The sequence below is a fragment of the Nelumbo lutea genome, chromosome 8, assembly GCF_056320005.1.
Source record: "Nelumbo lutea isolate HS-2025 chromosome 8, American lotus-T2T, whole genome shotgun sequence".
In the NCBI taxonomy this organism is placed as follows: domain Eukaryota; kingdom Viridiplantae; phylum Streptophyta; class Magnoliopsida; order Proteales; family Nelumbonaceae; genus Nelumbo; species Nelumbo lutea.
Window position 1 is genome coordinate 9,818,554 of NC_142691.1, and position 119,547 is coordinate 9,938,100.

The 119,547-nt window shown below is 36.8% G+C and overlaps 6 protein-coding genes and 1 pseudogene across 11 annotated transcripts; 2 read left to right on the top strand and 5 right to left on the bottom strand.

Annotated features, from left to right (window-relative positions):
- Nucleotides 1-3,039: 3,039 nt before the first annotated feature.
- LOC148842619 (rac-like GTP-binding protein ARAC7) lies at nucleotides 3,040-6,570 on the top strand. Its single transcript, XM_088959705.1, has 8 exons — nucleotides 3,040-3,695; nucleotides 4,473-4,560; nucleotides 4,694-4,803; nucleotides 4,964-5,027; nucleotides 5,126-5,190; nucleotides 5,283-5,348; nucleotides 5,476-5,582; nucleotides 6,367-6,570. The coding sequence occupies exons 1-8, from the start codon at nucleotides 3,597-3,599 to the stop codon at nucleotides 6,395-6,397; spliced, it is 630 nt and encodes a 209-aa protein (XP_088815831.1). The 5' UTR covers nucleotides 3,040-3,596; the 3' UTR covers nucleotides 6,398-6,570.
- Nucleotides 6,571-9,613: 3,043 nt separating this feature from the next.
- On the bottom strand, nucleotides 9,614-11,207 carry LOC148842620 (cytochrome c-type biogenesis CcmH-like mitochondrial protein). The gene is made up of 4 exons (XM_088959882.1): nucleotides 11,068-11,207; nucleotides 10,514-10,687; nucleotides 10,035-10,166; nucleotides 9,614-9,940 (listed from the first exon to the last, which is right to left on the bottom strand). The coding sequence occupies exons 2-4, from the start codon at nucleotides 10,655-10,657 to the stop codon at nucleotides 9,761-9,763; spliced, it is 456 nt and encodes a 151-aa protein (XP_088816008.1). The 5' UTR covers nucleotides 10,658-10,687; nucleotides 11,068-11,207; the 3' UTR covers nucleotides 9,614-9,760.
- Nucleotides 11,208-11,271: 64 nt separating this feature from the next.
- LOC148842621 (cyclin-dependent kinase F-1-like) lies at nucleotides 11,272-14,341 on the top strand. Its single transcript, XM_088959881.1, has 3 exons — nucleotides 11,272-11,381; nucleotides 11,465-12,020; nucleotides 13,165-14,341. The coding sequence occupies exons 2-3, from the start codon at nucleotides 11,535-11,537 to the stop codon at nucleotides 14,089-14,091; spliced, it is 1,413 nt and encodes a 470-aa protein (XP_088816007.1). The 5' UTR covers nucleotides 11,272-11,381; nucleotides 11,465-11,534; the 3' UTR covers nucleotides 14,092-14,341.
- Nucleotides 14,342-19,202: 4,861 nt separating this feature from the next.
- On the bottom strand, nucleotides 19,203-28,753 carry LOC148842622 (protein EMBRYONIC FLOWER 1-like). Its single transcript, XM_088959145.1, has 5 exons — nucleotides 27,881-28,753; nucleotides 26,827-27,023; nucleotides 23,208-24,837; nucleotides 19,750-21,798; nucleotides 19,203-19,652 (listed from the first exon to the last, which is right to left on the bottom strand). The coding sequence occupies exons 2-4, from the start codon at nucleotides 26,979-26,981 to the stop codon at nucleotides 20,101-20,103; spliced, it is 3,483 nt and encodes a 1,160-aa protein (XP_088815271.1). The 5' UTR covers nucleotides 26,982-27,023; nucleotides 27,881-28,753; the 3' UTR covers nucleotides 19,203-19,652; nucleotides 19,750-20,100.
- Nucleotides 28,754-50,908: 22,155 nt separating this feature from the next.
- LOC148842623 (putative plastidic glucose transporter 2) lies at nucleotides 50,909-62,530 on the bottom strand. 2 transcript variants are annotated; one of them, XM_088957851.1, is made up of 15 exons: nucleotides 62,010-62,530; nucleotides 60,954-61,084; nucleotides 60,296-60,410; nucleotides 60,081-60,148; nucleotides 59,843-59,975; nucleotides 59,060-59,159; nucleotides 58,850-58,962; nucleotides 58,615-58,708; nucleotides 54,405-54,558; nucleotides 54,163-54,306; nucleotides 53,998-54,071; nucleotides 53,462-53,550; nucleotides 52,434-52,548; nucleotides 51,532-51,716; nucleotides 50,909-51,345 (listed from the first exon to the last, which is right to left on the bottom strand). In XM_088957851.1, exons 2-14 carry the CDS (start codon nucleotides 61,051-61,053, stop codon nucleotides 51,534-51,536), a joined length of 1,482 nt encoding a protein of 493 aa, XP_088813977.1. In that variant the 5' UTR covers nucleotides 61,054-61,084; nucleotides 62,010-62,530; the 3' UTR covers nucleotides 50,909-51,345; nucleotides 51,532-51,533. The 2 variants fall into 2 exon arrangements, with proteins under 2 accessions (XP_088813977.1, XP_088813976.1); XM_088957850.1 differs by having other exon boundaries at nucleotides 61,897-62,514.
- Nucleotides 62,531-68,309: 5,779 nt separating this feature from the next.
- LOC148842624 (septum site-determining protein minD homolog, chloroplastic pseudogene) lies at nucleotides 68,310-69,442 on the bottom strand (annotated as a pseudogene).
- A 226-nt stretch (nucleotides 69,443-69,668) lies between these two features.
- Nucleotides 69,669-109,863, bottom strand: LOC148842625 (golgin candidate 5-like). 5 transcript variants are annotated; one of them, XR_016103531.1, is made up of 20 exons: nucleotides 109,572-109,863; nucleotides 108,978-109,185; nucleotides 107,095-108,020; nucleotides 98,421-98,492; nucleotides 94,442-94,516; nucleotides 90,320-90,434; nucleotides 84,962-85,023; nucleotides 84,790-84,837; nucleotides 76,288-76,572; nucleotides 76,141-76,200; nucleotides 75,935-76,018; nucleotides 75,741-75,806; nucleotides 75,541-75,639; nucleotides 75,235-75,453; nucleotides 73,613-73,738; nucleotides 73,316-73,516; nucleotides 72,292-72,351; nucleotides 72,102-72,215; nucleotides 70,720-70,794; nucleotides 69,669-70,070 (listed from the first exon to the last, which is right to left on the bottom strand). XR_016103531.1 is itself a non-coding variant. In XM_088958985.1 (20 exons), the coding sequence occupies exons 2-20, from the start codon at nucleotides 109,117-109,119 to the stop codon at nucleotides 70,041-70,043; spliced, it is 2,859 nt and encodes a 952-aa protein (XP_088815111.1). In that variant the 5' UTR covers nucleotides 109,120-109,185; nucleotides 109,572-109,863; the 3' UTR covers nucleotides 69,669-70,040. The 5 variants fall into 5 exon arrangements, 2 of the variants coding, with proteins under 2 accessions (XP_088815111.1, XP_088815110.1); XM_088958985.1 differs by having other exon boundaries at nucleotides 73,316-73,533; nucleotides 73,613-73,721; XR_016103529.1 differs by lacking the exon at nucleotides 69,669-70,070 and adding an exon at nucleotides 70,120-70,620 and having other exon boundaries at nucleotides 73,613-73,721.
- Nucleotides 109,864-119,547: the final 9,684 nt, after the last annotated feature.

Below are 119,547 nucleotides of genomic sequence, written 5' to 3' on the forward strand. Positions count from 1 at the left end.
TAGATTGGGCTTCACTTTAAATGTTTTTTACTCTCCACCTCATATTAATACCCATTAAAGTGTGCCACATCGGCATTTGGCTTCAAGAAACGTTGGGGCATTGGAGGAAACAATAATTTGATATTTCCCCAAACAATAATTTGATGAGTACTCGGTCTAAGTAAGTTTACTTAGTTACTTGAAATGAAGGTTGTGTTTGGTTCCGTGGGTGTTTATTGAAAAAATGCCGCCACATCAACACCACATAGGTATTGGTGTTTATTGCATATGAAGCAAAATGAAACAACTGTTTGGTGTACCGTTTATCAAATAAATGGTAGAAAACTGAAATGCTTTTGATTTTTGTGCATGAGGGCATTTGGGGAAACGTCAAATTCTTGAAACCAAATGCTAATGTGGCACACTTTAATGGGTATTAATATGAGGTGGAGAGTAAAAAATGTTTAAAGTGAAATCCAACCAAACAACAAAAATAGGAAACGTTTAAAGTAGGGGTATTCACATTAAATGTCAAACCAACCAAACCGGCCCGACCCGACCCGAGTTGGTCGGTTTTTCAAAGTCATTGGTCGATTTCGGTTTGTATGAAAAAATAAATCAACAACCCAGTTCGGTTTCATGAAAACCGAAGCCAAACCAAACCGAACCGATCCTATATTTTAAAATAATTATTAATTAGTCCCTACCCTATATGTTAAATGTATATGGTAAAAACTAAAAACATAAAACCAATACAAATATAATACAATGATACAATATTTAATTCAATTTTGTATAAATTTAAATATATATTGACAAAAAAACAGTTTTACATAAAAAAACTAAAAATAAATAAATTTAAATATAAATAGTTATATATATATAACCGATAAACTGACCCAAACCGACCCTTCATGTTTGAGTTGGTTTTACTTCATAATTAGTCGATTTTGATTTAGTCAATAAATAAACCAACTAGGTTGGATCGATTGAAAAAAAAAAAAGACTCAAACCAACCCAATTCAATTCGTTCCTAATATAAAATGAACAAATATAAATGAACATTTAAAATGAAAATGTACAAATAAATGACTTATCATAAACGCCGAACCAAACACGTACGAAGATTGAACAGATAATCTCGACAACGTTTTCTTTTGAAACTTACGGAGTCTGCAAACAAAGATGTACAGGTATGCTCAAAAAACATATTTACATTGTTCAACGAAAATAGGATTTGATCGAATCACTGTAATTAATTGAAGTTGAGAAATTACTCTGGACCTGAAGGAGAGCGTTTGAGCTCAAAACATACATAACATGAGAAGGACGGACAGTCTGCCGTTGGAAAAGAGATGAGTAGGGCATGGAGAAATTACATGAAGAAGTTTCAGATTCTTTCAAACGTGGCGCTATTTGGCAAGGTTCTCATATGTCCTGTATTTGCTATCCTCTCGAATTTCTTCGCAGATTGCTCCTCATTTATAACAGATGGCGGGTTTTAGGGGCATAAACGGATCAAATTTGAATTGGATTAATTAATATTCGAATTCAAATTGGACTAGAAAATTCAATATTTGAATTTGATTGGATATCTGACGGATATTGGAAATTAATATTTGAATTCGAATTTGATTAGTTAATTATTTTAAATATTTAATATATATAAAATAAATATTTTATTTATATAAAATAAATATTTTATTTATATAAAATATATAAATATATAAATTATTTATATAACTTAATTATTATATATAAGTGATATAAAATATTTTATATAATATATAAGAATTAAATAATTGATTAAATTTGGATATGTTATATCCAAATTCGAATCCAATTAACTATTCAGTAAGAATAAAATATTCGAACTCGACTAATTAGATATTCAAATTATTCAAATTCAATTCAATTATATTAAATATCAAATTCTAAATCAAATTTTCAATTACCATTCACACCCCTAACGGATTCATTTATCGAAAAAGAGCAGGTACGATTCCATTAATTTTAGCCTTTGTATTTCTTAAGCATTTGTCTTTCAAATAATTAAGCTAATTTGTACTTATTAGGAACAGTAATGTATGATTCGTCGTTTCTCTGTCTCATTTTCATTTTTTATTTCTTAATAATAGACTTCGGCAAAACATCTCTACTCATGGAGACAGCAGAAACGACAGAGTAAAAGCTTTAATTCTTGAGCTCTCTGTCCCCAATATTTTTTTTTTCTCCCATTAAAAGTTTTTGCCCTATTATTGGTTTCTTATCTCATGGGCAAGCTAGATGTGAGCGCAAACTGTGGATTTTAGTTTCATGCCAGTAGTAGTAGACTCAAAAGAAACGGGCAATGCATGAAATTTCATGTTTGTAAAGCTAAAAGGAATTTCGTTAAGAAAAAATTGCGTTTCATCCCTCCGCGTGTTCAAAAAAATGCCAAAATCCTGATTGCCAGAGTGTGGCCTGTCAAGATATACGAAATTCAGGAGTTCTGGAATCTCACCCTCGTGCATATACAGGCAGTATCTTAGTCCATAAGTCTCTCTCTCTCTCTTTGGTTACTTCTTTTGTTTTTACTTTGGGGTTTATCTGAAACATATTTATTAAGGAATCCCCTCAAAATCTGCGTAGCAGAAACTCACTGGGTTTAGATTTCAATTTTTTTAAATAGGAAGGATCGAACGTTGCGAGGATCTACAATCAGAATTACTGGCGCCACGCGCCAAGGTTGCAGGCTCTATCCAAATCATGGCTCTTTGCAATATCCCCGTCGAGAAGACAAAATTCCAATCCAGCGATTTTGGAAAGGCATCTACAGTTTTGAACGTGGAAACGACTGTAAAATGTGAATCTCTCTGCCCCATTCCCCAATGCCAGAGGACACAGTCAAGCAGCAGCTGACCAACTACCCATCAACTCAACCCAGAAGGCTAAAGCACCCTTCTCATTTTGGTCACTCTACAACAGTCCAGTGGTCGTTAATATTGGAAGCTCCAAGGCCTTTTCAGTAATTTAACAACCGGAGAAACATTTCAACAAAAAAGCTCATGTCCGTCAGCTGTCTGTGAAAAAAAGGAGGTGTTTTATGGTTGGATCCCAATATCCCACGGAGCAGGGTGGGGGGGGGGCGGGGGTGTGGGGAAAGCCGTTTGAAGGGTGGGACCCGATTCCTCTGCTTTCTGCGTTTCAAAACTTTTCTGTTCTGTTAGATTTTGAAATTTATTGAGAGGGATGACAAGTGCAGAGATGGTAGTGACTAGCGACTACTGAGACCCTTTGACCACCAAACCCCAAAGCATCCCCCGCTCGCTCGCGGCTCGGGTTGTATTATTATTTTTTTTTTAATTTTTCTTGAAACCACAACACATGAACACAAACAGCCTATATATCATCGAGCTCCCTCACTTGGGTATTCTACTATTCTCTCAAACTCAATCTTCCTCTTTCTTCTTCCCCTCCTTCATGGTTTCAACTTTTTGATTGGAATATACAGAGAGAGAAAGAGAGTGTAGAAGCTTCTGAGTTCTGAATTATTGGGGACTGTTTCAGCTGATACTGTTTCATCTAGCGCCGAAGCTGTCATAGTTCTAGTTAAAGTAAGTTGAGAGGATCTGAGGATGAGTGCTTCGAAGTTCATCAAGTGTGTCACAGTTGGAGATGGAGCTGTTGGAAAGACCTGTATGCTCATTTGTTATACCAGTAACAAGTTCCCGACAGTAAGTTTCACTGATACCCAACTCCAAAGTCCAAACTGTTAAACGCGCGCCCTTTCTCGTTCTCGTTCTCGTTCTCGTTCTCTACATACTGTTTTCCTTTTTCTTTTTTCTGTTATGTCCTACTTCATTTTCTTTTCCGAGGTGCGGAGCCTGTTGATGGGTTGTAGATTCCTGTGTGGTGGTTCCAAAATCTGCAATTTATTGAGCTGGGTTTTCTGCTTATATATCCTTCTGTTTATTTTTCTCTTCGTATTGTTCTCTATTTTCTTCTTTTCTTGTTTCTCCGTAATTTCTTTGCCCAGTTGTTATTTCTGCTTATGGGTTATTGATTTCAGTGTGGTGGTTCTCGAGGAAAGGCAATTTCGGAGCTGGGTTTCTTCTTGCTTTCTTTCTGGATTTCTGGTCTTCCTTGTTTACGATGCCTTATTTACTATACTTTCCTCTTCTGAGTTTTCTTAAAAGGTTCATCTGTTTTTGTTTTTTATTTTATACAGGAGTCGATTCTCATTTTCTTTTCCTCACCGTCGTTTCTCTTCTTGTGTTTCAAATGGATAACGTAGACAGTTACAGGTTTTTCACCTTACATAAAAGTATAAAATTCTTCCTTTTTAGTCTTTTTATTATATATATTCAATTCTTCCAAAAGAGGAGCAAAGCTTTTCGTGGTTCTCATATTCTTTCTTTTTTTTCCATTTCATTTATTTTGGGGTTCTTCATTACTGTATTGTCTGACGGCTTCTCTCTCTCTCTCTCTCTCTCTCTCTCTCTGGTGGACAGGATTATATACCCACTGTTTTTGACAACTTTAGTGCTAATGTGGCTGTGGATGGGAGCATTGTCAACTTGGGATTATGGGATACTGCAGGTATTTTTAGCCCATTTACTGATTTCTTCTGCTTGTAGTTTCTTTCTTTGTATTTGAGTTTGTATTCTTGCAAAATTTCTCTGGTATTTGGCTCCTCATTTCATCCATTGTTATTTTTTTGTTTGATTTACAGGTCAGGAAGATTATAGCCGCTTGAGGCCACTGAGCTATAGAGGAGCGGATGTATTCGTTTTGGCCTTCTCCTTACTCAGCAGGGCAAGCTATGAAAATGTTCTCAAGAAGGTAAATATATTATCAGTTCCATTCCCGTCCTTCTCTGTTTTCTCATTTCTTCTTTTATACATCTTTGTGTATGGATTATGTTATAAGCAGTTTATCATCTTCATACAAATTGAAGTCTACAAGCTTAGCAACTGATTTTTGTCTTTGTTTTTTCCCTTAGTGGATGCCTGAACTTCGTAGATTTGCGCCGAATGTTCCAATTGTTCTTGTTGGAACAAAGTTGGGTATGCAAGATTCTGATACGTTGATATTCTGGTTGGACATTTCACAGTAGAATATTACTCTAGTAATTGCCATTTATGCAGCTGCTTTTTCTCTTCAGATCTCCGTGACGACAAAGGTTATCTGGCTGATCATGTCGGCTCTGCTGCAATAACATCTGCTCAAGTGTGTTCTGGATAATTTCATTCATTTTTTAAATCCTGTACTGCTTTATGTGATGGAGCAGGACATAATCTTGTTTTCTGGTTTGTGTTTAGGGAGAGGAGCTGAGGAAACAAATTGGTGCAGCAGCCTATATTGAATGCAGCTCGAAAACTCAGCAAGTAGATGCTTAGATCCATATGAAAATACTTTGGATCCTTTGCTTCTCCCTTGTTTCTATTGTTTTTGCAGTTTTATTAAAATGTTACTGATTGCTTGACTGACGTCTTCTTCACTTTGATTAATCAGAACATTAAAGCTGTTTTTGATACTGCAATCAAGGTTGTTCTTCAACCTCCAAGAAGGAAGGAGATGGCTAGGAAGAAAAGGCAGAGGAAGTCTGGTTGCTCAGTCCTGTAAGTTCTTGTCCGTATCTGTTCAAGGAATTCACATAAATTAGTTCACAAACTGTAACGGGTAGATAATTTGCGCAAATTCAACCCTTACAGTAAACTGGTTTGGTCCTACCTGTTATGGGTTTGAGTAAATTAAAAGTATATTTAAATTTGAATGAGATACAATGATGAAGCAGCCAAGAAAATTGCATCCAGATTTGAGACATCAGACTTTGTTTTTTCTTTTTTTTTTTTCCCTCTCTCACTTTCTTCTGTGTTCCTTTGAAGTCCAAATTTGACCAAATCCACAGTAAACAGTGTTCCCTTGGTAAAAGGATTAACATTTTGCTTCTGGGTATTTCTTAGGTTAAAGTCGTCACTGATCTGTGTAGGGTCATCAGAGGTGCAACTATCAGAATCCACTGTATTTAGATGAAGCCCATGCCCATGGGCACCCACAATTCACGTGTTTTGTCCTGAACTAATCTGCACTGTTAATGTTAGGGATGCTGAGAATTCTATTGATAATATACATACAGCATAAAAGAGTCCATACAGGGGACTATTGTCTCCACGGACATCAGGACATCCATTTGTTATCCCTTCACTGTTGTACACTTCATATTGTTCACAAACAAACAAAGCAAGATCTATTCTCAAATCAATTGTTTCAGTTACGAGTTAAAGAATACTCCACCTTTGCAGAGTTTTATTTTGTGACCTCTTTAGTTAATTTTTGAAGACTGCATTTCTATTCGTACATCTGTCCTGAATGTTTTCTATTTTTTTGTTGAATTATCTGCAGGAGTATCATGTGTGGAGGCTGTGTTGTGTAATTACATGGAGGCTGTTGTATTTGTGCTTGTAATTCAGTGAGTTGGGTAGGGGGAACTTTTGGTTCTCTCATGGCTTTTGGTAATGCTAGGAATGTCTTTTTCTTTTTGGTTTTGTTAAAAGCCAAGACTTATTTGTTATATAGAATATATCAAATACAATCAATTTGACGTCAGCTCCTCTAATGTTTCTAATGTGCCATGATTGCAGCAGAGATTCTCTATGGTACCCATTCTTGCTCTTTTTTTTTTCTTCCTCAAGGGTTCTGATAAGAGCACAACCCATTTTTTGACAAAGGGGCCACATGCTTTAATAAGGGTTACCTTTTGTCTTTTCAAAAGGGGTGTGCCTCGTTTTTAAAACTTGGGATGTGCCCCTAATCAATCTTATAGCTTTGTAATGTGATGGGTGAGGTCATGGGCAGGCAATGTGGATCATAATCTCATGGGGCTATGTGACCCTTAATTAATTAGGGCGCAACTTGGTCTGCATTAGTTCGAACATAACCCAAATCATTCTGATAAAATGTTGATTTCAAAAGGTCGGGTTCGGGTTGAAAAAATTGCTTTACCCAAAGTTGATTGTCAAGTTTGTCAACACATTGGGTTAAATAGTGAACTCACCTCATTGGATTGGTTCCGGATCTCTACAGCCGCACATTGGGCTGAGGCAATATCCCACCAAACTTGACATGTTCAACTTTAATGTTGGAAAACAGTATTTGGTAGAGTAAAAGTGTTTCAACTTCAAAGAGCAACAACACACATTGGGCTTTGGGCACAAAGCATGTTTAAAGAATGGCGTTTCTTGATTAAGGGTATTGTTTATCTGTCAAGCCAGACTCAATTGTGGCCCAATAGGATCGAGCCAGGTGCTGTAATTGAGTCTCGATTAATTGAATTGTATTGGTTTAGTTGGGTCAGGTTCTGTACTCAAGTTTCATTATTAGTTGTGTTGGTCTAAGTGTCTCTGAGTGATTAATCACATATGGGTCAAGCCGAAGTCAGAGTTCAGATTGATGTCCTATTTGCACACCTCTAAGCGTGCCTTGGGAACATCTCCCATACTTGGTCACGGTACGGGAAAATGTTCTCAATACACGGTTGGGGCGTGTGTGGGGTGAATCCAATTTGCTGACATTTTTATATGGGAGCGAGTCTTTTAGTCAGATCATTTAGTGAGCTTACTGAATTAACCAGAATTCTTCATCATGATGACATTTTTTTCCTGGAGGTCTGGCCCAACATCTTCTTGATAGAAAGATATTCACGAGTCAGTTTCAGCCAAAATGCTTGCCAACTGTTCACAATAAGCCCTTCTCTGATATTATCTTTTATATTATAAAATTAAATTTTTTATTGAAATATTTGTCACAGAAACCAATCACCAATACATGGTGGAGTACAAGGCTGAGTGCCTGGCCAATTAATAGGGCCACCACATGGTGGGCTGTTTGGCTCTGCGCCATATCATCATCCTTGTAAGTCACCTAGTAGCTGAAATGGGTCCCTCAGCATCTCTCTGAAAGTGGAGTGAAATCAAACCCATGTTACTGCAGGTTTTCCACGGTTAAGATTAATGGATGTCGTGGTATCTTTGTGAATAATGTGCAAAAAGGTAATACCAAAAAATGGGGTGTATCATGTAGGAGAACAACTTATTTGATATGATTAGTGAATTTTTTCTATGTTTATTCATATTTATATATTATATATGAATAATTATTTTAATTTTAAAGGTTATAAGTTATGACCTTTGGTGGAATTATGTTATGTATCATCAGCTACGTATCTTATGGAGAGTTTCAAAGATTTGATGGAAATGAATGGTATAAACTTCTTTTTCCAAAGAAGGGAGTGTAGGTAAAGAATCTACTTTGATTGGGCTATGGTTGGGTGTTTGGTTTGATACAAAATAAAAGGGAAAGTTCCTAAGGCTTAGTTTGAAAAATTACACATACAAATATATACAGTACAGATGCATATAAAATAATATAAAATACAAAGTTTTGTATTTTATATATTTGTATTTATATTTCTTCCAAATTAAGCCCAAAGGATTCCGTACAATTCCTTTCTCTCACGCATCAGACTTCAGCTTTCTGTTTTATGGTTTTTGGGTGCTGGACACCTCAAGTTCAGCTATGGTTGATGGCATTTATTATTGAGTTTAATGCATTCTGATAGAACTGTTAAGTTCAGAGGGGCTTATTATTGAAGGCTGATATGACAATTCTAGATTGTACAGGAGAAAATATAAAAAAAGTAAAGAATTGTAAAAAAAAAGACACAATAATGCCTGTTTACAACTGATCTAAGCTATGAAGACAGGGTAGTGCCATTATTTCCATGCTTGGTTGCAGCTGTTCTTGGCCGTTCTATACAAGAGGACTTGGGATTAACTAGCAGTCGGTTAATATTGTAGTATGATTTCTTCCGGAGTGATGTTCAATCAATCACCAAAATTCTGTTGGAAGGCATAAAACCTCTTTGTCCCATTCATCATCAGCTAGGGGATTACAGATGTCTTATGGGGCCTTCCCTTCCTCACCTGCTAATACAGTTTTTGTCTCTGTAGGCTTCAAAAAAAAAAAATACATGTTTTGTCTCTGTTCTTGTGGCTTGGTAACACACAAGATTTGTTAGGTTTGCTACTGTTAACAGATAGTATTTTACTTGGTCCGTAATGCCAATTTTCATTGTTGACATTATTTCAGCTAACTTATTCTCTAAATGGAGTTTCTTAATGGGATTAGCCTTAATAGCCTTTTGTGTTTATTATCACTTATAATTAAGTTGGTTTTCATTGACCAAAAAATCCATGATTTTTTTCAGATTTATGTGGGTCCATGAAAATTTTATTTTTCTTAAGTATCACTAATCAGAATAAGTCATACCCATTTCCTAGGTGGGTAAATAACTTTCCCACCAAGAAAAGTTGCCAATACTTGGATGAGACAAAATTGCTCCTTTTAATAATTATTTTTATAGCTAAAACAGTCATAATCTTATTTACCTAGGAAATAAAATAGCATGAATAAATACACTTATTCGGACAAGTGTTTCACAGAAAACACTTAATCTGATAATTACGTTTTCCTAGGTATTAAATTACCAAAAGGGGCCTAAATGGAAATGAATGATTTCTTTGGAAAATGTATTCAATAGCAAAACAATTCATTTAAATGCTTGGAAAGTGATATTTGATTCAGAAGAAGCTGAATGAAAGGAATAAAATTTATAAAAGATTAATAAGAGTAACATAATCAAACTTGTGGATTGTAAAAATCCATTCCACTACCACAAGCTACAGTGTAAATTCATCATCACCAAGTGGAAGCCACTAGATCAGTGGCAAGTGAGATGTCAGTTGCGCCACCACCTATTTCCTCGTGGAGGAGGTATCAGTGTCTCTAGCATCGTTTGTTTCTCTTTTGGGGTCAAGGGAACGCCTCTCACTAGGTTCAGTGCCATGATGTGCACATTTGTCTTCTGTCTGTGCTTCTGATATGCCCATATCACTGCTGCTGCTCCCGCAACTAGAAACTGTAACCAAAACCAATATATGAACAATATTATTAACACAAAGAACCTGTACCATTAGTTTGGATCAAGTTCAATTGTTTGCTTTACAACTCACAGGTGATAGCCACAAAGCTGCTGTCTGCATATCAAAACGTGGGGCATAGAGAACAGTCTCTCCAAATTCTTCCTCGAGCTTTTTATAGATATCTTTATCAGTTTTCCCAGCACGAATTTCATCACGAATCAACTGCAGTGACGACACAAGCAACATGAGCATGGCTATAGGGGGGTAAAAGCTTTATTTTTTTAGGGGGGGATGGTCAAGGCAGTCTAAAAGGAAACAAAAGTAAAGAAGTGTTCCAGCCTTCCAGGTAGGTTGCCTTTATGACATCAAAACTTGAATATGAGTGAAAAAGAGTGGAAGACCAAATCAACTGCAGACGTGGTGTGGTTGAATATCAAGTTTCAAAATTCAATCACCCATATTGAACTTTTTTCTTTTTTTTTTGGGTAAATACTGAACCATCTTTTATGAAAAGAAAAGCAGGTAATTGGGGCGATACATAAGCAAAGAAATGAATCTGAATGAGATACCTTCCTGAGCAGAATGGCGACATCTGCTTGTGAGTCCTCAATGGATTGGCTTCCACACTCGGTGCAACGAACATTGTGGCTAATGTTTCTAGCCCGAGCTTCCTCCATCTGTGCCTTCTTCACGGCATCCTCTTCGCCCTCCATTGTGAACCAAACTTGCCAAGCCTAGGACAACTGCAAATAGAGTATCAAGAATGATAAAATAGAAAGAAAGAAACTAAAAAGAATGCTACTTTATCTTCTTAAGCATTTCTTCAAAAACTTTCTCTGCAAAAACTCATAAACATCCCGACAACCCACAGCTTCTCTGTTTAGCAACAGCCACCCAGAATGAACCTCTATTTCCTAGTGAGATTTTAACAGAAGGAAGAACAGGACGAAAGATCAGATAATGATCAAAGCAAAGACGTGGGCTTCTAGCAATATAACTTATCGCAACAACATAAATTATATCAATTACAAAATATAAGCAAACCAGAATTAAAAAGTTGAGTAGAAAAATCACAACCGAGTATTGCTCCGAAATCGAAATGAAACCCAATAAATAAACTTACTTGAAAGGAAAATTCGAAACCCCAACAGATCTTCGAAGAAAACGGAGAAGAAGAAAAAAAATATATCAGTCCAATTAATGGGCAATGGCTTTACGTTGCAGACTTGAATCAGGGAAAGAAAAAGCGCACGGGTTAACAAGTTGTGGGACCCAAGAAATACACAATGGATTTGGATCTTCATAAATGTGGATCCCACCACTGACGTAGCTCAAATCAAACCGCTCGGTAACGGTGAGCAAATAACGGTATAAGGATAGGTCAAACCGCTCGGTACTCTGTCTCTTCTCTCTCTCTCTCTCATTCAGTCGCTCCTGGTGAGGATTTTTTTTGGCTTTTTTATTATTAAAAAAAATTAATTTTTGAGCTCTGCAGCTAAAAAGCCCTAGACTTTTCACAGTGCCTGCAACGGAGCTCGAAGATTTGAGTATTTGCCTACATTAGCAGAAAACCTAGGTCTTATATTCGCCATGGATCCTCCCTCTAAAAGCTGGAGCATCTTCAGCCGCACAGAAATCACTCAACGATACAAGATCCTCGAACAAGTAGGTTCTGGCACTTACTCTGACGTTTACAAGGCTGTTCGCCTCTCCGACGGTCTCACCGTCGCCCTGAAAGAGGTCCACGACTACCAGAGCGCTTTCAGAGAGATCGAAGCCCTACAGATCCTCCAAAGCTCTCCAAACATCATTGCTCTCCACGAGTACTTTTGGCGGGAAGACGAGGATGCCGTTCTCGTACTCGAATTTCTAACTACCGATCTCGCATCGGTGATTAAGGAAGCTAAGAGGAATTGGGACAACGGTATCTCCGTTGGAGAGATCAAGCGATGGATGATTCAGATATTGCACGGCGTTGATGCTTGTCACAGGAATTCGATCGTTCATCGAGACCTCAAGCCCGCAAATTTGTTGATTTCTAGCGATGGTGTTCTCAAATTAGCGGATTTTGGACAGGTAATGCTCTAAGATATACGGACTTCATGTTCTTTCCCCTCCCGATTATATATGGTTCACAATTAGATTCTAGATTGCAGCAGAAAGTTCTGTTACAAGTATGGAATATATACTTATTGTTTGAATTCATACTTGTAATTTAACTAAGCTCTTAGATGAATATATTCGAGTAGAAGTTTGCCTAACTCGTATGCTTTCAAGATGATAGCCAGTGCCTCCACTTCAGACGCATAAACTTCTATAAACTGTGTATGCATACTGGATTGATTTTAGTTTTCATCAATCCAGAAGGAAGAATGTTCACATGCCCCATTGCATTGCAGCAGAAAGTCGAAGCAATTTCAGAAATAAAGAAACTTATGGAACTTATTCCTTTATCACAGCTATGGTTGCTCATTTTTATGTGAAAGTAGAAAATGGAAAGTGTTAAGAAGGCACCCGAAGATGATGCTGTGACACTTGATCATGGGCATGTCCAACGGCCAAGTGATTGTGCCACAGGCATGAACTATGTTCCCACTACTTGTGCACAAGGCACCTGAAGATGATGCTGTGACACTTGATCATGGGCATGTCCAATGGCCAAGTGATTGTGTCAACTTGCTTGGCATACAAGTCCTGTTTCTGTTAGAATATGGAATGCATCACTATGGCAACAAGAAATCTATATACATTCATTTGGTACTCCTGCATTGTGGTATGTGCAGGCATTTTAACGCTTAAGACAGTTGAAATTTAAGAGATGAAAGACACTGACCTTCATTTTGAGACTTCAGTATGAACTATATAATTGCTTTTAGCCTACATATAATCCTTGTAAAAACATAAAAAATAAAGAAAATTTTGAGCTCAAATAGATTTCAGTACCAACTATATAATTGGTTTTAATCTACATGTAATCTCAGAGCTTCACTTTAGCCAGTCTTGAGACTGCCTAAAGGCTTATCTCTTAAAACTATAATGGGTGTTTATATTTCTCTATTTCTACTTTATCATATTCTTTTCACAGAGATATTGATAAGCTCACTATGTTCAATAACATTTAATGCTGTCGTTTCTTAGGAAGGAAACATAGTGTTGTAACTATCGTAACATTTTCTTCTAGCACCAGAAATTTGTAGATTGATTTGTATTCATTTACCAGGCAAGGATACTTCTTGAACCTGGATTTGTTGCGGAGGACACAAATCTACATGAGCAAAATATTTCAAATCAGACATGGACACCTCAACAACCTGAAACTATTCCACAAACGGACAATTCATGCCTGGAATATTCCCATAACCAAGTGCAAGCAACTGCGAGTAAAGAACATTTGAGAGAACCATATGATTTCACAACTAAAGATTTCATGGATGAAACCGATAAAGAAACTAACTTTCCTGATGGAGACACATCTTGTCTTGCTACGTGCACAACAAGCGATATTGATGATGACCCTTTTAAGAGCTCTTATTCTTACGAGTTAGAGGCTGGAGAAGACACATCAGGTGCCCTAACATCATGTGTTGGAACTCGTTGGTTCAGGGCCCCTGAACTACTCTATGGATCCACAAATTATGGGCAAGAGATTGATCTATGGTCATTGGGATGCATATTTGCAGAGCTTTTCAACTTGGAGCCTCTTTTCCCCGGAACTTCTGATATCGATCAACTTAGCAGGATCGTTTATGTATTGGGAAACTTGACTGAGGAAACCTGGCAGGGTTGTCAAAAACTTCCTGATTATGGTAAAATATCCTTCAGCAATATTAAGAACCCACTTGGTTTGGAAGCTTGCCTCCCAAACCGTTCCTCCGATGAAATCAGTATTGTGAAAAGACTTATTTGCTATGACCCATCAAGCAGAGCTACTGCAATGGAGCTGCTCCATGAAAAGTACTTCAATGAAGATCCTTTACCAGTACCTGTGACTGAGCTGAGAGTTCCTTCTACAAAGAGCGGACCAGATGAAGCATCTCCTGGCGGGTGGTGTGACTATAATGACATAAATTCAGACTCTGACTTTGATGAATTTGGCAATGTGGGCATTTCAAGCACTGGTACTGGTTTCTCTATTCGGTTCTCTTGAATTTCAAGAAGGTACTACCACCAAGCACTAAATTCAATGTTCTCCATCCTTCTAGTCATCATGGAATATTCTTATACATGTACTGAGGCAATCATCTATACTTCCATCAAAACCAATTAATTGTACTATAATGGAAGATAATTTTAAGTTATAAAAGTGTATTTGCTATATGATGCTGAACTATGGACCTGGACCTAGTTCAGGACTGAATTTTCGTATAATGATCTAATTGATCCATAAAGCTTGTGACAAACCTAGGCTAGGTCTGTCCATTTATCCTACTTGATGATCCATCAGATAAGATGTCGGTCGAGTCTTGGACTCGTGTTGGTAGGTGGGGTGGGACCAATATAAGACTAACTGTTCTTGAGTGCAGACTTTGTAAACGAGTATGAAGAGCATGGTACCTTTTTATAGGTGTGAAGTTTCAGTTTAATCCAACAGAGTGCATTCTTTTACCTGGTTCAGGTTTGCGTATGTTTACAACTATTGTATGCACTTTTACCTGATGCGAATTTTGCACTGTTGCTTGGCAATGCAAGTTTTGCATCCCAAAGAATCAAAAACATGCAAAAATTGTGCCACCTTACCTTAAACTTTTCTCATATAAATCACATCATTTTTTTTATGAATATAAATCACATCATTTTACTTCCTAATTTATACCTCCCAAACAAACATCCTTCCCATGCTTTCATTCTCTCATTCTCTCTCATATAAAGTGAGGGCCATATCATTTTACGCCCCATTTTACTCCTTGCAAACAAACAAAAATAACAGAAGGCGAACCTAAAGCAAAAGAAAACCAGAATTTTCACTCAGCCCATTTGTACTCGTACATTTACACCATGTAAATTTCATTTGCACTGGAAACAATTGGATCCTTGTATAGCATAGGCTTTATTGGCTTCAGAAAAGGAGTCCAGCAAAACTACAGATTGACATCTTGAGAAGAAAGTATAGAAAATTTCATTTTTTTTACTTGCAAAACTACATGAAAGTCGAAACTATATTGTTTCTTATTCTATTTAGTAGGCACTATTATAACCAGAGCCAGTGGGTGAGACAAATGGCTGAAATTTTGAGATGTAAAATCCTCTGCGACTCATAGTGAGATAAACAGAGGCTAAAAGATTAAAGATGTAGTTTTCTGTTAGGGTTTAATTTGCTTGCACATATAATGAAGAAAAATAAATGATTAAAGTTGTGGAACAGGAACATTTTTCCAAAGGTGAGTAATAATTATAGGAACATTTTCTCAAATCATTTTCTGAACAGAGGTTGGTCTTCTCGACACATATCTTGAAATGCTCATATAATTTTCAACTATTCATGTGTTTATAAGAAAAAACATTAAAAAAATAGGAATACGATTTAATTTCCTAAAGAATCCTATTTTTTTCAAGAAAATTATTCGTTGTCTTTCCTTTTACAAGCAACCAAACGCAACCTAAGAATGTGTTAGGAAAAAATAAATTAGAAGCGTTAAACTAAGGTCTTATGGTCATTTTATTAAATGGTTGAGAAATGATGCCTTATGACAATGTATAGAGGATCAGAACTGATCAGGCAGAGCATGGACTGGGGTAGATAATCAGTTTTATAAAATGAACCTAAAACTGAATCAATTATTAATCAGGACAATTGGGGCTCCCATTTGGTGTGTCTTTTCGCATGGGCTATCGTCTTTTAGAAGTCTGACAGCCTATGTTTTCATCTTTTTTTTTTGTTTGGTTGAAAAAAAAAAATCTAACTGTGAAAAGGCATCATACTGAAAAGATGCATGAAACCTGTTTTGAGTGATTTTCGAGAATCTTCAAATAGAGATTTTCAATTTTTTTTATTTTTTTTATTTGTCTTCACATGAAAAGACGTATAAAAAAATACGCCTTAACTAAACAATCTTCAGACTGTCAAGATCTTAATGCAAAAGTTCATTATATTTTTTAACTATAAAATCTTTTAAAAAAGATTTGCCAAAGGATTCCTGTGTATGACCCACACCTCGAACTTCTTTTTAAATAATATAACGTTAATAAATTTTATTTTTTTAGACATAAAATATTCAATTCAACCCAATGCAGAAATTTGAATTACAGCCCTCATACTCTATTAATAACCTCTTTATAAATCACATATGAATTTAGCATCAATTTACGTCAGAATTCATCCCTGATCTCACTAAAATATAACAAAAAAGTGGAAGAACATAAGATCTTTAAATATAATTGATTAACAAGAACCTATCTCAACCCAATTATAATCCAACACAAAATCAGTTGGAATATACTACGGTTGTCAGGGCAATAAAACGTTGTACTAAGATGACAGTAATTAATGCATCTTATACAATTTGGAATATAGCCATTACTGCAATAATAAATGAGGCATGTGAAAGCAATGCAGATCTACACAGCATTCGAGATCAGTAATCAATTATAAGATGCATAGGTGGAAGCAACCTGCAGTAGTCACGCATTACCTTGGTATTTTCCCCATGGTAGACTAGTTTTTATTCTGTTTTTGGTGGAGATAGTGAAATCAATATTGTAAAACTTACCCCATGCATCAAATAGGAAAACTGTTTGTTTCTTCTTTTCCTTTTTCTTTTTAAATTTTTTTGGCAAAAAAGATGCTAGGGTTGTGAATTGAATGGTTCATTCGTGTCATTTTTTCAGTGCAATTATGGAATCTTTCAAACACCAATACATTGATTAAAATATAACACTGCAAATTGAAAAGGGAAATCAGATAAAATCCCATCAAAGATTAACAAATTAACTAAAAAGATGAAGTTTTCATAAACGTAGTTATTTTACATTTGAAATACTTGAAAGGTATCTTTTCATTAAGGCCTTATTCTTTTGTAATAGTGGAATTTATTTAGGTAAGTGTATTTATTGAAGTAAATGGTTTTTGGGTAGGTAAATGTATTTATCTAGACAAATGTTTATTGAGTAACATTTACTTGGATAAATGCACTTATATATGTTCTTTTGATTTTTAGATTCTCAATTAAATAATAAAATGGTATTTTTATTCATAAAAAATAATTATTAAAATGGATAAAATAGTTATATCATGTTTTGTAATAATTTTTCTTAGATAAAAAAGTTAAGGTGAAAGATGGAAAGTAAAGATAACTTTACTGTGGGACCCATTGTTTAATACAAAAAGAACATGGAAAATTGATCAATAGGAAAAAGTTACCCATTGACCAACTTTCCCGGGGCCTAAGAATGAATAGAGTGAAGAATGCAATGACGAACAATATATATTAGAATATATTGCAAAAATATGTAGAATAAGTAATGAATCAAAATTTTGTCTATACATCCAAAATTTCAAAAAGAAAAATACTAAAGAAACCTGAGTGGGTTGGTACATATCAAGGGCATTTTCTCAAATATTACATATGCGAAACAGTTCATCATGGAAACAATGCTCTTTAGTGCACATCTGTAGATCTATTTCCTCGTAACATTCAATGAGTGATGCCACATCAGAGTGTGTTTCTTCAACGGGCTTTGTTCTTTTCAAAGCCAAAAGCTAATCAAAACATTGTTTGATGAAAAAAAGCTCAGAATGGCTTTTTACATACAAAAAGAATAAAATTTCCATATAATTTTTCATGTTTACAAGATATTTTGAACAAAAACTCTCGTGACCAACCAAATACTAAAAAGCATTTCTTCAATAAGCTCATTTCAAAAGGTGACTTTTTCAGAAGAAGCCCATCTGGGGCAAAACGAACTCCCAAACACGACCCAAGTCCACTTAAAGTTGGCTTCTTATTTAAGTCTGCCATCTTCTTAACCCTTGATAGGGTGTTTAATTTCCTTCTTAATCTGACATGGATCACCCTTTGATGTGGGATAATCTCATTGGTTGGTACTCATATCAGCCACTTCTAATATTTCTTATACTATTCTTGTCCCAAGGTCATACTGTAAGCTCAAGTGCAACCCTTCAAGTTCCCATGTGCCATGGGATTCTCGTTTACAAATTTTGATTTACAAAATGTTGAGAGTTCAATCATTTCCCTTAAAGACCTGGAAACATCATATATTAAATTTTAAATAATAATAATAATAAAATTCAAAAATTATCCTACTTTTATTGATTAAAGTGAGTAATTTAATTTGTAGACTATCATATAATATATTGGTATATAACTCAAAACTTATCGTTATAATTTAAATTTTGTAAATATTACCTTTTACATATTTATTGTACATATTCAAATATTAAATTATAGAAAAATAATCAAATAACTTATGCAACTCAATGGTCAAGTGAAACCATAGTCTTTGAAACCATGAGTGCTTGGGTCCAAATCTTCACATCCTCAGTACTTTTGGATTAATTTTAAGGCAACCTAATTTCCAAAGCCAGTTCTCTAACAAGTCCAGGTAGGGTAAACCCTAGACCCTAGAAACTAGCTGGGTGGGAATCAATTCCAAGAATTTGGAACCAAACCCTACCCAGTAATAGATTGGGTAGGGTTGGTTCAACGCTAGTTCCATTCGGTTCCAGGTAGAACTTACCCATTTGCTCATCTCCACAAGGCACATCTTCCCCTACTAAAATTAAAGGTATGACACCGAAGAGAGTTTAACCAATCAGAATCCCTAGGTAAGTTTGAGTGAAATACCAGTTAATTGGTTATTAATTTGTTAGGTACAATGCCTTTTTGGTCTGGGGTTCTTTGGATATATATTACCAAATATCAGCTGACTACAAAGTGTAGACTACTTCACTTATCCTGGGCCACTGGGGACTAACAACTAATTATTTTAGGCTTCATGCTTTCTAAAGACCCAAACTTGTCACTCATCTAAATGCATTTACAGGACTACTTTAACAAAATTCAGAACTGGTGGCAATAAATGCAAAAGCTGTGAGCCATTTTTTTTCCTTTACCATGTGTAAAAGCATTCCCGCTGGCCCTAAAGTATCCAAGTTCCTTAAGAAACAGTTTATAAACATTGAGTTGTGATAATGCTTCCTGAAGGTTCATTCTACTTTATAAACGATTGAAAAAGGGGAAAAATCAAACGGTTGTGGCTGATTCCATGAAAACATAAATGAAAAAACAAGGAAAAAGGAAATACCTGACAACCCAAGCAACAGTCTAATATACTATGGATATAAGTATTATTCAATTTACATTTCACTTTAAAACCAATTTTCTAGTTATGCTTACACGGCATTATTTCCAACTCATCCAAAGACTCCATATTTACAATCTAGTTGCAACTTCTGTTCCTCTGTTGAGTTGGCAACTATAATGAAGTTTTGACACTAGAAAAGATACAACTAAAATCACCTTTGCAGAGTTGTACTTGGACGAGGAAAGGGTAGCATAAATATACAAATATAAGTGTTTATTTGGACTAGAGAATATCACACCATGGGTTCTAAAGTAGCTGATCCCTGTGCGATCAGTGGGGCAGGCAACATCAGGAGATCCTACTAACGACAACCAGAATTGATCAGAACACTGAAGAGCCATCCAAGAGCCATTATAACCAATGAGAACTGTTGAGGTTTCATCCTACCTGTCAAAAGCATAATACCATCATAAATCACCCAGATCTAAATTTCAGATGAGATATAATCATACAAAGCTAAAGCATCCAAGTATGCCAGCAATACCTTCTTTGCCACAACTTGCCTTTTGCAGCTAGGGGCCTGCAATATCTCCATGAATCAAGAATTTAAGAATCAGAACGCATGATCCAAGTGTGATACATATGTTGTATGTGTGATAAAAAATTGTATTTTGATACCCATCCTCTTATAGAGTTGGCAATAACATTTAGACGACTCATATTGACAAAGGATCAAAAGAAAGCCCCTGAAGTGGAAAATAAGGGATTTCTATCTACTACAATTCTGATGCCATGTAGTGCTAACCAGAGTTGGTCGATAGATGTAATTCTCAGTTGATAGATGTTCATATGGACACAGCAATACTACTGTGGCATCTCTGCATTTTCATGAACTTCAACGGTGTACATGATCTGGCATAGCCTTGAGCTTCACCATTCTCTGTCTCTTCTGCCCATTCAGAGTAATCAGGTTGGCTCTATCCCCAGATGCTATTTTTCTACAAGGTAGATTTCTGCCTTCAATCATGTAAATATTTCCTGCTTCAGGTACAGTAAAATCAGCTGGGTTTCTATTAATGGTACAAATACCGATTTGGAAAATGGTTTCCACAGGTGAAATAGGTTTATCGTTCTTGTTGACCTCTAGTTCAACATGCCTAGTTGAACCTTCTACAACCTGAGAATGTACATGAAATTGCGTAGAATCTGAAGAAGATAAGAACCCTTTTGGCAGATCACTGGCAGGAACACATCCATGTATTTTTCTAGAAATATCATCTCTGGAGGAGCATCTCTGTGACCTCAGGCTTCTTGTTTCTGCTGGAGAGAAAGGACTTTTTCCCTTCTTATCTTTAACTTTAAAGGAGTGAGATGGAGTTTTAGTCACAATTCCATCTGTTGACTCAGGAGCCCTAGAATCTCTATATTTATCCACCATGTAAGCAGGACAAAAATGTTCACAGAATTTATCTGAAAAGTTACTTTTGTTGAAGTAATCATATGAAGATTCGTGAATTGAAGCCTCATTTCTCTTGGATATCCCAACTTCTACCCTAGACAATTCCTTGTCAAGATGATCATGGGGAATGAATGGCCTTTCAGGGAACTTCTCTAGGTTGCCATCTATATTAACAGCTGTATTTGAACATGCCCCAGAATCCATAAGTCTGAGCAAGTGCATTGCTGATATTGTTTCATTAGTATATAGGTCCAATGGCCCTATCATTTTTGAATGATACTCATTTCCCTTCTCTGTGCAAGCAAGATGTGACCTCTTCCTTGTCCCCGTATCAGAGCCCCCCTTCTGCCTTTGAAGATGGATAGCATTTTGATCTATCAGATTCAGGCCATGATTCCTGTTCAAATTTCCTTTGGATAGTGGCCCCACATACTGAGAAACCATGTTTAAGTTACTTGATTCAGTGAGAAATTCCTGAGGACTATTAATTCCAAAAGAAGTGTTATTTGGTGTTACAGAGGGCCAAGCATTGTGTTGTTCCTTGCATGAATATTGTGGGAAATAGCTTTGAGACATACCATGTGCTTTAATTGGCTGAAAACAAGACCCAAGACACCTCTTCCCCAGTATGTTCTGACTCCAGTTGCAATTTTGAGTATGACAGTTTCTCCCAGAACCAATTAAAGGATATTGGTATCCACTTGATAGCTTCTCTTGACACTCTGCGAATGCAGTAAACCTCATAGAGGCACAAGCATTTTCTGGTTGTCTGATATCTAAATGGATAGTGTTGTATCTATTGACATGAGGAGAGTAGCCATCAGATTTTGTTGGTTCAACACTTCTGGAATATGTGTCACTCCCTGCATTGCTAGATTGGCTTTGCATGAGAAAGCTCTTATTACACAGTAATGTCAATGCCACATGCTCAGGAGTTTCAGCAGCATCCTTGGCATAAAAGAGACGTCTCTCGTACTGATTTCTTGCCATGAGTTCGACAATTTCCATGGGAATGTCATCTAAAGTTGTCTGTTCACTCATTTTGTCAGCCTTTTGATCACACTCACTCATTGGAAGGTTTGGAAGCCCTTGAACCTCAGTGGCATTCTCACAATTGCAAATATTGGATGTTTCCTAAAACAAATGCATTAATATTTCTCTATAAATACATAAATATTCTAAACGAATTTAGCAAATGCACATCAGATAAGAAAAAAAAGGACAGTGACTGAGGTAAGAAATGATTTAAGGACTCATTATTTAATAATAGATATGGCACTTAACAGAATGGAACAGTGAAACAGGATTCATGTTGCCAATCCCATATAGTTGGGACAAGGCTTCGAGGACAATGATGATGATCTTAAAAAAGAAAATTTTAAAGAAAAAAGGACAAATGAACAGAAAAATAAATTTTTTAAATAGTAAGGTATTAAAATACATGCATAATGCATACATGAAGATTCTAAAATAGCTAATAATGGATAAATATGAATCAACCAAATCAAAGGAACTATACATTTTATAATGAAGAAACTAGACATAATTTTACTTCATCAAGTCCATGACCCAACCAACCAAGTAACATAGCCATGCCACAGTTGCAATGGTGAATAAAACGTTAATAAAGAAACAATGTAATAAATAATATAAACAAAGGCATCAGAATAAAGAAGGTAGTTTGGGAATATTATGCATCCTGCTTCATCAAATATATGAAGAAATATTGCTTTTACAAAGGTAAATGTGTACTTTTAACTTTCTTTTGTGAAAGGACAAACTTACAACACTTGTTTTTTATATTGAAAATAAATTAAGTATAGGCATGTTGATCATTTTATCACAAAGAAAAGGAAAAAAGAGAAAGCTTGAAGTGAGTCTAAAATGAAAGTTTCTATTGACCAATCCTTGGGTTAATCGTTAGATGAGAAAACAGTTCAACATTTCTTTGTTATTTGTGACCATATTGTGTAAATGTGCATCTTATGATAGAGAACACCTTCAAAAAGTTATATGAGAGAGAGAGAGAGAGCAAGGATAAACATATGCTTATAGCCATAAAAAGTGTTCCATAACTGCCAAAAAAAAGTCCAAACTAGCATAACAATTGATTATGAATATCCATCAGTGTGTTTAGACATGAAAAAAAAGAAGCCGGTTAATCTGTCGATAGATTTTGTTGCTTTATAAGTTATCAAACATTGCTCTTGCCACATAAATGTTTACTCAATCTCAAAAGCCAATTGTTTATTGTCTGATGATAATGCTGAAAATGGAGATTTGGATGCTTTAATAACATGTAAACTTCAATATATAAGTTCTATGTACAAATGTTACTCAGATGCTTGGATTTTAGAGATTAATCTAGAAAATAGACCTGCATATACCAAGTCCGTTATGAACAATAAAGGAAGATGGACTAAAAAGGAGAAAGCAAAAAATTATAAGAAACAAATGCATTTAACATATTTCTAATACAAGAATTGCAAAGAAAAGGGTATATTTTATAGTTATACTAGTGTTAGCAAAAGAAAAAACCATACCCTTGACTGGCATGTTTTGAAAGGACCCCCATTTTCAAGAAAAGGTGCATTATCATGCTTCTTACTCACAATAGCCTTTTTATGGATTGCTATGTCACTATTGATACTGCAATGTCCACCTCTTGTAGCAAGTACACCTTGGGAAGATTTAAAAGGAACAGTTGCATCATTCCTAGAAATTCCATCAATTGGAGACATCTTATTTTTATTCTTATTTGAAATATGTTTTCCACCATTGTTTTGTGGAGCCACATAATTTTGGAGGCCAGATTCACCAGCCATCACATCTCTCTCAGAAAATGCATCTTCTGCTGATTTAGGGGAAAAAGTTTCAGTCCCACCGCACTTGAAACCTAGATCCCTCATAATCTGAAATTCCCTCTGAACATTCACATCCCAAGGTGCCAAAGAAGGCTGCCTCTGTTTTCCTTTAGGCATCTTATTTTTCTTCTTATCCAACATAATATTTTTGTCATTTCTATATTTGGGCAAATAAACCTTTGAATCAGGATATGAATCCATCCTGATGGATGCATCGGATACCATTTCAGAATTACCAAATGAAGTATCAATATGTTTAATTTCTGCATCTCCTTGAAAGATCCTCACATTTTGAGGAGTAGCCTTGGGCCAGATCATTCTGGAAGGATCCATATCTTCATCTGAAGGCATCTTCCTTTTCTTTTTCTTACCCAGCACATCCTTCATATCATTTCCTTGGAATGCAGCTTGGTTTTTGATTCCAGGAAGTAGAGCTGCCTCAGAAGATGCATCTGTTGTTGCTTTATACTGCAAACCTTCTGCCTTGTTGTCATCAATTCTTGCATTTCTCTTGGAGCTACAAATTTTATTTGATGTAGCCAACACCTCACTTCTTATTATGTCAGTTAACAAGCGCACCTTTCTTGTTTTGCATCTCTGCAAAATTCCACCTCTACCCCCAGTATTTCGAGGTAAGTTCCCATCATTTTCAGAGTACTCATAGTCACTCTCACCCAGTTCCAAAGGATTAAGTTTTTCAGTCTGACCTATGGCAGAATTTGGAGCCTCATTTTTCTTACTGTCCAAATCTACTACTTTGGATGTTCCACAATCTCTTATCATGTCCCCATACTGTTTGTTCATCTTAGTTAAGTTGATGCTGCATAATTCTGGCATTCCTTTGTTACAGATTTCTTTGGAATCCTTGCTCGTGTATTTACAGTTTCTGACATCAAATCCAACATTAATAACTTGATTCCTTTTATAGCCTGGCTCATGAAATTCATCACTCTTTGATTTGAGAGTAACAGCTTCAGAATCATTCTTCTCATGAGCAGTTGCAGTTTCTGTGGAAGATAAATTGTTCTCATGCTTGTCTATCTTGAAAGTAATAGTAAGTTTGCCTTCTCTTGTAATTTTTTCTCCAGTGCAGCATGGACCAACTCCTGTTTCAGTATTGCAAAAACTGGTAAGCATTCCATTTTCTGTTGGAGCATTTTTAGCATCATATTTCTGCAGACACTTTTGGCAACGCCACCATCTGAATTCAGGAACTTGCAAAGGAGGAAGAATTTCTGTTTGGTCACCAACTGTTGGAAATGGCCAACAAATCTTCCTGTCTTTTCTACGAACTTCAGCAACATATCCACTGTATTCACAACAGAAACAACTTAGTAAGAAGTTCTAGAAAGAATCTAAATATTCCTAATCTACCACATGAAATAGAAGATTTATGCCCGTCAAAGTACTCTATGAATATACTTCCTAAGAACATAAACATGGACACTCCCACATGGTTGCACCCCACTAACTTAATACTCAATCTATCCATTTCCTTAGTAGGATCCTAAGGGTTTTGAGCACTTGATCAAAGTCGTAGACTGCAAATAGTTGTACTGCTACTGCTTCCATCTTAAGACAATGCAAATTCACTTGCTAAAAAAGTAGAACTTGACTATCGAAAAACACAAGAGTGGAATAATTCAATTGTCATCTGAAGTAAGAAAAATAGAATAATCCAACACTTCCTTTTAACCCATCAGTTCATCTGTAGGATATTTAAAGTTAAGAAAATGAAGACAAAAAAATAAGAAACAACATGCTTTAAAATATTTTGCACAGAAAGTATACTGTATATCAGGTTCAGAAAGAAAGGTGCTACTACCAAATTAATATGTTATTGACTCAAAGAAATGGAAAAATATATGATCAATGAGCAAAGGTGTGACAGCTGTATTGACCAAAAACAGTCATACTACCTAAACATTAGCAAGCTCTACAAATAATATAAATATTCCTAATCTACCACATGAAATACAAGATTTATACTTGTTAAAGTACTCTATGAATAAACTTCCTAACAACATAAACATGGACACCACAAAATAGTCCCCTCCCCCCCCCCCATCAACTTAATACTCAATATATATGATCTATATGATCAATGAGCAAAGGCATGACCGTTGCATTGACCAAACTGTCAAACTACCTAAGTATTAGCAAATTCTACAAATAATCTAAATATTCCTAATCTAGCACATGAAATAGAAGATTTATGCCTGTCAAAGTACTCTATGAATATACTTCCTAAGAACATAAACATCGATACTCCAAAATAGCGCCCCCCCCCATCAACTTAATACTCATCTATTATCCATTTCTTTAGTAGGACTTTCAAATACCTAATCTCAGTCCTTGACTGCAACTGCCTCCATCTTTAAACAATGAAAATTCACTTGATAAAAGACTAGAATAACTCAATTATCGTCTGAAGTAAGAACGGTATAATGGTCCAACATTTCCTTTCTACCTATCAGTTCATCTGTAGGATGTTTGAGGTTAAGAAAATGAAGACCGGAAAAAAAAAATGTTTGCTTCAGAGGGTATTTTTCATATCAGGTTAAGAAAGAAAGGTGCTACTACCAAATTAGTATGTTATTGACTCAAAGAAATAGAAAAATATATGATCAATGGGCAATGATGTGACAGCTGCATTGACCAAACCATCATAACATAAACATGGACACTCCAAAATAGTCCCCCCAACCCCCATCAACTTAATATTATCCATTGCCTTAGTAGGTTTTTAAGGTTTTGGAATCTTGATCACAGTTCTTGGCTGTGATTAGTTGTACGGCCTCCATTTTTGAACAATGCAATTTCACTTGATAAAAGTGTAGAATAACTCAATTATCATCTGAAGTAAGAATAGTAGAATGGTCCAACAGTTCATTTCTACCTATCAGTTCATCTGTAGGATATTTGAAGTTCTTTTTTTTATGAATACTGTAAGATATTTGAAGTTAAGAAAATGAAGACAAAATATAAGAAGCAAGACAGCACGTCTGCTTCAAAAAGTATTTTGCATATCAGGTTCAGAAAGAAAGGTGCTACTACCAAATTAATATGTCATTGACTAAAAGAAATAGAAAAGTATATGATTAATGAGAAAAGTACGAAAGTTGCATTGTCCAAGCAGTCATACTACCTCATCATGCCTTCAATGAAAAAAAAAAAATCTTAGTATTTAACCTATATGCAATAACTCAAAGTAGGTATTCTGTCTAACCAGATCAGCATTCCTGCAGAAGCAGTAACTAACTGTGACATGCTTATAAGTAACTAACTGTAAGCTTACCGAATTGAGAAGTGAGTACACTTTCCTCCATCTTGTTTATCGTTCTCAGTAACATGCTCACTGGATCTCAAATCAGTGAGTGATATTGTAGAATTGGCAACAAGAGTTGGCTCACTTCTTCCACTGTTACATGCTCCCATGATACTCTCGTCCATCTTACCAAACAAAAATAATACTGCAGCCCGAACAGATGATACCTGCTAGACACAATCATAATAAGGTTGGAAACAAACATAAATTATAGTTTAACAGAAAAAGAAATAACTGCTTGTCTGAAATGAAATGCATATTTGCACGATTTGTCAACATAGTCATTCATATAGTTAAAAGATTCCTCAAAATAGGTAGTTGCATCATAACTAACATGCCCACGTTTAACTATAAGCACATGTTAGATTTTAACAGCGAGAATCAGCATTGCTCATTTCCTCAATGAATTTGAAGAGATTTGATAATTCTTTTTCCTTTTCCATGATCCGCATATGATACAATCTATTATGTAGCTGAAGCTACTTCCAGAAACTGCAAATTACATCATAAAATAATGCCGTTGAAGACAATAAACAAACACATGTTAGGGTTTACTTGCTAATGGTAGAGCTTCCAAAAAGAAAAGAATATGCTTTTAATGTATCGTGGTTTATGATAGAGTCGACAATAATCTCGAAGCGTACTTCTACAAAGTCCTTGTTATAACACAAAATTATGCATCTTAGTCTGGATTCTGGAAACAAATATATATCGGGTTTACTTATGAGCTAATGAATTCACAACTACAAAACGGCAAATCCTACCCAAAATAAAAACAAGGTAAGGCACACTCAGAGAAGAAACATTGCGGATCGTTAAAAGGCTTGAATTTTTGCATAAGATGAAATGGACAACGGTATCCAAGTTCAGAAGATGAACTCGAAATGAGATCACAACCAAGAAAACCTATAAACCCATACAAAACGGAGCTGGAACCCAGTTGCTACTGGAACCAAGCACCGAGGTGCCAATCATAGACGTTAAAAAAATAGTACCGGAGAGTAAGCAGCAAGGTGAAACACACCTTATCTCAGTCGAAAATCAGGAGAAACGACCTTTCATCAGCTCGACTTTGGAACACCGCGGCGTCTCCAGAAAAAACATATGGAAAAGAAGATCATTCGAAGGTAACGCTCAAGAGATCATCCCAGCGACAAAATTCGAAGCTGCTTGAGAAAAATTCGAGTGCGAAAGCTGGGAAAACCTTAGCTTTTAGGGTTACGAATGGATTCTCGGATACGAGAGAGAGAGAGAGAGAGAGAGAGAGAGAGAGAGGAGAGCTTTTCTGTTCTTTTTTATTATATTTCTTTTAATCCGTGAAGGGAAAGGAAGTTATTAAAATCCCGCCATGCCATGTCATAACTCATACCATTTGAAGTTGTTTGTGGTGTAAGAAAAAAAATTAAAAATAAGAAAAATAAGAAATTGGAAGCAAACGAGAGACCTCCAACTCCAACATGGGCATGGCCCCCTTTTTTGGTACTTCTTTCATCACCACCCATTATCCATAAAAACCCTAAATTTGGGGACTACGGAAAACCCTAACCCTAACTACATCCCTTGCCCTCCTTAACTAACCACAACCTAACGCCAAGCTTAGTTCTAACCCAAATAATAGATTTTCATTAATGTGAATGTTCTAAGCTTCATAGCCTCAATTGGTGATTGGTGAACAATAAATTATATATTTTAATGGCTTAGTCCTCCTTTGATCTTCCTTTAATCCTTTTCACTTGCCACCAAAATGTGAATTGAGATGGGCATGTGAAAGTGAAACAGAATGTAAGCTTTTATATATAAATCTAATGAAAACGGGTTGATCAGACAAGAGTTAATTTAAAACATCCTCAGCCCATGCTAGTGCACATAATCCTCCAATTGAAAATCCCCATGCAGCATTGAATAATATCAGACAGTAGAGCTTCCCAACCACCAATGCAATCAATGGCCAGCATTCTGCAATTTCATGTAAGTTTGGTCCATGGAAGGGAATAGTCTCTCTGCAGATTTGGAAAAATCCAACAGGTTGGGGAAAAGCTCCATGGCCTATACTCCAGATCAAGCCTGCCCCACCAGAAGTTGCCATTCATTTGAGCCATTCCGTGGACCTACATACTGACCACATTGTCAATTTATAAAATATAAGGGTTGGGTTTTGTAGTTAAGAGAGAGAGCCCAAGAGAGCACAGTGGCCCATCAAGATCAAGAAATCTGTCAAGTTTGATACTGCACATGACAGATTACAGGTTATGGGGGAACAAGTTACTGTAGTAGATGTAAGCCCCTGACCTAACTACGATCTGATTAACATCAGATGGTTGTTATTCATCACACATTTTGTTGAGGAGGATACATTAATATCATCGCCACTATAAATTATCTCTTGGTCCTCTTGGGTATGAAAGGGTAAGAAGTAATAAATTACATATTCCAAGCTAAGAAAGCGTACATGCATGCATGCCTAACTACATACATAAGGCACATACATACATATATACATCTCTTGGCCCCATTGATGACGGATAGAAACTTTTTTAAATTAGTTTGGGCAATTTAAAATGGGACAAAGCATCAGTTATCAAGCCCACCGTATTGTTGTGGGCCATCTATTAATGCATATTAATAGATTATTCCCCAACTTTAAGGTAAGCTTGACAAGCTTAATCTTACCAAAAGCAACAAAGAATTCAATGTTGCTGATGTCCAGCTACCTACTTTATGAAAACCCTCACTCTCAGAAAACGATTTCCAATGGCTTTGATGCTTTAGCCATATAAAGAGATAGAGATAGAGAGAGTATCCATGGTTAAATACAGTTACACCCATGAAAGAAAGGTGGTATATTTAACTTGAAAAAGGAGATTTTTCTTGAAGAGAGAACACCCATAAATGAATTAATTATCACTTTATTCTGTGTATATACAGATTTGCGTTGCTCGTAATAATGAAAGGAGAGAAGGAAAGACTGTAGAATTAATCCAGAAGGTTTTTCTGTCATAATGAACTTAGATTCTTCTTCCAGCAGGGTCACAGCTGCTTGGTTTAGATTTTAATTAAAGCTTGTTGTTGATCAGATGGAAAAGATGACGACCCAAACCCATGTATTTTTTGAATTAGTGCTTCATCTTATTAATCAAATCTATACATACCTAAGACAACATTATTAAGTGCTTCTGGCGTAAAGCCTCCGCACCTCACAAAGCCTGCAAAAAGATATATAATAAGAGACAAGTCAACTACAGAAAAAGTTTATTCTTAATGCTTTTTGGCAAAGGCTGGAAAGGAGATTTTCGTCAATTCCTACTGGTAATGAGAGGTGACCCAACCGAGTCCACCGCGTATTGGTCACTCTTCCACTCTTCCACTATTTAGTATTCCTTGCGTCAAGGGCTCAGATGATGTGTTTGGATGGGATTTGTGGAAGAAAAAAAACGAGTTGTGGACCCTTCTGATCGAGAGGGTTCTGTTCTGTGGTTTGATCTAGAAACGTAGAAATGGAGATAACAAACAACAGACTATGGACTCTGTATGGATATCCATGCGAGGGTAGGAGACATCCATGATGTTTTGACAGATCAGACCATTCTGTGGGTCTCGCACAGCAGATGCCTCTCCTCATCTGATGATCATTACAGCCATCCCAACGATTTGCAGTGTTCTTTACTTCTTTCGGGAGACTCAGAGAGGAGAAGAAAATCAGTTCATATTGATCAAACATAAGACCATCAAATGGAAGGACTCAGCATTCATGAATATGCCCTACTTTTCCTCATTTGTGCTGTAGGCCGCGCTCAAAGCTCTCAGCGCAGATTACAGGTAAACATCACAACTGTTCTTCAATAACGTCAACTCCATGCGTAGCAGTTCCTGTACAGGGTGCTAGGATCCTACCCAAGTAGCTTTTTTTTTTTTTTTTTTGTAGAAGTTCTTCCCAAGATCAGCACACAAGTTTTATTGGTTAGAACTTATATAGAACGATCTGATTAGACGTACGCCATTGTAAATTCGTAATTCTTATCAACCTGGGGAGCCTCCATTTCTCTCTTTTACTTCATCCTTCTTTACAGTTTTTGAGTACACGCACTTCATTGATGTTGCTGAAACTAGTTTCTCTTTGAAGAATTTGAGTGTTAATTAATTTTAGTCTCACACTCTCTGAAACAAAGGAATCCAATCTCAAATGACGCCAAATCAGTTGCTGAGTATCATTAGGCCACCCGCTCAATGCACGGTATTAAAACTGAACTAGATTTTTGTTAATTGAATCAACAAGAAGTAACCAGTTCGTTCATGCAAGGTCTCAATTAGAATCTAATTAGAACTCAGTACTATTTTCAGCCACTATGAACATGTTTCGGGTGGATGCCCGTGATAAGTCATTTCGAGCTGTACAGGAAAAGTTCAGAAGATGACATAATATGTTTTGTTGCGCTGTCATGAATCATGATAGCCGAATATGACCATCCATTAGCAATCAAGAATAAGGCGGAGAATAAATCGAAGTATATTATGATTATAAACCAACCCATTTGAAAGCTTATTATAACCCTGATGATTAATTAAGCATATCTACTGTTACAGTGCGATGGAGAAGAACTGAGAATGAACAATAATATAACTGAACATTCACGTTACCTCCTAACAAATCTTTTCCAGTTGTTGCAATCGCTTTATATTCTAACCAGACCTCTTCGAGCTGTCCATTAATGGAGAAAACCCAATCAGATCTACGTACGTACGAAAAGCTACAGAGAGTTTTGAATAACATCATAATCGATCTCCAATGGCGAACTCTCGATACTGGTAATGATCTAATTGGTGGGTCTAATTATTAAAGTAAACCAAGCAGCTGCATTATATTGTCGACTTGCCAAGGACATTGATATTCGACCTGACTCTGTAATATTATCAACTGTGAGATCATACTCATGATCAGCTGGGAAATTTTCTGTTTCTCTGGCAGCCCTTCTCACCTTCATCTTTGAATTTGAACTGTGATGAACTGAGAACTTAAAATCTGACTAATGGAGTGTTAGTTAAATGTATTCATATCTCCAGTGGTTCTAAAAGAGTCCACATGCAACAAGATAGAACATCTGGAGGTATATATTCCGCTACCATCCTAGCTAATTAGGTTAATTGATAGCATCCATGGAAAAAGTTAGAGAGAAATGTTGAGCCAAAAAGCCTGTAACCTAGGACCTGTAATGACAGACAGACTACAGGATACATAGAGCAACAACGAGAACAAGCTTCCAAACTTGAAATAGGAAAAGACAGCACCACGCTGGTAATACATTAATACAATGAATTAACCACAACAAAAACACGTTCTTAGCTTTGATGTAAATCTGAAAGCCATTTATTAGTTAGGTTACGTATATATCACGATAGAGAGATCAAAGGACCATCTGGAAATTCGATGAAACTAAATATAATCAAAATAAACCTTTAATTAGTTAGGTTACGTATATATCATGATAGAGAGATCAAAGGACCATCTGGAAATTCGATGAAACTAATTATAACCAAAATAAACCTTTCACACAGAAAATTTTGTAAAGCGATCGATGGAACACGATTCTCTCATCATCTCAGATAAGAGTGGCGTCACCCAAATATGGCATTCTCTAAAACGATGGTTGAGAGTCATCAAGATGAATAAACCAAAGTGATGATTTCTTCTGTTCACCTCTTCATCAATAAGCCATACAGGAAACACACACAACGCACGATCCATTCTGGAACAGCCGAACGGAATGCAAAGTACAGTTCGATTAGTAGAAAAATTAAACGACCTGAATCATTGCTTCTTTGAAATCAAACCCATACTTGATTAGTTCCCTTTTCCACTAATCAATCAACCCTCGTCACGTTTGCTTTGATCATTCCCTAAAGGCTTTCCATTCAGTGCCAAAGTGAACTAACATTCTGGTAGAACTTTTAACCCACCCATGACTCTTATATGCACTTGCTACAAATCTCTCCCACTTTTGGATTTTAATTCGGTGTCTCTGCTAGTTTGATCTAATATGTAGAAATGCAAAGCTCCAAAGCTTCAAATAATATGATTGATTTTGCTGTAGAAACAAGAGTCAATTCCTGAAAGTGCTAGGAGCCATTAGAGTGAGTACAGAGATATATTGCCGTAGTATATGCTTCTATCCATAAGCAGGATTTCAAAAACTCTATGGAGACTCGACAAGTACAGCTGTAAACAAAAACATTAAAAAGTGTCGAGTCCTCTTGTTTGATCTTATTGGTGATTTATATAATTTTTTTATCCGTAGTGGTGCACCAGGGCCGTGCAGCAACAGTGTGCAAACTCATGGGCAACTCCTCAGGGGCCCAATAGCTCCTAAGTATGGTAGACAATCTGCCAGGAGAAACTAATTTTTAATGTCATAAGGCTCAATAATAATATATTAGGAATATTGTGTGAAGAGATTCTCCCCTCTACCACTCTGGGAAAATTTTGTATTTTATCGTAAAGATGTTCAACCATCTATCCAGATTCAAGGAAGCAAACAAACTTCTTTTCTTTTCCTCTGATTGCTAAACACCCAGAAAGCGAAAGCTAAACATAACATTATATTTAAAAGATTCTGTACATATATTAATAGAATACCAGCACAGGGTCATAGTATAAAGAAGAAGAAGAAGAAGAAGAAGAAGAAGTAGAAAAAAAAAAAGGAAGCTTAATTTCTTTCAGAAATTATGGGAAAATGGAGTAAATGAAAATGGGGCCAGGCATTAGAATTCATGGAGTATATTATTGGGATTAAGTGATTGTACTGATTTCTTGTTTTTTTTACTTAAGTAGTGTTTAATGTAGGGCTCATTAATGGTAGGTCCCATTAATTTTCTTTACTATGTGGCAGTTTGTGAGGATACTTGGCTATGTCTCCCTTAGAAGAGAGGCCAGTTAAATAAATTTTAATTTAAAATGAAAATATATTTACAGTAGTTAGTAGGGAGAGAATAATGAGCTCTTCACTTGAACGAAATGAGTTTTTTTTTTTTCATAAAAAAGAATAAATAATGAGGGAGAGAGTTGGGATTTTCCTCTTAAGTTTTTCCCCTTTTTTATTTTTTTTTTGAAAAAAGGTGAAAGGTGAGACGAGAGAAGAGAAGCGGGGCAATCAAATAGAAAATGTCAAAATGTAGCAATTTTTTGGAGAAAAAAAAAATGGAGGGTGAAAGAACGGACGGAAGAGTAGTAAAAACTAAAAAGCATACCCAAGTTTGTCTTGCAGAGTGTCTTTTGTTGGGGTAGGATACTGAAAGAACAGAAGAGTAGCACAAAGAGCCATTCTTTACTAGAATTCCTCATTTACTCTCGATCGACAACTAAGAGATTTTATTGTATGATCATACATGCTTGTGATGCATTAATCAAAATGTAAAAATTGTGTCGTACATTTGTTTTGACGTATAAGTGGGGATCGAGAAAACAAATTTGTTTTGGCCTTGCAATTATTTTCACTCTGAGTGAACGAGAGGTGTAAAATTTTGCTCCTCCGTCTCTTTTTGCACTGAACAGTTATGCAGCCAAGGAATGTATATTTCTGTAGGTGCCAATAACCAAAGTTACCCCAACAACCACCTAATTGTTACAATGAAATTAACAACCACATGTAGTGACGGACAGTTAATTTGCATGGTGTTTCATGTTTGGGACATTTGTAGAAGCTATAAATATTCACTCTCTTCTCTTTAGCGTTTCAAGATGAAACGTTTCTGTTTGAATCAGTGTTTCAAACTAATCAGGATAAGAGAAAAGCGACACTTTGACATGAAAACAGACCGGATCTGTGAAGTCTTCACAGAGCGCTCCTCACGCGGACCTCAGCACCTCCCAGTAGTATGTACATTAAGAATATCTCCCGGTGGGATGTGGTGTGAGGAGCAAAAATTCCCGATTCTGAAAAACGTTCAAAGTACTCTTTCTTGAAGTAGGAAGTATACAATGGTTGTCATTAATGGGTACATCAATTTTATAGGATTTATTAGATTCCAATAGTTTAAAATCTCTTCCATGAGGTTTCTTTCTTTTCTGTTTCTCTTGTAAACTTCATGAGATTCCTAAACAATCAAAGCTGTCTAAAAAAGTTACTTCTTGCAATATATACAATAGAATTACAGTACCCTTTGGGCATGTGTATATCCGTTCCTGGAAACATCCTGCAACAGCTTGGACTTTGGAACCACTAGCTCCGAGCCTGATTGAGACTGGCACATTCAGTCAAAACAGGTACTAACTCAATTATGGTTTGGACTTTGGGGTTTGTTTGGCTGCTAACAATTTTCACCGGTTCTATTCCTTCCATGGTGGCACATGCAGTATTGTAGTACCACCAGGAGCATGAGAGAGAGAGAGAGAAGAGACAGTCTAGACAAATGACACACTTCGCTAGAATATGAACAAAACTTTCACAGATACAAAGGGTAACTAAAAATACTGTTTATAATAATAACTGTGTGACATCTCAAGAAAGAATCAGCTTTTTCAAATTTCAATATACCATGTCACCAAAGTGATTCAGGATCACTTCGGCGATTCAAGAAACAAAAATTTGGTATTGCATTTCATGAAACTCTCCCTTATCAGCAGAAACGGAATGGTATAAGTCATTATATTGTTATAGCAACACTATATGGTATTCAGTCCAGATTGATTCGCAATCAACGAGTATCAATGTGCCTTGCCCTCAGAGGGCTTAATTAGTTTCTTTAGAAAGAGATCTATTCAGGTTGTATTTGGTACTATTGCTGTTTCTAGCTACAATTTTAAGGGAGAAAGATTTCTATCTGAATGACTTTGGATTGATCAATACAATCAATAAAAATCGTTGTTTCTACCAGTATATGTCAGATTTGATTAATTTTTTATTATTCTTACATACTGTTCAACACTTGAGTCCAATTTCAATATCTAACCCTCGGCTAAAACTGTGAATCATGACTCTTGAATCCAATTTCAATTTCTATATACCTTAAATTGGATGAAATAACCTAAAAGTGTGGCCACAAGGCCACTCCAACGCTACTCCAACGGGCGTAGCTGATCTCTCCTCATTCCAATATAAGGAAGCTATGGGCAGCATTTAATGGGGAGTAAAGGTGTAATTGACTTCACATGCCCTACACGCCAAGGAATATAATGTGTATTCACGTGGGTCATTAATTTTTGGACACAGCCCAGAATTCCCTTTGGACCTAGGATGAGTTTGGAACCAGCATTAATTCCCCACCACTTGAGTGACCACACTATAAATGTGTATACGTCCGATACCTTCATTGTTTCGTATCATCTCCAGCACTGAAGTCTTGTTTCACCATGGAAATTAAAGTTAAAGGTAGGTTATGTTTGGTATTATGTTGGGTTTTTACCTGAAACGTTTTGCTTTGCAACCCACACTTGCTACGACAGTGTCCTAACCCTCCGCTGAAACAATTAAACTCAAAGCCTTGATTTATTGTTATGAGCCCATCTTGAGTTAGATGAAGTGTTTTGTAGTGGGGTTATTGCATTAAATCTAAGGCCATGATTCCTGCGGTAATCGCTGATCTTAGTGCCTGTTTGAGAAGGCTTTCAACCAGCGGTTTCTAACATTGCATGAGCCATGAAACCTGGAAAGTCATGAAAGCCCGGTTTGGTAGAAATATTAAAAGCTAAAAATATATAAGCTTATATGAGCCCAAAAATCAACTTTTCAATGAAATTATAATAGGTAATTTCTCAAAAGCAGCTCGGTCCCAAATAGATTCCTATTATTTGACGTTTATTTATTAAGGTAAAATTTTCCATAAGCACCCTATACTTTAATTAGGCCTAGTGATAATCTAGTATTCAATTTTTAAAATGCCACAATCTAATATCCAAACTTTCAATTTACGACGAGCCACATTAACGTGAGTTTAGATGCAGTATAAATAATTTCATAATACCCAAACTAACCTTTATGATAAATAGAAGTTGGGAGCAGGAATAACTCACCTCTTCCTCCTCCTGCGGCGCTAAGCTCTGATTAATTGATAGCAGCAACAAAGAAAGAAAAAGTAGTCTATCTTCGACCGTATTCTACTCACACAATTTACCTTAACTGGGAACCAATTGATACAATGACGAAGAAGGGTACTTCATTGCGTACTTCAACTTGGGTACCCCTTAAACTAGTTTCAAGAGAAAGATACAATGGTACTACATCAGAGAGTGACGAAGAAGGGGACTGCATCTTTCTCTTGAAGCCAGTTCCCACTTGTAGGGTAGACTGACGGTGAGTTAAACTGGTTCCCATTACATCAAAAAGTGGCGAAGAAGGGTATTGCTCGAACCAGTTTCAAGAGAAAGATACAATGACGAAGAAGGTGTATGAATTATCTTTTCATCACGTATTTCAACTTGGGTGATGTCGAAGTTCGCTTGCTCGAATCATATTCGTCAAAACAGAAAAACAGAAATAAAATAATAGAAATATTGAAAAAGATTTGGTTAACTTGTTTTGTACTAGGGTTGAATCAACCCGGTTGTGTTACAATGAGACTATACAAGGATAAGAGATCAAGCTTATCTGGGTTAGTTTAGGGTTATTTAGGATAATTCTTATCTGGAGGTAGGATTAAGATTATCCCAATTTATTATCCTGAGATAGGATTAGGAGAACCTAGATGGTTAGGTTTTCTTGATGGGCTTGAAGATTTACATAGTTGTGCATGGGCCCATGGACGTCTGCATTATTATCCCCCTGCAAGCTGAACAGGGTGACGAGAAGCTTGTCCCGAAGATTAGTGAATCGAGCTGTGGAGAGAGGTTTGGTGAAATGGGGTTGGAGGCTAGGTAGGTAGCACCCATATTATCACACCAGAGAATAGGTGGAGGAGCTAGAAAGCCAATGTCTCGTAGCAGAGACTAAATCCATAACAACTCTGTGACTGTGTTGGCAAGAGATCTGAACTCGGATTCTGTGTTGGAGCGAGCAATGGTATGTTGCTTTTTGGAGCTCCAGAAAATCAAATTGGAACCAAGATAAACTGCATAACCCCCTGTGGAACGTCGATCATTAGGACAGCTAGCCCAATCGGCGTCAGTGTAAGTAGTCAATTGTCAGGAAGAGGATCCCTGAAAATGAAGACTGTGAGTGAGAGTGCCCTTGAGATAGCGAAGTATTCACTTTATCGTTGTCCAATGTTCATCAGTGAGAGAGTGAAGAAACTAGTAGACTTTGTTGACTGCAAAGGAGATATCCGGATGAGTGATGGTGACATACTGTAGAGCTCCAACGATGCTTTAATACTTCGTGGGGTTAGATAAGGGCTCGCTAGTGTCTTTTGAGAGTCAGCCAGAAGTGGACATGGGCGAGCTTGCAGGTTTGGCCCCTTCAAGGTTGGTTCGATGCAATAGATCCAGGATGTAGCGCTACTGGGAGAGGAACAAACTATCAGATTTGCAACTTACCTCAACCCCTAGAAAATAATGGAGTGACCCTAAGTCCTTTAATGAAAAAAATGAGGAGAGTGAACCCACCTGTCTCTTGAGCATCAAGATAGAGGAGAATATCTCTAAGTCTAAGGGAAAGTTTTGCTCGCAAAAAAGGAAAATTGTCCCCACCAGGTTCCGAATAGAGTTCGGATGAAGCTGGCCAATGGTGACACCGAAGTGGTTTATGACTTCGACGAGAAGGGGATGGAAAGGAAGTCGCAACCCTGCAGCGAGCTGCTCTCAAAAAATCACGATCTCGTCGGGACCGTGTTCCCAAGGAAAGCTACCCGAAGGAATAAAATATGTGTACCCCCCAGGAAGATTGTAAGACAGAAGTATGGATTGAAGCCCCTCAGGCGTCATGGTCGAAGGGTCAAACCAGTCTAGCATCCGACCTCGGCGGGAGGTAGACGCCAAACTACCCGAAGCGACTCGACCTACTGGTTCGTAGTCCTCAAACTCCACCTCAAGATCACTGAGGCAGTCTGGGGACACGGCTCGGTTGGTGGAACCTACATCGGCCCTACTCGAAGAATCGTTTGAGCTATCAAAGCTAGACATTGGGGAAAAGACAAATTCAAGAAAGTACTCACCGAAAAGTTTGAAGAAAAACCAAAGAACCGTGAAGACTGTATAACCAGCCTTGACGCGAGCTGGAAAAGACTTGGACGCGAGCTGAAAGGTTGGACGCGAACTCAGTAGACAAACCGCAGAAGTGACAAAACAACCGGGGTCCCCCACTATTTATAGCTACAATAACCAAGAATCGACCGTGCAGACCGAAGATGATCCGACGGCCCACGTTCTTACCGACCGCACAACCCTTAAGGTCGAGACGTGATTGGCGCACGTCTTTCTGAAAAAAGCGAAACGTCAGCGCACGTCTTTTTGAAACCGACGTCGCTTCGACACGCATCTTTTCGAAACTGACGCGCCGCACGTCTCCCTGACAGTCGCCCGCACACGTACAGCAGTGGCGCGACTTTTTGAAATGACCCGCTGTCACGTCCCAGCGGCGCAAATTGGTTTGAAATTTAAAATGCACGGTCACAACCACCAGCGTTCTTGAGTAAGCATGTTTCCAGCCTTCTTGGAAACCGAAAGAACCCTAGCAAAAGCGTCTTGTGCAGTGAAGGTTCGAAGGACGGGACAAATCCACCAGCTACCTCGCGAAAACTCCCTGCACCATGGCAAGACCCCCGGCGCAAGGAGTGGGGGGCAATTGATGAAGGAAGATTTGGCCCGACCTCTCTATTATGTGACACGTGGCAGAAACAACAGCTCGGCAAAAGGGGCCAAGCCTAGGCGGGAACAAGGGGACACACTTCGCCGAACTGACCCACCTTGTAACAGCTCGGGATACACTTCGTCGAACTGACCCACCTTGTAACAGCTCGGGATACACTTCGCCGAACTGACCCACTTTGTAACAGCTCGGGATACACTTCGCCGAACTGACCCACCTTGTAACAGCTCGAGATACACTTCGCCGAACTGACCCACCTTGTAACAGCTCGGGATACACTTCGCCAAACTGACCCACCTTGTAACAGCTCGGGATACACTTCGCCGAACTGACCCACCTTGTAACAGTTCGGGATACACCTCGCCAAACTGACCTGCCCTATAGATACCTCCAAGCTCAAGACCGCCTCGCTTAGCACTTCGCATCACCTTCTGGGCACCAAAACCAAACAAGTCGTACCATGCCTGACACTAGGGAAGTCCGTGCCCGAGGGCGCCACGCCTGACTGACTTGGGATCTGACGTTTGGCAGCAGCACTCTAAACGGCCACCTACCACCGCCACTGACACCGCCATCTCCAGTTAGATGGTTAGGCAGTGACGGTTCTATCTCAGCAGAAAGGACGATGGCCGAATTGACAAGCACAAGGGTAATCATACCCAATCTGACAAGGGCCTCGGGATGAGTACACGAAGTGACTATAAGAGCCCTCTGCCCCCCGACAACGAAGGTATGCAAACTTTGCGCTATCTGGTATTACCTTGCTTTTGAAGGATTCTAACTTGAGCTTCGGAGCCTCTACACCAGGTTCCCCCCGGAGCTTTCCCATCTCCTCCATTTCAGGTTCCCTGCTACCCCGTTCGGAAGCGAGGCAGCGGACAGCTAAGACCAGCCGGATCGCGCTCCATCACTAACCGTGAATACCAGGCTCATGATGCTTGTTTTAGGCCATAGAGAGCCTTCTTCAATTTGTAGACATGTGTAGGGTATCTGGGATCAATGAACCCTTTCGGCTGATTCACATAAATATTTTCATCAAGGATGCCATGAAGGAAGGCATTATCAATATCGAGTTGATGAACTAGCCAGAGGGACCTGGTTAAAGCCTGAGAAACCAATCGGACTTTATAGCGATTAATGGTTCCATCCGCCTTCTTCTTTATTTTGTATATCCACTTAGTTCCGACTATGTTCATGGAGGGATCATAGGGAACCAAGTGCCAAGTGTCATTTTCAATGAGGGCCTGGTATTCTTTTTGCATAGCTAGTTGCCATTTTGGTGATTTGGTGACTTCGTTAAAATTTTTAGGTTCTTGATCCTGTAGGAGAGTGAGAAGAGCATATGGGATTGGATACCTTGTCGCAAGTTGGGACCGAGGAAGGGTCCTATCCATGGACTTCGTACGCATAGAATGAGTGTGTACCGGTTGAGAAACTGGGACTGTTGAGTTCAGTAAATCTTGCATACTTCGATACCTTTGTGGCTTATTAGAAGAGAATTGTTCCAAAGGTCCTGAGTCTGGAGTGGTGGTCGCTAAATTGGAGCTAGATGCTGGTGCAGATGGAGGCTGCGACGAAGGAGGTATCGGTGGTGTTGCAGGTTGTAGAGGTGAAGGACCTGAAATGATAATTCCTATAAAGGCAGGAGTTGTGCTTGGCAGTGCTTCAAGAATTCTCGGAAATAATGTTTCATCAAATACCACATGGCGAGCTATAAAAATACGCCCTAAAGGGACATGGAGACACCTGTACCCTTTGTGAGAGATACTGTAGCCAATAAAAATGCACTGAAGCGACCAAAATTGAAACTTATTCTTGTTGTAGGGTCACAGAAAGGGATAACACGCACACCCAAAACAACACAATAGAAAGTAATTAGGAGTTGTCTGAAAGAGTTTCTCATGAGGGGACATACCATGCAATACCTCTGTTGGCAGTCGATTTATCAGAAAAACTATAGTTTCTATCGCATTAGCCCAGAAGGAAAAGGGGAGCTTGGAGGAGGACAGTAGAGATAAAGCATATTCAACCACATGTTTGTGCTTCCGTTCAATTGATCCATTTTGTTCGTGTCTGTGGGGGGGCACGCCAATCGATGTGTGATGCCTTGCGAATCTAAGTACTGGAAGAGAGATCGATACTCTCCTCCCCAATCTGACTGAAAGATTTTTATTTTAGCATTGAACAGAACCTCTACATGTCTTTTAAATTTAATAAATAAATCACTAACATCTGATTTTCGAGCCATAGGATACACCCAAGAAATTTTTGAAAAATCATCCATAAAAATAACATAATAAGAAAATCCATTATTCGACTTAACAAGAGCAGATCCCCATACATCTAAAAAAATTAAATCTAATGGTCGCTTGGACTGAGAACTAGACGACTTCAAGGGCATTCTATGACTCTTGCCCATTTGACAGGACTCACAAACAGACTCATCAACACTAGATCTAATAAATGGAATACCAAACTTGGAAATAACTTGCCATACATTTCGCATAGCTGCATGACCAAGGCGGTGATGCCAACCACGAAGTGAGGTACATTCTCCAAGAAGCGCTTCAGGTGTGATTGTGGCTGACGCAAGAAAACTGTATAACCCATCTCTACTGGCCCCTCGAAGGAGGATTCTCCCAGTATAATCCTTCACATAGCAACAGTCACGGTGAAACTCAAAAAACAAATCATTATCCTTTGTAAATCAACTGACAGAAAGTAAATTCATGCAGATAGAAGGAACATGATAGATATCTTTCAAAGAAAAAGCATGCTGATTAAAAATCATACAAGAAGATCCTGTATGATGAATATTCAAACCTTGACCATTTTCGACCATCACTTGATCTGTTCCAGTATACTCAGTACGATTCTGTAGATTATCTAGATCTGGGGTCATGTGATGAGTAGCCTTAGAGTCCAAGTACCAATTGGGATCAAAATTATTTTCATAGTGATTCTAGGGTGTATTTACCCCTCCATGAAGTGCAGAAGGATCATTGCAAGAACTATCAGAAAAATCAAAGGCATATTTTGCTTTTCTACACTGCAGGGCATTGTGTCCAAATTTATTACAGATCTGGCAAGTGACATTATTTTTACCTCCATGTCCTCTAGAAAATTGTTGAGATTGATTTTGAAAGGATTGGTGATTATATTGTGGAGCACCATGTCCATGCCCCTTACCTCTGTTGTTGTTGAAGTTTGGAAAGAACTGTTATGGGGGCTTCTGAAAATTATTTTTCTTAGGAGGGACGCCAGCCAGATTTGCACTTCGAGTGTCTGATGCAAGAGCTAGGTCTTCAAGCGAGCTCTCATGGTTTAGAAGTGCTCCCATAATATCAGCAATACTAAGATCTGTTGCATCTAATCGATTGGTAAGTGTTGTAACCACCGACTCATACTCACTCCCTAAGCCAGATAAAATGTAATGTATCAGTTCGGACTTGAGCACTAGTTCTGATACTGTAGAAAGACTGTCAGCAATGGATTTTGCTCGCTGTATATAGGCAGAAATAAAAAGAGACCCTTTTTTAAGATTTTGCAGTTGTCTTCGCAACCACAGTACCCTAGATCGGGAGTGTGTAGAATAATTGTGAGCAAGGGAAGTCCATACCTTAGATGATGTCGACAAACCAACCACTTGCACCATAACACCTTCAGTGAGAGAGGAAATCAGCCAACTCAACACAAGCTGGTCAATGTCTGTGTTCGCAATCATCCATGTATCGTCTGTATTGGGTATAATTTCAGGCAATGGCTTCTTCTTCCTTCTACGAGTTCCAATAGATGGTGGTGTCGAAGGATGGGAAAGAACTGAGCATGCCACAGTAGGTAGTTGTCACTTCTTAATTTGATAGGAAGATAATGAGTTACGTTTTGGATTGAAGGGAGCGCACTACTTGACGTTGAGCCATTGTTGGATGTTGCTGGGCTACTACCATGTGTGCTTGTCTCTGTCAACATGGCTCTGATACCACGTTAAAACAGAAAAACAGAAATAAAATAATAGAAATATTGAAAAAAGATTTGATTAACTCGTTTTGTACTAGGGTTGAATCAACCCTATTTATAGTTACAGTGGTTGAGTTACAGTGAGACTGTACAAGGATAAGAGATAAAGCTTATCTGAGTTATTTTAGGGTTATCTAGGATAATTCTTATCTGAAGGTAGGATTAAGATTATCCCAGTTTGTTATCTTGAGATAGGATTAGAAGAACCTAGATGGTTAGGTTTTCTTGATGGGCCTAAAGATTTACGTATGCGCGCATGGGCCATGCATGGGCCCATGGACGTCTACGTTATTAATAGGAATGTTGCAGATGAGCTTGGTGAGTTTTCTCATGTTCGAGCCCTTGCTTTAAACCGACCAGTGGGAAGCTTCATTTTCTCTTAGAAGGTGAGCCACAGGAAGATGGAGTCATAGTTTTAACACAGGAGCCAGAACCCCAACCTTGTGCATCTTCTCTTCCCCAGCCCAGGTACATAGGGACGAATTCGGTGGAGTGAGTATTGGCTGCTTTTAGGAGGTGGAGAAGGGGGCTGTGGTTTTGCTCTAGAAATGGAATGGTCTCGGTTGTGGAGGCTGATGAGAGAGCTATGAAGGGTAAGGAAAAAAACAAGGAGGGTGGAACCAGCAAGATGCAAATAATAGTTAAAGATTGTGATGTGGCTTCTATTCATGTTGATCTTATTCTGAAAAAATAGAAAAAAATCATATCTTGGTTGTCTCCTCTGGCACCGGCAACAAGAGGTCGTCTTCTCCAACAATGGTTGATTTAAAAACAAAGGGTACCAGCAGCAGATCCGATTTATTCTAGCAATTCTTCCAAAATACACGGAAAAGATATTCATGCGACATTATCTGGTGTGTGACTTATCGATTTCAACTTTTCCGACATTGTATTCCACTTGACATCACCGGTGGGAGGAATTGGTTTCTTCGGAACTTCAGGTCACAGAGTGGGTGAATAGTGGTTCCCACTTGTCGAGAAAGGATGTTATAGTTGGAGTCACTTTCATCATTTCGAAACATAATTCATACATTAGTCAAAATTGCAAGTGGGTAATTATATCTTTTTGCATTCTGGTTGATAGTGATTTCATGCCAGGTATTGGATTGTCGCAAATTGAAAGTTGGAATACTAAATTGTGATATTTTAAAATTTGGATACTAGATTGTCACTAGGCCTAAAGTACAGAATACTTATCAAGAATTTTCCCATTTATTAATCTAAAACTGGCTGTCCATCGTCTCCTTGAATTGGCCGGGGAGGGGGCTTGGGGGCCGGCCGAAAATTTTCCGAGTACCTCGTGTTTGAATGTCGATGGGAGAGAACAGCGATTCATACATGGTTATGTGTTTGATGAGCTTTGGCATGTCGTAGTTTCGTAAGTAAGCTTCTTTTACCTAGCTAGGTAGCTTAATTAATTAATATAGGGTTATGATCAATTCAGTTACGTTTAAGATGGACTCCACATAGAAAGCCTAGAAGTTGTGTTTGGCGAAAAACCCAAAACTCAATAAATCATCAATATATTTTAATTTAATCATAAAATCATTTTTTCTGTTCTTCAAAATGATTCAATAAAAGCAGTTCAATCAAAGCTAAAGCCGTTAGGCCATGTTTGGTTTGAAGGAAAAAGTTGGAAAATGAAGAAAAAGATAGGAAAATTTTTATAAATCTTGTATAAATTTTTCTGCCTTTTCCTTTCTTTCCCTACCTTTTCCTTCCAACCAAACATAACCTTAAGGTTTTCAGAGAGAGAGAGAGAGGGCCCTCATCTGATTATTAGAATGGTTAGAATCATAACACCTTTTGCTTATACGATATTAATAATTTGAATAAGTAATAATAACTAACCTATTATTCCATGATTTTAGCATCTAAATTATTTCCTACAAAATAAGAAAGATAAAATGATTTAGAGTTTTAGACCTTGAATAAAATTGAAAAGCCCTCCCCCAAACCCTAAACCCCCTTCCTTAATGAAGGCAACATTTGAAACTAAACCTCCACCACAACCACAAGCAGTCAAAGATTTTACCAGCAATTTGGCAGCAGATTACTTACGTACGTTCATGAGAAAAGTGATCTGTTAACTCTTTATAATAGAATAATTTTCTTTTATTAGAATGAATTCAGCTGATAAAATAAATATTCAGAGTGGGTTCTAATTTTGATATAGAGAAAATGATGAGAAACAAACTTATAATATTGGAACCCATCCAACCTTGGCCATCTGTCTAAGGTGATTATTAATAAAAAATAAACAAGATTTTTATAGGAAAGTTATTGTTCTCAATGGAATATTGAAATATAACAAAAATTGATATAACGTGATGATTTCTGGAAAATAATAAAACCTGCTCCCTTCATCATAATAAATTATGAGTGGACCTTTGCTAATTGTATGGATTGGATCCAACGGTTGCGTACAAATTAATGGATGGTATGGATTGGACAACGACTCCTCTCCATTTGGCAGAAATTGATGAGTTGCCAAGGAAGTCATCCCAATTGATGCATTATGATGATATACCGTGCATGTTATTAGGTGATAATATGATACTGAAAGGTACCTTTCTTATATTTTTCTTTTTATTTTATTAAGTAGTACGTACAAGACCTTAGTTTCTCCCAAAAAAAAACAATAACAATTAATATTAATTGATTATTTGGTGCATTAAAGGGTGTTATATGATTTATGAAACACGATAATGAAATTAACCAGAGATTCAACATGTTTTTGGTTTTGGTTTTGAAAAATAAAAACACGTACAATCAAGAGAATGTTTTCTCTGCTTAATTTTGTTTTCAAACTGCATCATATAGATATAAATATAAATATATACGTTCTACGTTCTACATATATATTTCTATTTACACTCCTTTCAAACTGAGCCTAAAGACCAGAAACAAGATGTGTACGGAAGGAATTAATTGCTCAAGAAATGTGAAGCCTACATGCAAAGACCAGAAATGTGAAGCCTAAAGACCAGAAAAAAGCCTGTAACATCAGAGGGCTTCCTGAACTGTGGGTCTCTGAAGGAGAGGCTACGCTTTCCTTTGTACAAATTAGAAAATCCAAAACTCGTTTTCAGATAGGGCTGTTCACGGGTCGGATTGGGTTAGTGTATTAGTGTTTTTTTCAACCGACCCGATCTGGTCGGGTTACCTATAGATCAAATCGAAATTGACCCTCTATTAAGTAAAATCGACTTGATCAGTTTGAGTCGGTTTTGGTCGGTTTAGGTTTCAACCAACTCCAATTTTGCACAATTCACATGATGTCAAACTGCTAATATTATATCTAATATTTTAGAATATATTTTTTGGAAATATATATTTAAAACCAAAACATATATACAAATATATCAAAATATATATTTTCTAATTTCTGGAAATATATATCTGATATATTTCAGAATATATATTTTTTAGATATATATTTATTATTTAAAACTAAAATATCTATATTTAACATATATTTTTTTAGAATATATATTTTTTCACATAACTCGGTTCAGTTCTGTTCGGTTTCGGTTTTCACATATGTTACTTACATAGACCCCACCTTGGCTGCCACTTTTAAGAAAACTGTGATTACAGCCAAGGTTCAACGTATCGTTACATTTCGGCCCGTATCAGTCGATACATATCGTTCCGGGACCCTTCCGATATGCCCCTACAGTGGGTGTATCGGGGTTCTGACCGGTTCAAGGGATGGAGGGGTCTTAGACAGGCTCCCCTGAACCAGTTTTGAAAAAAAAAAAGTAAAAAAATAAGTATTGAAACACCCGATATGCCCCTATCGGCATATTGAACATATCGATATTTTGAATCTTGAGCATCTTTATGCTTTTATGCTACTTACATGGTCCCACTTGTGAATTCCAATGCTTCTTTTAAGTATCAGACTCTTGTAAAGCAATTAAAGCTTAATTTTGACTTTATTCTACTCCTAGAAGAAAACCTAGCAAGGTGGTGAACACAAAACACTAAAATGATTTGCTAGACGAACAAAGTGGAATGAATATGATACCATTCAGCTTTCATTCAGAGATGTTTTTCTTTAGATCCTTGAACTTCTAAAAATGAAATTAATGTATAGGATACCATTTAGATTTCATTCAGAGATCATAGTTGAAAACCCAAGATAGAAATGCACCCAGCCAAAGAATAATGGCTGCATTTTCTCTTTCAACAAGCATGGGACGGGAGTTAAAGGGGTTTGACCTCTAGCATCCAGTGACCCAAAGATAAGTACCTCATAATCTTATTTTGACTCATGAAGTTAATTCGTCTAGCATTCAATAACAGCATGAGCTCACCGTGTTACAACTCCATATACATTATAGGTCGAAATAAAAGGGTTTTTTCTTTCAGTTTTTTGGATAAATTGATTCAATTATTCTCTACTTTTTTTATAAACTATGCGAACATGCGACAACGAGTATGGTTCCTGATGGTGCGCAATCCGGCCGGTCTTAGCTGTCAACGACCTTGCATCTGACTGGAGCAACAAGGAGTCTGAAATGGAGAGGATGAGGAATCTCCGGGGAGGAACCCGGTGAGATTGCTTCAAAGCTCAAGTTAGTATTCTCTCGAAGACAAGATAAAACCAGATGGTGCAAAATTCACATACCTTGTTCTTGGGGGGTAGGGAGCCTTTTATAATCACCTCGCGCACTCACTCCTAAGCTTCTATCAGGTCGGGCATGATTATCTTTGCGCTCTTGCCAGTTCAGGTGTCATCACCTCTGCTGGAACAGAACCGCCACTGCTCTCTTTGTCGGAGCCATCTCTGCAACTGGAGATGGCGGTGGCAGGTGGCGGTGGCAGGTGGCCGTTGAAATGCGACTGTCAAGCGTCAGATCCCAAGTCAGTCAGGTGCGCCGCCCCTGGGTACGGACTTCCTCGGTGTTAGGCGTGATACAGTTGTTCAGTTTGGTGTCCTGGAGTCGAAGTGCTGGAGTAGTGAGCGAGGTGAAATCTTGAGTTCAGATAGAGGTGTGTCCCGAACTTCCATGGGGCAGGCCAGTTCGGGTCGCTACCCTTTGTGCTTGTAAGGCTCGGGGCTTAAGGGAGAGCTCGGGTCCCTTACGGGGAGTTCGGGCTCCTTGTAGGGAGTTCGGACCGTTGGTTCCTCCTTTCGGAACTCGTGCCTTGGGCATGTTGTTATGCCGAGTTGTTGCCTTTTCCACGTGTTGAGTGATTACGAGGTTGGGCCAAATCTTCCTTCATCAGTTCCCTTGAAGTCTTAGGCAAAGAAATTCCCCTCTTTCCTTTTCATCTTATGTACTGGTCTTTACTCCATTTGTAGTGCAAATTCTTTTGCACTAGTATAAGGGTCCGTTTGGTATCGAAATCCTGATCTATTTTTGCTTCAGCTTTTACTTCACTTTGTTTGAAGATTTGAATCCAGATCTTCTATTCACAGAGCATTCCTCATATCAACCCTAAAGCAGATTGCAGTTGTTCCCTAGGGATGCAAACAAATCGGATCGGATTCGAAACAAATTTGACATTGTTCATGTCAGATCTAATTCGATCAAATCTTATAGGACTTGAACTGAATTCAAATCCTATCGGATCTTTAGATCTGATTTTATCCAATTTATTTTCTTTAAAAATTAATAAATTATTAAAAAAATAAAATATACCAATTTAAATAAAAAACAAAAAATATAAGTATTTTTTTAATTATTTTTATCATATATAGATATATTTTTTTATAAAAAATTAATATAATAAATTTATAAATAAATAAATAACATATATATATTATATTTTTTTATATTTATAAATATATAACACATTGGATCGGATCGAATAAAGAGTGATCTAAATCCGATCCAAAATCCAACCAGTGGTGATCCAAATTTAACCAAATTAGATCGCATCGGATCATGATCCGATTCATTTGCACCCCTACTGTTCACGATGTGCAACATGTGCTGTGCAGGAGCACAAAAGAGAAGTAAGCCACTCAGCTCATTTGCGTGTTGTACCAGTGCAGCAATGCAAATGAAATTGCACTGCACACAGTATCCATTTATCCAAATTCAATACATACTCAAATATTTACATTGTTTATATTCGTAAGTTTGATTTGAAATTTTGAATGTTGCATTGTTAGTAAAAAATATATACAAACTATTTTATGCTGTTCATGAAATACGATATTTAACTCGTTTTTAGCTCATTATATTAATAGTATATAATATTTTGACCGTTTTAATTTAATTTATTAATTATTACTATTTTATATCTAAATTCAAATCCATAAGATTTTCTTACCTTTCCCTTCCTTTCCCTATTTTTTCCTTCAAACCAAACATAGCCTTAATGAATCAAACTAGGATCCAGGTTTATACATGTTTTGAATACTGATTCCGTCGAGTGCAGAAACGGTGTATATGAAAGTTGAAAACGTTGTCTGCATAATTACACTTCCTATCCGACATAGATCATCCATCTGCGTAAAGGCATGTCTAGTAAAGTTGAAAATATATATATATCACGATGTTATTTTTCGTATGGAGAAGCATCACCGATCAGCTAGACGTCAGAGCTATCTTTCTGGAGCAGAATTTGTTTCTGTTCGACTGTTTCCCAGGAACGGAGAGATAAGAGAAACGTCTCAGACCAAATCCTGCTTCAATTTCCAGGCATTTCTTCTTCTTCAACCTTAAGGCTACACCAAAACATTGCAAAGTGCTCCAAGCAACGGAAAATAGAAAATACTGAAAGCATGGATCAGAGTTCAGAATGCTTCTACTCTGTCAATTAGAGGTAAGTAGGCAACCCATGATAAAATGAATGTCAGCTACACTAACATGCACAACGTCAAACCATCTCCTCCCAAAATATGTCAGAACACAGATTCAATGATGTGGGCTATCAATCTCAAGCTCAAAGAAAATCAGTGTCAGCTACGCTCACATATTGTCAAACCATTCTCCTTCCCAAAATCTGTCAAAAAGCTGGCCCAATGACGTGGTCTATCAATTTGAGAGCCATGGACATATACTTGAAAACCAACGAAAATTCGACTTCTTGGTATAAGGGAATCCTACCATATAAACAGGGCCTTGATTGATAAGATAGAATGAGAAAACAGGCCTCAAAAAAACTCTCTCAAGGAAGATTTTATTTAAACTAAAGATTTTCTTTACTAACTAGATAGAATCCGGGGAGAAAGGAGGATTTATGAAAGCTGCAATAACTCCGTTGTGTGGTCTGGCATATAAAGGGATATGATTGGCTGCAGGTAAAAGAACAAAAGCCAACATCTAGTATAGGTGACACAACAATTCTCTCCAATGAAAGCCTTTTGTTTAGTGGTCTTACAATGAATCATCTTGGAGTGCCACCATGCACCCACATAAAAAGAATGTTAATCTCTTGAATATATGCATACTTGCAACATTTACAGGAGAATTTAGCCCTCAAGTACCTCATGCATATTTACCTAAGTAGTTGCAAAATCTAGTTTTCTTATCAAAAGATGGATCGCAGCAACATGAAAATTTAGGAGGAAGAGAACCATGATGCTCACAGCATATTCAAACAGAAGCTCTCTCTGAATTTACACCAGCCTAGTCAGGTGAAGACCGGATGAATGGCCCTGCCGAAGTCTCCAAATGTAACTCCAGGATAGGGACAAAATCGATAAAAAAAAGGAACAACACTGCAAAGAAACCAGACAAAAACCTCTCTGAAAGAATCATATTAAATGGCCATAATTTCCCTGCAGATCAACAAGATCCATTAATTTATATGAAACATGCTTTAGTCAAAACAAAAATGAGCACTGTTGTTGTACTTGGTCAAAACAGGGAAAAAGAATGAAGCCTAAGCCCACGACTTCATTCAAATAAATATGCTATTATCTAAAATAGCAAGGTGAATTTTAATTTCAACAAAACAAAAATACCTCTACTCTGGTGGAAGAAGTGCTATCTCAAGTTCTTGGAGTGATTTTCCTTTGGTTTCCACCACATTTCTCTTCACAAAAACCACTGCTATCAAGCAGAAAGTAGAAAACATGGTGTACAAGACCTGTGGTCCAAATTGTTCCAGTAAACGCAGGAATAACAATCCCACGAAAAAATTTACCACCTGAAAACCAATAGTTAGGCCTAGGAAAGAATAACCATAATTCACAATTAACACAACTAAATTCCCAAAAGCCATCCCACCCCCAAGTACACAAGTGAAATGTTGTAAAAATAGTCATTGGTGAATACCCCAAGGTTAGAATGACACAAACATCTTACAAAATTCTTATTTGCCTTTCCGTATTATAGTAAAGTAATTGTGAAAGATGCTAGGCAGCAGTTCCTTAAATTGGAGATTGAGACTCAGCTAAAGCAGGAAAATTATTAAATATTTGGTACATTGATGCTCTTTCCTTCATCCAGTGCAAAAAAATTAGTGTAGCTGGATACTTCCTGATCCAAGGTTTTGATGCTTGGATAATGGACATAGATCTCCTAGTGAAGCCAAAGAAGGGATGGCCCGCTTATTTCGAGACAACTTGGACTAACCTGTCATGGCCATTGCTATTTTCTGTGTCTTGGCTTCATCTCTTCTTGCCATCAAGTTTGCTGATGTTTTTTGGGGTTTAAGTGATACTTTTAAATTAATTGCACAATGAATCTTGTTTTTTGTTAGTCTTGGGATATGTTAGTCTTGAGATACTAATCATGTAATATGCTAGTCTTGGGATGCTAATTTTGCAAGCTATGGTTCTTGAAAATTAAATACTTCCTTGCCACATGAAAAGAAGAGAAGCAGGAAGATACTTCAAAGGAAAATCAAGAAGAAGAAAATTACCCAATGTACAGACATACATACAGCCATAGCCTTTGCTCTAATGCAGCTGGGGAAGATTTCTGGTAGAAGGAGACCTGGGACTGGACCAGCTCCCATTGCAAATGTGAAGACAAACCTGCATAAACAAGTTAAAAAAATCAGCTCATTACAAATTCTGTATCAAAACTGTAATACTCAACTCAACCAAGCTTTGCCCCAACTATATGGCATAAACTACGTGAATCTTGTTCCACTATTCTGCTTTGTCCGGTTCCATATCCATAACACCCTAGCACACCTTGCCTATTTCTTATCACATTCAAGTTAAAGTGTAGCATATAGTTTCCAGGGAGCACCCTATCATGAGCAGCCTAAATGAAATTTCAAGATCTATGTCCATAATAGTTTAGCAAAAGTTTTAATGTCAGCTGCCAATTTGACACAACCCTCCTTTATCCAAGCTTGCAATGGGCAGTGCAAGACAAGATCACACTGGAAGGTAATAATAAAAATTCATGAAAAATGATTCTTAAAAGATACTATATCCAAAATGAGTTTAATCAATTTGCATCATAAATTGCAGATACTTTTCAGATAGTTCAGAATTCTCTTCATCTATTTATCAATTTTTAGGGTGCTTTATCATTAAGTCAAATGAGCTACTAAATTTCTCCTTGGTTCAAGTCAAAATAAAAACTTAAGGGCTTATCTCAAACTCAGTAAATGCCTGCACAATTTTTGTCAACACATTCAGCCATCTGATACAGTTGCTCCAAGGCAACCACATATTTCCTAATGTGAAAGAATACCCATCAAAAGCCACTACAAACATAAATGCTCCATCCTTTTTTCCATTTTCTTTTCCTTTTCTGTTCTTTTTCATCCCATGCAGGATTGGACCCACAATGTCATGATTTTACAGATCTATAAGAACTAAAAGTTTATCATCACAACTTTTTTATGCAAGTTTTCTTTCAGCTCCATTTACCAGTCAAAGAGAGAATATTCAGATTTTTAACTTCAAGATATCCAAGTTGTATTTAACTCACAGTAACATTCCACCAACAGATAGATACAAAGCTCCAGAGCCCAATACGTGAAAACCTGCAGCAATGACCTGGATTCCCATCGCTACAGACTGAATGGAGAAAATGAACAAAGATTTTCAAATTTCAGAGATCAACATGATGCCTCATAGAGAAGGAAAAAACTTGAGACCCGTTAATAGTTTATAACATATAAGTGCCATAACCACACAGGTCAAAAGCAGATTGGACCTTTCATTCATTGGTCCCATCTTGAGATATCCTTATCCAAGATGTTTAAGTTGTATTTGGAGGTTTCAAATAACAGGCCAACAATCAAATGAAACAAATCCATAAATTAGATGGTCACCATTATCAAAAAAACTTTATTTCCTCCTTAGAAGATGCCATTGGCTATACCATGGAACGGCGGCAGACAACAGTGTCTGGATGTGCACTACAAGAAGGACAATGGTATTTAAATGGCACAGCATGAGTATGGTACAATGGCTAGTACATAAATGGTTAATTTCAGAAAATGGTGTCTGAAAACAACTTACCATTCCTAAGAAGCTCCCCACTAGAAGCACTTTCCTCCCCAGCTTATCCATCAAAATCATTGCAATAATAGACCCTGAAAACAACTTGTGCAGTTAGGAGAGTTTTTCATACTTCCAAACTCTAACATATACAAACAAGATACTTAAGACTTTAGTAATACATACCTGAAAAATTTGCTAGTCCCACACAAATGTTTGCCAGGTTTGAAGGTACCCCCGCACTTTTAAAAACAGTTGATGAGAAATAGAATATAGCATTAATACCAGACAGCTGTTGTAAAGCAAAAAGGGTTGACCCAATAAAAACAACTGCAAAAGGAAAAACAATTGAAATTTGCATCTAAAAGCAAAAGAATCAGATGTGTCATAACTCCGTATAAGAGATCAATAAATATCACCATAGACACCTCTAAAATGGCGACCATAGAGTAACTCTGAAAACTTTACAGTTTCTGCTTCATCCCCCCTGTTTAACTTTCCTAGTTCAGCCAGTGCAGACTTGACATGTGATGCTCCCAAGAGCTTCTCAAACTCAGCCTCAGCTTCAACATATCTTCCTTGCTGTAATATGCAAGTAAATGTAAGCATTTGTTATAGAGAAGATAGCATTGGTAATAAATTCTTATCAACACTCCATATTATGAAAATATGCTGTGATAAGCACCATGTTTCCATCCACACTAAAGACACATGCTGACATTTCTATAATGCTAAGTCTATTTACAGTTTTCTGATTTTGTGTCAAGAGAGTTAAATGTTAGTGACTTAGTGTCAAAACCTAAGACCTATGATTCCCAATTAAGGACATGGATGTGGACATTAATTTGGGAAACTAGGAGAATACTTCTCCATTTACCAAAAAAACTAGAATAGAAATATACCTAGAGCCCCAATGTGAGTCTAGGTATCATTAAGAGAATTATTAGAATAACCTAGATTATAGAAATGACTTCCCAGCCATAATAGCACATATAGATATGGACATGGGCACAGATACAAGCAATGGAGATATGACTCTCCATTTCCTAAATCCCGGACACGGATATGGGTACAGGTATCTCATGAAATATGATTATATAAATATTGTGCATTTATATCTAAGTTTTGAAGCTAAATGTCATTTCTTAAGACTTGTGTCATGCCAAATTTAATAAAATTTCTAAGATGTGAAATATTTTATTGTGTAATTTGTGAAAACATGCCAAATTGCATATTACATATTTTAAAAGTGTTAATGCTAAAGAACACATCTAAATGCAATATTTAGTATTGTATCTGACACCAGTACACTAGGCATATACAGGTATCTGGGTACAATAGCTTCTGATAAGAAAAAGTATCAGACTTTTGATTGAGACAATTCTAGCTTAAAGTAAGCAGCCAAAACTTCCCATTTCCTTCAAAAATATCGTAATATATAATTTATGGCAACTTTCACTGGGGCTACTTTTTGAGCAAGTAGCCTTCTTAGAGATGACATCAATATTTGGTCACCACCTACTAATACATATTAATGAAGTTCTCCATTCATTACTGATCAAAAAAATGCAATCACCATCTTAGAGGTAGCCTCAAAAATGGTCACCTCCTTAGGGATAACATGAACTTTTACCTTCTACCAGCTCCTCAAAGATATCATGCACAATCACCTCTGTACAACCAAATTACCCCTATAGACTCAACAAAGGAAAAACAACAACAACAACAATAACAATAACAATCTAAAAAAAAAAAGTGTCTGGATGACACATAACCTAAGATAATTGCCAGAAATTGTTATACAATAATTCAGGCCCTGATTTAGGGGCTACCCTTCTGGAACCCAGACTAAGCCACCTTTCATGGGGTTAGATCCTCAACCACTTTTCAATTACTTCAATGCTTTTTTATTAAAAAATGAGATACATTGAAATTGTATAGATGGTGTGTGGTGTGTAACATCCTGTATATATACATATTTTATGGTATCTATAGTGATAGTCTGGAACATGTACAGTCATTTGGGTACAATAGATTGACACACATCTGTGTCTTTGTTAACATATTCAAAACTGCAACTTGCAAGACAATGAGACTAAACCAGTATAGTCAGGGTGTCAAGGTGAAAAGGTAGGTTCTTAGGCCTGTCAAGGTTAGTTGTTGCCTAGGTATTACTTTCTTTTTCTTTTTGACAATTAAAATTCACTTATTCAATTTTAAGTAAATAAAATATAAACAACTGGACTTTGCACATATAAATAGTAAAAACATTTTTATTGATAACAAATCAAAGAAATTTTATTTCTAAAAAAAATAGTATAAGAAAGCATAAAGCCAGCCAGACTGTATGGGGCAGGCCCCAATTTAGAGTTTCCCTATTAACACCTTCCCTAGTCAGGTATCTACTTTGGCACTTTTTAGAATTTTGAAGCAATATGAATGAGGTGTTCATGCTGAAGGCCAAAAATTAGGGCTGTAAACGGTACCCATTTGTTCATATTCGAATTCAGCTCCATTATGGGTGATCCAAATTTGATTCGTTTATAGTTGGATCTATAGAGAGGTTGGGTCGAATGGGCCCTAGCCCATTACTATCTTATCGATTAGTTCTTTCTTGTTAGTTGTTCTTAATGGGCCTTTAATTCTTTTTATGTTTTCTATGTATATTGCTGAGGTGGACGCCCACTTAAGGGCAGAATTGTAATTTATGTAATCTTAGTAAGATTAATAAAAGATTAGAGAGAAAGAGGAGATTATAATATATGATATTTTCATCCATGCTATTTTTTATTCATTTTGTTCATGAAATACAATATCAAAGTCATTTTTAGTTCATTTTATTAATAATATATGATATTTTGGTCATTTTTAGTTTAATTTAATTAACACTATTCAATATCCGATTGCGATCTGTAATCAATCCGAATTCAATATAAATCCAATGAATATGATCCGATCTGAATTTGAGTATAAACAAATAAAAGTTGGATTTTCGATTCGGTCTTTTGCAGCCCTACCAAAAATCTAACCTCCCTTATAGAATTTAGGTACAACTATGGACCTTATCCATCACCCTTAATCCATTCTAGTATAACTTGAGAACCACCTTCAATTTCCCACCTTGCATATCCCAATGAATAGACTTGTTCACGGGACGGGCTTCGGCCCCAACTTTACACTGTCTCGGGCTCGGGCTTCGGGCCGGGCCCATTAAAATTTTGACAAAAGCCAAGCCCGAGCCCAGCCCATGAACAGGTCTACCAATGAAGTCTTCAATCTCAAAGCTTGTAGGAGGTATAGCCATTCAGCTAGAATGGGATTTCCAATGCCTATAGCACCTAAATAGATTACCAAGACCTAACCTTCATGTTCCCAAAAGCCCCCTTTTCCCAAGTTGCCAAGATTGCAAGCATCAAGGTTTAACTTAATGTTGTTCTACTGAGTAGGCCAACTACTTCCAGTCCATTATGATTTAAATTTTAATCAATGCTTCTGTTTTAGAAAACTTAAGATGTTCCTAATCAAAATTGACTGTATAAGTGTATAACCAGGATTACTATATTCAAATGATTTACATACCAAAAGTAATGCATGTAGTGGGTCATATATACATAAGATGGCCCATAAAATCCTGAACATATAATCCAATAAACTATTCTAAAATGTACTGACTGTATGTTGATTCGTTATCTCCATCACAAATACAGTAGAAGAAATGGGACGTGTTTTATCAATCTATAAGTTCAAAATTATAAAGTAATGTAGTCCACATTGGACCATTGATTTTATTGATATTGAATAGATAAAATACCTTTTTTCCTATGACACCTTACCTTGATCCTATCAATTGATCTAATGATTATCCTGCATGCCATACATATAGCATTGAAAGGAATGTACTAGCATTTCTTAAAATTTCAAATAATAAGGTGATACAACATGTTCAATATACTTTAACTTAAGTCTCCTCTGATGTGAATTAGGTTTCTATGAAAAGTCACAGATGATTTTGTTTACAGAATAAATCATTCATCTACACACATAGTTTAACAATGTATACAGGAGCATTTAGACTGCCTTTTTCTCAAATTACTTCTATGTACTTCTTGAACATATATGCTTTGTTAGAATTTGTGCGCTACACAGTGACTCTAGAATAAGAAAATGAAAAATCCTGATGCATATTTAAGGAGTATAATTGACAATCTAAAATGAATTAAAGATAAACAGGAGGATAATCATGTGAAGAATAAAGTAGGAACTTAGAAACTCGGAGAGACTTTGGGGGATTACAGTTCAAATGTTTACTAAGTATATGATGATCCACATAAGTTATGGATCAAAAGGAAGGAACGCATGGAGAAGTAAGATGCAAACAGCAAGAAATGGAAGGGTAGAGTATGGAAAGATGTAGCATTTGCATCAATTCTCTAATCCCTAGCACAACATGAATGTTACTCTTAAAGTGACATACAAGGCCTAGAACACTGGATGAGTTTTTACCACCAAGGATTGAGAGGGGGAATGAAGAAAGGGAGAGAGAAACCAGAAACAGAGTCCATTCGTTTGAAAATAAATGTCAAACACAAAAATTTAACCATATAAAAGCCAAGGAAGAAAGAAGTGAAGGAAAATAACCTTATAAAGCCAATGGGGACTCTCTGCACAGAAGACCATAAAGGAAGCAAGCATCACAGCAGGAACATCAGATACCCAGAAACAAACACGCCACCTGAGAACATGTCAAATTAATTAAAGAATACTTTTTTAAGTTCAATAAAAATTCTCTAGATTTGCAAAACCAGGAAGGGATAAGGTACAAAATAACTGTCTAAGTTTTTCAAACTGTAGCTTCAAATTCTTGGTTTCCTACCAGCCCTTAATTTCCCTTGCAGGGATTCCCATGAATAATGCCCCCATCAGTCCAAGACATGTTGCAATCTGAATGAAACTTCCATAAGTACCCCTTACAAAAGAAGGTGAAACCTGCCAACATAGACAAAGCAAGACATCATATAAATAAGTACAAGTAATATTAATGAACCCAGAATGTTCAACAATAACAGAAAGCAGTCCCTTGTACCTCTGTCACATAAAGAGCTGCAACAGCTGGACCCAGACCCATCCCAGTTCCAACCAAAAACCTCCCAAAAAGAATTCCCTCCAGATTTTTTGTTGTTGCACTGAAAAAAAAAAATATGTTCAACAACACCTGAGTGATTACATAGTTTAGGTGTTAGGACCCTTTTGCAAATTAACCTCTTGCTCTTTTTGTTTTTGAGTTTCCTTTAATAACTATATGGAAGGGAATTTGCCTTTCATCAGTATCTAGTACAATTCACATAAATCTGTCAAAGAAAAGATGGTAGAAAGTAACCAAGTAGGAGAGAGAAATCAGAACCAAACCTCTAAAATGTAAATGTATGAGCATTGTCTCTGAAATATCCTAAGCACTTTTGCCTCTTATAAATGCATTTTTACAGTCAAAAGAAGTATACAGTTTCTAGCAATCATGCCAAACCAAGTAATAGAACAAAAATAGGAAGGCTGATTTAACTCATGTTTAAGTTGTAAGTATTGTGGTCCTGAGCTTCTTCCACGAAGAGGTATTGGAACTCCACAAGCACAACAGTGCAAATGACACAAAACAAACCAAATGCCAGGTATTTCGAATAAAAAAGAAGTGAATATCCAAATTATCTAACAAGGCCCGATTTAATTCTTACTCCTTATCAAACAAAAATCTCAAGCATAAGCCACAAAAATCTCAAGCATAAGCCACCAATCAAAAATAAATAAATAAGCATAAGCTACATGAGAATGTTAGCAGAAAGTGCAGTTTTTGTTTGTGGATGCACACATATACCTCAGAGAAGCCCCAATAATCATTGGTAAAGCACTCAACTGGAAGGCCCTGCGCCGCCCAACCCCATCAGCAATCCAACCACTGAGTAGACATCCAAGAAAAGCACCGCCCAAACACGTACTCACAACTAGACCTTCATTTAACATAAACAAAGTATTTAAATAGGCATTTAAGATGGAAATTAAAATGCAAATGCAAATCAGTAACCAAATAACACAAAAATTCATTAAGGAAGCACCTTCAGCCAGGGTATTGCCACCAAAACCAAGATCTAGAGAAATGCTTTCAAGTGGCTCATTAACCACACTGTATGCAACAGAATCAAATACCACCAAAGAAAACGCTTCTTAGAAATAAATGAATCATTAGAATTATAAAGAAAAGAAGAATAAAATAAAATAAAATATCAAAAAGAAACAAATGATAATAAAGTTGTGAAGAGGGTGAACAAACCTAAGATGGTAGCCAAATAAGAATGAAGATATGGTTGCCACAAGTACATGAGGCAAAGAGAGCCTCCAGGAAGGGTTTGTTGTAGTTTCTGGCCCCACACTAATCTGGAAACGAGCTAAAATGAAAGGAGAATATAGTTCAAACTTCAAAGTATCATCCCAAATTATACACGTATAATTCTAAACTTAAACTCTACCATTTCCTTTTTTGGTGGTGTGTAATGTAACTGCATTTCTGTAATTCAAGAATGATTTCAATCATGAATAAGAAAAGGGTATAACATCACTACAACATTAAAAAAATATTCAAATTTTTAGCTTCCACATTTTCTCTTCAGCTATTATTTTCCTTTCTATGATCATCTGGTAATATTTTGTTAACATGATGAGAAAGAGAGAGGGGGGATCTGCAAAGGAGGCATATAGCACCATGTCACCAAATAATAACAACTCTATTAGAATATCAGGCGTCTGATGAACTAATACATTTTATGAATGAAATAGGTTTCCAGGAATCTGTGGCAGGGACATAAAAAAACTGCAGGCACCATATCATTAATGGTGCAGAACTTCGGTTTTTTATGCAATGGCAGATCATCAATAGAAAATATAACAAAAGGACCTCTAACGATGTTTAAGAAATGGGAATTTAGAAGCACCTGGATTTTCTTCTCTGCAAGGCAAATTCGTATAATCTCTGGACGGCATCCTCTTGTATGGCGAGGGAGCTTCACGTGAATTATTTTGACGACCCCACATGCCCACGAAGATTCAGCCTTTCGTTCTAAAACTGCATAACCAAATTAACCATGACTCATTCACGTGGATCCCTAGTTCCAGTTTTTTTCTTTCTTTTTTTTTTTGATAAATCTTCCTAATTCCAGTTTTATGGCTTTAGATTTCGATACTAACGTCGTTCCCAAGCTATATGCTCATAATTTAACCAACTACCAATTCAAAAAATCTTGTATATATTTGAAACTAAAATGCTAATACACTAGCTCACCAAATGCCAATATAAAACAAAAATAACAAGACCCAGAGATCAGATGTAAAGAGAACAACGCTACCGCAATTTTCAAACAGAGAAAAACCATCTACAGGTTTAGAACACAAAACAAAACCTCCCATATTTAGAACACAAAACACGGCACCATCTACAGGTTTCGTACACACTTTAATTTACTAAGAAATGTTTAAATGTATAAGAAGTGGAAGGCTGAAATCTCTACCCAAAATTACGAATTTCCGCTACAGAAGAGCGGAAACTGAAAGAATTGCCTCTGATCAATGATTTAGATAGCAACAATAAGGCGAATAGAATTAAAAAAAAAAAAAAAACACTTTCGGAAAAGCTTAAGAATAGGATCAGAAACAGGGATTCTAAATCCATAAACAGAGCTCCACATAAATCCATTCCTCTCACGTTCATAATTAGAGAAAAGAAAAAAAATGTAACTGCAAAAAATGCAAATTCCGATTAACCAACTTCAGAACTCAGAAAAAAAAAAAAAAAAAAAAAACAGAAAATTGAAGTACACAAAGAGCCGAGTTCATTGAAATCCTTTGAAGAAACCTGCCAACAGAATCGCGAACTCATACCTTTTCAGTTCAACCGTAAGTGTTTCGTAATGCTAAAATCAAAAAGAAGGATCTGCAAGTCAGAGAGAGATGGAAGTAAGTCCGTCCTTCCTTGGTAACGTGCGCCAACTAACCTTCAAAAGCCTTCACCAGAACAAGCGCAAAAAGAGGAATTTCGACCGAGATTTCCGAAACTGAACGTGGAAAAGAATAGAATTCCCGCGCTAAAATGCGCCGCGAATTCTAAATCTTCTTCTATATCACTAAACAAGAAACATCTGGACTCTGGACTCTGGACTTTGCAGCTTCCACTCTCCAGAGAGGACTAACTGAGAATGGTGGTCATTTGATTCCAAAAGCAACCATTTTATTGTTTATTAATCAACAATCAATCAAGATTTTCCTGTAATATTAAAATAATTACTCCTCCATTATTATATATTAGCATCAGCTCTTAATTATCAGCGTCGCGTTGCGTTTGATCGATTGAACACGGCCTCTGCTTTATAACTGTAACTTTTGTTAATAATAAATAATAACATTCAGCGACGAGTTTCGTGTTCGTCTCCCACTCGACCGACTTTGGCTAGGAGTCAGGGGAGACCAACTAGGCAACACTCCAGTCGAGGCATTTTATTTTAGCTTAGACGACCGTGTAGGAAGAAAATAACAACAAGATTACAATGACGTCGGTTGTTACGTTGTCGATTTCACATGTAAAAAGAAAGACGCGACACGTGTTCAGATTCACGTGAAAGAATAAAAATCCCCAGGTCCCGCAACAAATGTACGACGAACCATGTGCATTGATGTTCACGATTTACGAGGGATGATTCATCATTATCTTGGTTTACGACACGTGTTACGAGACCTTTAGATTGCAAAGCACGTAATTTCGTTATGCCACATCCCTATAAACACCACCGCCGTGAGATCTGATACGGTAGAGCCGATTGCACTGTAATCGATCTCGAAGGTGGTGCATAGTCGGCTTGGTCGGAGACATCAATTATCATTAGTGATTATCATTGGGATAAGGCTTTGATGAGGAAGTGCATAATTTCATTAGAAAAATTATTAGTGTAAGGGGATGTGGCAAGTAAGATTCGGATCACCTCTCAATAAAATACATTCCAACAACCTATTAACATCATCGGACACGAAACATTTACTGGTCCCACCTTTATGGCGTGCCCGAATTGGGATATACTCCTCGGAGATCTATGAGTCTCACAGCCACATCCCACCTATTGGGAATATCTAATCATGAACAATAAATATAAATACGGGAGATCTTAACTTTGCAATCGGCAAATAAATGGTAAAGAAGATGAGATCATATTGGCACCCCACAAGTGTCCCACAGAACCTCTCACCCGTAGGCACATCTCAAAAAAGATATAACCTGAAACTACACTAATGAATCTGCTACCCACCAAAATGTTTCCACATCAAAGAATCACCCTTGACCCGAAAGCGAGATATTCTTAATGCACAGTTTCAATGTCCCATGGGTACAGATGTAGGAATGGCTTGTAGCAGATGGGAGCTCCTTGAATACATCAAATTTAGCATTTATCACTTCTATAAAAGCCAAATCAATCATTCACTTTGCAATAATAGTATAGATGACAGTTTACAAGCTGATTAAATTTTATTTATAATTTTATTATATTAATAAAATTCAAAATTAAAAAAAAAAAAAGACAAATTATAGATTATAACCTTTTGGGTAGTGGCAATTAGTCTCTTGAACTTTTGTTTGCGTCACAGACCCTTTGAATTTTTAGATTTCAACAAAGATCTCCCGCATTAGCATTTTATCAATTAGCTTTTGAAAATGTTCTCATGTGACTGTTTAAATGTTTTTAAATCTTCAATCTACCCTTTTTCAACATTTTTTACTGGTTTAGTTTACATGTTGCGTTTGTTGCAATTCCAAATTTCTATGAGATTTCTTGGTTTTTTGTTTCAATTTCCATTTTATAGAAATTTTTTGGGTGGGTGTTTTAATAAATTAACTTCTTCTATCGTTCAATTTAACAGTTCTTTGTCAAAATCTTAAAGTTCAAGGGGATCTTTCTTGCAAAATCATAGATTACAACTGTAGTAATTTATGTTTATCCTTGAAAAAAATGATATTTTTTTATATAAATAAAATGCATGCATGTATGTATGCATTTGTTCAAATGGATTCAAATTGAGTTAGGTTCAATTGGATCGGGCTAAGCTACTCGAGGTCTCACCCCGAGGCCTTTCTAAATTTAGTTCAAGTAGAAGTTTTTGGCTCAAGCCGAACCTATAGCCCAAAAACTCAGGCCCAACCCATGCAGAAATTCAGGTTGGGCCCATCCAAGTTGCAGCCCCATAAAGTGGACTACATAGTAGATTCAATCTTAGTTGTAGAAGCAAAAATCAGGTAGACATCCTGAGAGCATAACATTTGGCATTATACCCCATAAGTTTAGTATATAAATATTGAACTAGATGTCATGTTGTCATGGTGTGCATACGATTTTTGCTTCTAGAAGATCCTTGCTCAGTTGTTAGTTACAATCATTCTAGGGTTGGCCACGTCAAAAGAGTGTTTGGTTCACTACGAATCAGTAATTTTGAGGGGGGTACGGTTATGATATGGAAAAGATATGATATCTGAAATATTTTTGACCAGTCAACTGAAATCACAAACCGATAGCCAATCAAGTGTTATTTATCAAAATTCATGGGTGGATTTTGATTGGTCAAAATTTTTCCCATACCATATTTTTTCTACATCATAGATTTTTCTTTTTGAGGAATTCAAAGAATCTCCCTATTTTTTACTATTTTGAGAAAGCACGGTTAATTAAAATAGGGCAAATCTATAATGCCAAAATGGTATGATACCGAAATAGCTTAAATGCATCAAAAACTAACTGTGAATCTTTACGAATACCATCTGATTGATTACGATTTTTTATGATACAGGTTAGTTGGTTATAAGTTTTACCATGAAATCAAGTTGAATGGATTCCTCTATTGGTTCTTGAAAAATTGATTTTATCTAATGATGTGAAAATTTTAAAAAGATCTTTCTCTGAGCCCTCTTCACCACCGTACTCATACTTGGTCGAGCTGTCCTAAGTTCTTTCGTCCAAACAATTCACAATATATTTTTTTTAGCATATCCCAAGATGTTGCGACCTAGGAAGAAACTAATCCCGGTACAACATTTTGGGGAGTTGAAAAACGAAGTTCTTTCTTCTTTGTCTCGTGCCACATTCCAATGAATGATGGACCTAACTCATGAGATTTACCCAGTTTCCCTAATCAACGTACAAGAAGAACGGAACTGAATGTTAATGCGCATGACTTTTTTTCAATGTTTTGAAAAATCGGACCGGCCGGATGGTTAAATCGATTAACTCAACAACCGTTCAGGCAATTAGTTCTGTTTTACCTTAAAATCGTTCTTAAATTAAAAATTGTTGATTCGGTCAATGATCCATTGACTCAGGCGGTCAAACCATTAACTTAAATAATGATTTTTGGATGTTTTTTATTTTAATTATTTTTTTAAATCAGAAAGGGCCGCCATTAAAACCAGATGATCAGACCATCTAACTCAAAAATCGGTGACTAAAACGATTTCATGTCCAATCTAATTTTTAAAACCTTAGTTTTTTCGAGCAAATGCCGGTATGAGGAAGCACCATTTATGAGAATGAAAGTGCAACTGTGACCACACAAACCCTCTCTCGTATTGTTATACATGCCAATTCATGACCCCGGATCCCTTTTTATGACATATGCCATGGTTCTTAAAACCGGATCAGACTGGACTGTCGGACCAGAGAAACCGGGAACGAATCAGATGACCAGTTCCGTTTTACCCCAGAATCATTACTTCCCCAAAAAATCGTTGATTTGGTCAGCAAACCGCTGACCCAGACACTCGAACCATTCAAGATGTTCAACGATTTGACTGTTTACTTTTTTTGTCAAAACAGATCGTCCATTTGATTCGAACAATTGGACCGTTCAACCCAAAAACCAGACCCCTAACCGGTTCAGTTTTAAAAACCATGACCTATGCTCCTATGAAATTAGAGACTGATATGTTTCTATACCCTATAGAGTAAACAGTACTCCAACGCGGTATAACTCTTTCTTTTAACTAACAATTACATGATTGAAAATCATGCAAGAAAGCGGCAATAATGCATGTAATTAATCATATAATCAAAAGTCCAAGCAACTGATGATGGCCTAGAAAAAAAAGGGAAAATTTCTGATCAGTGGCATGTACTTTAGGGTTGTCAGTCCTAAACTCACAAGATGTGTTTAATAGTTTTTTGTCATTTATATAATGACATGTGCTACTTAAAACTTTTAAAAATGTTAAAACTATTCTTAAAAAAAGACATTGTTCATTATCTTCTACCTTAAGATTGAGATATAGCCTAAATCCTTGAAATTGATACAGAGCCCAAATCATTATGATCTGATGAATTAAAAAAACTTGTTCAGCAAACGTATGAAATTCAGCTGCATAACATCCAAAAAACAAGAAAAGTTTGTTTCTTTGGCTCCTCTTCAACCATCACTTCCTTCATGCTAGGGGCGAGTATTATTTGGTTAAAATCAAAAATTTTGATTTCAATTTTTTTTTCAATTAATTCAGTTTTTTGTAAATTTTGGTTTTAAGTTTGTTTTCAAAATTAAAAAACCAATTAACCGAACTAACCAAAATATATTATATAATATATAATATATAATATATAGGGAAAATTCCTTATCAGTACCCTATAATTTGGCTTGAGTGATAATTTGATCCCCAAAGTTTAAAATGGATAATCTAGTACCTCAACTTTCAAAACACTAGTACTTGTTGTTAATAACCGTCAACCAATGTGTAAAATGGTGTAATTACCCATCGTTGCGATAAATGATTCCTCTCTTTTTTTAATTAAAAAAATAAAAAAGATGAAACCATGTGAAGGCAAACCAGACGAACGCTTGTTGCCGGTGAAGACTAAAGAGAAAAGGTGTGGTGATGCGATGCGAGGCTTCACGCTTCAGGCTACTCGATGAAACCATGTGAAACCCAAAAACAAGCCACACTGTGGACAATCTCAACAATTGTTGCTAGTGTTGGAGAAGACAAATGCTTGTTGCTAGCGTCAGAGAAGGCAAACCAGAAGTCCAATCTAGACGGTTGGGCTCGTGAAGCGACTAATCGATCAAGATGTCGTCTCTCCACCACCGTCCTATGTCCACCATCTTCTTGCGGTATTGACCCTTATGTCGAACCTCTTGTTGCCTCCACCCCTGGCATCTGTTTCATTGCTCTGCCTCAGGTCAACCCATCGTCATCGGAAGTTTATGTAAGTTTGGAAGGGTTCGCATCTCCCTTCATTGAAAGTCACAAACCACACGTTAGGCACTCTCTCACCCAACTTATGTTGTCCAGTTTTGGTGTTGGCACGGTTTGATTCGCTAGGTTGGTGATCAATTTCTTCTGCACCTCCACGATCGATGTAGCCAACGAGTTCGGCATCCCTTCGTACTTGTTCTTCTCTTCTACCGCTGGCCTATTGGGTCTTATGCTCCACCTTCCAACACCCAATACTCAAATTCCCACTAGCACCGAGTTTAAGGACGCAAAGACTAAGTTAAAATTCCCAACCTTTGTCAACCCAATTCCTCCATTCTTGTTGCCTATGCCCAACCATATGGAACAGGTCCGCATAATAAATACGTTTGACGACATCGTAGGTGAACTAACTGACGAAGCGATTGTTGTTGAGGTCGAGCTTGTGGAGCAACTTCAGACGATACCACAGAAATAGTTGAAGTTATGGTGGAAAAGAGCCAGATCCGTTAAGAGGCCAAGCTCGGGTGGGAGATACCCAACATTGTCAGCGTGGTTGAGATTGATGTCGGAGACTTATTGTTTATGGTGTAAGTTGTTAAGGCAACAGGTCCGTACACTCAACAATGGAGATCAAAAATCCTCCTTCGGTCTTCAAACCCAGGACTGAAGAGAACCTTTTTCCCTTCTTTTATTTGTTTAAAGAGAAAGGGGAAATGGTCCAAAAATTATCAATAACGGTAATTTTGACATTTTTTTAATTGTTTAACCCACATATGGTGTCACATGATGGCGTTAGTTGACGATCTGCTAATAATCCAAAATACGAGGTACTGATCAAGAATTTTTCCTAACATATAATATATAATATGTTATATATTTATATATTAATATATTATAATAAAATTATATATATATATATATATATATATATATATTAATAAAATTTGGTTTTAACTGCTTCTATTATTTCGATTTTCTTGTAATTCGATTTTAGTTGGATTTTTTAAATTTTAATTTATTCAGTTCGATTTTAACTAATAAGCCGAATGCTCATCCATAGACCTTCTCAATAAGCTTTCTATTCAAATGCGAATCCTGCTAATATTGGCAAGTTATTTAAAACAAGAGTATACTTCGATTTGTACTAAGAATCACCTCTGAATCCTCTGGGATCACCCTGACAGAACCAACCAGCATTTCCTGAACATCAAGAATTAACATCATACCCTCTCTTCTTATCAAATCTGTCTGTATTCTGTTCACAATCATATATTTGATTCCATCACATTCGAGACCCGTTACCCTATCAGTGTCCCTCAAGTTAGTAATATCCGGTGTAGTAACAAGGACAGCCTTGTTCACACTAGAGTAATAACAGTAATGAATCGAGTGTCAATACATGCAGGACAGTCTGTAAGAATGAAGTCGAGGTAACCTTCGGGGCGGGATTTTAAGGCACCGACAAGCCAAATATAGAGAAGCTCGAGGTTGGACCACCACTTATCACGGACTAAAGTCTGGTCAAGGCGGCAATCGCCATTGAGGACCTCAATGGCGGTGTAATTAACACGATTTTCCAAGCCAAGAAGGAGGTCGAGATTGCGGAGGCCAACATTGGCGTCAATGGCAGCAATGGAGAAGCCAAGACAAGCGAAGGAGAGACCCAAATTGGCGGGGGCGGTGGTTTTTCCAACGCCGCCTTTTCCGGAGGTGATGACAACAACACAATGAGTCTCTCTGGCTAATTGGGGTTTCTGATCCATTGAATGACCAATTGGATTGTCGTGTTGTAATTCCCGTAATTAGGTTTGATTGGTTTTACGACAGTGTCGGGAGCTGACCAATGAAATAATTAGGTTTCATCAGTCCATTCCTGAACGGATTTTTCATACCTAATGGGTATTTATTCTCTTCAAGGTTCTGGTTTTTATTCTATGAAGACCTGGACTTTAACATTAACGAAGGCAATGATTCTCCATCACAGTCGCCGCATTTGAAGAGCTACCAAATTAAGCTGCTCTGCTCGAATTGGTTCATGTAGAAGTGGCAAATAAAGAAAATTTAATGACTGATGGGTATTTTTATTTTATTTTATTAACAGATAGGGACCTAGTTTCTCAAAGTTCTAGGATTTTATTATTTCTGAATTCTACTATAAACCTATAAACATTTAAAATGCTAAATACCCCTATCTTATACACCAATGTTCATCTCTAATTCTCTCCAAAAATAAAACAACTGATGATGGCTCAATTGGTATGATCTCTGATTTGTTGTAATAGAGCCCAAGGATCAAATTCGGCTGCCACCAGGGTCGGAGTTTAAGGGGATGGACTCGGCTACTTGTGAAGCAGTGAAGCACTGGTGCACAAAGTATAGGTGCACATTCTATTTTAGTTTTGCAACCAGATGAAATAAAATAAAACTCGAAGGGAAGTAAAACAGAAAGCAAAAGTGAGTCAGAATTTGCATTCTTCTCTTTGGCATTCTAATGTACGAATGCAAATGAAATTGTAGTACAAAGTTACAAACATAAGAATTATCTCTACACGCAAAGAAGCAACTGCCTGGTATTGGTGGTTAAATCTTCAACCCAGCTCCGCCTATAAGCTTGTCACCTCAACTATCGAAGTCTCAAACCCAACGTCGTTAACTGCTACCAAGAAAAAAAGGATTCTAGATCCCTATAGTCAGTTGGTCCTGCTATCTGTCCATCTTTCCCATTACTCGGTTTCATAAACCAGTAACCCGGGGAAAATGGAAGCTGCAAATTCTGCAATTGAGGCCTTCTAATTTCTTTTGCATGGGCTTACCGTACTCTGGTATAGGCAGAGAAGAGCTGCTGATCCATTGAGAATATGTCAGTTGTGGATACATAGCGAGAGAGAGCTTGAAACCAATAATTAGTTATATTAAAGGTCTTGCCTTTACAAAGCAATATTCCTCCTAAACGGGTGAGAGCACCAAGTTCATTGACAAGAGAGACAATTTACAATTACAGCTCTCTGATAGTATTACAAGCTTTAAATTGGATAATTAACATTAATAGGAAGGCCTTGAAAAAGGCATATTTTCAATAGTTAATTCACTAAAAAAAATTCTTTCCAAGCTAATAATAGAGAACTCTCTTGCCATTTTTAACATTTCTTTCATCTGTATCCTCACTAATGCTATACAACAATAAGCCTAGCTTTAGGCCAAGGCACTAAGGCACTAACACAGTTAATAATATAACCATCAAAAATGGCTCATACTGTATGAAGCACCCAAGCAAAGAATCGGATAAGCTATATGGTGAAACCGTGAAAGTCACATGATCAGAATGAAATGGAATTCTGTTGCTAAACTCAATGATCAAGAGCACCCACAGAAGAGCTCAATTTGTGAATCTGGTAACATGGTAACAAGGATAATGATGAAAAGGCAAGACAAGAAAGTCTATAAGCATAAAAAAAACACAGAATACAGCTTCCAGGGAAAACAAGTACCTTGTTCACAAGCAAGTTTACTTGTTCTCGATACATCTCCTTCAAGTCCACAATATCAGCTCGAAGTTCTTCCAGCTGCAAATATATATATACTTGCAACAGTTACCACTTTAGATCCATAAGAAACAAAACCAATTTTCAAATTTAGTACTAGAACCAGAAACAGGAACACCAAAAGCAACTGAATCATGTGCCAGTACACAACAAAGACCCTGAAGTGTTGTTTTTCCCTTTCTTTGAACTTCCAAGTGCCCCAATACAGTTTTAAGGCTTCACAAAAATCAAAACTTCAACTAAACCAGAATTTTATATCCTGCCAAGTTAGACTCATAGCAAGTAAACCAGTTGTTATAGTTTAATCTTAGACATGATTAATGAGTCCTCAACAAATCTATAGCAAGTAAACTAGTTTTTGCAATCTCTGAAATCTCATAGCAAGGTATCGAGACTTGGGAAAGAAAATATTTTCCAGGATTTTACTCCAGGTGAGGAACATTTTTCTTACAGAGCATTCACCAATATGTATAATTTTGTTTTTGAAAAAAAAAATACTACATAAGCAAAAACAACAAGATTTTTTTTTTTTTTGTGGCAGTTGCTTTTGGTTTGAAAAATAAAATCATAAAAATTGGCAAAAAATCACTTTTTAAGAAAACCATAGGAAAACAACCATCTTAGGGGGTGTTCACCAACGTGTATGGTTTTGTTTTTTAAAACAAAAGTAGCTGCCATATTAGCAAAAAATATAGAAATGTCCATTACAAAGACCACCACTTTCCATCCACTTGGACAATGGGATGTTTTGGTGAGTAATACATAGTTGGGTCCTTTGATTTATTGGATCCATTTTGAAAGTTTTGCCTTATTAAACCTTTATTTTTCAGGTTGCTCCCAAACAACAAGAAAACTAATATGAGAAAAAAAATTCTAGAAAATTTTCATGACAAAATTATTCTCTAGAGAAAAAAAAAAGTTCAATAAAACAAATCAATCCCAAAAGATCAGCATTTTGGAGAGATATTCAGTCTATACAATGACAATATGATAGGAAATTAAGAAAAAAGGAGAGAGATTTCATGTAATGTCTTCTATACTATCTAATTCTTGTTTAGCTTCTTTTCTTTTCATTTCTCAGTGTAATATGCTAGCTTTGACATGCTTTTGTCCCACTGCATCCGTCTGCTTTGTGCATGCATTGCATTCAAACTTTTAGTAAAGGAAACAAGAACCTGAACCCACAGCAATACAGCTAGCACATGCATTGGTTCTCAGATTGCAAGGAAAATATCTCATTGTTTCCTAGGAGAAAAGAAGCCAAAAGAAATGAAAACTTTAACCAGGTAAAGCCTATATGTGTAAATAGAATCCAATGCAATATGCACCTCTTCATCACGTTCACCCATCAACTCCAATGCTTTAGAATGCCTTCTTCTTAATGCTTCTAGCTCTGCCCGTAAGCCAGGCAGCACAGATGCCTCTGTTCGTAATTTTTCACTCTGTGAACAACCATAGTAATTCAAGTTAAGCAATATTACAAGAAATAAGAGCAGAGAGAAACTAATGTAAACAAACCTGTGCTGTCATTTTAACCAATTCCTCTGCAAGAGAGTCACGAATGGATTCCAAGGATGCCTGAAGCAAATGATCAAAGTAGAAATTAAAACAGTCATCTAAAATAGACTGGAGTTAGAAGTGATCTGTTACAAGTGGAAGGGGATAGAAGAGCTAGGGATAGACCAAAAAGGGCATGGATAGAAGTAGTAAGAAATTATTTAAGAACTAATAATTTAACGGTGGATATGGCTTTAAATAGAATGGATTGGCAAAACAGGATTCATGTAGCCAACCCCATATAGTTGGGATAAGGAAATGGAATTCAACATTAATAACATGATGATGATGATCTAAAATAGACTAGAACTCAACATTAATAACATTAATAACATGAAGATGATGATCTAAAATAGACTAGAACTCAACATTAATAACATGGAGGAAAATCTAGAAGCACGTGGAATTCCTGTGCCACATGAAAAAGAGGTTTAAAGAATGATAGGATTTCTAGGTTTAAAAGGAATAAAAAATAAGCCTTTACCTGACAATGAAAGAATCTTATTAGAAAAGAAACATTAAATGAAGGCATAAAAAACATGACAAGATTATATCAACTTGCAAAGAGACTAGACAGTGCAAATATAAGTCACTTTGAGAGGAAAATTGCTTGGTACACTTGAAGCAAGTTGGTGTACCACAGGAATGCATTCAAGTACCAATAATGAAAAACTATATAACTAGAAGCAATATATAGATATATGTGTGTATGTGTGTGTGTGTGTGAAAAACTGTATAGCAATGACAAGAGTCAAGGTGTTCCCACAAACATGTTCCCAGGTCAGACGTACGAGATAGGAAAGTAAACGCATGATGAATGATCCATACCAAACGAGACATGTATGATGCAAGTTTGCCATCCTTCTGACAGAGTGTGTGTGTGTGAAAAACTATATAGGAATGACGAGTCAAGGTGTTCCCACAAACATGTTCCCAGGTCAGACGTAAGAGATAGGGAAGAAAACATATGATGAATGACCCATACCAAACGAGACATGTATGATGCAAGTTCGCCATCCTTCTGACGGAGTGTTGATTCAAAAGCATTTGGCGTCATGCTCTTTAAATAACAAGGTGTTGTGGTGGTCTCACCAAGATGTCTCTGCTCAGAAAAGCTGTCAGATAAAGATGCTTGTAGGAAGAAGCTCTCTTCCATGCTGCCTAGGCTTCTAGCATTAGAAAGCTTCTGCATAGAGGCATTTCCTACAAATGTGAAGATATAATCAATGGGTAGAGACAAAACTAAGGACAATGAAGTGGCACAACTTAAACCATGGACTACCATTGTCAATACAAGGCTTTGATGTCAGAGCTTGATCAGATATTGCAGAAGGTTCAATGTGAGTAGTCCTTTCCAAGTCCAACCTAGCAGTTTTCTCCCTTTCCAACTCCTAGCAGTCAATACAACCTAGCAGTCAGGAATTCAGCACTGAACATAAATTTTAGGAACAGAATACCCTATATAGAATGAACAATGAAATGTGATGGTTAACAGATCTACTCATCAATTGCCTGAATTTCTTATCACAAACACTGAACATGTAAACAACTTACTTATGTTCCATTTAAGTAAAATATTTTAAACAATGAAAAAACAGGGGATGGGATGTTATAATATGTTCCTTTTCAATCATAGCTTGAAAACATCCAGGTATTAAGAGGAAAACTGGGTTGACCTCATCTACCTGGGGACCTTGTCCCATTAGTTCACTCAAGAATATTTTGGTAATTCGCACAGAAAAAGATAGAATTTGTACTAGTTTTCCCCTTCAGCTTCCAGAGCTTCCATATCTAGTTTAACTCAATTGAGTTTCAGAAGCCATTACAAAAGACAAGATGAGGTTTGTACAAGTATTCCCCTTTGGCTTGTAACTTAAATATATTTAAGTTCAAAATTTCCCTGCAAATGTGAGCAGATCAGATAGTATATTTGTGAACATATCTCAATATTGTAAATATTGTTAAAAAAGAGGTCACTTTGGACAATGACAGTGGATAAGGAATCTACAATACTACATGTAAAGTGACTTTAATCAATCTTTTTCCTTGAATGGTGACAAGTTGATCAAAAGACAAAAAACATAAACACAAACAACCCAAAATGGAAACTCTGACAGCAATATATCAAGTAAACAGGAAAAATGAATAGCACCAAATGAATATCATCATTTCATTTTTTTTCATGCATATATTGACTAGAAATAAACACATTTCCAAACTAAACTTCCTTTTTTTGTGTGTGTTTTCTTTCTTTGGTGGGAGAAGATGGCTTGTGCTTCAGATATCAATTTTCTACAAGTTATTAATTGGGGATTCACTCTTCTTCATCCCTCACCCCTCAAAAACATAAAGATCAAATATGACTTGACTCTGCAGAAAATGAACAACACTGAAACTCCCAAACATTTAGCACTTTTTTCATCAAAGAGACGTATAAAAAGAAATATAGAATTAAGTGAAACTTCATTAAAGATTTTTTTTTATATCCAATATATTTGGCTATAAAAGTTAAACATGTCAGATAACTAATAATTGATACAATCCAGAGAATAAGTATTCACCACTATCCATGTAGGATAATTAGATAAAGTGGCATATGAAACATAGGGACCATTGTGTTCCATGATTTGTGGAGATAGGTGTGGAAGAATTGACATTGCAACCAAACAGGGTGGGAAATAAATATTTCCTTGCAATTTCCTTTCTTAGTAATGTATTTAGTGGAAATAATATTATGGCTATTTCAAGTGCAAGCAAAAAGAGCCATTCCTAGTCAATATACTGTTTTGAGTCCAACCCATTTCCAGAAAAGCATTTCATCTGTTTGGCAGAAATCCAAAGAATGTCGCTAAAGTCAATAAGCATGACAATATAGAAGTTTGATTGTTCAACAGGAAAAAGAACCTGCTGTAATAATTCCCTCTGCGCCAGTGCATCTTGCAACTCTTGTTTGTGTTTCTTCTTGAGCTCCTTGACTTCTTCTTCAAGTTGACTGGCACGACCTTCAAGAGTGTCAGCTTCCTCCTTTGCTGCAAGGTATTCCTGCCTATTCTCAGCTGCTCTTTGTCTCTCCTTTTCAAGGGACCGATTTAGCTGTGTTTGCTCTGCTCTAAGACATGAAATCTAAAATATCTCACTTGAGTAAGTGAACATCCCAGTAAAGGCTTCAACAATTACAAATAACTCATGGCCAAAGAAAAAAGAAAAAACCTGTGCTTCAAGAACATTTATACGAGATAAGGTTTGAGATAAGCGTTCATTCACAGACCGCTCACTTTCCTCTGCAGCTGCAGCTTTGGCCTCTGCCTCCTGTTAATCCAATGGCAAAAAGATTTCAGGCTAACAACGCCCAAGGACAAAAATTCAATTCAGAAAATATGGGAAAGAAATCATTTCAAAACTCCTAAAACCTGGAGCCGAGAGTTTAGGGATCTCTCCACAGCAGCCCAGGCTTCTGCTCTCCTGACTGTTGTCTCCTGTAATCATTGAAAAACAGATCAAATTCAAAAGACTGAATAACCAATTGGAGGGGGTGTAAGACATAAAATTTCTTGACAGAATCAACACTCCTTTGCCTGAAAATCTATCAATTTGAGAACTGAACCTGCATAGCTTCAATTTGCCTTAAAAGTGGCCTAGTAGACTCAGGAACTTGTGTAATCAACTCCTCACACCGGCGTTCACTTGCCTGGAAAATAGCTGAACCAATATCAACCCAAAGTTTGAAAAGCATTGGTAACAAATAAATAGAAATATTCAAGGAGCCGCTTTTAATCTAGTGGCATAGTCACAAGAAGTTCAGAGGAATACTTGGTAACGCTTCTGAAGATCTTCAATATCCCTCCGAAGCATGTCTTCTCTAAAAACTGCCTACAAAATCAATCAAACCACAAAAATGATCATAATATCCAGGTAGTTAGCTGAGCAAGCTCAAGACCTCATGATTCAAACAAGTACCTGATGCTCCTTCTGAGTAAGAGTTTGCCTTAATTCTTCAAGTGCTTGAACAAGTGTAGCTTCACGTTCTTCTGCCTCTCTCAGACGACACTCAAGTTCAGTTCTGGCTTCATTGTTGGCCCGTGCCTCAGCTAATGCTTCAGCCTCCTTGGCTTCATTCAGAGCATTCATGTAATATTCTTTTTTACTAGAAAGTTCTGCTTGGTGTTTTTCTATTGTTTCTTGCAGTAATTTCTCGGTTGCTGCTTTATCTCTTTTAATACTCTCTACTTTATTCTCTTCTACCTGGAAATGGAACAGACAATGCACCAAGAAATTAGTTGTTGACATCAATGAACAAACCTATTGCAGTAACTTCATAAAGTATAAATTGTGAATAACATTTTAGCAATTCATTGAATTTCCAAATTGTGAATAGGTTGATTAACCCTAGTTCAGTTCTAGGTCGGAAGTATGTAAGAAGAATAGAAGAAGAAGACTATTCACTCACCCAGCCGACCCACTTTGTATTTATATTGTATATATTGAATTACAAAAGTCAATATTGTCCCTCATCAAGTATGGGACACAACTTAAACTCAAACAAAACAGACTATTCAATCTTAATTAGATAGACAAAAGACCTAAATACCCTTGTACTGTTGATTCTAACACTCCCCCTCAAGCTGGAGAATATATGTCATATAGTCCCAACTTGTCACATATGTAATCCACTCTTCCCCGAGACAGCCCCTTTGTAAACAAATCTTCCCACTGGTTTCCTAAACTCACATGAGCTGTAGTTATCACTCCATCGATCACTTTTTCTCATACAAAGTGGCTGTCGACTTCAATATGCTTTGTTCTCTCATGGAAGATTGGATTAGAATAAATGTGTACAACAACTTGATTATCACAGTGCAACCTCATGGGCCTGTCAATTGAGAACCCTATTTCTTGCAAGAGATTTTTCAGCCATACTAGTTCACACGTGGTATGAGCCATAGCCCTGTACTCGGCTTCTACGCTACTCCTTGCCACCACTGTTTGTTTCTCACTCTTCCAAGTTACTAGATTGCCACCAAGGAAGGTATAATATCCTGTAGTTGACCTCCGATCCGGCATAGATCTGGCCCAATCAACATCTGTATACCCTTCTATCTCAAGAGTTCCTCCACTTTTGTATAACAAACCACGACCTGGAGCACCCTTTAGGTACCTAACTGTTCTTAGAACTACTTCCCAATGTGGAACCCGAGGATGTTGCATAAACTGACTCACCATACTTACAACAAATGATATATTTGGCCTTGTGATAGTCAGATAGTTCAATTTTCCCACCAACCTCCTATACCTTCGAAGATCATCAAACTCTTCACCTGCATCAATACTCAACTTAGCATTCAGTTCCATGGGTATTTCAGCTGGTTTGGCACCTAACAGCCCTATCATCAAACTCTTCACCTTGCAACTTCTATTTCCAGGAAGTATTTCAGCTTATCAAGATCCTTCTTGTGGAAGTGATCTTGTAGAAAGTTTTTCAACCTGTCAATCCCATTGCTGACACTACCAGTTATGACAATATCATCCACATACACCACTAACAAGATTTTCCCATCTTTTGAGTCATGGTTGAACACAGAATGGTCTACTTAACACTGTTTCATGCCAAAGTTCTTCACTACTTCACTGAATCTACAAACCTTACCATCCTCCCCCTAAGCAACAAACCCTGGTGTTGCTCCATATATACTTCCTCAACTAGATCACCAAGTAAAAAGGCATTCTTGATGTCTAACTGAAAGAGAGGCCAACCATACATTGCTGCTAATGAAATTAACACCCAAACTAAACCAATCTTAGCCACAGGAGAGAATGTCTCCGTATAGTCAACACCATATAACTGAGAATAGCCCTTGGCCACTAACCTGGCCTTTAATCGCTCCACACTACCATTTGGAAGATACTTCACTATGTAGACTCACTTACATCCAACAACATGCTTACCGGGAGGAAGGGTAGTAAGTTCCCACATGTGATTGTGTTGTAAAGCAGACAATTCCTCCTCCATTGCTTGTCGCCACCCTGAAGAAGTAAGGGCTTCCTGGACAGTCTTAGGAGTGGAAACAGAGGATAGCAAAGATATAAAATGGTAATGGGAAGTAAAAAGGTGAGCAACAGAAACATAATGAGAAATAAGATGAGATGTACAACTATGTTTACCTTTCCGCAATGTAATAGGAAGATCAAGTTCAGAAGGAGGAAGTGCAACCACAGGATCTGTCAACGAGGGCTGAACTGGAGGAGGGGTCGGTGCTCTTCTATGAGTATACACTTGTGTGATTGGTGGCCTCTCAGTATTAACCTGCACTGGAGAATGTGAGGATGGAGCTTGAACAAGAACCACGGGTAAGGGGTCCTCAACCAGAACTGGAACCATTGGAAGGGGGTCCTCAACTGGAACTGGAAGTGGAATCATAGGAGCAGGAGGAAGGACATCAGTACTCGAGAAAAAAGGAACAAACTCAAAGAAAGTGACTTCCGAGCACACAAAGGATCGATGAGAGCTAGGGTTATAACACTTATGCCCTTTTTAGGCCCTGGAGTATCCAAGAAAGATGCATTTGGTGGCACGCGCATCTAACTTGTCTAAACCAAGTCCTAAATTCTGAACAAAGCAAAGACAACCAAAGACATGGGCATCTAATTGATGAGGAAACATGATGTCAAGACAGCATCACTCCAAAAACACTTTGGGACGTTCATATCAAGCATAATGGACTGAGCAGTTTCAAGTAAATGTCGATCTTTCTATTCAGCCACGCCATTCTGTTGTGGGGTATAGGAACAAGAAATTTTATGAATTATCCCATGGTGCTCTAAGTATTGTTGAAATGGTGTTGAGGTGTGTACTCTTTTGCATTATCTGAGCGAAGAATTTTAACATGAACTCCAAATTGGGTACGTATTTCAACATAAAATTTTTGGAAAATAGAGAACAATTCACTTCGATCTTTCATAAAATAGTCATGTCATCCTTGAAAAGTCATCAACAAAAATTACAAAATACTTATAACCACTGCATGACTCCACTTTATTTGGACCCCAAACATCTAAATGTACTAAAGAAAAATGACTCAAGACAAAACTCTTGGACTAAAAGAGACTCTATGGTGTTTCCCAAGCTGACACAACTCACAATCCAACAATACAAGACGAATTAAGGATGGAACCAGCAATTTCAAAGCACTGACAGATGGATGACCAAGTTTGCAATGCCACTGGAGACGGGTAAGAGATGACTAAAAAGCTATTGGCAGGCCACCACCATCAAGGTAATACAATCCACCTGCTTCATGCCCTCCACCAATCTTCATCCCCGTCTTGAGATCCTGAAACACACAAGAAGAGGGATAAAAGGTTATAGAACAATTAAGTGACTTTGTTAGTCTACTAACAGACCTAAGATTAAAAGGGATCTTAGGTACATATAAAACAAAGGATAAGGACAAGGAGGGTCAGATCAACATCACCAACACTGTAGATGGGAGAGGTAGAACCATTAGCAAGTGTAACTGTTTGAGAAGTAGAAGATGGCGAGAATGAAGAAAACATATCTGGAGTCCCAGACATATGATCCGAGGCTCCAAAGTCGATGCAGTGTGAAGGTTTGGAAGCCAAGCAAGCCATACCTGAATGGGCAAGAGTAGCTATGTTCTACTGAGAGGATGTCTGAAGGAATTTCTCATATACCTCACGTGGGAGTTGAGACATCACCATTTCCTTTCCAGAAGCACCAGTAGATGTGGAGGGGGTCTAATCAGTATGTTGGTTTTCACTAACTGTACCACTGCCACTAGTCACAGCATGATTAGCCCAAGTGTAAGGTGGACCATGTAAATCATAACAAAAAATAACAGTATGTCCCTCTAATCCACATTATGTGCATTTCCTAGGTCCATTACTTCTTCCTCTACCACGGCCTCCCCTTGACTCTCAACCTCCACTACGGCCACCAATACGATTAAACATATGATCACCTCGGTTTCCTAGAAACCCACGACCACATCCACCACCTCTATTTCCATGACCTCCCCCTCTAGTCACCACAAAACCAGACATGTCCGAGAGAGAGGAAGACTATGTAGAATCAATAGAAATCCTCTGAAGACGAGCAAACACTTCTTCAAGAGAGGGAATAGCAGACCCTCCCAGTATTTGTGCTCAAATAGGTTCATATTCAGCCTTTAAACCCACTAGAAACCTTGTCACATCAAGTTGTTCCCATGTTGTTACTGAACTTGAACATCTGGAGTCAAAGGATGATTTACATTAAGCTCATTACGAAAGTTCCTCATGCTTGCATAGTATTCTTCCAAGCTTTGGTTACCCTGCTTCAGATTAAAGTACTGATAAAGCCGATATACTCTAGTCGTATTATCTTGGCCGGAATAAAGTTTCTTAGTGTGGTCCTAGATTTCCTTAGTTTTATCCAGGAACATAAAATTAACACTAATTTTAGGTTCCATGCTATTCCACAACTAGGTCATAATCTGTGCATCCTCCTGTTCCCAATCACTAAACCCTAGAGAATCATAAGAGAGTTTCTCCTCTCTCACATGTTTCACCTTTTTCTTGGCTCTTAAAAACACGTCCACAGATTTAGCCCATGGCACATAGTTCTCACCATTTAATTTAACAGAGGTCATTTGAACATTTAAGTAATCAGGAGAAATCATAACACTTGTCTTATTGTCACCACCTTCTCCAGTTGATGCCATCCTAACCGATTCACCTCACCCCACAAAGAAATCACTATAATAAACAAAAGAGTCACCCTCTACTATTCAGCACCACACCACACACTTCACAATAAAATATAATTATGACCACACTACTGTTGTCATGAGCTCAGCACTCAAAAACCCTTTTGTCAACACACATATCCAGGTATAAACAGAAAGAAAAGAGGTTCATATGCATACCTACCAATCCACACTGCCACATAAATGAAATCCAGCCCAAAGAAAAACAACCACACTCCACTATTATCCGAATAGAAATTTCTGTTCACACCTGTCCACAACGAGCCCCCTTCGTATCATCAAGTAGAGGGCATTTAGTACACCACCACAGAAACTAGAGCCATATTTACCTCCAAGAACAAAAAATGATCACTCCTTTTTTGGCCCCTTATCGATCTTCCAATCTGTCTAAGTGTTACTGCAAAAAAAAATTCTGATATGGCGATCCCAGGAGGATGAAGGGCGATGAAAGAAGATTGAGTTCGAAACCGGTTTCTTATTGCTCTGATACCATGTGAATAGGTCAACTAACCCTAGTTCAGTTCTAGGTCCGAAGTATGTAAGAAGAATAGAAGAAGAATAGAAGGAGAAAGAGAGGAAGAGGAGAAGAAGGGTTCAGTCTAGGAGATAAAACTATTCACTCACCCAGCCAACCCACTTTGTATTTCTATTGTATATATTGAATTATAAAAGTCAATATTGTCCCTCATTAAGTATGGAACACATAACTTAAACTCAGACAAAACGGACTATTCAATCTCAAATAGATAGACAAAAGACCTAAGTACCCTTGTACTGTTGATTCTAAGACAAATGAACAAACAGCACAATCAGAAGATTGAAATATTGGTTCAAGATTAAATTGCAATCAGAAATCAGAAAGACGAAGTTGTATTAGTGTATTATTGCATTCCTCCACACTAACAAAGGACCTGGTTCCATGCATAAGACTGGAAAATATATCATGTACTCGATAATAAGAAAAGACATAGTCCACAACTTTTTTTTGATAATCAACAGAAACTTTCATTGAAGAGGGAGAGGGGGAACAAGAGAAACAAGAGAAGGGCTCAAAACAATGAGCAGATTACAACAGCTTCAGCCACAACAGCCCAAAATACAAGCATAAACAGAGAAAGAAGGGGAAAAAAAGATCTTACAAATTATAGCCCATCCCTGGGCATCCCTAGTCCCAATTTTCTCTGCCTACCCCAATTCTTTCCAACTGATCAGTTAGCATATTGGCACTCCTAGGACCCCAGTTGATTGAGGTGTTCAAAGAGGCACCAAAAGAGTGAACCAATCTCAGCAAATATCCGAACTACCATGGAGAACAGTCTTGAGCAAACTCTTCCACAATAACTGGAGCCGAACTGCAATCCAGCAGCTCATGCATTTGCAAAAGCTTTTAGCCATTCCTGAACATGGACCAATTTTTCTTTCGGTTATTTTTTCATTACATTCTTTAATTTAAGAAAAATATTTTCTGTACCATCAGTTTATATCACCATGCCATCCGCCCATCCCAATATCCAAACCAGACTGACTACCCACACCTACTTTTCAATTTCCAGCTTAGGTTTCAAAGTTTAGGCCCTAAGAATGATGAAATTGTTAAGAATGTAACCTTTCATATCATATATTTTTGGTAGAAATATATTTCATCAATAAGATATAAATAAATCTTCATGTAATACTAATATTATTGGATATCATCTGTCTGTGTGTGTGTCAAATGAGGGTGTTCAAGTGTGTGAATACATATATACATACATACGTATGAATGCATGTATTATTACTATTATATGTAATATAATAACTATTTATTAAAAGTATAAAAGAGGGTGTGGAACTTTTCTTCTTGACTAAAATACCCCTATTTTTTAATTTAGTCCCTCTCTTATTGTGATACTAAAAATGTAATTTGAACTACTACTTTTCACCTCATTTAAATACCTCTTATTAAGTCTTATATTTAAAGTATCAACTCTCATTCTCTCTTACTAAATCTTATATCTAAGGTATTTTTATCACTAATAAAGTCTACTAATAAGATCCATGTCCAATACTTTTAAAACTGACCTAAAAATGTTCAGCCCCGTTTGGCGCATCTTTTCATGCAGGCAATCAGCTTTTTAGAAGCCCGGCAGCCCACGTTTTCGTCTTTTCCAGTTTGGTTGGAAAAAGATCTAGCTGCCAAAAGACGTAATGACGAAAAGACGTGCGAAGCCCAATTTGGGTGATTTTCAAGAAGCTCCAAATGGAGCTTTTTCAGTTTTTTTCAACTCATATTTGCGCGGAAACACACCAAATGACCCGCCTTAACCAAATGGTCTTCAGGCTATCAAGATCTTAATGCAAAATCTCACTACGTCTTTTGACTCCTAGAGCTTCTAGAAGATCTTTCAAAGAAGACTTGTCAAACGGCCCCAAAAATTGTTCTTCCATCTAGGTGGCAGGTAAGCAATTCAGCCATCTGGGTCAAATGGGACAATTCATGATGTCATAGTTATATAATAAAATGTTTTAATAGAAATAAATAAAAAAATTATAAAAAAATCAAGCACATCTCTAAAAATTTTATATTAATCATATCAAAGAAAAATAAGTGTGATAAACAAAATTGTTTTTATTGATGATGGAAATGAAATACAAAATTTAAAACCAACCAAAAAATTAAATTGTATTCCTGTTTGGTGGCGGGACAACATTTCAACTCTTGGGTCAAATACATCAACCTTTGATGTCATAATTAAATAATAAAAATGAAAAAAAATATATATATAAAAAACATAAATATGGAAAGACACGTCAATTTTGCATAAGACATTTGTGCACATCTCTTGATTAAAATACCCCATTTTTTACACATAAAAATATGTGTTATAAAAAAAAGAATTATTTTTAACACATAAAAATATAAATTGTAGAAAAAATCTCAAAAAAAAATCTATATCTATATCACTCTTGAAAGTATGGATGAGCTTGTGGAACTTTTTCTCTTGACTAAAATACCCTAATTTTTGAATTTAGTCCCTCTCTAATTATTAAGGCATAAAATGTAATTTGAACTACTACTTTTCACCTCATTCAATTCCATCTCATTAAGTCTTATATTTAAGGTATTAACTCCCATTCTATCTCATTAAATCCTATATTTAAGGTATTTTTTTCTCACAAATAAATTCTATTAATTTCACCTATATCCAATACTATTAATAGCATAAATTAAAAAACCAAGTTTTTTTTAAAACTGATCAAAAAACAAAACCATTCTTCCATCCAGGTGGCAAATAAGCAATCCAACCATCCAAGTCAAGTGGATCAACCCATGATGTCATAATCAGATGATAAAAACTAAAAAATGACAAAAGCACAAAAAAAACTATGAAAAATACATAAATTTTGTAAAATATTTGGGCACATCTCTAATATTATATATTCATCGTATTAAACAAGAACAAGTGTGATAAATAAGAATTATTTATATAGACATAGAAATATAAAAAAAATGTGGAACAATTCGGACATATATTATTACTATCACCACCATCATCATCATCTAAAACTGCCACAAGCAAAGCACATGAACATTTGCACAGCAACTGAAAATTTATTAAATGCAGTAAAAGAATGATAATATGCAAACAAACCTATATTTTGCAGATAATCCACCACAAAAGAGAGAAAGGTCTACATGATTTTAGATCTTAAATACCTGAAGTCTGGTAATCAACCCTTTCTTTTCTTCTTCAAACTCTCTGATCTAGCTTTCACAGAAAAAAGGAAAAAAAAATATCCATTAGATTTTCTTTAGAAGAAAAGGATCTATGAGGGTCAACAGGATCAACATTAAACAAATCAGAAAATCAAAAGAATTGGCTGTATACCTGTGCTCTTAATTTCCTGATCTGTGATTCTTGAGCAGCTTGCTTTTTAGAAAGCTCTTCACCTGCCATGGAAGAGAATTAGATTCAAATATCAACATATGAACATATAACAAACAAACCGATTAGACTTTATGAAGGATCAAGTTACCTTAGAATTTCAAAAAACAAGAACTAAAGATGTTTGATACAAGAATAGAAATTTGATGAATAAATAATAGGCAATACTGCCTTGTTTATCCATGGATGGCCATTTAACTTTATGTATTTACAGACATTTACTTCTCTCTGAGTTCAATGCTTAACAGCCCAGTAGCAATCTTCTCAAATTAGTGAGATGTGATTAATTGATTGATCTTAAGCAGGACATAGGAGTAGCATATGCATTTCAAGAAATCCAGCAAGGAATTTGTTACGCAGATGATTAAGTTAAGTTATATTTTTGTTTACACTGACGAAGCAATTGAACAAGGAAAGTGGGATTTAGACAGCGGGAAAAGGAGGAGATTTCTAATGTACTGAGTTGGATGAGACTTCTACTTTGGTTTATTTAGATCCCATTTGACTTCCAAGTGTAGTGAAGTATTGCATCTAACCTTAATAATTGCCCTGACAAAGCATCAGCATTTCCCAGTAGCTTGTTTCTGTTTGCTATCTCTCCTAAGAAATGCAAAATCCTATCAGCACCAATAGATTCCAGTAGACTTCAATTAAATCAAGTATTGCATTTAACGTTGATTTTTCTCCAATTGTGTCTCTCCAATGAGAAGCCTCAATTTGTTAAGCCGAGGGATATCTATTCTGGATGCTATTTCAAGAAATATGGACCTCATATACAACCATTTTTACTGGTTTATCTGTGTCAGCATGCATTAGTCTAGACCTACTCATTGAAACTTATTTCCCAAAAAGAAAGTTTCCATCCACTAAACCAGTCATATTTTAAATAAATGTTTAGCTTAATTGGTGTAATCCCCTTACAAATGGCATTTAGAAACACAACAAAGATTGAAGAGATTGGTGATTGTTTTAGAGCAGCTACAGTAATCCGACCCAGTGAAGAAGGAAGAAGAAGATGAGGAAGAAGACAAGAGAAAGAGAGAACAGGAGGGTTTAGTCGAAAACTAATTAGTCACCCATTCAGTCGACCCCCTTATGTTTATTAGGTTCTAAAAACACTTACAAAGACTAAACTGCCCTCACTTAAGTGTGGGGCAGAGTACTCTAATAAAACAGCCACATAAGCAAAGTACTTAACTGACATGAGATTACTAAACTACCCCTATTCGGCTCACTCTAACACTCCCCCTCAAGCTGGAGAATATATGTCATATAATCCCAGCTTGTTACATAGATGGTTCACTTTCCCTGAGTTTAGAGCTTTTGTAAACAAATCTGCCCATTGATCATTTGAGCCCACATGTTCTGTGTTTATCTCTCCAGCAAGAACCTTCTCCCTCACAAAGTGGCAATCAACCTCTATGTGCTTTGCTCTCTCATGAAATACAGGATTGGATGAGATATGGAGTGCATCATGGTTGTCACAATACAGTCTCATAGGTTTATCCATGTGAAACCCAATTTCTTGTAGAAGATTCCTCAACCACACTAACTCACAGGTAGTATGTGCCATGGCCCTATACTCAGCTTCAGCACTACTTCTGGCCACAACCGTCTGCTTTTTACTCTTCCACGTCACAAGATTTCCTCCAAGAAATGTGCAATAGCCCATAGTAGATCTTCTATCATTCACTGAGCCTGCCCAGTCTACATCTGTATACCCCACTACTTCAAGTTTTCCTCCTGGTTTATACAATAGTCCACGGCCTGGAGCTCCTTTCAAATACCTCACAATTCTAAGAATTGCATCCTAGTGAGGTATACGAGGGTTCTGCATGAATTGGCTCATCACACTGATTGCAAAGGATATGTCGGGTCTCGTGATAATCAGATAGTTCAGCTTCCCCACTAGTCGTCTATACCTTTCAGGATCTTCAAATACTTCTCCTGTATCACTGCTCAACTTAACATTTGATTCCATAAGGGTCTCAGCCGGTTTTGCACCTAACAGTCCTGTTTCTTCCAATAGATCAAGAATATATTTTCTTTGGCACAGATTTACACCTTGTTTTGACCTGGCAACCTCTATTCCCAAGAAATATTTCAATGTCCCAAGATCTTTTGTTTGGAAATGATTTTGCAGAAATACCTTTAATTTGCCAATCCCCAATTTATCACTGCCAGTAATGACAATATCATCCACATAGACCACTAATAGAATCTTCTCAGCTTCTGAGTCATAATTGAACACTGAGTGATCTACCTGGCACTACTTCATTCCAAAACTCTTCACCACTTCACTGAACTTCCCAAACCAAGCACGCAGCGGTTGTTTCAGCCCATAAATTGCCTTCTTCAATCTGCATACCTTACCATCCTCCCCCTGAGCAACAAACCCAGGTGGTTGCTCCATATATACCTCCTCCATAAGATCACCATGGAGAAAGGCATTCTTTATATCAAGCTGAAACAGATGCCAATCATACATAACTGCCAGGGAAATTAGTACACGAACAGAACCAATCTTAGCCACCGGAGAGAATGTCTCCATGTAGTCCAATCCATACAACTGTGAATAACCTTTAGCAACAAGTCTGGCCTTCAGACTCTCCACACTACCATCTGGCAAGTATTTCACAGTATACACCCATTTACATCCCACAGCATGCTTACCAGGTGGGAGAGTAGTAAGTTCCCACGTTTGAGTATGTTGAAGAGCAGAAAGTTCCTCCTCCATTGCCCGCCGCCAATCAGGTGAACTGAGAGCTTCTTGAACATTGTTAGGTATGGAAATAGAGGATAAAAGGGAAACAAACTGTCGATGTGATGTAGAAAGATGAGATAATTAAACAAAATTGGAAATGGGATGGAGGGTACAATTGCGTTTATCTTTCCGTAAGGCAATGGGTAGGTCAAGGTCTGAAGGTTCAACAATAAAAGCCATGAGATGATCCGCAAATGAGGTAGAAGCTGGAGGAGGGGCCGGTGTCGTTTGACGTGTATACACTTGCCGGATTGGTGGACGTTCGGTGGTGATCTGCACGGGATGAGGTGATGAGTCTACTCCAACAACAACATCTGGAACTAGATCACTGACAGGGAGAGGAAGAGGAAGTGCGGGTGGAGACGAAGGCGCTTCAGGACTTGAGAAGAAGGGGACTGACTCAAAAAATGTGACATCAGGGCAGACATAGCACTTCCGGGTAATGGGATTATAACACTTATACCCTTTTTGAGTCCATGAGTAGCCAAGGAAGATACATTTAATTGAGCGTACATCTAGCTTGTCTATTCCAGGGCTCAGATTGTGGACAAAGCATACACAACCAAAAACACGAGGAATTAATGGGAATGAAGATAAAGTGGGAAACAAGATAGAGAAGGGGGACCGACCATGAAGGATGAAGGAGGGCATCCGATTAATGAGAAAACATGCAGTGAGTAGAGCATCACTCCAAAAACGTTTAGGAACATTCATGTGGTGAAGAATAGACCGAGCAGTTTCAAGAATCTGACGGTTCTTCCGTTCAGCTACCCCATTTTGTTGAGGGGTGTATGCACATGATGTCTGATGAATAATGCCATGTTGTTCTAAATACTATTGAAATGAAGTAAGAAAGTATTCACGACCATTATCTGAACGGAGAATTTTGATTGGAACACCAAATTGTGTGCGTATTTCAGCATGGAATTTTTAAAAAATGGAAAACAATTCACTAATTTCTTTCATTAAGTAAATCCATGTCATTCTTGAACAATCATCAATAAAGGAGACAAAATACTTGTACCCATTATAAGACTATTTTGATTGGACCTCAAACATCTGAATGAACCAAAGAAAAATGACTCAACATACGACTCTCAACTCTTGGACTGAAGGACACATGACGATGTTTCCCAAACTGACATGACTAACATTGCAAAGCTGACAAATGACTCAACGACAGGACCAAAATCTTGAGAGCCTTGAGAGATGGATGTCCCAGTCGGCAATGCCATTGTAGAGGAGTAAGTGAAGTCTGAAAAGCAGATGAAGATCCACCACCGTTAAGATAATACAGTCCACCAGTTTCATGCCCCCCACCAATCTTCTTCCCCGTCTTGAGATCCTAAAAAACACAAGTGAAAGGAAAGAAGGTAACAGAACAGTTAAGAGCTTTGGTTATTTCACTAACAGACATAAGATTGAATGGAAACTTAGGGACATATAAAACAAATGATAAGGGCACAGAAGCCATGTCAACATTGCCAACACCACATATGGGAGATGACGACCCATTGGCAATTTGTGATGTGGAGGTTTTAGAAAGAGAAGAGAACACACCTGGAGTCCCGACCATATGATCTGAGGCTCCAGAGTCAATAATCCAAGGAGAAGTTTTAGATGACATGCAAGCAATACCTGATTGGGCAAGTGTGGCAGTGGTATGCTGTGAAGTAGTTTGAAGGAACCGTTCATACTCATCACACGGTACGCTCACCATTTCCCTCCCAGAGGTAGATGTAGATGTGGGAGGAGTTCGGTCTGCCGGTTTACTGTCACTGATATCAACCTCACCTGCTACAGCATGATTAGCCCATTTAGAGGGAGGGCCATGTAGATCATAACAGAAATTCACTGTGTGTCCCTCTCTACCACAATGAGTACATTTCCTTGTAGCGTTATTCTTCCCTCTGCCACGGCCTCCCTCCGAGTCACGACCACTCCGACTAATCATGGAACTACCACGGCCTCCTCGGAGAGCATGACCTCCCCCTCTTGTACTATGTCCAACCCCTCTAGCTGTCACAAGTGCTGATCTATCAGACTGTGTGGAGTTCTCTGTCTGTCCCAAAGAAATTCTACGAAACCTTGAGAATACTTCCTCAAGTGTAGGAAGAGTAGAGCCCCCCAATATTTGGGCTCTAAGTGGTTCATATTCCGACTTCAGCCCCATTAAAAATCTTGTAACATCTAGTTGCTCCCTTTGTTGTTGCTGAACTTTAACATCTGGAGTAAGGGGGTGATAGACATTGAGTTCATTCCTTATATTCTTCATGCTAGCATAGTCACCAATTCAGTCGACCCCCTTATGTTTATTAGGTTCTAATTACACTTACAAAGACTAAACTGCCCTCACTTAAGTGTGGGGCAGAGTACTCTAATAAAACAGCCACATAAGCAAAGTACTTAACTAACATGAGATTACTAAACTACCCCTATTCGGCTCACTCTAACAGTGATGAATAATCTATATAACAGCCCTGCAAGAGAATAAATATGGCACAATATTGGCAATTACAGATTCCTTGTAGCTCTACCTTCGGCCATTACTTGATTGATTATCTCATCTTTTTCTTTCAAAAGTGCAACAGCATCATTTTTTTTATTTTGCTCTCTCCTTAGTGTATCCCGCTCCTTTGTAAGTGCATAAACCTGAAAACATAATTGTGATTACACATCATTGTTTGCAAAAGAAAACTAGTGCAAACATACATTGAAGAAAAAGGAGCAAGTCTAAGCAGAATTTTGCACACAAAAAAATCAGATGTGTTTACAGATACCTACAGTTTGCTCTATAGTTATACATTAGTAACATTGACGCGAGAATAAACATGAAAAATATGTAAGTAAAAAGCATCAAATCTCGTTACAGAAATAGGAGAACCTAGGTGCCCCACCCCCACAATCAGGTCCTCTATACAAAAACATACAGAATACCCTCTAGTATGCCCTAGAAAAGCTAAATCTTAAAGACTCACTCTCACAAGACTATCTATTAGAGTAGTGGCTAGTTTAGGAATCTAATGGAATGAAGGCTTAGCTTTGGAACTAAAAAGTTTTCTCCTCTCTAATTGGGTAGAAAATTGATACAGTGCAAAACATTTCAAGAAATTATCATTTTTACATTAAGAAAATTTCTTGAAAAGATCATAAGAAAACTTGAAATGTTAAAAGGGCCAAACATACCCCATATTTCAGTAGGTGCATTTCTTTTATCATCAATAAAAAGCTTTCAACAAAACTAATGAAGAAGGGAGTGCAAAGGTAATACTCAAGACATTTTGATGCAAGTCAAAAGAAAAAAAAATGTGGGTTTCAATTGAATATGTTTTTGGATTAAAGATAAATTAAATGGAAAATTTGGGATAAGTTTAGATTTAATTTCTAAAATCAAGGGCTTTGTTGAAATGGAATTAGTGTCAATAGGTTTTTATTAAATCTAGTAGAAACTGTAACATGACTAATAAGAGTACAAAGAATCACCCTACCAAAACTAGCAATTCCAGTTGTTAGGGGCCAAGAAGTTTATTTTGTGAGGCATCTGACTTGGAATATGAGATGTTTGGGCAGTGCCAGAAAGAGAGAATGACCAAGAAATATTTGCAGAAAATGAAACTAACATGGTTCAATTCTGTATTTCCAAATTCAGGAGATAAGTGTTAGACAAGCCAGAAAGTTTTTGGATAGATATTAATAGAAGCCAGACTATAGCTCCATTTCTTGGGGCTTCTAGGGATATATTTACTTTTGTCAATCATAAAGATCTCAATAATCAGAATTATTAGGTCTAGCATCTGTGGCTGCAAATGTGAGTTTATTTGTATCAAAGTTACATATTTAAATGGTGCCTTAAATCCTAAATATGCATACAGGCTTATATCATATAAAGGTAGAAGGGAGATATGGAAAGAACTTTACAGCATCTGGGGATTATTGGAAGATCCTTGGTGTAAAGGGAACGATTTCAATGTTATTTGCCTCACACACAAGAGAAGAGGTCATATCACCACTGGCATGAAGACTTAGGTCATATCACCACTGGATGAGTGGAAACATAGAAAGGACAGAATCAGAAATGAGGGCATTGGAAAGGACTTAGCTGTAACCCCATTCCCCAATTAGTAGCAAGATGAGAGAAAGTAGACTAAGATGGTTTGGTCATGTATATAGACAACTAATGACTGCACCAATGAGGAGTGAAATGATGCAAGTAGAAAGATCTATGAAAGCTAGTAGAAGATCAAGGAATATGTGGTCTGGAAGTGACATAAAATTATTTAAAGACTTATAATTTGACAGAAAACGTAGCTAGAGAAAAATGGTGGGACAGGATTTATGTAGTCAACCCCAAATAGTCAGGATTAAGGCTGAGTTTTCTTTTTTTTTTTTTTTTTTTGAAAAGGTAAGATAATATACTACCAAAATATACAATCAACCCATGCACATTGAGAGATTGTACAGTGGGGATATACAAAAACAAAGCAAAAATGTATGACTAAGAAGAGACCCAGCATCAAGAAAAGAACTAGGTCAGATTCCCTGAAAAGGTTTTTGTATACTTATCCATGAACGTAATAGTCCTTTTAAATTGCTTCTTATTACATCCATATCTGTGCGTTTATTCTCAAAAATGTGCATGTTCCTTTTTTCTCCACACAGTACAAATGATAGCAGAAGGTAAAATACCCTATAAAACCTTTCCTCTTCTTCTTAACACCCCTGTATTCCCCATCCTTTAATTAATTCCAGAACTGTTTCAAGCAAGCAGAATTTCACCCCAAAAACAATGAAGGCTAGATTCCATTAGTGGTGAGAGAGACTCCAATGTATAAAGAGGTGACTTGAAGATTCTAAGCATTTAATGTATAAGTATCAAATATCATTGTCCTAGTATTCCTCTTTCTGATCAGATGACTTTTGCCAAACATCTACCAAGTGAAGCTGTCCAAACCAAGAAAGCAACCTTAGATGGGATGCAGGAATTCCATATTTTATCCAAAGGAAAGTAAAATCAAATAACTAAAATACCCACCACCACATCCCAAGCAAAGGAGGATAGACCATCAATAAATTAAATGACTAAAATACCCCCTTCAGTAATAAAGTGTCTACTCCTTGAAACAGCACTGCACCTAAGCATTAATAAAATCAGGAAAATTAGACTATAGAGGACTGAATTCAAATCAAAACAAGCAAAATTTGAACTCAGATTTGACTAAATAATCGATTATTCAATTCAATCCGAATTTGACTGATTAATTACTTTAGGTAATTAATATAAATATATAATATAAAGTATATAAATATATAAGTTATCTATATAATTTATATATTATATTATATATTGATTACATGAAATTATTTATATACATAATTAGTTTGGATATTATCAAATGGAATCAGGTCATACCCGAATTCAATTCAGTAAGTTAAATGATGATATTCAAATTCAAGCGATCATAATATTCGAATTATCCAAAGTCGATTCAATTATGTCAAATCTCGAATTTGAACTCAAATTTTCAGATACCATTGACACCCCTAGGTCAAAGTACCACTGCTCCAGAAATTCAAGAAATATTTGAAAAAACATCACCCTAGATCCCAGGTGAACCCCAAACCATCATCATGCCATATGAGAACTGATAGACCAGCCCATAACTAACTCAAGATCCTTGACATTCTCCAATGACAGACCAGCATATGACATCCTCTGATAGTCCGATGTCTTTCAGGACTCTTGATAATCCCCATCACAATTATTTCTCAACATCCACCTAGAAAAAAATAAAGGTTACACAATAAATTTGACCTCTGGAGTCTTTGTGAGATTGACAAAGACCTGCTATAAGCATAATTTAATTTCAAGTTTTCAGAAACTAATATCAAACAAAAAAATCATAAATTAATCATCATATTGTGTAACAGTTAACAGGATAAAAGTTTTTATTCAGTATTAACAGGATAAAAGTCAGGGGCCATTACTTGGTATAATGGTAAAATCTCGGACTGGGAAGTGTGAGAACATGGGTTCAAGTCTGAGAGCAGCCACTTTGTGCAAAAAAAAAAAAAAAAAGAAAAGAAAAAAAAGCCAAATGTTAGGATTGTATCTGGTATACCCTCCGAAGACCCCAGATAGCTGGGACCAGCATTGGGTAATGACCTTTTAACAGGATAGAAGCTCTGCATCTTCAAAGTTTTGCTTTCAAGCAATCCATCTATTTAAATGGTAGAGATCTCTGATGCCATTTGAATTATAAGTTTGTTAAATACATTATAATGTAGAGTTAAATTGACTATCCCAATCATATTTAATACCTACAATAAATTAAGAAATTTGTATCCAAGTGCTATTCAACAATATGTGAATACAAAATGAAGTCCTACTAATGAAAGACATCCCAATAAGCAATGCATAACAGCATGAGATTGCCAAAAGGAAAATTTAGTAACCTCTATAATTTCCATGCCATTAAAAAACAGTGGAAATCAAAGAAAATGAAAAGCTAATAGGTACTGCATGGACATTGATAGACACAAATCACTTGCACAATTGAAATACAAGTCTTACCTTGTTAATGCCCAAATACACAAACTTCAAGAGTGATATGCAATCTAATGTTTACATACAGAAAAAAAGGGATGTGTAATATCAATACCTTCCTTTCAAGAGTTGCTACTCTTTGATGGTACTCCTCTCGCAATGACTCAACTTCTGACTCACTGGATTTTTTCTGTAGAATATGTTCTACTATTAACAACCAAAGAAAACATTTACAATAATACTCACAAGGTGATTTCACCATGATAAAAAAGATTTTCAAGATGGTTACATAACACCATTTCATAAGTCTGATAATTTTCGATCAAACAAATGATTTTTTATGAGTAACAGAAATTTGATTAGAATAAACAAAAACATATACAACAGAATGTTGGGCTGGACAACCACCTTACCCCATTGGATCAAACAAATGCATAGACAATACGAAATAAATAATTCTTTTAAATAGAAAAAATTAAGCACAAACCCTTATGGTCATGACAACAAGTGTTGTGTGAGAACACAAGTCTGAGAGCAGCCACCTTTTTGCTAAACTGCCAGAGATTAGCCTTGTATCCAGTCTAGCCCTCCCAAATCCAGGATGGCTGGGACCAACATTGGGTAATGGCCTCTTCACTATTCAGAATGTACAAGTGGAGCATGGTTCCAAAAAATAGTATGATACTGAGGAAGCTTCCATACATGAAGCACCTCAGATATCTTAACTGGCATCAACGACTAAAATATCCATATCAGTATGAATATGCGCAGGTCAAATTTAAGATATGGGCCATAAATATTCACAGGAACACATGGATATCCAGGAAAGTTTAACATTCACACACAAATACACAGGAAATAATTGTAGGTTTGTGAATCAAATACCTCAAATAGCAAATCCAACCTCAGATCTAGAAATACTGATATTTCAATTTTTACGCCAACTTTTGGCCCTTGGACAGGAAAAGATTCACTTCCAATCGCTGAGATATAAAAGATTCACTTTCAGTGGCGGTGGTTTGGACAGTTTGGGAAGAGAAAAATTTTAGAATATTTGGGGAGAAGGAGAGAAGCAAGGGGACACTAATTGAATCTATAACATTAAGAGTTGCAAATTGGGTGAAGACACTGAAGCTCTTCTCAGAATTTGCAGTAAATAGGTTTTTTAGGAATTTGGGGGAAATAGCTGAACCTTCCTGAGGAAACAAAGAGGTTTGGTGACCCCAAGTGGTGGGTGGATGAAATTAAATTTTGATGGCAGCCTGGGCAATCTTGGACCTTCAGGAATTGGGGATGATAAGAGATGAGGGTGGAACTATCTGGGATTTGTTTTTCGGGTCCAATTAAAGAAGGTGATTCAGTAAGGGCAGAAATTTTGGTAGTAGTTTTCAGGACACAAAAAGCCAAGGAAATAGGAATTGTAAAGCTGATCATTGAAGGGGATTTGAAGATAGTAGTAGGGTGGCTGAGTAAAGGTAAGGGGGTGGTGTGGCAATTCAGAAATGAAATTAGATGATTTAAGTGGTTCTCAAAAGATATGAACATTCAAATAAGTTGGGTAAAAAGATTGGATAATTGTTTTGCAGATGGTTTGGCTAAACAAGGTGCTCACAAACAACAAATGTATTGGACACAATTGTAATAGGGTGGCAGGGTGTGCATGTGATTTTTCGGTTTTTCCAGTAGCATTCACAACCTCTTGTTGTATCCCTTTTCGATTTAATCATTTAATGAAATCTATGTGCTGTTGATCCAAAAAAAAAAAGATATATTAGATCTAGAACACTTAAAGGCAATCAAGGCCAACCAAATGACTCCCATTGACTCAAGATACCCCAAAATGCCCCTTAGATCAGGTCACTTACCTAAGTGAGAAAAGATTCCACTGGGGAGGACCCAATTCATGAAAACACAAACCCAAAATACCAAGACAACCTAACCACTTAGCTTAAAGAGGATGCTAACCCCACTCTTGCAAGAAGAATTAGAGATAAACTCTCACCATTTGCTTTTACGTATGTCCATATAAGGTGAGGTAATCACTAGACCCCGCCCAACACATACATAATCTATTTCTGGCGTTTTTTCCTTTTTTATCAAGTTTCCTTAGGTATCTTATTCGTTTCCTTCCCTTGCTCCTTTTGTTTTTAACCTTCTTCAAATCTTCCTTTATTTCAATCTAAAGTATTATTATCCAATACGTACAGGAATTCAATGGAAGCCCATGGAAATAGTACTCCCAGTCCTAGTAACTAAGAATTTCTATGGTGTTTCACAGGAGGTACTTGTACCATGTTTAAGTTAATTGATTGTTACTTTGAATATATTTCCTTTTCTTTCATTTTTGTGATGTTTCTGGTAATTTGGAAGTAGTTTCCTGGTATCTATAGGTCTCTTCAGATATATTCGAAAAAAGGAACAAATCATAGTCCACAATTTCTAGGGGTACCCCTGAGAAAAAGCTAACTTCCAAATTGCTAGGCAAAGAACAATTTTTATAATAAAAAAATACAGTAAAATATAAGAGAGATTACAAGAGATCAAGGTGATGAGGCATCACCCAATACAAGAAGAAAGAAAAAGATTACAAATATCTTAATAACTATCCCCTCCCTTTTACAAGAGATCAAGGTGAAAGATCAGTTTTCTTATTGTGTTTACTGGTTTTTCTTTCAACCTCTCTTCATTATTTTATAGTTTAGTATGGGGAAGGACTTTAATATACATTTCAAGTTTGATAACCTAGTAGGTAATCACCATCTTCATCATCATCATCCATGCCTTATCCCAACCATATGGGGCCGGCTACATGCCTAAACCCTTTTTGTTCAATATAAGCAGCCAGTGTGTTTGACATCTTCATTCCCATGAAGCCCCTAGCTTCAAGAGTTTAAGGTATCAACCATGTTGCTCTCAAATTTTGGGCTACATTGTAGTTATTGGAATTAGGTTGGTAATTCAGTTTCCAATCTCACTCCTGTATGGTCGTCTTCATTTAGCTCATCAGATAAGAAATAAGCCTCTTTTTGTTGAGTTCTTGGCTTTGTATATTGGTAATTTTTCACCCTCTTCTTGTTCTAATAAATTCGTTTCACCTATCAAATAAGGGACCAAATGGTGTGTGTGATCAAACTAAAATAATAAATTTAAGCATGGATAGGTGTTGGATCATGTGGCATTTAGTAACTGTCGTTACTGAACGCTGCAACCCATAAGTTAAGCAGGGTCTTTCACTTTCACCATACTCCAACAAGTTTCAAAGGGATACAAGCAGCAAGTTTCAAAATAAAAATTAAGCTGGGAAATTTAAATTTTATATAAATTAGTTCTTCAGGAAGAACATTCTAGAAAGAGGCAAAAACCAAAATATGAACCAAACAGAAATGATGGCCCAGTCATATGACATGAAATTATGAAGTGAAAGGGAAATTTCGGACACAGGTATGCATGCACCAAACAAGGAAAGAAAGAAAATTGAGAAATGTCCATGGTTCGTAATTTCAATTTTGAGGAAAATTTTATAAGCCTAACAATGAGAAATTTCATAGGAAAATTCAGAATGGAATAAAATTTTCAACTTGATGTAAGCATTATGAAGAATGCAGTAGAACTACAGAAAATGTTAATGTAGACATGGTATAATACTAAAAAATAAAATAATGCAAAAATAATCATATATAATGATTAAGACCAGATTAAGGAAGAAAGGTATCGATCATGGTCATATAGGATACATTAACATGGAAAAACATGCAAATGTGATTTTAATAAATCTCTGATTTCCACATAAATAAACGGCTAGCTGATAATATAAATTGTCAGTTTTTTATCTCTTTTTCATGATAAATATCAACATAAAAATTATTTTAGTGGAAGTAATGTTAAGATTTTTGCCTAAATTATATAATTAAGGGTATCTCAATGGTAGATTTTTGTGACCCCTTAAATTGGGAATTTTCATCAGAAATGTAAGAAAAATTAGGGGGTACTTCAAGCAATGGAAACTTCATTATGGTGAAAATATCTGATTGTTATTAGAGAATCAGTTGCAATAGAAAAGCGAAAATAAAAACAGTAGTAAGGACCATACCTACCTTCAGATCCACAATTATGGCCTTTAGCTGTTCATTTTCAGTCATCAATTTTGCAATCTCATCAGCTTTTGCCTGGAAAAAAATAGTTTCACATATTGTGAGACTAACAAAGAAAATGATTAATGTAACAAGGACACTAAGCAAAAACAAGGGCATACCAAGACAAACCAAGACATAAAGACCAGTAGGTACTAGGTAAAGTCAAACAATAGTTAATAAATTGGAGAAATTGATGAAAGATTTTCTTTGGGAACCGGGGGAAAGTAGGAAGGATCATTTGATAAAGTGGGAGGTGGCATGTCAGAATAAAGAGGAGGGGGTTTGGGATTAGGAAAGTCGCTTCAAAATGATACAACATTACTAGGGAAGTGGCTGTGGAGGTGACCCTTGGAGAGAGAGAGAGAGAGATTATAGCATGAAGAGGTAGGAAGTATTCATGGTCGATCAAAAAATGGGTGGGATGCTAGAGTATCTCAGCAGGCAACCTTGGCATCACCGTGGAAAGCAATTCATGGTACTTCCTCAATTTCTTAGGTTTGTCAGGTATGATGTCTGTGTTGGTAACTCCGTCCTCTTTTGGGAGGATATTTGGGTTGGAGAGATTCCTTTGAAAGATCTCTTCCCTTCTCGGTATAAAAAGGACTTTGTATCAAATTTTTTCTCCCCTCTGGAAAATCCATTGACACCAAACTAGGATTTCAGGTGCCATAGAGGTTTAAAGGAGGAGGAAATTGATTGTTTAATCAGCATGTTAAGCCTCCTTGATAAGGTTTGTTTGGACCCTTCTAAACTAGATAAGCACATTTGGACACCCTAGCTGAATGGGCCTTTTTCTTGTGCTTCATTTTTCAAATCCCTTTCTCCGTCTCCTTCCAACCAGCTCTTCCCTGTTAAGGAAATTTGGTGCAAGCCTATTCCCCCTAAGGTTATGGCTTTTTGCCAAAAAGTGTATTATGGGAAAATAAACACCTTGGATATTCTACAAAAGAGAAGACCTTTCCTTTGTATCTCACCTAACTGGTATATCCTTTGCAGACCTCATGGTGAGGATTGTTACCATTTATTAATATTTTTTTGAAGAATAATAAGAAAAATCATTAAACAAAAAAAAATAACAGCTACAATCCAGATCCAATAGGTGCCAAGATGGCACCTAACAATACAAAGCAAAGAGAAACTCCGGTCTAGAATACATTAACTGAACCAGAAACTGACAATTGATTACACATGTTGAATTTCCAACACACTCCAAAAATTCTCCCCCAAATCCGATCTACTGACTTGATCAAAATCTAGGAGCACCCAAACCCAATCCGCTACTAGCTTTTTTTTTGGAAAAAGGTAAAGTAATTTATTCAGAATAAAAGAAGATTACAACAAGGCCCAGACCACTAGATCTGCCTGGGACCAAAACAGATTACAAGTTCATCCATGATTTAGTGCAAAACAAATGAGATACATTCTGATTTTTAAATTCCTCATTCACCGACTCCCAGGAACAAATCTTGCCCACCGCTTTCTGCACTACTTCTTCTGGGATTTTGAGTTGACCACAGAAAATTCTGTTATTTCTTTCAGTCCAAATGGACCAAAGTACAGCTTCCGGAATGATATTCTAAACAAGCTTTCCTTTCTTACTAAGACCCTCCATTCTCCAGCACATTAGCAAATAGCAACTCCTTCACAGATCTTGGCATAGATCAGCAAATTTCCAACTTCTTGAAAAAATGTCCCCAGATTGAAGAGGAAACCGGACAATGGATACACAAGTGCTCTATAGATTCTGCATTTCCACACAAAACACAGGAGGGGTCCAGAATCTGAATACCCCTTCTCTCCAGGTTAATCCTAGTCAAACATTTATCAAGAGCCATTGTCCAGACCAGGAAGTTGATCTTGGAGGGGCTAGTTGGATTCCAAATCTGCCTAGCAGGGAAGTTTTCCTGACCTGAACTGCACACCTTAAGAAAAAGGGATTTAATTGAGAAGCTACCATCTGCATTCCACTTCCAAGACCATTTATCTTCCAAACTCAAATCAATCCTCTGATTTTGAAGCAGCCCCAACAGTACTGCAAACTCTTCCACTTCCCAATCCAACAAATTCCTCCTACACAGAGGAGTCCAAATGGTGGAATCACCAGAGATGCAAATGTTATCAGCAACTGAAGAATCTTGATTCACTGCAATTTGGAACAGACGAGGAAAGGGTTCAGCCAAGGGACCCTCCAAACACCAGGGATCCTTCCAAAACTTGATTCTGTCCCCCTTGCCGACCTTAAAACTGATCCCATTCAGAAAGAGAGGGCTGTACTTTGAGATGCCTGCCCAAAGAGATTTACCCCCAATTGGATGAGGATCCAGAGTTCTCCAATCATCCCATATCGCTCCATACTTTGCCGCAATAAGACTTCTCCACCATGCATTCCTCTCAGAAGCAAATCTCCATAACCATTTACAGAGAAGAGCAGAAATAAATTCTTTCAACTTCCTAATTCCCAGTCCACCCACTTCCTTAGGAAGGCACACTTGCTCCCATTTTACAATGTGAATCTTCTTCTCATCTTCCCAACCCCTCCATAAGAAGTTTCTTTGGAGCTGTTCCAACCTATTTGCTATCTTGTTTGGGATGGGAAAGAGATAAAGGAAATAAGTGGAGAGGTTGGAGAGGGTGCTCTTAATCAATGTAACCCTACCACCAAAAGATAGATATTTTGCCTTCCAAGAGGCCAGCTTCTTCTCCATTCTCTCAATGATTGAGCACCAAATTGAGAAGGAAGAATGATTAGCCCCGAGAGGCAGACCCAAATACTTTACCGGGAGGAAATCAATTTGACAAGCCATCACAACTAGCTTTCCCACCATAGCCACCAGAGTTTCAGAACTTTTAGCTTTTTCTTCGAAGAACCTTCTATTTCTTTCATTCCACAGGAGCCAAAACTTGGCCAGGAGGAAAATATTTCTGCTGTAGACCTTGGCTGAAACACTCTTTGCCTGAATAGAGAGGAGTAGAATTTTCAAATGGTTTGTGCAGTCTTACAAGAGAAGAATAGATGAAAAACAGTCTCTTCATCCAAGTAGCACAAAACACAAACACTTGCTAAGGAGAAACCCCTACGTTTTAGGTGATCAACTGTTAGAACACTATCCAAGGCCACCAACCAAGCAAAAGCTTCCACTCTAGGTGGAACAGGATTCCCCCAAACTCCTACCTGATCTGAGGCCAGCTGATTCTTCACCATCACCAAGTAGAATGATTTAACAGTGAATACCCCATTCCTGCACTCTTTCCACCACAATCCATCCCTCAAGGAGGGTGATACCTCAACCTCCTGTAATTTTCTCAGTAGCCGGATGCATTCCTCCAATTCCTGATCCAACAATGGACTTCTGAATTTGGGTCACCAAACCATCAGATCTCCCCTCATTTTGAAGCACCTATCAACTGTTATTTGATGATCTGTCAACCTGTACAACTTTGGGCATACCTCACATAACTTCCCCACATCACACCACTCATCCTCCCAAAATCTTATCCTTGACCCACCCCCCAATTTGAACCTGACTTCAGCTTTGAATTCTTGATTGAACCACAGAATCCCTTTCCAAACACTCACCCCGTAAGAGCTGGAAACCTCCCTTGACTCCCACCCAAACCTCACCATCCCATATTTCCCAACTACAACCCTCCGCCATAGAAACTCCCTCTCCCTCTCTGGCCTAAACCTCCACAGCCACTTACCCAAGAGAACCTTGTTGAAGATTTTGACCCTCCTAATACCCAAACCACCACTTCTTTTCGGCCTACACACCTTGTCTCACCTCACCAGATGAAACTTCTTTTCTCCCCCAGACCCTCCCACAAAAAATCCCTCTTAAGTTTCTCGATTCTTTGCACAATCTTTCCTGGAATCTTCAGCAAAGATAGATAATAAGTTGATAAACTAGTTAGCACACTTCTAACTAGTGTAATTCTGCCCCCAGAGAGAGATATCTTGCTTTCCAACCCTCCAATCTCTTCTCCACTCTCTCAATTATTGGTCTCCAAGCCTCTGCTGTTGAGACTTTCGACCCTACCAGAAAACCCAAGTAAAGGAAAGGCAACTCCCCGACTTGGCATTCCAAAACTGCAGCAAACTGATCCATCGCCTCCCTCCTTATTTCCCCCACCCCAGTCAGCAAGCTCTTGGCCAGATTTACCTTCAATCCTGTAAGCGTCTCAAAATTTGCCAAAATGGCTCTAAGGTTCAGCACCTGATCCACTGAAGCATCCAAGAAAATTAGAGTGTCATCAGCATACTGGAGGCGTGAAATGTCAGGACCCTCCACCCCCACTTTGGATCCCCTTGTCAGAGACCCCTAGAAGCATGAAAGAATTCCAAACAGACTCCATTAATAAGTAAGGAAAAGGAGACAGATGAGACACATTAAAGCATCCAATTTCTCCACTTCTCCCCAAACCCCAACCTTTGCATTTCTTCCAAAAAAACTCCACTCCGCATGATCGTACGCTTTCTCAATGTCGATTTTGCAAACCAGCCGTGGTCAACCAATTCTTATCCTGGAATCAATACATTCACTGGCCACCAACACCCCATACAAGATTTGCCTACCTTCCACGAAAGTCATTTGGGTTTCTCCTACCACCTCATGAATTACTCCCTTTAACCTCCTAGATAACACCTTGGACAATAGTTTACAAGGGCTTCTAATCAGACTTATTGGTCTGAAATCTTTTATGTCCACTGCACCATCCTTCTTTTGAATCAGAGTAAAGAAAACTGCATTGAGTCATTTGTCCAAGACTTCTGAATCACAAAACTCCTTTATCATCTGAGCAAAATCTTCCTCCAAAAAAAATCCACCCGGACTTAATAAAATTGAAATTGAAACCATCCGGCCATGGTGCTTTGTCCCCATTTATCTTTTTAAGAGCTTCTCTGATTTCTTGAATCCCCCTTTCCAGCCAATTTGCAGAAAAATTACTTAATTTTTTTGGTTCCAATCCCCCAAGAGTCACCCAACTCCACCCTCTCTCCCTGTAAAGACATTTGTAAAACTCCATGATCTTCCTTTGAAACCCCTCCCAAGTTTCCAATAACTCATCTCCTACTTTGACTCTTGTGGTCAGATTTTCTTCTCTTTCTCGTACTTGCAAACACGTGAAAATATGTTGTATTCTTATCCCCTTCTTAAAGCCAAGTGGCCCTCAATTTCTGTCTCCAACTTATTTCTTTCTTTAGAATGTTCTTTCCAATTCCCCCTTCAGGCACTCTCTCTCCCTTTGGGCCTCCCTCATAAACATCCCTTTCTTCTTCCAGCCTATCTAGCCTTGCCATCCTCTCTAGTACCTCCTTCTTCCTGCTCTCTACTCTTCCCAACACCTCCGGCCTCCTGTTCTTAATTTCTTCTTTTAAAAGCTGCATTTTCCTCACCAGCTTTAGACTAGCAAAACCTTCTATCTGCATATTCTTCCATTTTCCCTCTGCCCATTCCACAAATTTTGATACTTGCAGCCAAACATTTTCAAATCTGAAGGGTTTTATCCCATTCATAGCTGCAAAATTCCTTAGCAGGATTTGTTTATGGTCCAACAAGTACGCTGATAGAACCTCTTAAATCAATTTCCCCACGTGCTCCCCCCAATCTTCTGAAAATAGGAACCTATCCAGCCTTCTAAGTATAGTTGGAACCTGCCCATTTGACCATGTGAACTTACCTCCATTTAAAGGAGAGTCAATGAGCTCACATCTGTTAATGACCTCCCCAAATATTCTCAGCCCAACACTCACCCTCCTGTCCCTGCCCCTTTTCCTCACTACATTGAAATCCCCCCCTACACACCCTCCCAGATCCCCCTCAGCCCTTCCAATTCTTCCCAGAATTCAGCCCTCTCCTCTTCTGCATTTGGCCCATTGAAATCCCCCCCCAACCCCCCCAAGGGTCAACCATTTATTAATATCATGTTCCTTTACTACAGAGCTATGGGAATGGCTCTTGTTGTTGTTTGAGAGCAGGTGGCATAGACCAGCAGAAGCAAGTTTTCATATCCAAAAAACTGATCTCTCCAATCCAATGACCGAGAACAAAATTATGGCCTCTGTAAGTTTTCATATGCATTTTTTTATAGATAACATGCATAATTTCATTAATATAAACAGATATAACAGATATGTACACTGCACAGTAAAGATCCACAAGAGGGAGGCATCATTAAACTACCTCCCTTCAAACAGAAGCAAAATTATAATTAAGCCCAAAACAGAAGTTTTCATATACATTGAAATTCATATGAATAAAAACCAGCCGGTTTTATGAAACCAGGACTGGTTCACCAATTTGGTTGGCCAATTATGGCCAGTTTTCTAACCCTCAATTTTTAGAGCCTAACCAAACCAGCCAGTGGACCAGGTCATGGTTTTTCCAACCGGTCCAGTTCTCTGGACACTGCATCCAATTGCAACATGGAAATCACGCTGCACTGCAATCCCACTACAGCCCAAGGAGAACTCTAAAACCCTTGAAACAGAGCAAACAATTTAAGCTCTAAGAGAGTTATTCTCACCAGATAAATGAATTTGTATCCAAACAAAGTTATTTGTAGGTCTATACATGCACAGAGGATAATCATAAATAGTTCGAACTAAGGACAATCATTTCTATTTTTCTTTTTACCACCCAAAGAGATCTTACTTTCCAAACCCAGAAAAATAAATAAATAAATAAATAAATGGAAGGCAAAATATTGTAAAATCCAAGCTATCCACTCTATGGATTTTTTTTTTACTTTTATTTTTTATGCATCCCCCGTAAATGGGATATTTGATGACAAAGGTATTATATGTGAGGGAAAAGGTGCTTTGCTTACTCTATCAATTTCAGGGCAGATGGAGGGTTCTCCCCCCTTCTTTCGTGTTTTTTTTTTTTTGTGTGAGTGGGAGAAGGGGGTTCAGTGGTCCCTTTGGTGATGAAGTCCACAGAGACAGGAGTGCATGCACTCATTATTGGGATTGCCATGTAATCGCATAGTTCATCTTTGACCATTGAAGGGGACGCAACCAATGTCATCCAACGGTGCCAAAGAATGTGGAGTGGATCATGGTGTCTAGTACTCTATGTAATGACATTTGGATTCCTTGGCAAGCTTGAGCCTTGAGGGTTTAGATCATATGGATTTCTAGGGTAATGAACATTATTGTTAATCCTCCAAATTCAGGAATAAAGAAAGCTTTCTAATGTGGTGAGAGCTCCACTCCCACTTGAGAATTTTTGGGCAGTAGTAGTAGGGAAGCTGAGTGTCTATATTTTCTGCATCAATCTACATCCTCTCATGTACTCTTATGCTTTTTGACATCATGACATGTATATAATATACGCTATATGCATTACCTTAAGAGAAGTATACAACAAGAAAACAGAGGGTCAGATTGTTCAAATCAATTCAATGTCATTAAGTTACGTGTTGTACAAGATATAGATTTCAATCAATGCTGCACAAATAAAACAAGGAAGTAGTAGCAAAAGATATCTATAAATATACATATAAAGATTATATACATACATATATAATGGAATTTCTTAATCAACTGATATATCTATGAAGACATCTGTAAAATTGGATCACTGCTCGTTTAAATACTTGAAGAGAGAATTGATCATAGCACCATTCCATCATATAAGTTTCAAGTTGATAGCTCTCAATGTAGGGGAAAAAAAGGAGAAAAATCCTATTGGAGCGGACTGGTCAATAATGAAAGAATTCAGGTCTAAACTATCATAAAAAAATGATGTAATATGACCTAACGATTTCAGAAAATTCAGAAAAGCAATAGAGAAGAACGGATAATGGTTTAAGGAGATGAAACCTGATATTGTAGTAGAGAATAGTTGCAAATTAACAGAAAAAATAGTAGAAGAATAAGAAAAACATGTATAAAAGATGGAAGCTTAAATACCAATTTAGGCCTTAAATCAGATGCCAAACTATGTGGATTGACAACTAGATGTTAGACATTGGGAGCATCAGCTTTTTAATATAATAATGGAAAAGCAGAAAACTTTTTAGACATGTGGCAGGGACTGTTGGTCAGAAAGCTGCTCCATCGGTAGGTGGGATGGGAACATGTATAGCTACCAATTGTCCCAATACATGTAACACTCCTGGCTCTACCAGGTGTCTAACAAAGAATGTCTACATGTGGGCAGACACTGGATTGAGCATAAAATGCACGCATTGTATTTGTGAAGGTGTGAGCTTCTGTGTGTGTGTGTGTGTGTGTGTGTGTGTGTGTGAGAGAGAGAGAGAGAGACTAATGTTTCACTCAGGAGATTTTGAAGGTTTTTTCTTTCTGCCTTTGCTTTCTTTTTTTTTTTTTTCCTTTGTGCCCCTATGCACATCTCCATTTGTTTCTTTATCAATCTGTTTCTCTCTAGATATCTGGTATTTTTTTCTCTTTAACTTTGTATTAATTTATTAATGATTAGAAAAAGAATATTAGATCAAGCAAGAATTTCCATAAGAGCACAACATTTTGTTCAATATTCTTTTTTTTTTTTTTGAGAGAGAGAGAGAGAGAAAGGAAACCAGATTTCATTAAAGAAATCTTCTTTTGTACATCTTCCCATTTTGTGCAGTATTCAAATGCAAAATGAATAGTGTGAGGCATTTGAAATACCTGAGCTTGTCTTGCAGCCCCTTGCAGTGCAGCTTCCATCATTTTCATTTCCATTTTCATCTTCTCCATTTCAACCACAGAATCTACAGTATCTGATATGTTGGTTCTAGAGTTTAAATGTTGCTCTTTAGTATCAATCTCAAAATTATTAGCGGGTTGGTTTGTTTCAACCATGCCACTGAGTAATTCGCCAGTATGAGAAACAGATTCAGAAGTCATATCTGGAGCCTGGGCATTTGGCAACTGATTATCATAGGGTTTCCTGGAATCATCATCCTTGACAATACCAGTGGAACTTGAAATAGAGGTCTCAGTCTCAGCTCCAACATCTTGATCATGCAACGACTCAATTTTTACAATAGGACTCTCCTCATCAATCACTTCTGCCTTCGTCTTTTGCTCATCCAGACCTTCACTCAAATAAATAGCAGAAGATGACTCCCCTGGTGGAGGGAGAACATTTGCCTCAGCTTGTTCTACTTCATCCATTATTAACTGGGTTCCGAGTAATTGTGGTTCTTCATGAAGTCCCACTTCCAAGCTTTCTTTCTTCTGGAGGGAATTTAAGGAGTCCCTTGTTGTTTCAGCAGTCCCAGTAATGGTATCATCCATTCTCATTGTCAACGATTGTGGATCCTTTTTGGTTTCCCTGGGATCTGAAACTACATTATTCATGCTTTCTTCACTGTGTGTATGCTCGCTTTCCTCCTTGACTTCAAGTGCTTCGTTTTCTTTCTTAGCAGAAACAATTTGTTCAGTGGAAGATGGACTGACTGCATCACTCTCAGTCCTTTCTTTTTCTTGGACTGAAGACTCAGCTTTTTCCAAAGGTTCAGTAGAATTTTCTTCAACTTTGTGCCCTATAAATGACATTACTGGTTCAAATAGTGCTTTCCTGTCTGTTGCTGAAGACCATGGTCCTAAAGCTAATAGTCCAAAGAGATTGCAAGATAAAAATGCAAAATTAGTACACATACTGCCCAAAAAGATAAAGGAATCTCAAATTTGATCTATAGCTACTATAAGAATTATATGCAACTCTTTAAATTTCTCCATGGTTTTAAATCATGGTGAAATTTCATGAATTTTCAGTTTCAGAGAATGCCACTAACACAACATAGGAAATATATCAATCCAAAAATAACTTTGGCTGAAATTTCTAAATCTCATCCAAAATTTTGGGATTTTGGCCATTTATTTCAATCATAACTTTGGAAAGTTAGTAAAATGACATAAAATATTCAATATATATATATTATTAAATACTAAAAATATTAATGAAATAATTAATACAAAAGTTTCACCTGATAGTTAGAAAAACTTTATTACAGACCATGGATTCAAAATGGCTGAATTACAAAATTTAAAACCTTGAATTTCACATGCCACTATATTAACACAATGGCAATGGATTCTCTTGTGTTTTTTTGGCTCTTTTTGTAGGATATTTGTATCAATTTTCAAGCTGTATAATACACTGAATTTCAAGATATGCCAATCAAAATCAAATTTTTGGGGGATTCCACAAGGCATCCAGTGTGCATATGAGAAGAAAATATATAAAGAACCACTATCATATGATGCAACAAGCGGGGGAACCAGAAAAATCCTGCCTACATTATCAAAGGGCAATTGAAGATTTGTACATAGAAAGTTCCTAAAGTAATCATTCCAAGACACGTGATCAATAGAATTGTTGGAGTGAGAGTGAGTTGGGAACTGAATTGTTTGACAAAGACCCTGTGCAGTTTTTCTCAATCAGTCTGCAAAAGGTTCTTTGTTTGCTCACATGTTTCATATCACTTTACAAACTCCCCACGATGTCAAATTATTCACATGGTAATAACTAGTAACATTTCCAATTTACAGTCAGTAAATCTTACTTTCACCCGTATCAGACTTATCCTCCAAACCAAGAGCGCTATCAAAATTCTTCTCTATATTCTTCACGCTCTCACTAAGCTTTGTCACTGCCCCGGCTAGATCTGGGAAGCCCCCCAGAGAGACCTTCCCCAACCACGCCATTCTTTAAGGGATAACTTAACTCGCTCGATCCAAGAGCAAAGTTCTCAGATCAGACGCACTGAAATCCTGTTAATACATGTAAACAACAAAAACATAAAGTAAAGACCAGTGACAAAAGTTTCATCTAAATGAAAACCAAAGTCCAAAACTTTTTTCTTGCAGGTGACAGAATTCCATGTACATACAGGTAAAGATCGAGCAAATTAAAGACATGGAGCAACACAAAAATGATCCAAGAATCCGTAGTTCATCGAATTCTAATGGTTCACCGTTCTTCCTTTTTCTTTGTGTGGAAAAATAAAGAGATCAGGTAACATACAAAAATGTCGAATCCTAATTAAAATCATATAATTCTAAGGAATATCAGTTGAGAGAGTACGTATGGAATTCGTTAATGTGATTCAGAGAAAAATGGCGCCAAAAAAAAAGAAAATAAAAAGGTAGATAGATACCTTGGCTCAGATTAGATCGATGAAGTGAGAACCTGAATCCAACCTATACGTCGGAGATTGTGTCTACTGCCAAAGAAAATGCGATCGCCACGTAGACTAAACATAAATACTTAGGATTATAGAAGCACTGAAGCAGAGATACGGCTAACTTCGCTAATTTCTACCTAAACTTTTCGAAGAGATGAGCTTTCAATAAGTATGAACTATGAACTATGAAACAGAGCATTTTCAAGAGAAAAACTTTGGACGGTTCATTTCATGACTCGGGAATCGGGATCAACTTGTTTCATCCGAAATTTTTACACGCGTGTAGTTATAAAATATTAATTTTTCATATGGACCCCAAATATTTACAACTTTTCTAGTTTCCCCTTAGAAGGGTAAGGGTGATCATTTCAACCTGGCCCGGCCCGTACATAATATGTGTGCGTACATAAAATAATATACACACATATATATACTAGTAAATTGATATATACTATAGTAATTAAGTACATGCGTTAAAATTTTTTTTCATATTAATTACTTGAATTTTAGATGCATTTAAGATAGAAATTGAAAACTAACAAAGGTAACAATATGATTAAAACTAAACTTAAATGCTTGTTGTACAATAAATTTTAAATTATAATAACACTTATTATTATTATTCTTATTATTGTTGTTATTGTTGTTGTTGTCGTTATTATTATTAACATTTTGTATTCTATTTCTATCATAAATAAAAATAATTTTTACTTTAACAATTATGTTTATTTAATATGATGAATATATACCATTAAAAATGTTTCCAAATGCTTTCAACAAAATTCTACACTTTTTCATTCTTTGTGTTTTATCTTTTTATTAAATATTTATTATTCAATTATGGCATCATAAGTTTCTTTTAAAAGTTGGACCATTAACCCACCATCTAAATAAAAAAAAATAGCTTTTCTTTCGGATTAGTTTTAAATAATATATATTTCGTCTGCATTATATAAATAATTTCTACTTATCATACTTAATTTTTGTTTGACATAATTAATATATAATTTGTAATATATTCTTTTGATTATTTGTACTTTTTTATTTTTTAAAGAGTTACTATTTAGATATCATATTATAGATTAGTCCATTTGATCCAAATCATTAACCCACCACCCAAAAAGAAAAATAGTTTGATTTCTATGTTGACATTAAATTTTATATTACATTTTCATCACTGATAAAATTATTTCTTATGTATAATACTTATTTTTGTTCAATATAACGAATGTGTAATATTAAATATGTATCCAATATTTTATTTTTTGATAAATATATAACATTAGATATGTCCTCAAATGTTTCTTTGTTTTTTTTTGTGATTCTTTGTTTCTTTTTTGTTTTTAAAAAATTTATTATTTGACTATGGCATCATTTCATTTATAGGTTGATTTTAAATTTGGCATTCCATTTTCAACATTAATAAGAATACTTCATACATTTCATACTTATTTTTGTTTAGTATAATGAACATATGATATTAGAGATATGCCCAATTCTTTTTATTTGTATTTGTATTATATATTTAATTTATTTTATTATTTAATTATGATATTGTTTATTAACCACCCATTTGACTCCATATGGTAGAATTGCTTACCCATCACCGGGAGGTAAGAAAATGGTTTTGTTTTTTAATTCATTTTTCTTAAATATTTATTTTTATATTATTAAAATTAATATTATGGATTTAATTAGTAGAATTTAATGATGAGAAAAATATATCTTAAATATGGGATTTAATGAGAGAATATACCTTAGATATGAGATTTGATAAGTTAAAATAGGGAAATTGTTTTATTTCCAATTAGTTTAAAATTTTGCATTACATTTCCATTATTAATAAAATCATTTCTTATTTATCATACTTATTCTTATTTAATATATCAAATATATGATGTTAAAAAAATTCTCATTTTTTTTATCTCTATATTTCTTTGCATTTTATCTATTTTTGAATTTTATTATTTAATCGTGACAACATGGATTGTTCCATTTGGCCCAAATGATATAATTTCTTACCACCACTTAGATGAAAACACTTTTTTCAATGTATAAGTTTTTGTGTTATTGAAATTATTAATTTATTGTATATGGATTTAATTAATAAAATTTAATGATGAGAAGAAATAGAAATGCCCTAAATATATGATTCAATGAAGGTGAATGCAAGTTAATACCTTAAATGTTGGATTTAATGAGAGGGAACTGAATACATTGAGTATCTTAAAATTACTTATTTTCAAGTCATTTAATATCAATAACCAATTACCCTATTTGCCATCTTTTTTTATCAATAAATTTAAATATGGAGGGGTAAATTTTGTCCTCAAAAAATTCTAGAAGTATTATTGAGGCTATTCATACTATTTAAAGTAGTATAGATATAGATTATTTTATGTTATATTACTAGTGAGACTTGTGATGTATGGGGTTTGTCAAGGAAAGTGAAATAACTAAAACTTGTAACTAAAGAAAGAATGCAATGTTGTTTAAAATAATCTATTTTAATAATTTGTTACAAAAATGTTTTACTAATTTAGTAATTCAGTAATTTGGATTAATTATATTAATATAAGTAACAACATCATGAATTATTACTAATTATTTAATAAAATATTTATTTTTCTATATTATCTATTAATGTTTTATTTTATTTAAATTTACTTTATTAATGATTAAATGTTTCAATTTTTTGTAAATATCATTTAAATATTTAAAATACTTAAATATCATTAAATGTATAAAATTAGGCTATAGTCATTATTAAATTGATCTATAGTTAACTTTTTTTAGTCATACTTAAATTAATGTAAGCCCAAACTCAAGGTTTAAGACTTTGGATTAGGCTTGGATTAATCCTCATATTGACCTAACCCACCCAAGTTGCATGCAACGTGACATTTTGTAATTGGACTCGACTAAACCAAGTGTAACTCATGTGTAGGTACCATGGTAAGGATATGGAGGTTGGTCAAGTCTCTAAAGGTCCAGAGAAGGTGACGGTAAAGAAAGAGGACATAGGGAAGAGATAAAAAAGATAGGAGAGAAGGGAAAGTCCATGTCTCAAAAACCCTATGTTAAGATCATCCGGTCCCTCTTGTCTCCCCTTTGGAAGAGTTGCTTTACCATTTTATAGAGAGAAAGCCAAGGCTATAAGGACTTAAAATGAGACCTTTCCTGTTAGGAAAGGGGGCATTTCCTTTATGTTGGAGCATTATTGGGGTTTCACCATGTGTCCAGCAAAATCCTTCAAAGACATGGTTTCTTTTCCCTTAAGGATTCTCTACGCATGTTACTTCTTTTTTGTATCCCTTTTAAACTGATGTGGCGCAGATGACGTCATTATTTGCATCGCTCGTCTTTACTAGGCATGTGTCGTGGGGCATCCCGTCATGCGTAATTTAAAGATGCACATGTATCTAATATTCATTCCAGCTCTACAATAATTCCATACATGTTCGAAGTTAATCACGAGTCCTGCACGTGTTTAAAGCTTATCGCAAATTCATGTGTGTCTAAGATTCATTGTAGATCCTTGTAGGCCAAAGCTCATTGCAACCTATTTTGGGTATGAGTTCATTGTAGATTTGTGATGAATATGAACTCATCGCAAATGTGTGATGAGTTATGGATTTATCGCAGGCATCCGAGTAGTGTTGGTCTGACATCATCTGTACTCTGATGGTCTTAGTGACCACTGTATACCTACATCCCTATGTTAGGATCAATTGATTTTGGAAAGACCATGGTTCTCTCTCCCATAATCCTTTTAGAAGGGACTCAAAGTTAAAAAATAAGATAAAGTGGTCATCAATAGGGTCACTTACTAATAAAACACCGATATGTGATAGGGGAAAAATTTTTGTGATGAGAAAATGCAAATCTCAGCACAACATGCGAAGAGGAGAAGACTCTTGTTATTATTCACTGATGAACTGGTACATATATATAATTAAGTTAACCCACTTGGCCCACTTGTACTGCCACATCATCTTAGTTATAATCGCCTAACTATTCGGATATTCTATAATATTCCCCCCTAAGTTGTAGATGCAGTGACACCCAACTTGCATACAAGAAAATGAAATTGGCCAGCCCTTAGAGCTTTAGTAAGTATGTCATCCGATTGAGACTTAGTGGAGAGATGGCAGAGTTGTCATTCTTTTGGACGTATTCTTGAACAAAATGGCAGTCAATGTCAATGTGCTTCGTCCGCTCATGAAAGATGGGATTTGTTGCAATGTGGATAGCTGCATGGCTATCACTGTGAAGTTTAATAGGTTGTTGTAAGGTAATACCAAGGTCACGAATAATGCACTTAAGCCATACTAATTCACTTGTAGCCATTGCCATGATGCGACACTCAACTTCTGCGGAGGATCGAGAAACAATGGCTTGTTTCTTTGTTTTCCATGATAGGGGAGATGTTCCAAGCATGGTGACATATCCCGTAGTTGATCTCCATGTAAGTGGACATATGGCCCAATCACAATAACCTATAAGGGTGCAATAAGGAAATGTAGAGAAGAAATTTCTTTGAACTGGAGCTACTTTGATGTAACGTACAATGTGAATGGTAGCTTGCATATGTTCTTCACGATGATCATGCATAAATTGTGACAACATGTGAACTAGAAAAGTCAATTCAGGCCCAGTGATGGTAAGGTAAATGAGGTGGCCAATGAGCCATCGGGATTGGGCTCGATCAGTCAATGGCGGGCTATCCATGTCAACAAATTGTTTATGTTGCTCCATAGGATGAGATGCAAGCTTGCAATCAATCATGTCTATTTCAGTGATGATGTCCATGGCATACGTATGTTGGCCTACAAAAATTCCATAATTAGAATGTGTGACCTCAAGCCCAAGAAAGTAGTGGAGGGGCCCAACATTTTTGAGATGAAAACAGTTATGGAGATATGTCTTAAGATTATCAGTGTGGGCAACATCATTCCCGGTGATGACTAGATCATCAACATACACTAGGACAACCACAAATTGTCTGAATGATTTGAGATAAACAATGAGTAGTTCATGATTGGTTGTGTAAAACCAAGGTTCAAAGTATCGACACATATCGACCGATACGTATCATTCCATGACCCCTCTGATACGCCCTTACAATGGATGTATCTAGGGTTTGACCGATTCATAGGGTGGAGGAGCCCTAAACCGGTTGTGAAAAAAAAAAAAGCATCAAAAGTTGTACCAATTCGCCCGATACGCCCATACCAACGTATCGATGTTTTGAACATTGGGTAAAACTATAGTTCCTTAGGGCAGTAACAAATTTATCAAACCAGCACTGACATGCTCTTTTGAGCCCATATAGAGATTTATGTAGTTTAAAAATTTTGTTTTTAGCATGTTTAGGAAAACCCAAAGGAATGGTCATATATACTTCCTTGGACAAGTTGCCATGTAAGAAGGCGTTAGTCACATCCAACTAATGTAGTTCCCATCATTTTATAGCAACAATGGTGATAAGGCATCGTAGAGTTACAAGTTTGGCCACATATGTATCATGATAATCGCGGCCCTCAATCTGTACGTAACCTTTAGCCACTGGTTGCGCCTTATAGTGCTCAATGATTCCATTAGCATGAAGTTTCAATTTATACACCCATTTGGATCCTATTGGTTTATTTTCACGTGGTATGTCCACAATGGACCATGCTTGGTTATGCTCCAATGCATCAATCTCAATTTCCATGGCCTTGCACCAATTGGGGTCATGTGCAGCCTAGGAATAAGTGGTGGGCTCAATTGGTAAGGGGGTTTAGCAATGATGTTGGAGAGGGAGATGGGTAAAATGTAATCATAGTCACGAAGGTGAGATGGAAAGTGCCTAACATGTTGGGGATGTTGCATTAGGTTTGTGGATAATTTATCCAAATCAGAATTGGATGGTATCGATGCATCATTAACAATGGGTGGGTTCTCATGGGGACTGTTAACAATGGGCTGGGCTTCATTATCCATGGATCCTATGTTGTTGATGTCAGTAGGTATTGTAAATGATGAAAGGTCAACACATGGATCATCAAACTGGGGTAAAGGGATGACCACATTTTTGTGAGGTGGTATAGGTGAAGGCTGTGACATGGCGATAGTAAAGGGAAATGTTGTTTCATAAAAGGAAACATCTCAATAAGTAAAAACTTGGTGGGAATCAAGGCTGTAAACTTGTATCCCTTTTGACCATAGCCTATGAATATACATTTAGAGGCCTTTGGTGCAAATTTGTCATTTGAAATAGGACGTACTGGATGTAAGAAGGGGTTTTGCCGAACAACAAGTCATGAGGAGATTTACCTTGTAATGGTATTGGAGGCAAGTAATTGATAATGTAGGCTGCAATAAAAACACATTCTCCCCAAAATACTCAAGGGAGTGAGGCTTGAAAGCGCAAGGTTCGTGCAACTTCTAGCAAGTGGCGATGTTTTCTCTCAACAACACAATTTTGTTGAGAAGAGTCTACACATGATTTTTGATGTATAGTGCCATTGCCCATAAAGTATTGCTGCATTGGGCCCAAGAGAAATTCTTTACCATTATCAGAAAGCACAACTCAAACAACGGTGTGAAGTTGTGTTTTCACCATGTTATAGAATGAAATCAATAAATCATATGTATCAAACTTATTTTTTATGAGGAATACCCATGTACACCGAATGTAATCATCAACTATGGTTAAAAAATACCTAGCACATGAGTGTGTAGGTGTATGGTAAGCACCCCATATGTCATAATGTATGAGATCAAATGGAGTTAAAGCTCGATAAGAGCTCATAGGAAATGGAGTCTGTGTGTGTTTGGCCTTTCCACATACATCATAAGCTTTATTTGGTGAAGCTAAGCGGCCATTAGAGATGATTGATAGTTAGCGAGATGAAGATGAGGCATGTCCCAATTTGTTGTGCCAAATAGAATAGCCTTATGCAATGCGAAGAGATGGAGCAATTGAAGATTTGATGGCTGGGAGACAATAGATTCCATTATGCAACACCCCCTTGCCAATTAGATTTATCGAAGTTGTTTTCTAAAGTGTATAAGAAGCATAAGATAATACAATAGTACATCAGAATTGGAGTGTAACTTTGTTAATGGACGAGATTAAATTTTAACTCAAGAATGTATAATACATCACCATAATGTGATTTGAGGCCAACATAATGGAACCTTTATGATTGGCTAGAAAGGTGTATCCATTCGGCAAATGAACTATGGTGGTAGAGAATAGTGAGGTAATGTCCAATAACAAAGATAAAGTAGATGCTATGTGATCGGATGCCCCACTATCAAGTATCCAATGATTTCAAATAGTGGGCGTTATATTGTTAGAAGGAAATGAAGTCTTACTAGTTGCATTAGAGGCACAAATGGTTGAAGTATCAACATCGAGTAACCACATGAGATTATTATATTGTTATGGAGTCAAGCCAGTCATAGATATAGATGAATATTTGTTTTCAAATAAAGACCCGATCATCATGGTACAAGCAGTCGTCGGGGAACTTTATTTTGGACCACATCCTAGCTTCTTTTTTTTCCCATCCTTCTAGGTAGCCATGTGACTCGTAACAACATCCCTTAATATGACATGTCCACTTACAATGCTTGCATTTTAGCCGGGGATGATCAGATTGATCAATGGTTCATGGGACAGAGAAAGCAACGACCTCTAGGATAACTAAACTTTTGGTTAGTAGTATGGGCTGATGCCATTCTTCTTGTAGCACTAGACCATAAGCTCGATTGATGGTTGGGAGTGGTTCAATAGCTATGATATTGGAACGGATATTGCTGAACACCTCATTGAACCATCAAGAATTGGTTAAGTTTGTCCCTCTTGCGTTCTACAACTATTCCTTTTGTCACACCACAACTACAATCAGGAAGAGGAGCAAGAATTGCTAACTCGTAAAACAACCCTTTTAATTCGGTGAAGTATGAGGTGACAAAGAGATCGCCCTAGTGCAATGTTGATAGATCACGTTTCAACTAGTATTCCTTATGCAAATCTTTCTTCAATATCATGCCAAATATCTCTGGCGCTATCAACATATGCAACATTATCATGGAGTTCATGAGCTAGGGAATTAAAGATCCATGAAATCACCACGGAATTGCGTTTGTCCCAAATTCATCAATCTACTGTGGAAGATTCAGGTCGTTCCAGTGTTTTGTCGACAAAGGCAAACTTATCCTTTGCCCGTAATGCATTATGCATAGCTCTAGACCAAGTGGGGTAGTTTCCCCTATTATGAGACAAGAAACAAACACAATCCCCAGATTATCCGAGATATGGAGGTAGTATGGACATTCAAAACTCATATATGAATTCATGATTAAAAACAAAGGTTGCTGAATAAATTCAAGAAAGTGAAACGGATTCGTCGGAGATCAATAATTTGAGTTTTGAGAAATAAAAAGCCAGGGGTGGAGGAATTAGTCAAGAATCTGGAGAAAAACCAGTCAAGATCACAACAACAAGTGTGGTCATCGCTCTGGTACTATGACAAAACATGAAGATGTGATATGGGAAAAAGTTTGCAATGAGAAAATGCAAATCTCAACACAACATGCGATGAGGATAATACTCTCTTGTGAACTGGTACATATATATAATTAAATTAACCCACTTGGCCCACTTGTACTGCCACGTCAGCTTAGTTATAACCACATAATTGTTCGGATATTTTGTAATACTTACTGTCATACCTTGTCTGCTTCCCTAAGCCTACGTCAACATAGCTTTTAAGTCCTTTGTGGTTAACTTTCTTCTCCGTTAAAATTTGCATACTAGCGTTGTTCTCCATTTCTAAGGTCCCTTTTTTTGCCAAACAATATCTATCTATATCTATACTATTATTAAAAGTGTAAATGAGGTGAAACTTTTGCTTGACTAAAATATATATTATTTTTTTTGTTTTTCTTTTTATTTGGCCACTTTCAATTTGCAAATACATAAATGTAATTTGAACAACCACTTTGTCCTCATTCAAATTATTCTCATTAAATCTTATAAGTAAGGTATTAACTCCCGGTGCCAGTCATTAAATCTTCATTTTGACTATAAATCCCCTAATTAAATAAAAAGTAAAAGAACTAAAAACACAAAGACATTATATAAAAATATAGACGTTTGTTAAAAAAAAAACACTTAGGCACTTATCTAATATTTTAAATTAATAATGTCGAATAAAAAGACATGTGATAAATAATACTTGTTTTTATTGATGTTGGAAATAAAATAAAAAATTTAAAACCAACCAAAAAAATTAACTTGTTTTTGTGATGGTGGGTCAACAATTCAATATTTTGGGTTATATGTGTCAACCCTTGATCTAGTAATTAAAAAAAGCATAAAATCATAAAAGAAATACGAAAGGTATAGAAACCATGTAGAAAACATTTGGACACATTTCTAATATTTTCAATTAATAACATGAAAAATTAAACACAACAAACAAACATTGTTTTTGTATTTTTATTAATAATGGAAATAAAACACAAAAGTTAAAACTAACCAAAAAGTGAAATTGTTTTCTTGTTTGGTGATAAATCAACAATTCAACCTTTTAGGTCAAATGTGTCAATCCATAATGTCATATCAAATACCAATAACTAAAAAAATAAAAACACAAAATATAAAATATATAAAAAATATTTAGTCATATCTCTAAATATTTTACACTAATTGTCTAATTAACCACATTAAAAAAATATGTTTGAGAAAGAATATTTGGTTTTATTGATGATGAAAATAATATACAAATTTAAAACCAACCAAAAAATGAAGTTGCTTTATTGTTTGGTGGTGAATGAACAATTTAACATTTCCGGTCAAATGGAAGAAAACATTTTAGACATCTTAAATATCATATATTCATCATAATAAACAAAAATAGATATGATAAAATAGTAATATTTTTATACATAT

What these genes read in the sequence shown, in the direction of transcription:
- LOC148842619 (XM_088959705.1), top strand. Translation starts at nt 3,597, where the DNA reads ATGAGTGCTTCGAAGTTCATCAAGTGTGTCACAGTTGGAGATGGAGCT. An exon ending in TCTTGTTGGAACAAAGTTGG is followed by an intron (nt 5,028 to 5,125) that starts GTATGCAAGATT and finishes TTTTCTCTTCAG; the next exon opens with ATCTCCGTGACGACAAAGGT. An exon ending in CTGCAATAACATCTGCTCAA is followed by an intron (nt 5,191 to 5,282) that starts GTGTGTTCTGGA and finishes GTTTGTGTTTAG; the next exon opens with GGAGAGGAGCTGAGGAAACA.
- LOC148842620 (XM_088959882.1), bottom strand. Translation starts at nt 10,657, where the DNA reads ATGGAGGGCGAAGAGGATGCCGTGAAGAAGGCACAGATGGAGGAAGCT. An exon ending in TCGCCATTCTGCTCAGGAAG is followed by an intron (nt 10,167 to 10,513) that starts GTATCTCATTCA and finishes TCGTCACTGCAG; the next exon opens with TTGATTCGTGATGAAATTCG. An exon ending in CAGCTTTGTGGCTATCACCT is followed by an intron (nt 9,941 to 10,034) that starts GTGAGTTGTAAA and finishes TTTTGGTTACAG; the next exon opens with TTTCTAGTTGCGGGAGCAGC.
- LOC148842621 (XM_088959881.1), top strand. Translation starts at nt 11,535, where the DNA reads ATGGATCCTCCCTCTAAAAGCTGGAGCATCTTCAGCCGCACAGAAATC. An exon ending in AATTAGCGGATTTTGGACAG is followed by an intron (nt 12,021 to 13,164) that starts GTAATGCTCTAA and finishes TTCATTTACCAG; the next exon opens with GCAAGGATACTTCTTGAACC.
- LOC148842622 (XM_088959145.1), bottom strand. Translation starts at nt 26,981, where the DNA reads ATGGACGAGAGTATCATGGGAGCATGTAACAGTGGAAGAAGTGAGCCA. An exon ending in TGTACTCACTTCTCAATTCG is followed by an intron (nt 24,838 to 26,826) that starts GTAAGCTTACAG and finishes TTGTGAATACAG; the next exon opens with TGGATATGTTGCTGAAGTTC. An exon ending in TCAAAACATGCCAGTCAAGG is followed by an intron (nt 21,799 to 23,207) that starts GTATGGTTTTTT and finishes CATTTGTTTTAG; the next exon opens with GAAACATCCAATATTTGCAA.
- LOC148842623 (XM_088957851.1), bottom strand. Translation starts at nt 61,053, where the DNA reads ATGTGGGGTCGTCAAAATAATTCACGTGAAGCTCCCTCGCCATACAAG. An exon ending in TGGCAATACCCTGGCTGAAG is followed by an intron (nt 59,976 to 60,080) that starts GTGCTTCCTTAA and finishes TGTTAAATGAAG; the next exon opens with GTCTAGTTGTGAGTACGTGT. An exon ending in ATTATTGGGGCTTCTCTGAG is followed by an intron (nt 59,160 to 59,842) that starts GTATATGTGTGC and finishes TTTTTTTTTCAG; the next exon opens with TGCAACAACAAAAAATCTGG.
- LOC148842625 (XM_088958984.1), bottom strand. Translation starts at nt 109,119, where the DNA reads ATGGCGTGGTTGGGGAAGGTCTCTCTGGGGGGCTTCCCAGATCTAGCC. An exon ending in CCATAATTGTGGATCTGAAG is followed by an intron (nt 94,517 to 98,420) that starts GTAGGTATGGTC and finishes CATATTCTACAG; the next exon opens with AAAAAATCCAGTGAGTCAGA. An exon ending in TTACTCAGAAGGAGCATCAG is followed by an intron (nt 76,201 to 76,287) that starts GTACTTGTTTGA and finishes TTGATTTTGTAG; the next exon opens with GCAGTTTTTAGAGAAGACAT.